General features: G+C 44.8%; 4 protein-coding genes and 1 long non-coding RNA gene across 10 annotated transcripts; 2 read left to right on the top strand and 3 right to left on the bottom strand.

Annotated features, from left to right (window-relative positions):
- The first annotated feature begins 11,020 nt into the window (after nt 1-11,020).
- SLC7A10 (solute carrier family 7 member 10) lies at nt 11,021-53,131 on the top strand. Its single transcript, XM_079987963.1, has 11 exons — nt 11,021-11,279; nt 37,234-37,438; nt 41,382-41,533; nt 42,228-42,353; nt 43,363-43,516; nt 45,419-45,542; nt 45,672-45,775; nt 46,856-46,952; nt 48,697-48,846; nt 50,835-51,012; nt 52,785-53,131. The coding sequence occupies exons 1-11, from the start codon at nt 11,036-11,038 to the stop codon at nt 52,901-52,903; spliced, it is 1,653 nt and encodes a 550-aa protein (XP_079844089.1). The 5' UTR covers nt 11,021-11,035; the 3' UTR covers nt 52,904-53,131.
- A 5,405-nt stretch (nt 53,132-58,536) lies between these two features.
- On the bottom strand, nt 58,537-76,020 carry LRP3 (LDL receptor related protein 3). Of its 3 annotated transcripts, none has more exons than XM_079987958.1 (7): nt 75,615-76,020; nt 70,082-70,129; nt 68,075-68,213; nt 66,034-66,242; nt 62,466-63,552; nt 61,370-61,502; nt 58,537-59,698 (listed from the first exon to the last, which is right to left on the bottom strand). In XM_079987958.1, exons 1-7 carry the CDS (start codon nt 75,697-75,699, stop codon nt 58,880-58,882), a joined length of 2,520 nt encoding a protein of 839 aa, XP_079844084.1. In that variant the 5' UTR covers nt 75,700-76,020; the 3' UTR covers nt 58,537-58,879. The 3 variants fall into 3 exon arrangements, with proteins under 3 accessions (XP_079844084.1, XP_079844083.1, XP_079844085.1); XM_079987957.1 differs by lacking the exon at nt 75,615-76,020 and adding an exon at nt 75,376-75,541; XM_079987959.1 differs by lacking the exons at nt 66,034-66,242; nt 70,082-70,129; nt 75,615-76,020 and having other exon boundaries at nt 68,075-68,214.
- Nucleotides 76,021-88,681: 12,661 nt separating this feature from the next.
- WDR88 (WD repeat domain 88) lies at nt 88,682-105,202 on the bottom strand. 2 transcript variants are annotated; one of them, XM_079987964.1, is made up of 11 exons: nt 105,045-105,202; nt 103,818-103,928; nt 102,993-103,081; nt 98,495-98,558; nt 96,890-97,028; nt 95,049-95,178; nt 94,075-94,259; nt 93,245-93,327; nt 90,827-90,895; nt 90,336-90,428; nt 88,682-89,032 (listed from the first exon to the last, which is right to left on the bottom strand). In XM_079987964.1, the coding sequence occupies exons 1-11, from the start codon at nt 105,138-105,140 to the stop codon at nt 88,886-88,888; spliced, it is 1,206 nt and encodes a 401-aa protein (XP_079844090.1). In that variant the 5' UTR covers nt 105,141-105,202; the 3' UTR covers nt 88,682-88,885. The 2 variants fall into 2 exon arrangements, with proteins under 2 accessions (XP_079844090.1, XP_079844091.1); XM_079987965.1 differs by lacking the exon at nt 105,045-105,202 and adding an exon at nt 104,903-105,007.
- Nucleotides 104,765-109,635, top strand: LOC307222582. The gene is made up of 3 exons (XR_013841804.1): nt 104,765-104,973; nt 107,087-107,197; nt 108,922-109,635. It is a non-coding gene; the product is annotated as an uncharacterized lncRNA (long non-coding RNA).
- On the bottom strand, nt 108,498-124,761 carry GPATCH1 (G-patch domain containing 1). Of its 3 annotated transcripts, none has more exons than XM_079987954.1 (20): nt 124,610-124,761; nt 122,826-122,960; nt 121,602-121,687; nt 121,133-121,293; nt 120,791-120,888; nt 120,357-120,412; nt 119,583-119,819; nt 117,578-117,725; nt 117,346-117,425; nt 115,976-116,180; nt 115,072-115,362; nt 114,361-114,539; nt 114,002-114,129; nt 113,579-113,715; nt 113,127-113,296; nt 112,241-112,454; nt 111,409-111,519; nt 110,498-110,652; nt 109,681-109,838; nt 108,498-108,819 (listed from the first exon to the last, which is right to left on the bottom strand). In XM_079987954.1, exons 1-20 carry the CDS (start codon nt 124,701-124,703, stop codon nt 108,789-108,791), a joined length of 2,874 nt encoding a protein of 957 aa, XP_079844080.1. In that variant the 5' UTR covers nt 124,704-124,761; the 3' UTR covers nt 108,498-108,788. The 3 variants fall into 3 exon arrangements, with proteins under 3 accessions (XP_079844080.1, XP_079844081.1, XP_079844082.1); XM_079987955.1 differs by having other exon boundaries at nt 110,498-110,622; nt 111,409-111,515; nt 112,231-112,454; nt 124,610-124,760; XM_079987956.1 differs by having other exon boundaries at nt 110,498-110,622; nt 124,610-124,758.
- Nucleotides 124,762-125,908: the final 1,147 nt, after the last annotated feature.

Raw genomic sequence — 125,908 nt, 5'->3', positions numbered from 1 at the left:
CCAGACAGTCAGGGTAGAGACAATACTGAGCTAGATAGATGGATGGATTGACTTAGCATAAAACATCTCCCTGTGTTCCTGAGTAAGGACACATTCCAGCCAGGCAAAAACTCCCAAGGAAGGTGTGAAGTTGAGATGGTGAGGGGTGGGGCCAGGGGAGTGTCCCAAGGGCCAGACAGAAAAGCATCGAGGGCCACATTTGATCCTTGGTCGTTAGGTTCCTTGCTTTAGTGGTGCAAGATATATTCCAAATTAAATTGCAAACAACCACAACAATATTGTTTGAGAGTAACTTGTTATGAAAATAAGTTCCTTCTACCATGGGAGAGGTGATCTGAGGCTAGCTTTGCTAGATCCGTTTCCAGATGACCATAATAATTAATTGTTTAAGGACCTACTGATCTTTTTCATGTCTGCCGCTAGATAAATAACAACACAGTATTGGAAAACAGCTTCTAACTGAACGCCACAGGGACCTGGTGGGAGAGGCTATGGAATGCAGCCCTTAAAGAGAAATTAATTAAGCATCTCAGAGCACTTGGGAACTAAAAAAATGATTTTGAAACTGTATGGCCCATGTTTATTCAGAACACCAGAAAGGACAATGTGGCCTTCTCACCACCAGCTACCCCCAGCTCACTCTGGGACAACCTGTTAAGACAGAGACTTAACCAATGTAATAAACTCTAACTCTAAACTATTTACAAACTTGCTTCATGTTTGACTGCAGTATTTACATTGTATGTCCATGGAATGTTTCTTGCAGGGAGCGTTATATGGGGATTGTTAATTTTGTGTATTTTCAGAAACTGAAAAATAAAGTTAATAAGTTTTAAAAAGTTATGTGTTATCTGAAAGGCTGGCAGGTGGAGGATCCCCCGAGTTCAATTTAAATAATGAATTTTTTTTTAAAAAAAAGAGTGTTAGATTTTGCATCTGACACTTCACTGGTTCTACCACGAGGTGTCACTATGATGCCATGTATTAATTCTGCTGAGCTGCCTCTATAGCAGCAGGGCTATAAAAGGAATTCTCAGGCTTGTTTTTCCCCCTTCTGGAAGCAAGTGGGACTGAGCACCTTGCTAAATGGACTGTGTTCCAGGGAGCTGGGAAACCACAGCCAGGCCTCCCAATAGCTCTGACATGTGACTCTTAATCTCAAGAGTTGTGGGTTCAAACCCCATGTTGGGTGAGTGATTCCTGCATTGAAGGGGTTTGGACTAGATGAATCTCATGGTTTCTTCCAATTCTACATTTCTATGTCTCTATGAATACAGCTGCTGTGAGGTGGGTCGTGCTGAGATCTGCTGAGCAAACCCTGAGCATCTTGATTACATAGTCCCACCTTCATCCTAATGGACCAGCCTCCAATAGGGAGGGGAACCTACTGGAAACAGTGTCTTTCCTGTGCTGGCACCCAGATTATGGAGCACCCTTCCCAGGTGGTTGCAGACCATACAAGGTTCCCTCTGGCTTTGCACTGATGCTTTCAAGCTCTGCAAATTAATGATGTTCTTACCACTGCTTTTATTTTCACAAGTCACGTGGATTTATGCTTTATGAATCAGGTGACCAGAAATAAATTTACCAAAAATGAGGTTAGTGTTGCCAACTGGCCATGAGATAATAACAAAAGCCGCTTTACTCCTCCCTGGTCATTCTGCTGCCACACCCAGCTAAACTGTAATTTGACTTTGTGTGTTCATGACTTAGAGGACACACCCTACTCTTCTGATTGTAAATTGTCTTAATTACATTGCATTTGTGTATGGTTTATCACCACCAGCCCAGGGACCTTATTTATTTATTTGTTACATTCACATCCTGCCCTGCCTCTCAAAGGAGCAGCAAACAACAAGCAATGAAACAATAAAAAGCACTTTTAAAACTACCCCCCCATACAGGTGGGAAAGAGACTTCTTGGAAAAGGAAGGACTTGATTGGTGCCAAAAAGAGAACAGAGACGGCACCTGTATAATATTCAAGTTTATAAAGGCTGTTAAGTTGTGGGTGAACATATCAGACGACACAGCAATTCTTCAAACAGCTCTTGTTTATTCACAGGCCAGAACAGAACTGAAGGGTTCAGTCAGCCTGCTTATATAGAGCTCCAGCGCAACGCAACAGTAACCACTTTCTGTAACTATCCAATCACTGCACGTCACTTTCAATTCCTTATTTGCATATGTGGACCTGAGTGAAAACTATCTACAATATCCCCCTGCTGGCCCAGGGCGAGAACTTCAGTACATAACAAATGCCATCTCCAACTCCTTGAAAGATTCCATCAACAGTGTCTCCGAAAAATTTTACACATCACTTGGGAAGACAGGCAAACTAATGCCAGTGTACTGGAAGAAGCAAAGATCACCAGTGTTGAAGCAATTATTTTTCAACATCAACTTTGTTGGACTGGTCATGTTGTGCGGATGCCTGATTGTCGTCTTCCAAAGCGACTACTCTATTCCAAACTTAAAAATGGAAAGCATAATGCTGGTGGTCAGCAAAAGAGGTTTAAAGACTGTCTCAAGGCAAATCTAAAAAAATGTAGTATAAACAAACACCGACAGCTGCAAAACACTAGCCTGCAAGCGCTCCAATTGGAGAACAGTCTCTTCCAGCTCAAACTCAGGACGAAAGGGAGAAACACACTAAGAGGAAAATACGCTTGGCAAACCCTCACCGTGATCAACTCCCACCCAGAAATCTATGTCCCCACTGTGGAAGAATGTGTGGATCCAGAATTGGCTTCCACAGTCACTGTTAAGACCGTGTTCATGGAAGACAATCTTACTCTGCTACGAGTGATCTCCAAAGAAGAAGATTCAAGTAGAAAACATTCCAGAGGGCAAAGGTCTCACAACACTAAAAGCCCAATACCTGCACTGTGTAGAAGGAACCTCCCGATGAGAGGTGCCCGCAGGAGGCCCTCATCTGTGGAGTGTGGTATATAACTGGATGTATAACAGGTGAGGCGATATTTCAGGTTCCCCAGCCCCAAGCTGTATAGGGCTGTATGCACTAAAACCAGCACCTTAAACTTAGCCTGGTAGCTAACTGGCAGCCAGTGTCAATTATACTGAAGGGCAGTTAAGAAATCCAAACAATTATAATAATTCCCCTGGGGAAATGGCAAGCTGTGAAACAGGACTGGGGATCTCCCAGTCCTCAGATGTTGCTGGACTACAAATCCCATCAGCACCCTGAGCATTGGGTGCACTGGCTGAGTCTGATGGGAGTTGGAGTCCAAGAACTTCTGGAAGGCAACACAGAAGCCCAGGTTGGGCAGTTCATACATGGCACAGCAGCAAAGCAAACTGCCGAGGCGAAAATCATCCACTAGCCAGGGTCCCCTCTAGGAGCCACAGGTCCACACAGTCATGCAGCAGAGTTGCGGTTTGTCCGAGTGGGATGGGGGAACCAGGCTAGGATGCGTCATGTGGCTTGTGCCCCGCTACCCTGACCTTGGCGGTTTCCAGAGATCTTTTGGTTTGAAGCGAGATTCGCCAGCAGGCCTTCTTCAGATTTATGGGCTGTATGTTACGTTATCCTTCACCTTTGTTTGAAAACAAACAGCAACACAGAAACATGAGAAAACAAGATGTAGAAGAAGGCTGCAAAGGAGGAGGGTGGGGAAAAACAAGGGATTAAGAATGTGTTTGTCTTGTGTAACAGTCTGAGTAGAGAATCACAGAACTGTAGGGCTGGAAGGGATTCTCAAGGGTCATCAAGTCCCACCCATTGCAATATTATTATTATTATTATTATTATTATTATTATTATTATTATTATTATTCTGCCTATACCCACAGGTGGAGGAGACTCTTGAGAGTCCCATGGACTGCAAGAAGATCAAACCTATCCACTCTGAAGGAAATCAGCTCTGAATGCCCACTGGGAGGACAGATCCTGAAGCTGAGGCTCCAATACTTTGGCCACCTCATGAGAAGAGAAGACTCCCTGGAAAAGACCCTGATGTTGGGAAAGATTGAGAGCACAAGAAGGGGACGACAGAGGACGAGATGGTTGGACAGTGTTCTCGAAGCTACCAGCATGAGTTTGACCAAACTGCGGGAGGTAGTGGAAGACAGGAGTGCCTGGCGTGCTCTAGTCTATGGGGTCATGAAGAGTCAGACACGACTAAACGACTAAACGACAACAAAATACCCGCAGGTCTCAGAATGATTTGCAACATAAAATCACCACAGCTAAATGTAGGAATAGGAGAAGAGCTTCAGATCAGGGGTGCAGAAGGGGGTCAGGAAAGGCTGAAGCCATTGGCTATATTTAGAAGACACATTTATTATTCTTATGTGTCATCCCAATCTCTAAGCAGCGAGAGACTCCTGCACTTACCCAGCATTCGCCTTCCTTGGAATGAGGGGCAGTGGAGACTGATGTCTTAAGGCTATTTGGTTTTATTTACACACATATATATGACCTGATGGATGGGCTCACAGTACAAGCTGATCTTGCTTCCCCCATTAGAGTTCCAGGGGGTCCCCAAAGCTGTAGCACTGGATTCAGCCCAGAGAGCAAATTCAGGCTCTCTGTCTCCTTCCAGCTCCCAGCCCAGACTCAGCCTCGACTAGCCCTGGCATGCAGAGGCTCAATCTAGGAATGGGAGAGAAACTGCCCTGGCATCTGAGGGAGCTGCTGCCAGTCTGTGTAGGTAGTACTGACGTGGCCTGGATTGGAACAAAGGCAGCTTCCTGCAACCCAGCAGAGTCCTTCCGATGTCCTTAGTCACAAACAACAAGGGGACTTGACTTAATAATTAAACAAGCAGGCCCCAAAAAGGCTGTTTATGTACATATATGCATTTCTGTACATTTCAATGCGTGAAAGAAAGCTAGGCTCAAAAGAGCAACCACCAGCAGCCTTTTTGGGAAAGGAGCCCCTGGGCCAACCCCCTGCCCCCACCATTCTGCTCAGTTGCCATGGGGCTGTCCCCTCTCAGCAAAGAACTCTGGCTTTTTTGCTTACTAACATTTCGTCATTCAAGGGGAACACAGGCTGCCTGGACTTGGCTGCCCAGAGGAAGTCGTTGCTCTGGAGAGCTGACTTTGGAGAGCAGCTGCTCTCTCTGTCTCTCTCTCTCTCTGCCTTCTGAATGCTGGCCTTTCCCCCTCCTTCTTCTTTTTTTTAAAATAAAATTATTTGAAATATTAACTGAGCATGTGGCCTTGCTAAAGGCAGGATGGAAGGCTGTTCAGCCCAATCCAAGCAGGCACCAAGCCCTAGAATCATAGAACTGTTGAGCTGGAAGGGACCCCAAGGGTCATCTAGTCCAGGCCCATGCAATGCAGGAATCACAACTAAAGCATCCATGGCAGATGCTTATAACCCTCCAAGGAAGGTGTGTCCATCACCTTCCGAGTGAGCTCGTTCCACCGTCAAACAGCTCTCACCATCAGAAAGTTAGTCAGAGTCTTATTTCTTACAACTTGAATCCCTTTGTTAAGATACAGTTGTACATTTATCCACTCCATGTTTACAGTATCTCCAGGCTTTGTTTTGCACCTGGCACCTTAGTATCTTTGTTGCTTGAATGGTTACAAGCCTATCTCTATTCTAGTTATTATTCTAGTAAATTTGGTTTTATACTTATAAGCCAGTTTGTGGTGGTGTTGTTTTGTTGCATTATTATTACTGTCACCACATTTGATACTTTGTGTATATACTTCCTACATTATTTAAACCACACTTGGCCCAGGGCGCTAATCAAACAGAGAACTGTTCTCTAAACTTGCCTGCCCTGATGCTGTGATGTTGAATTTCGGAACTCCTTCCACACCTGCACTCTCTGCATGTAGATGTCGAATCAAAATGCTTCCTTTTTTCCCCCTGGGAATTCAGTAGTATTTAAGTGTCTGACGCTTAAATGGTTTGGATGGCTTTAAAAGAGGATTTGATCAATTCACAAAGTGGTGACTATGCTCTGCCTCCAGAGACAACACTGCTTCTGATGGAAACCACAGGAAGGAGAGAGGGTTCTTGTGCTTGAGTCCTGCTTGCTGGTTTCTCTTAGTCATCTAGTTGGCCACTGTGAGAACAGGATGCTGGAGTAGATGCGCCATTGGCCTGATCCAGAGGCTCTTCTTATTTAAGTTTGCTGCCTTTGGGATGATGTGCAGCTTAGAGAGTGGTTGGGGCAGTGTGCTGTGAGGGGTGCAGGCATGTTAAGGGTGCCCAGTATCTGAGTATGGCTTGCTATTATGATGATGATGATGATGATGATGATGATGATGATTATTTCTATCCAGCCCATCTGGTCCTGCAAGAAAAGATTCCTGTTCTACCATCCACCAGGATGCTCCATTCAGCTGTCCTGTTCTTCTACCACAAACACAAACACACACACACACACACACACACACACACCTGTCATGGACCAATCAGCCAGGATTATGTGGCCCCAGAGCATTCTCAGCCCTTATTGGTGGAAAGCATTGCTAAAGATAAAATAATCAAGCATACAGAAGAATAAGCCCTGCTGAAACAGAGTCAGCATGGCTTCTGCAAAGGAAAGCCCTGCTTCACCTAACTATTAGAATTATTGAAGAGTGTCAACAAGCATATAGATAGAGATGATTCTACTGACATGTGTCCTTGAAGTTTTGAAACTTTTTGACAAAGTACCTCACCAAAGACTCCTGAGTAAGCTTCACAGTCAAGGAATGAGAGAAGAGGTCCTCTTGTGGATCAGGAATTGGTTAAGTGGCAGGAAGCAAAGGTTAGGAATAAACGGACAGTTCTCTGAATGGAGAGAAGTAGAAAGCAGAGTTGCCAAAGAATCCAGAAGGCTCTTCTTACATTCTTAAAGGTTTTTGAAGGGTTTTTTTTTTGAGATTTATTTATTTTTTTTGTACTTCTGCAAACTTGCTAATATCTCCCACTTGGTTTTACCGCCTGAGCCATCACATGCAGACCTGCCCATGAAAAGTAGAGGGGAAAGTGGTGTTCTGCAATGAGATGTTGCTATTGCAAATGTTTCTGTTTGGAGGGGGGTACCATTCAGACACCCAAGCAATACCATCATCTAGTTTTGAATCCCCCTGAAGTCTTTTTCCAAGGTACTCAAGACAAATTACAATCACACTCTCAGTACTTAATCTCAGTAAAAAAATAAAGATAAAACAATTTTTTAAATAACCCAATAATCTAAAACAGATTAAAAGAAAACACAAATCCAGTCAGCAACAGCATCAGCAATTAAATCCTAAACTATTTCTCAACTGTGGAAAAGCCAGCCAAAATAAATTAAACCTCCTCTTTAACACGACCCTGTTGCTAGTCCACATGAAAGCTTGTTTCGGGTTGCCTACCAACATTGCTTAGTAATCAAGCTAAACCCCTTAAGAGCTTATTTTTCTACAAATAATAGAGGAATTTACTGCTGGCAGAGATGGGAGGGGGGGGGCAGGGGCAGGGTGCTTATTCAGGAAAGCAGCAGGCTAGGAGGGGAGGCTGACATTTCTCCCTTTCCTCTTGGCAAGAAGGTGGCAGCAGATACATTTATTTACTTTTTAATCATTTCTTATACACCCTCCATTTAAAGCAAGCTGCTTCTCTCAAGGAATCCCGAGAACTGTAGTTCACCCCTCATAGCACCTTTAACCAACTACAATTCCCAGGGTTCTTTTTTGGAGATGCTTCAAATGTAGGGGGCCTACTCAGCCAGAATTGGCTGTGGGGACAATATTTTTTCCCTCCACAAAGCCCTTCTCCCCATTGACAATCCTGACAAGACCATGTGCCAGCCCCCTGACCTTTCCCTTTCCCTTTCCCTTTCCCTTTCCCTTTCCCTTTCCCTTTCTCCTCCTCCTCCTCCTCCTCCCTGGGGCTCCCTGTTCAGCTGCCTTTTGAAGCTCCCCCATTCCAGCTGGGAGGCAAGGGGTGGGCGGTTGCAATGGGGCAAGGAGGGGTGGGAGGGGTGGGGAGGGAAATAAATTGGAAACAGTTTACAATCTTGCCTATCAAAACTGAATTTAGCAAAGCCAGAAACTAACCAAAAAAAGCGGTCTGCCCCATTCCAAGCCGCCTTTCCCCTTCACTGGGCCCTCTTTTTTGGAAGGCTTCCCTCAATGCCCACCCTCTGATTTGTTTCCTGAAAACTCCCGTGTGAACTCCCGTGTGGAGAAAGCTGCCATCTGCGCGTGCGCAAGGGACACATCTCAAGCGGACACACCTCCGCAAAGGGCCGGCGCCCGGCGGATTTCAAGTTGGAGGGGAGCTGGTTGGAGGGGAAGCGCGTCAGACGGGGGGAATTTCTCAAGCGGCCACTGGATCTGCATGGGTCGGGACTAACCTCGCGGGCACTCGGCTTCAAGCACCGGCAGCAGGCCGACATAGCTGTCAACGTTTCTCCCTTTTTAAGGGAAATTCCCTTTAAAAAAGTTGACAGCTATGCAGGTGGAGGAAGCGGCCGGGTGTCCACAGCCCAAGCAAGGCAGCTCCATTGCACCCAGTGGGCCTCGCCTCCTGGGATGGGGCTGTGATTTTCACCCGTAGCAGAAGAATGCGCTCATCCCCCAGGATGTTAGAGCTAAAGGTTGCCCGGAGAAATTTGCTCTTTTGTGACAAAAGTCCCTTACAGCTAAGGTGAGAGGGTGAGAGAGAGAGAGAGAGAGAGAGTCAGTCAATCTCAGGACACCTTAAAATACTAACAAACGTGTCATGGTAGAAGTTTCTCAATCAATCAATCAATCAATCAATCACTCAACCAATTAAGATCCAACGACCAGTATTCAAAAAAGAAACTTTGCCCAGATATATTTTGGCCCCTGCTGAAAGCATTCGTGTTCAGACATGCCTCCCCAGACGCTTAGAAAGTACCGTAGATGTGAATTTCAACCTGTTTTAGCATTTTAACTTTTTGTAATGTTTTAAACTATTGTTGTAAATCTTTATTTGATTTCATTGTTTATTCCTTTTGCAAACCGTTTTTGAAGGGTTTATACACTCGAGCAGCGTATAAATTTTATGAAATAAAATTTCATAAAATTCATAAGTATCAAATAACACCAAACGAAACAAAACAGAGAGACCCGTAACAATAAAATGATTCGCGACAGTCTCCTGCTGCAGAACTCCAGGCACAGACAGGAAAATGACAAGGATGCTGAGATTCGTCCCTGGAAGCAGCACAATGTTTAGCTCCCCACCCCATCAAAAAAAGAGAGAGGGAGGGAGGAGAACAGCATCAAATTGTCCCCGTGATCGTCCAGGTAAATTTTTGCTAACAGGGTTCAAGAAAAAACTTGGGTATGGAGCAATGCAGAAGAACGTGAGTTATCGAGTCAACCTCTCCTGATTCACAGGGACATTTTTAAACCCCCCCCCCCGAACTGCAGACGCCCCCCAAGAAAAGGCTCTGCGAGGTTTGGGGGCAGGTGCAGTGGAAGATCTAGGGCTGACGCGCTCTGCAAGTGAGCCGGTTATCTGAGGTTAAGGCCGCATCAGGACCGCGTCCAGCGTCTGCATTGCAAAGGTTGCTCGGCCAAGTCCCGTCCCGTCGGGACAAGGAGAACAGTATCTGAAGAAGTGTGCATGCACACGAAAGATCATACCAATAACAAACTTAGTTGGTCTCTAAGATGCTACTGGAAGGAATTTTTTTATTTTGTGTAGAATAAAAGAATGGTAGAGTTGGAAGGGACCTTGAGAATCATAAAGGTTCAGGGGGGTTTGAAGCAAGCGACAAAAGCATGTACCCTTTTTTTGGTACCACGCGAGAAGACGCGTGCGTGGGTTTTCCTGGGGGATTTGTCTCTCTAATGAAACAAAATCTCATTTTCCGACAGCTCCCAAGATCAGCTTTTGAGGGTTTTTATTTTGTTCCTCTAGGAGTGCGTGCGTGCGAGAGAGATTTGATCAATATGATTCATTTCCATGCCGCTTTCCTCCAAAGGAATCCCAATGCGGCTTACAAACGAGAACAGAAACATTAGAACATAATAGAACATCACAAATACACCAGGGATCCTATAGAATTGTTATTATTATTAATTTATTTGTACCCCACCAGTCTGAATGGATTGCCACAGTCATCAGCCAAACAACTGCAATCTATAAAGCACTGTTAACAAAGCAACAACTGAAAAAAATAAGCCAAACATCCCGTTTAAAGCAATAGTGCATATGATTATATGTTTAACCAATCAACGCAGCATTTATAATATATGCAACAATATTAACAAAATAGCAACCGAAAGATAAATTGTCAAGTTCCTACACCGTTCTCCCGACTCATAATCTTCCACTCGATTTAGCTCATTAAAATCTACATGCCCCTAATGCCCGTGGAAGCAACTCCCTTCTGGAGGTTCCTGGGGCTGCAGGTGGAGCAGCAAAGGAGAAAGCAAGCACACCCCCATGGCAAACAGAGTCCCTCCCCCCCCCAGCCACACATAGAAAGTGACCCCCGCCAAGGGAAAAGCCCAACGGGCACGAGTCCAGTCCAACTTCCTACAGCCCAAGGCCAGCAGGACCAATGGTTGGAGCTGAGGGGAGCCAGAGTCCAGCAGCGCCAGGCGGGGCTTCCCTGGGCGCTTCCCTAGGAGCCCTTTGCCTGGCTGATCCCGGGCTGGCGAGGGATGCCGAGGCCGGTGGAGGGAGGGGATTCAAGCGGAGCCGAGCGCCCCCCGCCCCACCTCCTTCGCCTGCCCCTGCTGCTCGTACAGCCCCCCCCCCCAAAAAGCGTCTCTGCACCCAGACGCGCCTGCATGGTCCGCGTGTGCGTGTGAATGTGTCTACACGCGTCTATCCTTTTCTCTCTCTTTCTCACTGGACGCGCAGACTTGGAAATCGGAGGGGGTGGGTGGGTTACAAACAACACGACCTCCCCCGCCCCCCGCCATCCCCGGGCCGAGCCACCTCGGGCGCCCCGGGCTCCTCTCCTCGCACGACGCATGCGCCTCCCTCCCTCCCTCCCTCCCTCCCGCTCCCCGTTGCCCCCTCCCCCGCAGCTGGGCGGCAGAGCAGAGCGGAGGGCTCCGGCGGCGGCGGCGGCGGCGGCGGGGGAGGCGAGGCGATGGCCGGGGAGAACCAGCAGCGGAGCCTCCGCAAGAGCATCGCGGCGCAGCAGCAGCAGCCGGCCCCTCCCGCCCGGCAGGAGCAGCCGCAGCCCCCCGGGAAGACCCCCCAGCAGGGCGGCGGCGGAGGGAGCGGCAGCCGGGCGGAGGGCGCCGCCCCCCCGAGCAGCCCCGCCGGCGCCGCCGAGAAGGTCGCGCTCAAGAAGGAGATCGGGCTGGTCAGCGCCTGTGCCATCATCATAGGTCAGAGTTGGGGTGGGGGGAGAGAGAGGGAGGGAAGGAGGGAGGGAGGGGGTCGCCTCCCGGGGAAGGGGGCGTCGGGCAGAAACTCCGAGGAAAGTCTGTGCGGGAGGGACGGGGGCTCCTCGAGACTCTGCCCCCCCCCACCTTGAGATCTATCTTGGCTCAAAAAGTCGGGGTTTGGCTGGGGGGGGGGGGAGTCGGAGGATCGCGCCCTGCAAAGCAGGGATCGGGTGCTCTCCTGCCCTTGGCTTTCTCGTGCGTTGTGGGGTGGGAATGGGGACCGGATCCGAGCTTCCTGGAGTAACGTCGGTGGCAGTGCCACGCTTCCGCAGATCCCGGGCACCTGTTTCGCGGCAAACGCCGGTGGCACCTGTAGCCTACCAGGTTGTTGGTGGGCATGTGTGAATCGTCGCTTTGCCGTCCATATGGATTGTGGTTTTTGTCCGGCTTGCCTTCCCAAAAGCTCGGGGGGGATCCTCGTTGCTGTTTCTCTGCCGCCCCCCCCCCTGCTGTCCTCACAACAGCCCTTTCTGGATGGTTTGAAAGGGAGGGAGAAGACTTCAGGCTGAGTTTGGAAGAGTGAGCTTCCTTGTGATTTGAACCCATGTCTCCTTGGCTTTAGTAAGTCTGACACTCTAACTACTATGCCACACTGCCTCTTTGGAGATCCGGTTTTGAAAGTGTCCAAGTGACAAAGTGCATTGTCCTGTGCACTTTTATCACCTGTGAGCAAGTGTGCCCTACTAATGTGCATTACTGGTCCACCTGCATTAAGAAGAAATCCCCCATCCCATCCCAAAAGCAAACGCCACATTCAGTATATATCGCCCTCCCCCCCCCAAGCCCAGGACCACAGCAGGGAAGAAAAGGGTTAAATCCTCCTTCTATGTATGCCCTGATCCTATTAATTACCACACACCTCCAGCTATTTGCTTTTTTAAATATAAAAATAATCCTGAATTTTTGCATTTTCTTTAACCTGTGGTTTGGTCCTGAGGGATGCTGGCCGTTGTGGGAACTTTGGTGTCCCAGAGGAAGGAAAATCCAACTGCTTTTGTTGAGATGCCTCCCTCTACCGCATCCAAAAGATAGGACAGGACTTCAAGAAATACACCAGGATCCCAGACTGGGGTCTCTTCTAATATATGCATCAAAACAGATTTAAAAACAAAACACCACAGCTTATAATTTTAAATCAATTCAAATCTCACAATTTTAATATAATTCAATACTACTGGAGAAGTGGGTGGGGGTGCTAACTTGGATAAAATAGGGGGGGCAGGTAAGTGTCCGAATGACCTGCCCCACATAATTGATCACAAGATGCAGCACACACAAACCCCATTTGAATGACAATGCCTATCAACTTTGGGGGACCCCTGGCCCCCTCAAATATTATATTGTGAGAAGCAGAAGGGACCTCGTCTCCTAGGAGCTGGCTCCTTTGCAAGTGGGGGCTTTTGAGGAATGGGATGAGGAAGAGAGAGGTCCACCCCCCCTTTCCTCCCTGGCCCCCCTCAATTCTTCATCCCCTAGGTGCTGGGATCCAAGAGAGACCCAGTCCAAAGGGCTCTGGGGACACCACGCCAGGCTCTCTGGTGAGTCTTCAGGTCCAAAGCCAAACATCAGACATCGGAAGCAGCTTTGTCTCGAGTCAGATTCCAGTACAGATTTCCCCCCCTCATGAATATTATTTTTATTTTAACAAAGTAATAATAATAAAAAATAAAAATGTGCCCCCCCACCCCCGAGACCGTTCCATTGCAACTATCTAGCCTCCCAAAATTTCAACACCTCTTGCCAGGCCTCCCCAAACTCGGCCCTCCAGATGTTTTGGGACTACAACTCCCATCATCCCTAGCTACCAGGACCAGTGGTCAGGGATGATGGGAATTGTAGTCCCAAAACATCTGGAGGGCCGAGTTTGGGGATGCCTGCCTCTTGCGATGGTTTGACCCCCTTCTGTTTTAACAAGATTCCAGCACAGTATTGTCCACTCTGACTGGCAGTGACTTTCCGGGGTCTCAGTCATGGGCTTTTCTCTTTCCCATCACTGGCCAGGGACCTTCTTCCTGCTGAGCAAAGGATAAAAGGGTCTGGAAACCAAGCCTTATGAGGGACAGTTGAAGATGTGGGATAGATTTAGCCTGGAAAAGAAGAGGCAGAGAGGTTGGCATGATAGCTGTCTTCAAATATCCAAAGGGCTGTCATATGGAAGATGCAGCAAGCTTGTTCTCTGCTGCTCCAGAGGGTAGGACCATGAATGGATTCAAATGATGAGAAAGGAGATTGCAACAAAACCTTAAGGAGAACTTTCTGATAGTAAAAGCTGTTTAACAGTGGAACGGACTCCTTCGTTGGAGGTTTTTGAATAGAGTTCTGGTGGCCATCAGTCAGGGATGCATGTTGTGATTCCTGAATTTCAGACCATTGGACTAGATGATCCTCAGGGTCCCTTCCATCTCTACCGTGCTATGATTCCATAATTCAACCATTGAGCTTGGTTCTTCCCACCTGTGGCCAAAGACTGGACGGGGATCAGTCTGCATGGGTTTGTTTTCAACCCAGGAGCAGCTGCATCCAAGATGAAACTGGTCCATTATGGGTTTGGGCCCAGAGAGTGGAGAAGGGAGCAAGCCCCCCCACCCTCTGATCCCAAACTCCTTGCAATGGCCTCCTTGCAATGGCCTCCCGAACTTGCAACAAGGACAGTGTGGTTTAATGGAGAAGAGACCCATGCTCAGAGCCCTGCTAAGCCACAAAGCTCACTGGGTGACATTGAGGGCCAGTCACTCTCTCTCATCCCAAGCTGCCTCAAAGGGCTCTTTCGGAGGAAGGGGGGGGGATAGGAAGCTGCCTTACACTGAGTCAAGACCGTTGGTCCATCTAGTGCAGTACTGTCTACACTGGCTGGCAGCAGCTCTTCGGAGTTTTGGGCAAAGAGTCTCTCCCAGGCGTCCCTGGATATATGCCCCAACCATATAGACTTGCATGCAGGACCATTGCTCTGGCTCCAGCACACTCCCACCGCTGCTGCATGAAGCTGAAGGCCCATGGGTGCTAGCCACAATCCATAGACAATCTGTAATTTCTTAAGGAATACTCCTGATGGATTTGTTTCCCCTCAAACCAGCTTCTGTCCAATTTGAAAACACACACTGTGATTAAGCTGAGGTGTGCACAGTTTGGACAGTTGTTGAGCATGTGCGGATGATGGCTTCCTTGAATAGGAGTTTGAGGGGGTTGTTGCAGGCATGGGGAAAGGAGTCAGGTAATGTGCATCGAAGGAAGATTCTCTGGTGCGCAAAGGAGACTTGAAGTGCAGGGCAGGGGGAGGGAAAAGGACTTTGCTGTGTTTTAAGCTGCCAGGGTCGGTATAGCTTAACTGCTGGTTTGGAAAGGAATTTGCAAAGTGATTGGTGATACTAGATTAAGGTGGGCCTACCGTTCCTGCCGTCAGAGCCTAAGGCGAGGGGGGGGGGAGTAGAATTTAAACCAAACGTGTCCTCTAAAAGTTCAGGAGACCAAAGGAGTCTTTGCTGTGTGCTGGAAGCCTATCAGTGCTGTGGCCCCTTGTGCCTCCAAGGCAAGGGAGCTGCACAACTGGGGTGCTGCCACTGAAAAGGCCCTGCTCCAGAGTATATGGAAATTTTATGCAAGTTGGCCCGTTTTGCTCTCTGTTGTGGCAATACCTTCCCGCTCTTTGAGGATGCATAAGTTCTGTGGGTGTGTTCTGAATTGAACCCTCATAGGGCTTGTGTCGGCAGCAAAAGCTCTGTTTTCTGATACATCGAAAGCAGACATTGCATGGTTTGTGGGGAAACTCATGTTTTCTGCAGACCATAGTTTTTCCGGATCATATGTGGCACGGTATGTTTCACCACACACTGGGAAGGAAAGATGTCAGAGAGTGTAAGGGAGAGTTGTGTAAACTCAATGTTCATTCACATGCCACAAAACATCTGGAGTAAGCTGGTGTCTCCCTCTGTGCTGTGAGAAGTTCCAGTGTCTCATTTCTCAGATTATCCACTGGTGATGATATACCATACGCTTAAAAGCAGAAGAGACCCAGGAATAGTCCAGACCTTGGTCATTTGGGAACCCTACCTGTAACATGCAGACCCAGGAGAGTGTGGTCTGGGTCATGTGATTGCTTCACATGAGTTGACAACTGAATTGTCCACTGTTGTGGACTGCATAGGCTGAGCTGTGGCTGGATGTGGTTCAGGGTATGCTGAGTCTCCAAGTCTTTAGTATATCCTCTCATCCTTAAAACGTCCTTTTTCTTAAAACGTCCTTTTTTGCTCCCATTAGGACCAAAAGCTTTTAAGCAGCAGCTTAGGGAAAGCAGGGCTTCTGCATCATCCGAGGGAGGGAAATTAACAACAGGACTGTGGCCTATCAGGAATAGTAATCATCACCATCACTGCCATCTCTTTGAGTGACAGGAGCTTCCCAGGGTTTCTAGCAGAGGTAGGGATGGGGCAGAGATTTTGATTCAGTTTGCTTTGAACAGCATATCTAGGAAACCCACATGAGAACCAAAACACAGTCAGGCTGTGAAAATAAATTAGAAAGATGCAGTCTTAAGAGGGGGTGTTGCTTTCAAAAATGGGTACATCAGTCAAAACTGCAGACCAGAATGTGTCTGTGCTGAGAAGTTTGAACTGAAATGCAGGGGGAGAGTCTTTCCTATCTCTTGCTACCTGACACCACCACCACCCCCTTTAAGGGCAGGGGAGGAGGTAATGGCAGAAGCCAGGGATTGAACCCGGGACTTTTCACTGATGAAGTATGTGCCCCACCAAGGAGCTAGTGCTGCTGCCTTGAAAGACACCCTCGCGAAAACCTTCCTGACTAGCAGCTCACCTCTGAGGTCCCAAAATGAGCCACACAGAAAGGAAAAGAACAAGGAGCTCTAATTAAGAGTTTCCTGGCAAGGGGAAAGGGGGAAAACAAACCAACATACATCACCATTTTCCTAATTGAGTCCCCGGAGGACACAGAAAACCATTTTTCTTGTCCATCCATGTGCCTTCCTGCCACAGCTGATCTTCGTCCAACATCAAAGACCCTCATCCTGGGTACAAAACCAAGGGGAGGGAGGGCGAAAGGAGTAGCCACCAACATATTCAGGGGAAGAATGAAGTGGTTTCTGGTGGCGAGGAACAGGTTGACCTGCCCATGTCACTTTCCTCTTCCTCTTTGTGGGACACAATGGCATTCAGTCCTGGGAATATTAATTATGACCCCCTTTTTTGTTGTTCATACAAACTATAGTTAACACCGCTGTGTCAGGGTATGGAGATATTTTGCATGGGGGAAACCGAGGGCAACCCAAGGTGATGTGTGGAGATGTGTGTGATATTAGTATTATGATTAATAAAGATGGCTGCCTGCCACGGATGCTTTTGTTTTTCATTCCTGGATTGCGGCGGGTTGGACTAGATGACCCTCGGGGTCCCTTCCAACACTACAATGCTTTGATTTGAATAACAATATTATTATCAGGCATGTCAGAAAAGAGGGAGGGCAATCCGATGAACCCTGCTTCCTGGCTTACTATTTAATGGAGGCAACTGAAGGAATAAATAAGAGCACAATTTGTTACCTTTCTGTCGCAGGGAAGCCAGGCATCTTTTCTGACAGAGGTGTTTTTCTTGAGAGCTCGACAGAGCATAGTGGTTACAAGCGTAAGCTGTGTAGCCCAGCAAGGCTCTGAGCTAAATTGTGCCTCAAATATGGACTTAGGAGGTGACTCAGTGCATGCCAGAATCTCTCAGTTTCACCTCCCTCTCCAGAAACACAGCAAAATGGGAATACAGTAATAATACTGACATACCCACCCCTTCATTTTAAGACTGTTTCCTATTTTTTTCAAAAAAGGGAACCAATGAGATATGGATTTTTGCATTTTTAAAAAAGTTTGTTCATAAAAGAAAACATCGACAACAAACAGTGTAACGATCTAGATGACTTTCAAGAGCATTTTTGTAGGATAGCTTACAGCTGTGTGAACTTGCCATCACTTGTGCAATGCAGTGAAAATCTAGCTCAGATCGACTCGGTTCATATATCACACTAAACCATAGTTTGCTCTAACCGTAGTTTAGAACCCAAGCAAGCCATGACTTGAGGTTCCAAACATACATGGTTGAGAGTTTCTTGTCTCCTTTGATTCCCCATCCGCTCAGCAATTTCGTTCCTCTGACACAGGCAAGCCTCTCGGAGGGGAAACAACCACCATAATTTTGGTTTGCCAACTTGCACATCTAATGAAGCTGAGTGTTGGGGAGATTCGGTTGCTGGAAATCATAGGAGGGGAGAGGCCTCTTGTGCTCGAATCTTGCTTGCTGGTTTCCCACTGCGAGAACAGGATGCTGGCCATGAGCACAACCCAGTGGGCTCTTCTTCTGTTTTTATGACATTAAGCTAAACCATCATTATCACAAACCATGGTTTAAAGACACACACACTTCCGCCAAGCCTTGTTAGTGAGCTGGTCTGCTGGCACACCACAATTTGCCTGTACGCGACAGAGCATGAGTTCTTTTCGCTTTTTCAGTGGATGTTCATAGGGATTGTGAGAGCAGTCCCTACTTCCAACCATGCATGAGCCAAACCCTGTGGTATGTACATGGAGCTCTCTCCAAGTGATTGGCTTCCCCCGCTTTTCAGAATTCTTTGTCGTACAGGCCCCTGCGATCCTCTCCCCCCTGCTCTGTACGGATCGGGTTCCACTTTGCAATTTTATTGATGGCTGGGGCTGATGGGAGTTGTAGTCCAAAACATCTGGACAGCACTAGATTGGCAAAGGCAGCCATAGCTTGCTTTTCCCTGCTTTTGATTCCATACTTGATTCCATATTCAAAGTTGTTTTGCTTTGTGTACAGCAACCTCTTAACATGTCTTCCACATCCAACATCCATGACTTCTAATGGAGACGAAGCTGTTTTGAAGTCCCTTTTCTTGTGTGGTGAAGCGTCTCTATATTTTTCTTTCTTGGGGGTAGAGCATGAAACGTAGGAAGATGCCTTACACCAAATCAGACCATTGGTCCATCTAGCTGTATTGTTTTTAACACTCAATTGGGAGCCGCCCAGAGTGGCTGGGGAAACTCAGCCAGATGGGTGGGGTATAAATTATTATTATTATTATTATTATTATTATTATTATTATTACACTGACTGGCAGCAATGGCTCTCCAGGGTCTCAGCAGGGAACTGTCTCCCAGCCCCGCCTGGTGATACTGCTATTGGGAATTGAATTTAGGTGAATAGCAGGTGCTCTGTCACTGAGTTACAGCCATTCCAACAAACGTCCATAGCCATGTTTGTGTGTTGTGCTTAAATAGTACAAGAATATTAAACACGTGATGAAAAGATTACAGTACGTCCTAATGTTTTGTCTATAGAATCCAATAATGAAAATACGCATCAATATTGAATGGACAACTAATCAATGAGCTGACCTTTTCACTGGTCAGTTCTGACCTTTTATATGTGAGGCCTTCGGGATAACTTGGTTGCTTTGCATTCTGCTCATTTATTACTTTTATTTATTCATTGCATATACAGTGGTACCTCAGGTTAAGTACTTAATTCGTTCCAGAGGTCCGTACTTAACCTGAAACTGTTCTTAACCTGAAGCACCACTTTAGCTTATGGGGCCTCCCGCTGTCGCTGTGCCACTGGAGCACGATTTCTGTTCTTATCCTGAAGCAAAGTTCTTAACCTGAAGCACTATTTCTGGGTTAGCGGAGTCTGTAACCTGAAGCGTATGTAACCCGAGGTACCACTGTATGCACCACATTTTCCCCCAAGGAATGTATGGTTATCCCCTTCCTCCTTTAATCCCCAAAACAACCCCGCGAGTTAGATTAGTCTTGTAAATTATTCATAGCGTGATAGCTCTGAGAAACTGGAAAGAAATTTGCTGCTCTTGTTGAGAGGATAAGACCACAATTTATTTATTTATTTACATGCCATTACTTTTACTTAATAATTGCTTTTATAATCCACCAAGTTGCTCAAAGTGGCCCCTCTCCATAGTACATGCCAGTAACCCTGTGCAGTAGGTTAGGCTGAGAAAGAATGACTAGCCAAAGGGCACCTGTGGGGAGATTTGAACCCTAGTCTTCACCTGGTCCTTGCCCAATGCTCTAACCACTATACTGCATTGCCTTTCAAGTTCAAACACCAGTTTGATCCCTGCAACTCCTTTTCAAGTTGGGGCTGGGCAGAAAACACAAATACAACCTAGCGTGCTCCCTGCCTCAAGCACTGAGACATCAGGCTCAAAGTCAGTATACACGTTCAGGACCACGTTCTGTGCTTCAATCTCACTTGCCCATTTTCAGGGATTCAGGAAAGGAGTAAGAGGCAACACAGGGCAATATTCTCCTTTATAGATGCTGAAATGAAAGGGAGTGCATACACTTGGGGCCCCGTTCTAACGCTGAATGCAAATGCGGTGTGGTGGTTAGAGTGTTGAACCCAGGAGACCAGGGTTCAAATCTCTCCACAGTTGTGAAGACCTTGGTGTGACCTCAGGGGCCAGTCACTGCCTCTCAGCCTAACCTAACCTACCTGGCAGGGTTATTGTGGAGATTAAATGAGGAGGAGGACAATATACGCCATCATGAACACCTTGGAGGAAATGGAAGGATTTAAATGCAACAGATAAATAAATAAATTGCCATAGAGGTTAGGAAAGATGGGGAAATATAATATATTTGCTGCAGCCTAGTTTTAACACAGGTGGACATGAGTCTGAGGCTCATGTCCACCTGCCTGCCTCCTCCCCTTATCCAAACAGGCAAACTATGGTTTGCACTTGCCTGTCTTGCAACCATGGTTTGTTGTTACGTCTGAATGCAGCCGGTGTGGCCTTTGCCTTGAAGACTAACAAATTAGCATGAAAAGGACCAGTTTGATACTCACACCCCTCTGGTCCTAGTTTGTGGTCCTAGTTTAAAGGCATGCAGCAGCCTTAGCAAACCATTTTTTGCTGTGCTTGGATGCTAACTGCGAATGTTTCTCATTCCAACCTCTTACATGTGATGCAAGGGAGAAGCAATGAAGGGAGGGAACGGCAAATCTGAAAGAGTCATAGAATCATAGAACTGTAGAGTTGGAAGGGACCCCGAGGGTCATCTAGTCCAACCCCCCGCAAAGCAGGAATCCTGCCCACAGCTGTTCCTGAGTGGGACATGACCTCTATGCAAAGTTGCCCATGCATGGTTTGCTATTATATCTGAAGGTCGCTTCAATCTCCTTGCATGTATGTACATGCGCGCCAGATATAAGATGTAAACAACAAAACAAGTCAAGCAGACAAAAACTGGTGCAAAGGCTGCTTTGCTTGTGCTAGGAAATTAAGAGGTGAAGGCTAGCCCTTTAGATCACGATTTTATGTTACAAATGTTCACAATTTCTAAACCTTGAGATTTTGGACCAGACTTTCCTGGGTGCAATGTGCAATCTGAGCTGCTAAACTGTTGTTACCCATCATGGCTGCCCTTGCAAGTGTCTCTTTCTGGCCTCCTCTCCTCTGGAATACAAATTGTCACCACGTAGATACTGCAACATCCATGGGTGTTTTTAGGAATTGAGGGCTTATCGGTTCCATGTACTTGGTTACAATATAATAGTTGTACATTGTTTGCTCCTGCAAATTTCCCAGGGTGAAATCCATATACGCCAGAAGTTCAAGACAAGGCCAGATTATTGCATAAGGCTCACTGCTGGCTGAGGAAGGAGGCAGGGCTGTGTGTTTCCTGGGAGCACAGAAAACTTGTTGAATGCGGTTTTAGCTGCAGAATTGCATTTCTTAAAAACTCCAGGTTTCCCTTGAAGCAGTGCGGAAGCCCTCACTGGCTGTATTCACAGGTAACAGGAAGCCAGACTTTCCGGCAAATTGTGATTTCTTGTAAAGAAGCAGCAAGCTAGCCCCTGCTGCCAGATGGCGCCTGCTTTGCTCTTCCTTTGGCGCGAGTGGGATAAACCAACCATTGTGCCTTGGCTCCCCATTGAATCAAACCCAGGGACTGTGGTTTGTTTCTTCCTCACAGGCCACAATCGCTGGCCAACCTTGAGTAAAGGTTTGTTGCCAGCTGACGGAATGTGGCTTGCAAGGGAGCAACAAACTATGATCCCTGGTTTCGACATAGTAGGATGTTCCTCCTCACTCTTAACCTGGCAAAGCAGGGCACTTATACCAAGTGTCCTGGGTGGAAATCAATCCAGCAAATGTGGCTGTTGTTTCTGAACATTTGCAAACGATGCATTCCAGAGTGCGTTTCTTTCCTATTTGCATTGTGTTTCCTTTATAATAAGAGGCATGGGGTAGACACATTTAATGATGATGCAGCTAACATATATGTAATAAATTGCGTCAGTTACGTAATTTTGCCACAGCAGACAGTGAGTAACACATTTTTTTGTGTGGAAGGCAAACTGTGTCAGAATGGAAGCAGTGCTGCCTGCAGTGAATAGGCAGTGAGGTAGAAAACGCCTTCTCCTTTCCTTCATCTGGAGGTATCACAACTGGAGGTGTCTTGTAATATTTGATTTACCGATATACTAGCAAGGCAGAGCACTCCAGAAACTAATCTCCCTGCAGCAAGCAACAAAACCAATGACCCTGAACAGGATTCTAAGGAAGCAACTGGGCATTTGTGGATCTCCTTTCCATCTAAACTCAGAGCTCAAATCTTCCAGCTCTCTGACTCAATTTTGGACCTCACACCAAACCTTGATTAAGGAAGGTTTAGCTGTGCTTTAGTGTGCAGTCTTCATTGACAAGTAACAGTTTGCTTTGGCCATGAAACCAGAATTGAAAACCATTGCGTGAAGAAGGTTTAGACCTTGTGGTTTGCGCTAGCCACTTGTCGGCATGATGCTTAAATTGACAAACCACAGTTACAACCATTTCTCTGCACCTGAAGATGGGAATGCCGGACAGATGAAAACTGAAAGCAGACAAGGGGCTCTAAACCATGGTTTGCCTCCGTTTGGAAACTCAAGCCATTGTTTGGGTTCTAAACTGTGGCTAGTACAAACCATTGTTTGATATGATGTCTGAAATGTGCCACTGAACGGCATGAAAAATTAGGGTGGAAACACACATAAATTATACAGGATTCAGCTTTCCTTCTTGCAGAATCCTTGTTATGATGCTCATGCGAATTCAGGAAACGAGAGTAGGAAGTATGAAGCTTCTTAATGAATGCTGTGATTTCATTGCATGAAATGTATTTGGATCAGAACAGGTAGCTGCCAAATTTAAAAGAGTGGGCATGATCAAGATAAAGTTAAGAACTCCTGGTTTATTTCATTTCTATCCTGCCTTTTCTTTAGAGAACTTGAGGAGGTACATACAGCGTTTTTGAGACAAGTCTGCTATCCAGGCATAGCCAGGCTCATACTGGCTGAGCTTGGCTGTCTCATGCTTTCAGTGGACAGACTCTGGGATCACCTCCATTATCTTTTGGGCCTCATTCATTTCAATGGGGGATGAAACCTTTGCTTAAAGCTTTTCCACAGACATCAATGGGAGTTACAAGTGCTTTGCTTTGGCTGGATCATGCCCAGCAAATTTAAAAAGGAGAATGAACCTGTGAGATGCCACTAGTTTCAATATGCTTTCTATAATTAAATATGTGCATTCACAGTTGGGGCAGCTTTGCCAAGAGCCCGCAAGTTCCAAGAGGTTTCAGCGCTGCGCTTTGCTGCGAAAGGAACTCGCTACCTTAGCAACACATTAATATTGCAAAGAAAAATACTGCAAAAGGTTCAAAAATGCAGGGAACCCTGTGGGGAGAGATCAGCTTTGCTGTTGAGTCTGCACAGTTATTAGCCTGAAAGGTTTCTTCCTTACTCTTACATAAAAGCCGCCACCATGTTTTGGAACAGGACTGCATACCCTCCAATATCTCTCCAATGAAAATAGGGACACCCTATTCCATGGGTAGGCAAACTAAGGCCCGGGGGTCAGATCTGGCCCAGTCGCCTTCTAAATCTGGCCCACGGACAGTCCAGGAATCAGCGTGTTTTTACGTGAGTAGAATGTGTCCTTTTACAGTGGTACCTCGGGTTAAGTACTTAATTCATTCTGGAGGTCCGTTCTTAACCTGAAACTGTTCTTAACCTGAAGCACCACTTTAGCTAACAGGGCCTCCTGCTGCTGCCGCGCCACTGAAGCACAATTTCTGTGCTCGTCCTGAAGCAAAGTTCTTAACCTGAAGCACTATTTCTGGGTTAGTGGAGTCTGTAACCTGAAGCGTATGTAACCTGAAGCATATGTAACCCAAGGTACCACTGTATTTAAAATGTATCTCTGGGTTATTTGTGTGGCATAGGAATTCGTTCACCACCACCCCCAATATGGTCCATCCCCCCACAAAGTCTGAGGGACAGTGGACCGGCCCCCTGCTGAGAAAGTTTGCTGACTCCTGTGGCCTATTTCATAATACTAATACTTATAATAAATAATTTTATTATTTTTACCCGACCCATCTGAATGGGTTGCCAACCTATATAAAAACATTAAACATTTAAAAAACTTCCCTATACATGACTGCTTTCAGATGTCTTCTAAAGGCTGTAGTGTATAGTTACCTATCTCCTTGGCTTGGGGGGGGGGCGGGCATATAACTCCATACCCTCCAACATTTCTCTGATGAAAATAGGGACATTCTAAGGCAAAGAGGGACATTCTGGGATCAAATCAGAAACCAGGACGACTTTTGTAAATCTGGGACTGTCCGTGGAAAATAGGGACAATTGGGGGTTGTATCATGATAGACATCTTTTTGTACACAGCTTTGACCAATGTATACCTTTTTGCAAGCAATTTCCTCTACTACAATACACCATAATGAGTTTAAACATTCATCAGGCAAAGAAAGAACCTTTTGCAGTGCTGAGTGAGTGGCTAAGAATGTAGGAACAACAATAAGAAGAGCCCACTGGTCAATCAGATCAATGGCCCATCTAGTCCAGCATCCTGTTCTCACAGTGGCCCAACCAGATGCCTCTTCTGGGAAGACAGCAAGCAGGATTCTAGCACAAAAGCCCTCTCTTCTTCTGGGGTTTCCAGCAACGGGTATACAGAAGCATTTCTGCCGCCTTCTGTGAACCATTGTGGCTAGTAGCCATCAATAAACCTCTTGGATGTGATGGTTGGCCTGAGAGTCGGGGTGAAGAGGGCTGCCCCTCATTTCATTTGTGAAGTCTTCGGGGTCAGCTCCAGCTTTCGGAGGGCCTTTGGGCAAGTCATTCTCCCTCAGTGAGTCAGGGGACTCTTCTTGGCAGACACCTGACACCAGATCTGGAGGGGGGGGCCTCTGCTGGTATTGTTTGTTTGTTTGTTTGAGCCCAGATTCCTTCTCCCGCTGCGCAGATTTGCTTTTGCCGATTGAGCTCCCTTGCATAACACTCCAGAGTGTGGTGAGGAGATTCCACCTCCATCTGGCTGTGCGAGGCTTCGATTTCACCTAATGAAATGCAAGCCGCATCACCTCACACTGGCAAGACAGAAGGAGCAGGATGTCAGGAAGGGAAGAAAGGCAGAGGACTGGGAGGAAGTTTTGTCTGAAGGGAGGAAAAAATCAGAACAGACAAGCATGGAACGGAACACTGAATAGGATGTCCAGCTGCCAAAGACAGCCATAGTTCCTGGGCCTTGTTGAAATAAATGGGTACAACAAGGTCAGGCAGAAGGTAAATTATGCTCTGCTAGGAGACCACCTAGTGCAATAGTTCTCAAACTTTGGGGGGGGGGCTGTCCTCCCCGTTCCATAAACTCCCTGGGCCACCTACCTCATATTTAAAAAAAAGCATTCTTCACAAGAATGGTTTGCATGACCCAATAAGGAACATAAAGACACAATTAATTCAAAACAATAACGAATAATTGCACATTTGTTCCAAATCCATTTAAAACTCTTTAGTTTGAGTAATTCAACGAAACTGAGGAACTTGATCCAGCAATACCAGCTTTTTGAAGTCTGATGATGATTTGCCACTCGGCTGCTCCCTGTGCCCCCAGGGGGTGGTGCCACTGATTTTGGGAGCCAGTGACCTAGTGCTTGCTGGGATTCTTGCAAGGAATTCTGGGACTCGCCTCGCTCAGGAAGGTGCATCTTCCCTTTGTAAGCAAAGCGCAGACCACAGGTCACTTAAGGCAGGGGAGTTGTGCATCTTTTCACTGCTAAGAGATCCTCTGCTTGGCAAGCAGATCTAGTGGGTGCCTTTTCCGTACCACTGCTAAATTCTCTGCCACCTCATTTTCCTTCTCACAAGGGGCTCCTTCTTCATCTCTCCTCAGTTCCAATACAGTGGTACCTCGGGTTAAGTACTTAATTTGTTCCGGAGGTCCATTCTTAACCTGAAACTGTTCTTAACCTGAAGCACCACTTTAGCTAATGGGGCCTCCTGCTGCTGCTGTGCCACCAGAGCATGATTTCTGTTCTCATCCTGAAGCAAAGTTCTGAACCCGAGGTACTATTTCTGGGTTAGTGGAGTCTGTAACCTGAAGCGTATGTAACCTGAAGCGTATGTAACCTGAGGTACCACTGTACAGGCATTAGCTCTGAAAGAATGTTGACTCTTCTCCCCATTATAGGAGGGATTTGCTGATCTAGAGGTTCTGAACACAGGGGGCTTTTACTTTGATTGCTTTCCCCTCCTCTTCCAGGCTTGTCAAACTTCTTTTCTTTTCCTCATCTCTTGTAATTTCTTTAAAGCAAACTTCTAACTCCTCCTGCAATTGCCAGTTTCTTTAATCCTTCCTTTTACTTGCATTTCCTCCCAGAACAGCTTCCCTGTTTTAGCGCGTTCCTTTCTATTCTCCTTTCACCATTTTAAAAAAGATTAACCTTCTGCCTCTTTCTAACGTTGCACTGCAGTTCACCTGGCCCCCTCACCTTGGAGAAAGAGGTCCTCGCTCCCTGACTCTCAGCTTCCTTCCCTCAGCACTCACGGCATTGGTCCAACCCAAAGGCAGTCAAGGGCTAGGTAGGTTGTGGCACTGAGGCTCATTGTAATGTGGTCTGTGGGCCCCTGTGCTCTCCAGCAGCCCCCACCTGAAAGATACTGACCCTGGAGTAGTTTTGTTCCTCTATCAGGGCCGTCTTAAGCATATCTGGAGCTGTGGTGCTAAGATCCCTTCGGCACCCCCCCCCCCCGGTTTCCCAGAGTTGTCAACCTTTTATTAAGGGGGGGGGACCCCAAAGTTGTTGACCTTACACATTGTCTCTAACAAGCCCTGGCTTAGAGCAAATGAGAATAAAATGAAAAGGCAGAAGAAAATCCAATGAAGTCCTCAATTCCAAAGCAAGACTCATTCAACACTCAGCAGTTCTTCTAATTCATCCTCATGATTCAAATCACCACATATCAAAAACTTAAAGCAATCACCAGTTTGTTGTTCTTTAAATAAATTAATAAAGACACAGACAATGAAGTTCCTGGCCAATTTGTGTTTTCAGTACAAAGCTGACGTTTTCAAATATTGTGGGGGGTGGGGTGGGTGTAAAGCAGTGACATCCTGAACCCAAAAAGGACCCACAAAGGCTGCAGCCCTAACTGCACTTACCTGAGAGTAAGCCCTGCTGAATCTAATAGGACCTTACTTCTGAGAAGACAGTAGGACTGCAGCAAGAAACACAGCTGGGAATTAGGGCTTTCTCTTTTAAGTCTCAACCAGAGGAAAATGTAATATTGGAGATTAGGGAGAAAGGAATATGAATAGATTGGGGGGAGGGGGCTGATGAGAGACCAAAAACCACAGGTAGCAAGACAAGGCACACTTTCTGGGGAGAGAGGACAGCAGAGGGACCATAGTTGGGTGGTGCGTGTGTGTTTTTCAGAAAAACGTGGAATTGGAAGGGACCTGCGGGTCATCTAGCCCAACCCCCTGTAATGCTTTTTAGCTTGCATTGATCTCAAAAATCTTCAGTGCCTTTTTTTTTTAGTTGGATAGGCAATTAACAGGCTTGCTTGGTTTGGTTTGCCTTTGTCCTAGTTTTTAGCATGTGCTTAGTACCGTAGTTTCAGGCTGTGAGCTGCCCTGATATCTATGGGTGGAGGGCAGTACTACTACTACTACTACTAGTAGTAATAATAATAATAATAATAATAATGGTGATGATATTTTTCGTAGGGCTTGGAGTGAGTGGCTGATGGCCAGCTGGCAGGCGCCGGGAAAGGGGAGGCCGATGGCAAAGCCACACAGTTCCCCCCGCTCGCTGGGGCGCCCCTGAGAGGCCAGTGCCCTGGTGCAACGAACCACTAAGCCCTATGGAAAAGACGCCTCTGTCCTCTATATCTGGGGTTCCAGGTTCTTCAGTTCCAATACATTTCATTATAATCCTCAGCAGGGGCAACAAGTTGATCAGCCTGATCCATGAGGTGACGCCTTGTAGGATTGCGGAGGTGGGGGAGGGGAATACGTGGATTTCTCATACCCCCTTTCCAAGCTTTTGTTTTCAGAAAACTTCTACATAAAAATCACATCAGCAAAATCATTAAAGGCTCAGTTGTAGGTGTGTGTGTGTGTGTGTGTGTGTGTGTGTGTGTGTTTTAATAAAGAAAGTGCATTTCTGCCCTGCAGCCAAATAACTTCTTTACAACTCAGTGGCAGTTTAAATAATAACGTTTTTGTATTAAAAATAAATAAATCTTAAAACCAATTTTTAAAAATCTTTAAAGTTTGGTCATAACATAATGCGATTAGAAATTCCTACCCCAGTAAAATCCAGGAGGAATGCTGGAATTATAGCTCAAGCAAAAAAATAAAACAGAAAAAAACCACAAGCAAAAAAAACACCCTCTCTTTTCCCATGTTTTGCTCCTGCAAAGAACTTGTGTGAGGAACGTAAGAGTTGGAGTCAGAGAGAATCTGCTCCACTGTTTTGACCCAGTAAAACTATGTTCTGTTCTGCTGGACTTCCCATCCTACAGGCCAATTCCAGTCCTGGTGGGCTCCCCACTGCATCAGTGCTCCCCCCTCAGCTGTGGGATTACATAATATGCCACCATTTAACACTTTCCACCATGCCCCTCAGCACCCCAAACTTTGGAAGACAGGAGATAGGAAGATGCCTTATACTGAGTCAGACTCTGGGTCTATCTAGATTAGTATTGTGTGCTCTGACTGGCAGCAGCCCCCGCCCTGCCCCCTGGGTTTCAGGCAGGGTGTCTCTCCCAGGTCTAGCTGGACATGCTGCTGGGGATCGAACCTTTTGCATGCAAAGCATATGCTCCATCCACATTGACCCTGAAAAGACCGAATTCTCCTGTTTGGATTTCAGGGTGGCTTCTCCATTTGCTCATCGCCAGTCCTTGTTGCCGCCAAGAGGACATGGCATGTTACGTAAGGCACAGGGAATTATCCCTTCTCAATTAGACCCCTGGGCGCTGAACCGGGGCCTGCTTAGTTCAATGCTCGGTAGCAAAGCAAAGACGGGCTTATGTAAAGTTTGTTTTGTTTCGGCCACTCAGCCCTCAGAGTAAACCTGGGTGCCCTCATCAAATTTAATGAGCCTGGGGTTGAACTATGGGCACAATCCATCCCCAGCCCAAGGCTGCGGTCCTGGGCACACCGAAGCCAGTGGGATATCGTGCCCAACAAAGCAGGCCTCAGCCTCAGCTGAAGGAGGCCTCCTCTCTTGGAAGAGTGGCATGGTTCAAGGTTGGTTTCTGGAGGCTGGTGAGAGACCCTTGAAATTGTCCCTCAACAAATTTGGACCACAGACTGAGCAGGCTCCCAGCTCGCCCTGGTCGCCATCCTCCCCCATTTACAGTGAAATGTATTGTATTTCTGTTTAAATTAGAGCAATTACTTCTCCATTTACATCTATGCATGCAAATTAGACTAGATGCGTCCTCTTTCGTCCTCTAGTTTCTAATGGCTACCCTTTGCTTTCCCATAAGGCATTGCCAGAAAAAGGACATCCATTCGAAACTAGAGGACTGACCCTTTCTTCGCTTGCAGCAGAGTTGGGTGCCTGTTTCCGTTACTGCCATTGTTTCAAAATGATCCCAACCTTAAGAGTAAAGCATACCCTCCAACATTTCTCCGATGAAAATAGGGACGTCCCATTCCATAAATGATACTTTTACTGTTTATACCCCACACGTCTGACTGGGCTGCCCCAGTCTCTCTGGGCAGCTTCCAACATATATAAAAACGTAAGAAAACATTAAACATTTTTTTTTTAAAAAAAACTTCCCTATACAGGATTGCCTTCAGATGGCTTGGTGGTTCGGATAACTCCATACCATACCCTCCAACATTTCTCCAATGAAAATAGGGATGTCCTAAGGAGAAGCGGGACATTCTGGAATCAAATCAGAAATCAGGACGGCTTCTCTAAATCAGGGATGTCTCTGGAAAATAGAGACACTGGAGGGTTTGGTAAAGCTGGTTCGTATTAACTCGACACCCATCATACAGGCCATTCTTGTCTACTATGAAATATCGCTGTATATTTATGCCTTGCAACTTAGGTGTGTGGCTCCCATGTAGCTGGCAGGCTCTGTTTCATTTCCGTTTGTTCACTGCCACCTCTTAGCACGTGGCCCATATATATATGGGAACTGCACACCATCAAACCCTATCCCAAAATAATGCTGACTTTTGCATGCAGTTGCATCTGTATCCAGTTCTGGGAAACGGAAGGAACAATGAGATTGGCCTGTGAAATAGTTCAAGGGAGACGGGCAGGAAGTTGCCACCTGGAGAGTGGACTGAGCAGGCACTGACGCAGGGCCCCCAGGCCACAGTCTCCTCCAGCCCCCCATGACAAAACAGAAGGTGTTCCTTTTTTAAAAAAAAAAAATGGTGGTAATTTGCATCTATACCTATAAAACAGAGTGCGCAAATTTTATGGTGATGCGATTTCTCTTTTGGCCCTGTTAAAGTGGCCACCCTTGTGGAATGCTGTTCCAGGTGAGATATGTCAAGTCTTGATACTTTGACATGCTTGGTTAAAATGCAGCTGTTCAAAAGGAGGTTATTATCCGAGCATTTTTCTCTTTCTTGTGTTACGTTAATGCTGCTCTCATTAGATCTTCAGGTATCACTGCTCTTTCTATTTGCTAGGGTTCTTGGCTGAATGTGTTAATGCTGTTCAACTGTGTGTGTGTGTGAGAGAGAGAGAGAGAGAGAGAGAGAGAAAGAGAGAGAGAGAGAGAGAGAGAGAGAGAGTTGATGTATAAAACTGGTGTGCGTGTGACATGATAGCTCAGTTGCTAAAGCATGGCACTCTTAATCTCAGGTTTGTGGGTTCAAGCCCTACGTTGGGCAAAAGAGTCGGTTGGACTAGATGACCCTTGTGATCCTTCCAACTCTATGGACTCGGCTACATTAGTAAAAAAACAATGATTTGAATGCGCTATAAACATGCAACACCAGATGGCACCAGAGAGCAGGAACTTTTTACATGCGTTTTTCTGTAGGGTTTTTTTTTTATTTTGTTATAACGATCTAATTTCTGACTTATTTATAATGTTCCTCCCACCCCCTGTGTATAGATCCGCCTTATGATTCTACATTTTATTATTGTAAAGCCACCTTGAATTCATTTTGAGAAAAGCCCAGGGGCGGGAACCCTGTGGCCCTCCCACTACCTGCTAGGACTGGTGAGAGTTGTAGCCCAGCAATATGTGGGGTGGGCATTGATTTCCCATCCCTGATCAGAGTTTCTTCAAACATAAACAGACGAAGTGACATTCATTTTCTCTGCACACTTGATTCAGACATGCACATTCTTGTGCGCATGACTTGGCCAGAGAAGTACAACTGAGAAATTCGGAGATGTGCAGATTTGAAAGGATGGAGGTTGCGTTTCAGTCCATGGATTGTTTCGGAAAGCATGGGCTATGTAGTTTCTCCTTGAAATGCGAAATGCGTCAAATTTCTTTCCCATCTCAGGATGCTTTGGGAAGTACAAGAAGACATTAGTGTGCCCCCCCCCCCGCAAGCTCACACTACAATCCCCACCCAGAAGTGGCAGCTCTTCACATGTCAGGAGCTGTAGTCTGAAGCATCCTGAGGGCACCGGTTTGGGAAGGTGGCCACAATAAAGACATTGCCTTTAAGATGTTGCAGGATCCCGAGGGTGCTTCCAGACAGGATTAATGTTGTACATGGGGGTTGTTCAGATATTGCAAATGGGTCATTGGGAACAGGTTTTTATTTATTTATCTATCTGATTTCCCCTGGAAAGCGTAAATCTGGATTAAATGGGGGAGGGGGGATACAGACTGGCATTTTTATGCCAACGATGTCATTTGGAAAGTGCAATAAAGCTAAAATAACACTGCAGGCATGCCTGCCTGGATCACATTTGGATGCTTTTTTTGAAGGAAGATATGGGTTAACATCATGTTTAAGCCTCTGAAGGTTGATTACGGTAGATAGTTGCAGTTTTTATGTAATTGTTCCTGTTTTCTAATATACAACAAGCAATAACAACGGTAAAGAGAAAAGATCAAAGCAAGAAATGAAAAAGAAGGTTACGAGGAGAGAGTGGTCCTATTTGAAAAATAGCATTATAATCCTTCATAAGCACATTATCCAAGAGCGTTTTTCCACAGGAGTCCAGGAGAAGAGGGCAGCTGCCAATCACGTTCCCTTACTTTAACCTAGATCAGAGAGTTGGCTAAAGTGCTTTAAAAGCACCCAACATGATGGACGCCACTCCTGGCTAGGGAGATTTTAATTCTCCTTCGTATTGCATGTTGTGCGTTTTGAGGGAAGCTGCAGTTGTTCACTGAGTCGCGAGAGTGAAATGGCACTTCTATCCCGCTGGAAACTATAGATTCTCTTTTTTTCCCCCAGCATAAGAGCACGCCCCGAAACACACTGCGTGTGTCATAGATTAACGGTGCCACCAAGGCTAAATGGGTGTACTTGCGTGACTAGGAATTCTGGAGCGGATCACCTCAGTTCTCCTCCACTTTGGCAGGGCTACAGGGCTCGTGTTTTCACATGAATGAACGGCTCTTGAACGATTTGTGGCTGAATTTCTCAAAGTTGTTAGGAACAAAAAGGCTTTTCTTTAGCATCGAGGGTACACAGCTACTGGGTTTGCCTATTTCTTCACCCGCCCGCCCCCCCAGCCTGGCGCACCGAGGAGAACATGGTTGCCGCATTTTAAGACACTGGGAAGTTCATTCATTTATCACATCCTGTTATTAAGATCAACCCTCTCTAATACCTCTTTCAGTGAGTGGGCAAATGAAGATGAAGGCTCAGTTCAGACATCATGGCAAACCACAGTTTACACTAACCACGGTTCAGACTCCAAACCATGGTTTGAGTTTTACAGGCATACAGGAAATACTACAGTTTAGAGCAGCTTTGGTTTGCTCTCTGCTCAGGACTGCTGTTGGCAGAGCAATGGCGGTAACTGTGTTGCTCCTCCTGTATTGTCTGGGGGCGTCAGCCTGAGATTGGTGGGCGGTTGTAGTGTTGCCAAGGTTGCTGACGGCATGTTTGCAGTGTTTCGTTTTGTGTGTGTGTGTGTGTGTTGCTTTAGTTCATTTTTGCCGCATTTCCCCATCCTATCGTGGCCTGCAAATGGGTTAAGTGTAGCAGCTCTTTGGATGGTCTAACAACTGCATCTGCAGGCCTCTCCATCCATCTTCCCCTTGGGACTCTCATAAGAACGTAATAATAGAATGCTGGATCAGGCCAATGGCCCATCTAGTCCAGCATCCTACCCTCACAGTGGCCCATGCCTGTGGGAAACCAGCAAGGTTGTGAGCCCTGTGGTTTCCAGCAGCTGATGTTCAGAAGCTTGCTGCCTCCAGCTATGGAGGAAGAGCATAGCCGTCATGGCTAGTAGCCATCGATAGCCCTCTCCCCCATGGATTTGTCTAATGCTTTTCTAAAGCCATCTAACTTGGTGACCATCACTGCCTCCATAGTTTAACTATGCACTCTTCTTCTGTGACAGTTTTGAGGAACCTCTTGCCCTCCCACCTGATGCCATTCATATGGGTGTGGGTTAGGGTAAGATGTTGTCTGAGCTGAAAGCAGGGGCACAGAGCCCTGAGCAAGCTCTGCCAGCATTGATTATTGTCGAGTCTCGTGGAGCGCCATGCATAGGGGTGATGGTCAGGCAACAGCTGGATCTTGGGAAAGGGGGCTCCACAAAGCACCAACCATCAGCTAATGCATCAGCTAATGGCATTTTAGTGTTCCCCCTCCCGGTTCACTTTCATTCATATGATTTCACTCACATCAACAAGAGCGGGGAAAGTGAAAAGCTCTCCCGCAGACATTCTCTTAGATGGCAGAGAATTCCCTTGCCTTGAGAAATTTTCCAGCGTGAAAAACAAAAAAAGGAAAAAAGCTTGGCTAGTGAATTCCCAACGTTCCTCTTCAAAGATTCCTGTGTAAGCCCAGGGGGCTGGTTTTCATTCTAGGGCCAGCAGATGGAGACGAAGCCTCATACATCTGCTCATTTCGGGCTTGGGATTTCTGCCCCTCCCCATCCTTGCTTCTGTTTATAACCTAAGTTAGGGATCAGCAGCTAGCTGTCTTGAGCCAAACCTGGCCCCTTGGGCGATTCTGTTTGGTACCCTGTTCTTAGCCCAGAAGTGAAAGCAGGATATGGAGGGGATTTCAGCTGTGGGGTTGACCCCCACCACGGCACCTAAGGAGCACTGTGGCCGAGGCCGACACCAAACGCTGACCTGGGTTGAAGATTCTGTTGCCACTTCTGAGATCCTCCCAGTAGGTGCTCCCAGACTACACAACTGCCATGAATGTTACATGGGATGTGGGTGCCCCATATCCATATATTATGGTCCACATGGTGGATTCCCCCCCCCCATACACACACAAATGTGGAAGTAAACAAGGAATCCTAAGAAAGTTACTGTACATGAATTGGGTGAAACATTTGTTGCTTATGGCCAAAGGCCAAAAATATCTCTCAAAACTAGATGCCTCCATCAATCTCTATAAGTGGTTTTGGGGTACTCTGGTGCAAAAACGGAACTGATATATCTCAACAGATCAGACATTCACACATGCCAATATTGAAAATACTATGTATATCAATCATCATAAATAGAAGGTAGAATCAGTTAAAACAACAAACAAAAATAAAACAAAACAAAAGGAAGCAATAAAACCCAAGCAATAAAATAAATGATTAAAGTCATCATCACAATGACAATTTATAGCGCTCTCTCTCTGGGAGATTTCTTCAGAAAGAAAGACCATGTAAGTCACCACAAAAGCAAAGATCTGACAGAAGATGACACACCCTTTCTACAGTATCTTTTGCATGCATTCCCAATAAAACAGGATTGCGAAATTTAAGAAGGGTGTGTCTGTGTTCAGTTGACTCGCCAAGTGGTCGAAAGCAGCTCACATTGATTGTTTCAGTCCCATCAAGTCAGCAGAAACAGTATTCCTGGCCTGCTTTTCAATAATGTGGCAGAAAGGGTTACTGAAGTAACGGGTACAGGCAACAAAGCGTCTTGCGACATCTTAAATACGAACAACTGGGTGGCTGTGTGGGCTTCTGAGTAGAACAAGGCTCCTTGACACTTTGCTGCAACAGGAGAGCGGCACAGCTGCTGACCTGGAAGTTGAGGAAACGTAAACTAAACACCCTGACCTGTGAAAATTACCCTGTTGGTGGCACTGTTAGGTCCTGCCTGGTTGGCACAGGGCCACGGCAACGTTTCCTCAGTGGCTGTTTCCTTCTGTGAGAGGTGCATCTCACCCCCTTCATTCTTAACACACACAAGGAATTTTTAAACCTTCCCAGTCACCCAGACAATGGATGACTGAAAGATACTGTTCCTGGCAACTTCAAAATTCTTTGCTGCCAGGGCATTGTACTCTTCCTTTGACGTTTTTAGATGTTCGTAACTGTTTTTAGTGTGTTTTAATGGCATTGTTTTATTACGCTGTTGTTGCCACCCTGGGCTCCTGTGCAACACAAAATCTTATGTATTTATTTAGCTGTGATTCCTGCACTGGACTAGATGACTCTTTGGGTCCTTTCCAACTCTACAATTTTATTTATTCATTTAGAAATGCTGTGTATCTCTGTGTTGTGGGTGGGTGTGCACATACACGTACGTGCTTGATTCTAGCACAGTTGCATTTTGCTCCAAGCCGCGGTTTGGGTCTGGGGAATCTACTTGCTCCCTCTGAGAGTCTCCTTACGTAACCCACCGCTCTTGAAAGGCAGTCCCTGACCCTGCTGCCCTCCCCTCACTGCGCAGGATCCAACCTATTAGCATAGCTGTCCTGGTTCCAGGTTTCCTCAGCCTAGTTTAGCATTCCGCCCAGGTTGACTGTCTTCCTTTGGAGAAGGTTCTTCTGAATATTAATTAGACTTTCCCCGTCCGGATTAAAACCTTCGCCAGAAAAGCCATTTGGCTGCGAGATTAAAGTTCTTCCACCTCTTCCTAACACCTCCTTTCTTTGTCATTCTGAGAAAGTTCTCCTCTTTCATTGACTGTCTTACTCACAGCAGTCATGAAAACAATTTCTTAAATCCCGTGCCTTTTACTGAGTGCCTGAGCGCCAAGCAAATGATCCTGGAATCTTCCTTGAAAAGCATCCAATAGTTGTTTCAATAGCTATTGTCTGCTTAGGGCTTTCCTTTAAGGCAGATTTTGGTGTCAGTCCAGCTTAGGGAGTGGCGAATTATAGGGCTGGGTCCTATTCTGACTGGAGCTGATGGGTGTCAGAGTCCGAAGCACTAGGAGGATACCAGAGTGGGATGGGCCGTAGCTCAGCAGTACAGCAGATGCTTTGCAGGCAGATGTTCCCCAGGTTCAGTCGTCAGCATATCTAGGTAAAGCTGTCTGAAAACCTAGAGAATGGCTGCCAGTCACTGTTGACAAGTCTAGCTATTGCTAGACTCTCATCTGCACCAGACAGCATGGGCAAAGGTCAGTCACCCTTACATGTGCTGTTCATGAGACAGAAACAGCGGCAAGCTTTCATCATCATCATCATCATCATCATCATCATCATCATCAAATGCTGCCTAAAGACTTATCTATTTAAACTGGTCGCCACATCGTTCTGCTTTATTATTTATTGTTTTATTGATGGCTTTTACTGAGGCATCTCTTTGCATTCGGAATTTTTAAATGTGGTATGTACATTATTCTTTTTCAACATTACCTTACTGTGGGGTTGTTGTTGTTGTTTTGTAAACTGCTTAGGGATTTTGAACATTAAGCAGCATATAAATATGATTGATGGTGACGATGGTGACAATGCTGAGCTAGATGGACCCAAATGGCAAGGGTGGTCCATCCATAGCTGTCAACTTTTCCCTTTTTTAAAGAAAAATCCTCTTATTCTGAATAGGATTCCTCATAAGAAAAGGGAAAAATTGACAGCTATGTGTCCATGCTGTTTTGCTGAAATGGGAAGGTGCAGCCCTGCACGAACACCAGATATTCACACATACCCTTCCCTATTGCCTCTGCCAAAGCCTTGCTTATTGGGGTCACGGCTTCTGTATTTTGGAAAGATCTCACGAGAGCTCTGTGGGATCTTGTGCTATCCCTGCAAGATCTCGTGGGACTCTTGCGATATTTCATGAGGCTCTCGCAAGATCTCATACCAGAACCCAAAGGCCGCCTCAGCCGCTTCTCCTTGCTCATCCGGCAATGGGGTGTCTGTGTCTGCGGAGATGCCCATTGGATTCTGCCACCTGAGGCACCTGCTTCAGCCTGTCTCATGGATGGTCTGGCCATGCTAAATGGTCTGAATGGATAGAAGGCAGCTTCCTATGGCTTTGGTGTAGCTGAAGAAAAATACGTCTGCCAAGTACTATCCAAATTCTCCTCTTCAAGTTATTGCTATTGTTGTTATTGAGCATACTTGAGTAGCGAGATGAGAAGATATGCCTATATATTAATTCATCTTCTCCTACGCCTTCTGCTCCTCCCAGGTAACATTATCGGCTCCGGCATCTTCATTTCCCCCAAAGGAGTCCTGGAGCACACGGGGTCCGTGGGGCTCGCCCTTATCATCTGGGTGCTCGGCGGGGGGATCGCAGCCCTCGGGTCGCTGTGTTACGCCGAGTTAGGAGTCACCATCCCAAAGTCTGGAGGGGATTATTCCTACGTCTCTGAGATTTTCGGTGAATTAGCTGGGTAAGTGGCGCTTTAGCAGTGGCACATGCTCCTCGCTCCCCTGAGCAATCGACTGTGGTGGGTCCAGCACTTTGGAAGAGACAGCGCTGAGGATGCCTAGGGAGCTGGCAATATTTTGCTAAAAAGGGGGCAAGGAAGCTAGAGCCAGTGGGTCAGTCTTGGCCCACCAGGTGCTCTATTTCCCCCCAAACAATGCCCACCTGTCAATCAACTGAAAGATGCCGGGGATCAAACCCAAGGTGAGTGGGCGGTGCCGAGACGCACTCCTGAGCGCGTGCAGAGTGCGTTCCTCCTCCATGTCCAGAGGCAGCCGCAGGACCAGCTTGCAGGGTGTTTATATTTTTCAAAATATAGTCCATGCCCCCACCCAAGGTCTGAGGGACAGTGGACCGGCCCCCTGATGGAAAAGTTTGTTGACCCCTGGCTTATATCAAATAAGGCAATATTCAAAAATCCATTAGAAAATCTTGGTACACAATAAAACCGACTCTCAAAATATCAGCAAACAATAATGAAACAGAAATTCGCTCTCAGCAATTACGATAAATCTAGTGAACTGTAATCAATAAAAATAACAGCAAGTAGCAATATATAAAATAACTACCTGTAAAATATCAAATTGAGCAAAAAGTCTCTTAACTTATAAAATAATGTTGACCAAAAACAATTATTATTATTATTGAATTCCTTTGCCATGCAAAGCATCATTGCTTTCCCACTGAGTTCTGGATTTGAACCCAGGACTTCCTGGCTTCTAACCCCCACACTGTGCTGCACCAGCTTCCCTGAGGCTGCACAATTTCCCTTGTTGCCATGGAGGCCTGAGCAGCCATTCCTGGCACAATCCTCTTCCAAACACCCTATTTCATGTTCGGAGGCAAGCATCCTTACTTTGATTGGTGTTTGAATGAAGTGGCTAGGGAGTTTCTTGTTACAGCCTGAACTGCTGATGCAATGTTGCTGAGGGGAGGGGAGCACCTGCATAAAGACAGATTACCTCCCCCCACCCCCCCACCCCGGCAATATCTCCTCTGGCCAAGAGCAGGTGCAATCCTAATTGCATAGGATACCAGGAGGCAGGCTGCATTTTGCAAAGCCTGTAAATCATGCTGTGAAGATTTTGTAAGGACAAAGGCAACCAGAAGAAAGCCGGCAACTCTTAATCATTTTCAGGGCCATTCGCCTCCCAGGAATTGATATTTATTTCATCTGAGAAAGTGCCAAAACGACGAGTCATACATGGAGATATAAAAAGCGGCAAAGCTCTCCGTGTTGTTTCCTAAAAGTTTAGGCTGACAAAGGCTTCAGCTCCACCCTCAGGCCAGCAATAACTCAACAGGGAGATCGTGTTAACCTTGCCCTGTCTCCACAAGGCTGTTTTTATTGAGGCTAAAAAGGGACAGTAGTTTTTGAGAGAGCTGGACCTGACATCACTTGCCCTTGGGATGAGCACAGAGTTGTGAAGGACTGGGGGAAGACTGGGAAAACTGTGTTGGGCCAGGGAACACATCTGGGTTTTTTCCACCCAGTTTTGCTGGGACGGGGGTTGCTATTTTTTCCGGGGGCGGGGCGGGAATGGAAAAATTGGGGTGGAAAACAGATTTTGTGGTAGTTACCGTATTTTTTGCTCTATAAGACTCACTTTTTCCCTCCTAAAAAGTAAGGGGAAATGTGTATGTGTCTTATGGAGCGAATGCAGGCTGCGCAGCTATCCCAGAAGCCAGAACAGCAAGAGGGATCACTGCTTTCGCTGCGCAGCGATCCCTCTTGTTGTTCTGGCTTCTGAGATTCAGAATTTTTTTTTTCTTGTTTCCCTCCTCCAAAAACTAGGTGTGTCTTATGGTCTGGTGCGTCTTATAGAGCAAAAAATACGGGTAATTCCATAAAGGAAATACACGTTTCTCTTTCATGCTTTTCCAGTTGTACAGATTTATTTATTGATTGATTGTTATAATTTGTACCTCACCTTTCCTCCAAGGAACTCGAGGACATAGTTCTCCCCCTCCTTGTAGCAAAAACGTTAATACAAAAACTAAAAGGTGGTCACTTTTCCAGAACCCTTTCCATTTAAACATTTCCTGGCCGATAAAAATGACTTTTAGAATCTTGTTCTGACCAGAAGTTAATTAACCTGCACATTTAATAGCTGTTTTATGAAACCACCCAGCTCCAATAATGACTCTCAGATTCCTGCCTAATCTTATTTTTATTTATTTTATTTTTTTATTTCTAAAAATGAAGGGGAAAGGAAGATTAGTAGGGGTTGCATCATAAGCAGATTTGGCTCGGGGAGGAGCCAGTTCCCCCCTTTCTTTCTTTAAATCCTTCAGTAATACTAAAACTTGAAATATATATATATATAAAAAAATATCCAGTAGTACCTTAGAGACCAACTAGGTTTGTTCTTGGTATAAGCTTTCGTGGTATCTGAAGAAGTGTGCATGCACACAAAAGCTTATACCAAGAACAAACTTAGTTGGTCTCTAAGGTGCTACTGGACAATTTTTTTATATATTTCGACTGCGTCAGACCAACACGGCTACCACCTGAAACTAACACTTGAAGGAGGCCTTCCATGATTATTGGCTTGCAATTGCTGCCACTTAGAAAAGATGAGTCTAATTTTCTGACTGGAGTCAGAAAATCTGGGACTTGTAGTCAGGGGTGGCTCCAGACATTTCGGCACCTGAGGTAAAATGCCTCCTGCTGTCCCTACAATGCGGTTGTGGGGGGGGGGCATGAGGCTCTGCAAAGGCTTCCCTTAAGGCAGGGGTGTCCAAACTTTTTTTTAAAGAGAACCAGGTTTGGTGAAGTGAACATGGGGGCCAACCAAAGTTGTTGGGGAGCTTCAGAAAGCACTTCTCCTTAAGATAAAGCAACTCATTGAGGGCATGGGGAGGTGTTCCTCAGAGCTTTGCTGCTGGTCCCTCTCTGCCCTTGGGGAGCTTGACGCAAACCTGGGTGGAGGAATGCTGTGCAGTTTTGCTGCCCTCTCCCCCAATTTTCTGATTGTGATTGTTGTTATGAGAATCGGAGGGCCCCTTATCCAGGATGCTTCCAGACTCTCAAAATTTTGTGGGAGGGATTTGAATGCATGTCAGAACTTTCCGTTTGTGAGATTAAAGTGGATTAAGGCACTCTGTTGCTGTTCCATAACAAATTTACTTTTAAAAACAACAGCAACAGACTTTGGTAGCTTGCAATATGATGGGGAAATGCATGGGAAGTGTGAGATGAATGAACATCTGGCAAGGGAGACGTTTAAAGGTCAAGAAAATGCAGGTGGAGGCAGGTAACTACCCCATAAACGTGTCATGTAACTACCCCATAAACGCTGCAGAGCAAATGTGCAGTAAAGACCGCTATCAATCTGACCTCCACATAGGGGTGGGGGAGAAAATCAATTTGATTTGTAATTTAATGAGAAAGCACTTGTTTTGGACCAGATTCTTCTTGAGCCAGACCATGAACTGAAAGGCAGCTCCCCTTAAAATTTGCACTTCCCTGAATGTTGCGGCACAGTTCTCCTGCCCAGCAAAGCACACATGTATTGGGGGGGGGGGATGTGCATGGGAATGCATTGATTCATACCCAATGCTTTATATTAGGGAAATTTGTTTCTAAAATGGCATGTATGTGGCAAAACTGCACTCGAAAATGTGTTTACTAGGAGAAATTTACACTAAAAGGCTTGTAAATTTTTGAAAAAAGAAACTGAATCAGCAAACTGATGTGGAAATGTGGAGGAGTGAATTTAAGTCTGCAAAAATGAGAACTGGAGAGGAACTCCAGGTGATAGCTGCATCATTTCTGACCTCCAGGGAAGCTGCTGCAAGCCAGCCAGGATGACCCGATCTGGAGGAGCTGGTAGCCCAACGTGGCTCTTTGCGCTGTCTCATTTAACTAGAGATTCTCCTTTTCTTTCCTTTTCTCTTGGCTTCAGGTTTCTTCTCCTATGGAGCGCAGTCCTCATCATGTACCCCACCAGCCTGGCTGTGATCGCCCTGACTTTTTCAAACTATGTCCTCCAGCCAGTGTTTCCCAACTGTATCCCTCCCTATAATGCCTCCAGAGTCCTTTCCATGGTGTGTTTATGTGAGTATTTATCAGCAACCTTTTCCTTGGGCTTCCAGCGACATTTGCCGAAAGGGCCACTCTCCAGCAGAGACACACTCAACCAAGAAAGGGCTGGTGCCGTTTTAGTTTTATTGGTGTTTAATTACTTTTCAATGATTAACATAAAAAAAAAACATTTTTAGCATTTTTCTATTCCATCTGTGCTTTTGTATTTTGATCTGTAAGCCACCTTGAGTCCCAGGTGGGATGATGATGATGATGATGATGATGATGATGATGATGATAATAATAGGAGTGAGAGGGGTACATAAACACAATACTCATTCAATGAAGCCCAGGCTGCCTTTTGGATCCTCAGTTTCATCCTCTGGTTTTCCCAACCCTTCTCTCTCTTAAAAACAAACAAATAAAATGGAGTTCAGTGCTACAGTGAAACCTTGGTTGCTGAACGCTTCGGAAGCCGAACAATTCGGAACCCGAATGCCAACAACCCGGAAGTGAATGCTTCCGTTTTTGAACAATTTTCAGAAGCCGAACAGTCTTCCAGAACGGATTATGTTTGAAAACCGAGGTTCCACTGTATAGCCCATTTTAGATGTCTAGGCGTTTTCTGTCTTCTTTCAAAAATAAGAAGCTCAAATAAAAGGGTTTGATCTTTGACGCACGTGGCACAAACCTCTCTCTGGACGGAATTGTGTTTCCTGCTCTCCAGCACTCTTGACGTGGGTGAATGGCTCCAGCGTCCGATGGGCCACTCGCATCCAGGATATCTTCACTGCAGGGAAACTCCTCGCCTTGGGCCTGATCATCGTTGTGGGCTTCATACAGATCTTCAAAGGTATTTAATGCAGGAACCCTGAATGCCAGGATGACATTGTGAGAATGTCATCAAGCGGAATCAAGCCCTTCTTAGCAAACGGAGCCCACTCACTCTGACGGGGCAGAGGGTTGTTGTAGTTGCCCCTGTTTCACTTTTTCCAGAATGGCAAACTCAAAGCAACCTGCAAAAACCAATACATTAAAAACAGGTGTAAAAGGAACCTAAAATGCATCAATTATATCTATATCTATATCTATATCTATATCTATATCTATATCTATATCTATATCTATATCTATATCTATATCTATATCTATATCTATATCTTGCCTGGCACCTGAAAAGAGATAAGGTTGGCGCCTGGCCTGCCTCCCTGGACAAAGTGTTCCGTAAATGGGGAGCCACCACAGAGAAGGCCCTTTCTCATGTTGCCACCCCCCACACCTCCCTCAGAGGAGGCCCATGGAAAAGGAATTCAGATGATGAGCACAGGGTTCAACTTGTTATTGTCCCCCTGCTTGGAACTGTACCAGAGAAGTAAACTGGTGTCCCATCCACACCCCTTCTCCAGGTAGCCCTGAGGAGCAGGTTTTTTTGAGAGGGATTCAGTCCTCAGACTGAGACCCACAATGCTGCTCCCTCTGCCTAATGGTAGGGTTAGGGAAGCCTGGACAACTAAACTTTTTTTTATAAATATGTTGTGCAGCTATACTGCAAGATTGTCCTTCCCTGTTTCTTTGAGCAGATTTTCTGGCTTTCTTTACTGGCATGCAGAAATTAAGAATGCAAAGTGTTTCCAGCCTGTGCAGTAGCTCATTGGAGTGAGGGGAGGCTGACTAAGCAAGGGAGCAACCTTGTCTTTTCATCTCAGACAGCAAAGAAGCTGAGACTGGCCCTGTCCAGAGGAGGCCTCTGCTTCTCCCTGGGACATGTCCCCCTGCTCTTCTAACATATTGACTGCATGAGGGGGTGGCTGGGCGCTGAGATGCATGTCTGAATTAACTTTTGCATTACGCTCTGCTTGTAGGAAACTACGAAGAACTCTTGCCAAGCAATGCCTTCAATTTCTGGATGACTCCTTCGGTGGGGCATTTGGCGCTAGCCTTCCTTCAGGGCTCCTTTGCATTCAGTGGGTGGAACTTCCTAAATTATGTGACGGAGGAATTAGTTGATCCTCGCAGGCAAGTATTTCGCTTCCCGTCTAACCTGGGGTTAGGAGGAAAACCATCCACGGTGTCTCCTAGCACCTGCCTTTCTGCACATGTCTGAAAAGAGAGAGAGAGAGAAAGAGACCTACTGAAATTAATGAGCATGGCTAACTTAGGTCTTTTAATATCAGTGGGTCTACTCTGGGTCCTTTTCATAGGCACCTCTAGGAATATTAGCAACTGCCTTACACTGAGTCAGTCTGTTGCTCCATCTAGCTCAGTGTTGTCTTTACTGACTGGCAGCAAAGACTGTCCGGGGTTTCAGGCAGGGGTCTCTCCTAGCCCCCCCTGAACAGATGCCATTGGGGATGGAACCCGGGATATTCTGCATGCAAAGCGAATGCTCTGCCACTGAGCTAAAGCCCTTCTGCTAACTCTGCAAGAGCCAGTGTGGTGTAGTGGTTAAGAGCGGTAGTTTCGTAATCTGGTGAACCGGGTTCGCGTCTCCGCTCCTCCACATGCAGCTGCTGGGTGACCTTGGGCCAGTCACACTTCTTTGAAGTCTCTCAGCCCCACTCACCTCACAGAGTGTTTGTTGTAGGGAAGGAAGGGAAAGGAGAATGTGAGCCGCTTTGAGACTCCTTAAAGGGAGTGAAAGGCCGGATATCAAATCCAAACTCCTCCTCTTCTTCTTTTGAAATCCTGCAGAAGCCACACAACTTGGTGATACTGCAAACTTGACCCCAGCGGCCCTCCCCCAGGGCTCTGGGGTGTATCCTCCCCTGGGAGTGTTCATGGCTTCCTTTGGTGTCAGCTGGCATCCCTGCATGAGAATATTTTCTGTTCCCATCTTTTGCATTGATGTACCATTTGCATGTTTATAATATCCGTGCGCCCTGCTTTTTGGTTGTGCTGCGTTTTTTGCGGCGCCATTTCTTCCCCTCCCCTCTCTTTTTTAAAGCCATGGCTTGCCTGTTAGTAGCAAAAGCCCCAGGCTCAGTTTCATAGCAGCGCTAGAATGAGATTCCGAGCGAAGCCATAAAGAATGAATGAGGCTGTGGGCACACTAGCCTGTCTGCAGCACAAAAATGTAGTTCTTCTAAATCTGGAACACTTTGTGCTGCTTTCAGTTCCAGATTCCAGATCCTTCCAGCCATAAGGGTGGGCATGGCTGCTTGACACACATTTGCAAAACGAACCCCTTGACTAGGTTACCCAACACCCTTTGCTTCTCCAGGCGAGTAAAGGCAGAAGTGGGGATTGCAAACTTGGTATATTTCCACCCACAACATTATTAGGAAGGTGTAGATAGGCACAAACACACACACACACCCCACACATTGCCAGGACTGCCTGCATCTGTTTCCATATGAAAACACTGCAGGTAATGCAGAATGAATCTGCAGTGAGCTTTTGTTTTTGGAACAAAACACTGTTTATCAGTGAGCACTTTCCATGGCGCCAAAAATACACAATCGATCTAGATCCTGTGCGGACTATGTAGAGGGGGAAACCGCCAAGTACTCAGACCCCACCGATGGTAGAATAAAACACCATGTGTACTAAGCCTTGATCCACTCGCAGAATCCCAAAATTGTACAGTTGGAAGGGTCCTGTTGAGATCCTCTAGTCCAGCCCTCTGCAAGGCAGGAACCACAGCTCAAATAATCCCCAACAGATGGCCTCTACACCCAGCCTCTGCATGAAAAACTCCAGTAACAGAGAAACTCCACCACCTTCTGAGGGAGTCCATTCCACGGTTGAACAGCTCTCACCATCAGAAAGTTCTTTCCTACAGGTTTTAGGTTAGATTTTGCCCTGCTGACCTCATCCCGCTGTCTGTGCTGAAAGAGATCCAGTGCGGATCTGCGCTCTCCGCATTATGTGTGCCTGTTAATGCTTTTTGTTGCCCCCTCCTCCTTTCTCGAATGCCAGGAATCTACCTCGTGCCATCTTCATCTCCATCCCATTGGTGACCTTTGTCTACACCTTCACCAATATTGCCTACTTCACTGCCATGTCACCCCAAGAGCTCTTGTCTTCCAACGCTGTGGCGGTAGTAAGTAAAAGCGCCCCTGGACCTTTCCTTTCCTTCCCCACCCCTTTTTTTCCTTTTTTTAATTACGATTATTCCTGCTCTGTGCCGTGTGGTATTATGTTTCAGTTTCTCTGCCTTTTGTTGCTTTAGACATTTGGTGAAAAGTTACTGGGCTATTTTTCGTGGGTTATGCCCGTCTCTGTGGCTCTGTCTACATTTGGAGGAATAAACGGATACCTTTTTACCTCATCAAGGTTAGACGAAGTACGATTTTGTTTCTTTTTCCGGAATGGGTGAGGGGAAACCTTTTGCTTTCTTGGCTAGCTCTGAGTCTTTGTTGTGGGTCACTTTTGACAGATTTATTCACTTATCTTATTTGTGTCCTGCCCTTCCTCCATATCACTCGTGGTGGTGTATATGGGGTTAAGTCTGTGAGGTAAAAATTAGGTGTAGAATTTGCAGTTTGCTCTAAACCACTCCATTATGTTAAGAAACAAAAAAACCGACAGGAACATAAGAACACAGAAAGCTGCCTTATGCCAAGGCCCAATCTGCACCACACGTTGAAAGCAGGGTCTGGCCACTTTCAACAGACATGGCTCCTGCCATAGAATCCCAGGAAGTGTTGTTTGTTGTGGGTGCTGAGTTGTTAGGACCCCAACCCCCATTTCCCTCAGGGAATTACAGTTCTCAAGAGTGCCCTGGGAAGAGGGATTGATGGTTAAATCATCCTGGGAACTAGCTCATGTAACACTGCCCTGACACAGTATTGTGAAACCTCCTGCAAAAACTGCTCAGGATGAATCCTCAATGAACGGCCAACATGGTCTCACCTCCCCACAAACTTTGTGCAAGGAAATCAGGATCAATGGCCAATAAATAGGTCATCTGGGTGTGCTGCATGTTTACATGCAAATCCCCCAAATGCATCAACAGGTGGAACATTGATTGACTGATTGATTGATTGACTGATTGAAGTTATATACCATCCTATATCAGCAGGTCTCAGGGCGGTTTATATTTCCTGTTTTCTTACCGTCTTTTTCTCTACTTACTACGATAAACAGAAGTTAGTTCCTTTGAGGTCAGTTTGGCAGCCTTAAGTAGCTGCTTCTTCTTCTTCTTCTTCTTCTTCTTCTTCTTCTTCTTCTTCTTCTTCTTCTTCTTCTTCTTCTTCTTCTTCTTCTTCTTCTTCTTATTCCCCTTGTTGAGCCATCTCTGTTTGATTTCAAATCTTTCAGTAGCCAGAAGAAAATGAAGAACATAAGCTGCTCTCTCCATGATGCAGTTGATGATCTCCTGATCCCACTAACCAGTTTTACTTTTCCTTCTAGACTGTGTTTCTCCGGAGCCCGAGAAGGACATTTGCCCAGCTTGTTGGCCATGATCCACGTCCAACACTGCACCCCGATCCCAGCCCTTCTTGTCTGTGTGGGTATTTCTCCTTTACATACAACTCTGTGCCCAAATAGGTTTCTCAGGGGTTTACAAGCATAAAATGACAAGATGCTTCATTATTCCCCCGATACCAGCTTTTGTGGCTTACAGATTCCTCTGAGAGCATCCCAGTGATAAGCATGGGGGGAAGAGTGCATGTTAAGAGGTATGTGTGTCTGTTTCATAGCAAACCTCTTAAGAAGGGTTCAGGAACCTCTGGCTGAGGGCTGAATGCAGCCCTCCAGGCCAAGACCTTGCCCAGCGCTGTCTCTCCCCTGGTCACACATCTCTCCCCTGGTCACACATCTTGCCTTGCTTACATGCTTTTAGCCGGTGGGAAGTCACCCTTGGCAGCAGTCATGCCTCTTGCTTGCCTGAAAGGAGGATGGGGAGCTGCCTCCCTTTGACCCCTGCCTGCCTGTTCCCCTTCTTGCAATCACATAACATGAGTCTTCTGGATCAGACTGATGGCCCGCCTAGTCCTGCAACTTCTCCTCACAGTGTCCAAACAGTCGCCTGTGGGAAACCAGCAAGCAGGGTCCAAGAGGACTCTCTTCCACCCAACTAGGTGTAGCGGTTAAGAGCGGTGGACTCGTCATCTGGTGAACCGGGTTCGTTTCCCTGCTCCTCCACATGCAGCTGCTGGGTGACCTTGGGCCAGTCACACTTCTTTGAAGTCTCTCAGCCCCACTCACCTCACAGAGTGTTTGTTGTGGGGGAGGAAGGGAAAGGAGAATGTTAGCTGCTTTGAGACTCCTTAAAGGGAGTGAAAGGTGGGATATCTAGATTCTATTATTCCTGGTAAAGACCCCTTGAATCCCTCCTAAAAGAATAAAGACGATCAGGCAGAGCACAGTGCAATCCCTGAAGGCAGGCTTTAGGCTTAAAGTTACAAACGTTTACAAATAGGCTTACCCCATATGGGAGTTGACCTAGTGACTGCAGACTAGCAGTCCAGGAAGTTTGCAGGACAAAAAGGGAAGCAGAAGAGAGAAAGGTGGCAGTGTGACTTGGCCTTTTACCAGGTCTGGAAAGGTCACGCCCACCTACTAGTCACATGCAAGGAAGGATACTACAGGCCAGGAGGAACAGGAAGTTTTGACTGGCTGGACCAAACATTCCCTTGCATGTCCATTCTAGCAAAGCAAGGAATGTTGTACTTGAACTGCTCCCAGTGGATTACATCCCACAATAGGAAGTTGCGTTAAACCAAGCCAGACCCTGTTGAGGTTTAAAGTTTTATGTATGTGCAGCTCTCCAGGTCGGACAACATAACATAGCAGAAAAATCCCAGCACAAAAAACTTAATAAAAGCAATAAATAAATAATAAATAAATAATACTCCTTAGAATCATTATTCTTTATTGAATTTATATCCCATCCGCCCCTGAGGCCTTCACTTAGTGCCAAAAAGAAAGCTTGTCGAACTTCCGAGAGAATTGCTGAGTGCACATTTAAAGCACATTCCCCATCCTCCCAAATTCCTGGGAGCCATAGTTTGTTAAGAGTGCTGGGAATAATAGCTTGAGCCAACCACAATACCCAAGATTCCTGGGGCTGCGCACTTTTCAGGCATGCTTTTAATACACAGTGTGTACACAACATAGAAGAGCCTCAGGGCTGATGCAAAAAGTATGCCCTGTCCAGGGAGTCGCAATAAATAAAACATAGAAATGAGAAGGTTTCCTTGCTTTTCTTCCAGTAATGTTTCCATTTCCATTTCTTCTTCTCTCCCCAGTGTCTGGCCACAGTGGTCATCATGCTTGTTGGGGACACCTACACATTGATCAATTATGTGTCCTTTATCAACTACCTCTGCTACGGAGTGACAATAATCGGTTTGATTGTGCTGCGCTGGAAGAAGCCCAAAATCTTCAGACCCATCAAGGTGAAAAATATTGGGGCTCTCCGAATGCACCCTCTCTTGATTCTTTAGGGGTTTGGTAGGCTTGCGGATGATGCTCACTTCCCACGATGCACCTGAAGAAGGGGTGAAAGGGGAGGCTTTCCTTGCAGTCCTGTCAGCAGCCACAACCACGCAAAACGGTCCTCTCATCTGCCACCAGCCCAGGGGGTGATCTCCAGACTGTCACTGCTTTGGAGGGATGGGCTCAAACAAAGACAGGAAGTTTTGGTGTCCTGCATCACAGCGGCTCAAAGTTTGGTCCATGATGACAAGTGGGGCAACCTCAGCCTTGCTTCTTCCAAGCCCACCTGCCGTTCCAGAGGTGGCATTACTGCCTGCCACTTTCCTCCTCCTCCTCCTAGTTTTCTCCTTCTCCCAGGAGGAGGAGAAAACTAGGTTTGGGCCACTCCCCTTCCCTCTGCCCCACTACAAGTGGCACCAGCTACCACTGGTTAAGGGGTCCTGCCACCCTAGAGCAGAAAATCCATTTTAAAAAACAAACAAACCATACTGTTTGCAGCCAGGAAAGTGATGGATAAACACCCTGGGAAGATTGGGCTGCATGAATGATTGACAGGGAGGCATACAAATAACCCACAGGCAGCCCAGGCTGAATGTGCACCATCCTATATCTGCCCCACAAACAAATGAGAACAGATGCCCAAGAAAGGTCAGACACAGTTTGACCTCCGCGTAAGCTTTGTGCCAGCAGATCTGGGTGGTTGATTAGGAAACAGGTTGACCAGAGAGGCCCTTCCTTCACCAGAGGGAGAATTGGGTAGGAGAAGGGGGTTGTGCTCTGCCGCTGCAGCTTCCACCTTCTTCCGGATTCCTCCAAATACTGGCACAGCAAAGGCAAGAATGGGGACGAGGGGAGGGTACCATGATGATGAGGGGCACCTCCTGTGAGAATGGTAGGAGTATCCCATGAGCTGTAGTAGCTTTTGTGACAGTGGGAGATTGCACCAATTCGTGTAGGTGTGTTGGTCGATTCCTGTAAAGGACACACTTTCAGTTTTTGCAGTCTGGCACAAAACCAGTTTTGCAGGTTTCTCCAATTTTGCATTCTGGGAAAAGGAGAATCTGCACCCCATTCAGTTCACCTTTTATTGTGTTAAGTCACAACAAAGAAACTCAGTCTCATCACGGCAAACTAGCAGGGTGGCAACACACAGGTGTGTATTTCTGGAAAATGGTTGGGTAGTTCCCAGGGTTCTCTTGAGTTAAATTGTGAATATGTATTGTGTATTTAACATATTTTTTACCCATCCTTTCATTTTTATAACTCCGAAGGTGGCCCTCAGTCCAAGCTTGAAAGCAACCCACTATCAAAATCCTTAAATACTTTACTAAAAGCAGCAAACAAGACAACAGATTTATTAGATTTTTAATGAAAGAACAGGAATGACTGAGTTTCATGTCTGAGAGAAGATTTGAAACTGGGCCTCCTCAATCAGTTAATAACTATTATTACTGATTACAAACATTCTTATTAGATATTACCTATTATTAGTATTACCTATTGAAGTTGTTTTAAATTATTTTTTATATTTGTGTTTAAATTGTTGTAACCTACCCTGGGACCCTAGTGTGAAAGGTGGGTGAAAAATTGTAATAAAATTGTTCTCCAACAGTAATAATACATTTAAATCCCAGTTTTCCTCAAATGAGCTCAAGACAGCCTAAAGGTCCTCCTTGCCGTCTCCATTTTCTCCTCATAACTATCATGGGTGATCTAGTTTGGTGGTGAGGCAGTGGTCTAGTTTGGCCCATGGCCCAAGGTCACCCCAGTAAGATTCATAGCCAAGTGGGAGATTTGACCCCAGCACTCCACAACTTAGCCCAACACTCTAACCGCTACACCACACTGCCTCTCAATCTATCATCACACCTTTGGTGCATACAGGGCAAAGGGAATCGGGAGGAAATGCCAGGCTTCTGTACACTTGCCATCTTTTTTCCCCTCTCAGGTTAATCTCCTGGTTCCAATCACTTACCTGACATTTTGGGCCTTTCTCTTGATCTTCAGTTTATATTCTGAGCCAGTAGTCTGTGGAGTTGGACTGATTATCATACTAACTGGAGTGCCAGTGTTTTTTATTGGAGTATACTGGAAAAACAAACCAAAGTGTGTAAATAGGATAACAGGTAAGCGGGGAACCTGTGGGAGGGTGCCTCTACGAGGAGTAAAAACTGCGGTCACCATAGAAACGGGATAAAGGACGTTGGTTATGTACAGAGAAAATGTCACCGGGTTCAGGGTAGTCACAGATTTCAACAGCCTATTTCCGAATGTGTGCAGTGAGGGCAGAGAGATTTGAATTTGGGGCCTTCCAAAGCCCATCATTCTGTGGTCACAAGGGCCAACTCGAGGTCTGTTCTTGAAGTGGGCAACATTCAGTTTTTCTGCCCCATCTCGCATCTTGTTGTGGGTGGTGGGGAGGCAGGAAGGGTCGTGGCTCAATGGCAGAGCAGAGCAGGGCTCCGGGTTTAATCCCCAATGACAGCATCTTTGGGTAAGGCTGAGAACAGGCGCCTATCTGAAACCCTGGAGAGCCACTGCTGCCAGTCCGTGTAGACAGTTCTGAGCTAGATGGATCAAGGGTGTGACACCAGGTAGCTTCTTCTGTTCTTCCTCTGACTGGCCAGCTACTCTCCAGGGAGTTTGGGAACAAGATCTCTCACCTCACCTGCTACATGATCTTCCTAACTCAGGGATGAATGGGCACCTGTGGGCCTCTGAATGTCGTGGCGCCCATAATCTCTTGATTACTGACCGTACTGAATGGGACTTTTTAGTTTAGAGCAAAGGCGAGTAAGAGGCAGCACAATAGGAAGTTATAAATGTTATGTGTGGAGTGGAGAAAGTGGCAAGAAAAAAGTTTTCCTCCCTCTCTCTCATAACACTCGAACTTGTGGACACATCCAAGGAAGCTGAAAAGCTGGAAGATTCAGGGCAGATAAAAGAAAGGACTTCCTTACATAGGTAAAGGTAAAGGGACCCCTGACCATTAGGTTCAGTCGTGACCGACTCTGGGGTTGCGGCGCTCATCTCGCTTTATTGGCCGCCGTACAGCTTCCAGGTCATGTGGCCAGCATGACTGAGCCGCCCCTGGCGAACCAGAGCAGCGCACGGAAACGCCGTTTACCTTCCTGCTGGAGCGGTACCTATTTATCTACTTGCACTTTGTGCTTTCAAACTGCTAGGTTGGCAGGAGCAGGGACCAAGCAACGAGAGCTCACCCCGTCGCAGGGATTCGAACTGCCGACCTTCTGATCGGCAAGTCCTAGGCTCTGTGGTTAACCCACAGCACCACCTCCGTCCCCTTCCTTACATAGCACAGTGGTAAACTGTGGAACTCACTGCCACAGGAGGCAGCAACGGCCACCTACATGGATGGCTTTAAAAGATTAGACAAATTCATGGAGAGAACTATCGATGGCTACTAGCCACAATGGCTGTGCTCTGCCTCCGCAGTTGGAGTCAGGGATGCTTCTGAATACCTGTTGCTGGAAACCACAGGAGTGGGGAGGGTTCTTGTGCTGGAATCCTGCTTGCTAGTATTTGGCAGGGGTGTGTGTGTGTCTCAGTTAATTCCATTGTACACAGGTTGTACATTGACAATAAAGATATTATTATTAGCTGCCCGCAGGCATGTGGTTGGCCACTTCTGAGAACAGGATGTTGGACTAGATGGGCCATTGGCTTAATCCAGGAAGGCTCTGCTATGGACTGTTGGGAGTTGGATTCCCAGGACATTCCAAGGCTCCCCACCCCTGCTTTTAAGTGGAGATGCCAGTGGCCATTAAACTTTCTGCAGGAAAAGTGGGACCTCTGTGACTGAGCTAGATTGAGCCACTGACTGGTGGATGTTCTGTCTACAATTAAACTGACTGCTTGATGACTTCCTCTTTTCCAGAGTCCTTGACGCACTGGGGCCAGAAGGTGTGTTTTGTAGTCTACCCACAAGGGGGTTCTATTGAAGAGGATGATCTACCTTTCACTCACTCACCCCTCCAGGAAGAGAAAAGACCTTGAAGAAATAACGATATATTTTACACACAAGAAGTAGATTTTTGTTGTTTTTGTTTACATGATGATTTTTTTTTTGAAAAAAGAAAAATCTTGAATTTTTTTTTTTTAGAAATCCAATAGTAAAATGTATAAAATGAGATACACCTTTTCAGCAGCTATAGTGGACCGTTAATAGCACTTAGCTCTTTTTCCTAAAAAGAAAAAAGAAGGAAAAAAAGAGTAAAAAATAAAATAAAATAAAATGAGCTGGCTTGTTTCTTCCTAGTGATGTATTTCTGTCAAGTGATATATTTACATTCAGGCCCGATATGTAAAATTCTGACTGTCGTTGCTTATTCCGGTAGTTCTAAAGAACTTCTGTAAAGTTTCGCCATGAGGAAATAACAAATTTAAGGAAGTGATGTGAATTAGTGCAAATTGTTGAAAACAGCTTTGACTGACAATGCAGAACTGCATGATGACAGCTGCTTTCTGCAATAGTCCCTGGGCGTCTCAGTGCTTGCCTCTATCAATTTCTCTTTATTTATGGACAAGGGAATGTCTTGTACACACAAACCCTGCCCCCATTGACTTGAAGCCCTTCCTTCCACAAAAGAAGGTTCATCCAGAGCATTGGGTTATTTCCATTAACTTATGAGTCCCACCCTAAAACCTATATCCTCCCTTAACATATGCAGATTGAGGGTTTGTTGAAAAGACCACCCATCATCACTTGATTCAATAATGAAGGACCAGAGGGTGAATGAGAGAGCAGGGACCCCAGAAAAGTATTCCCAGAAAAGTATTTGCCTTGGAAGCAGAACATGTTTCACTTCCTGTTGAGTGTGTTCCATTTGTAAATTGAGTCCTCCACTGCTATGGCAAAGCACGCGATGGTTTAAGAATGCTTTGGTTTAAGAAAGGACTGGTGGAACGGGTTAAGTTCGTAAACCAAGGTACCACTGTATTCTTAAAGATCCTCAAGTTTCATTTTTGAAAGAGCAAATCTTTAGGTTTCAACATAAACAAAGCTTTTATATTGTATTTTCATTAAGTTGACCTCATTAGAAGCCAAGGAAAGTGGGTCCTCAGAGGGGAGGGCTTCAGGCCCAAAGGAAGCACCTGCAACTTTGCATCATTTATGGGTCAGAAAAACCCACTTGCCATCTCTCATTGATTGGGCTAGGTAAGATTTTATATACCCCACCACTGTAGATTACACAGAGACCTGACTACGTCTTTAGATGTTGCTGTGTCAATAGCTCCAAGCTTACTTCTGTCAGCTGCACAACCCCTAGCACACAGAGATACAACCGTCCCTCCTACCACCAAGCCATTGCTTACTCCTGGGTGAAGGAGCACAGAGGGAAAGATGGGGAAATAACACAATCCCAAAGCAGGCAAAGTCATCCTATTCTTGGATTGACCTCAGCAGAACTGACCCGCCAGATGGAAAAGGATGGCCCTGGGTACCAAAGGGAGGTGCTGGACTGACAGTCCTGAGGCTGAAAATTTTAACAGATGCTGCCTAGGGAGGGGGAGAAAATCCAATCAAGTCTTCTTGATCAGGAGGGAAATTACTTCACAGCCACAGCAAAGACCACCCACGCTTTGCGTGGCTTGTCACTTCCACGTCTCAGGACTGGCTTGCTCATGCCTATTTGCTAATTAAAAAGAAAAACGCCACTAAAAATGCCTGTGAAAATATCTGCATCGAGTGTGTTTTGGATAAACATGTTAGCACTAGACATGTTCTTCTGCCGTTTATTAAATGACAGGCAGCAAACAACTAGGCAATCTTTGCCGATTTGTGATATTGTGAACCAACTGCTATGCTGTCAGTGCTGTATTTTAAGCAGCAAGTCCTCTTTGTTGCTGCACAGCGTAGAGAGCGGCTTGTGTTTATCACAAATGTGTGCAACATTGACGACAGTGATAAAGCACTTGCCATCTGTTGATGGCTTTTGGAAACTCGTCCTCTGGAGGTTGCAGAGTCTCCCTCTCCAGCCCTGAATGCGCAACTCGCCTAATCTGTTTTAGTAGCAAAAGGCTGTCCTTGCAGCAATTCTACCTACTCTGACCAGAATAGACAGGCCTGCATATCAGCACAGATATAGAAAATCAAACGCAGAATGTGACATTAGCCGCAGAATTCTGCACTTTCTAAGAATCTCAGAGCTTTCATTTAAAATCAGCAGCAACACTGACTCTAAATTTCTAGCCCTTATGTTTGAAGATACATTTGAAAATGTGGGGACAACACCTAATTAAATATCAGGATCCAGAGTACTTTTTGGATAAGATATATAGTGGTCAAAGGATAGGGCTTCAGCCTCCTGCTCTACTTCATTACTAGAAGAATCAAAGTACAGATTCAGGATAAAATACACCAAGCAAGAGGAAACATGCAAAGCTGATCGCTTTCCCTGACTCACACAAATCACGTCTCCTCCTCCCCTTTGAAGCACAAATCATGCCCGGACAGCACAATTCTGACTCAGCTTTTGCACAAGCTTTATTACAGGAATTGGCCTTGTTCAAAAAAAAATTTCCCCAAAATATCTTTTGGAAAAGCTCCGAGAAATCTTCTCGGTGATATTAACTTTAAATAAACGAATAATGCATGCTAGTTCTGCCAAGAGATGCTACCACTTGCAAGATTTTGAATTCAGAACTTTCCAGATAAACTAAACAAGTGGGACCCTCCACAAAATGTTGCATTTCATCCTCACCTCCCAACAGAAACATTCCTATTCAGGCTTCCAGCCAGCTATGCTTTCTCCAGGACACTTCATTCCACCACCCACTCCCAGTTTCCTTGTCTGCTTTTTGAACTGACTAGGACTATGGAGCGTGCACAGTTCTCACTGGGAATTTTTTTAAGGGGAGTCCCCTAAGGTGGTTGCGTTTTTTAAAAAAGAAAATATATTTCTACCTCTGCAATCCTCGAAGGTCCTCCAACCAAGCTGACACGTCCTTCTTGTTTGCCAGGGGCCATGGTTTGGCATTCAGCTCCTGCATTCACTAGTAAGAGGAAGGGATGGTTCAAGTATCATTGACGGGTCTTGTGCAACCCATCTCACAAAGGAAAGACAATGTTAGGTTAATTTAATTACTTTTTGCTTTGACAGAAAGATAGTTGAAACATTTTAATTTCCTTGGTAAAGGGTGACAGATGACATCTCTAAAGTTCACAATAAAAAAAGCATTTTGCTGATGCAGCACGCTCTGATTTATACCATCCCCGCTTAAGGCACACAACCACTTGGGTCCAGCCAAAACCAAGAAATTTAAATTCGACTTTAAGGGGGTTAAAGAAATAGAGAGTATTGCTAGGCACCCTGAACCACTCTGTATACCTGATTGTATTATCACTGCTCCTCACTGCCCTTAACTTCAAAAACAACTGAAAAGGTATTTTTAAGTGACAGAATGCCAGAGAAACATTTGGTTACGTTGTTAAAAAGCAATCAGCACTCTGAGAAATGGCTACTAATGGCTATGCTGGCTGCATACCAGTGCCCAGCAAGTGCGCTCAGGTCCCATCGATTACCATGGAACTGCAACACATACAACAGCGCAGAGACTGCAGCCACACAAAAATAAAGCAGTCTATGGGAAAACGAAAAAGGGAATTTCAAGGACAAGCGACTGAAGTATTCTTGGAGACAGTTCAGGGGTTGCCTGAGGGGGCTGGAATCATGTCCTCCCAGCCAATGGTGGGACCTCATGCGACTCCAAGCAGCAAGCGCATGGGTGGTCCAACTTCCCCCACGCCACTGCTGAAGAGGGTCTGTGCACATTTACAAAAAGACCAGAAGTGTCCTCTGTCAACTTACTGCCAGTGACATGACTTGGGGAACCATGACTGGTTTAAACTCACTAGGTTCCCAAAGTATAACGTACCACATGATGTTCAGAAAAAATGTTGATTTTTTTTCTCTTTTGTTTGTTAAGTCGTCTTTTAAAAACTCAATTCTAGTTGCAGAGAACAAAGCGGAATCAAGATGTGGTTTCAGATCCAGGTTTGCTCGCTAAGGAGGGTTTGGCAAGCTACTGTTCCTTGAGCTCAGAAGTAGCATTGAGCCATGCAGCTTGTTTTTGATATCACACGTGGATGCTCCTTTAGTGCATGGAAGAGGGAGCGTGAACAAGCCCAAGGCTCCTTTATACGGCAAGAAACCAGGACTTCTCATTATGCCTGAACCTCCATGAGCTTTCACTATTTATGTTCTCACCAGTATCTGAGGAACTGACCAGTTCTCTGGAACTTCCTTTGAAAACCATGGAAAATCTGCTTGCTCAGTATAATTCTCAGGGCAGTATGTGAATTTAATAAATAGATAAATAAATAATAGTAATAATAAAGCAGGGATATGGACCCTGTGACCCTCCAGATGTTTGTTGCTGGCCTCCAACTCCCTTCAGCCTCAGTCAGCATGCCCAGTGATGGGAAATGTATAACCCCTGAGGTCCACAGGTCACCCAGTTCTGGTAAAAAGCACCTCCCAATTCACAGTTCTATGCACTTAGCGCTCTGCTAACATTGGAAACTCAGGATGGGAGTGGGTAAAAGGGGTTCACAAACCTACAATAAACAACAGCTCAACAAATACCCTTGTAAAATTGATCCAACTTAATCCAACATAAAACTCCTACTGAAGTCAGCCTTTGCTACAATCCCGCTATAATCAAAACTTGGCTGCTTTGTTGTTACAGTGGCACAGCAACCGGAAAATGCAATTATTTTCTGTGAATGAAGGATATGGAACCTTTGGCTGCCACTGGCATTTCTCCATCGCTATGGGCACCGTGACGAAGAGAGCAAGCAAATGAGTGGATGTAGCTTTTTTGTTCTTGTTTCAAAAGGGGGTGGGGAGGTACGAAAAGAAAGGAATGTGATGCTCCCTGCCTTTGGTTTCCTGTTAAACGATTTACCCCGAGGCTCTGTAAATATAGCTTTAATTTAGACAAATATTCTAAATCGCCAATAATTGGATCTCTCCAGTTGAGCGGTCCGTCATAATTACTTGTGCCTGGTGCCTTGCTTTGCCTGCTGGATGAATCCCCTCCAGCATATGAATGAGAAGCTATAAGCTGACTTTTATCTCGGAAAGCAGAGAGGAAAGCGCCTTTCACAAACAGAAGGAACAAGCGGATTTAGGAAGCGTCAAATTGCAAAGGCAGATCTGCTGGGGCGGGTGTTGTGTGTTCACCCACCCACAGATCAAGGTCAGCTGGGGAAAACTGTAGCCAGGGGGGTCCCTATGGTAGGCAGATGCAGAGCTGCATATTTTCTTCTTCTCAGAGACACAGCGGCTTTCCAGAGTTACACCTGTGTGTCTGTGCAGAAACCCCCCTGGGTCAGTTTCTCCCTGGTAACCACACACAGATTGTGAAGCGAGGGCACCAGGGAGGCCTCCCAGCATATGTCATTATAAGCAGTGGAAGAAGCACAGCTGATACAGGCAGATGAATTTAACAGTTCCTTTCTCTAACCTGCCGGCACAGAACTTTCCCCCACCTGCCTTTCCCGTACCAGGAACATATTGCACCTGCCAGGTGTTTTGTGCATCTGACGATGGCTACAAAACACTTATGCCACACACACACACACACACACACACACACACACACACAAATGGAGGTGCCAAAACTGACAACTGGTATATTTTAATGACTGTAGCCTGCTAGTCAGAAATCTGTATGCAGATACCAAAGGAGATGGCAAGACAGTCCAAACTGCAAGCCCTTTCGGAAGAATATCTGTGTCTTGTATGTATAACACGTTATACAAGAAAATGCTTTTTTTTGTTTGTTTTGTTTTTAAAGAAGAAAAGTATGATCGTGTGAACAAACTCTCATCAGCTCCTGATACCACATTTGTCCTACTGAACCTTGCTGGAGATGTGCTGCAACAGAAGTGGTGATGTTGGTGGCGGGTGGCGAGCACCACAATTTAATGAATGGTGTCTTCTGAAAGAGCCCAGCAAAATCCGATTAGCAGACCAGTAAAGACTCGTCGTCGCTGGGGGTGACTTCTGAGAGAGGGGGAGAGGATTCGAGGATTGGCACTTCCATGGAATGGCAACAAGCTGGGCGAATGCCCAAAGGCTCTTCGCGATATGACTGGGGGCAACAACAGTGTCGGCCGTCCCCCTGAAGAGGGACATTCACGGGGCTGTCAGAGTATATCGACTCCCACTTTTTGAAGGGGAGCCGGCATGGCTCTTCGCTCAGCAAATTATTCCTGCTGGAGCTTCTGCACTCGGCAACAGTCCTGCTAGACGCCAAACCCCCACCCTGGTGCGTTTCTGCCACCCTCTCCAACAAAGGGTCTCTGAACGTTTTCCCTGAATCAGCCTTGTTGGTCTGTCTGATCTCACCGCTGGGAGGGTCTTCAGTACCCGAAGGCTTGTCGTGTCCGTCCTCTGGCTCTGAGAGAGCTGCTGTGCAAATGTTTGACAGAACGTCTGAGGGGGGCGATTCTGCAGCTTCTGTCTCTGAAGGCAAATGGCTGTTTTCAGATTCCAGGAGTCCCCGGTTTGGGCTGCAGCTCCCCGTTTCAACATTAGTTCCCTCGGGAGAAGCTGGGGGGCTCTGGGGGGCCGCGCCATCTGTGCGATTGATGATTCCATCCCCTAGCACTGTCTGGGAAGTGTGGGTGGGGTTCAGCAGCGGGATCTGAGCTCTCACCCGCGGCCGGTGGAAGAATCTGTTCCACAACCTGCCCAAGCGCCGGCGGGATGAGCTCCTCCTGGACGAATGGCGACGCATCTGCCTCCTCATGGCCGTTCGGATGTTCTGCAGGACGGAGGCCTATGAAGACAAATAGAGTGGGTTCTTTTTTTGCCTTCCTAGCTTTCATTCAAAGATAGTACACTAACATCCTCGCCAGTGTCAGAAGCCATCCTCAGAAAGGAAGCCAGAGGAACCTCTCAGCCCACGACACAGTAACCTCTCCCCAATCTCTTCTTTCCACTTGAACCTCCTGACCTCACAAATGCAGGGGATTATCGGGATTATCCAGCGCCAATGGTCACCTCTGTTTCAGCCTCCAGCAGTGCAAGAGGCTGATGCATGAAAAGCCCCCAAAAAGCCCAAACCAGAAACATAAAGCAGATCTCCCTGCTTGTGTAACTAAATACAGAGCTTCGGCCATAATAGGATCACGCTGTAGAGGCTGGATGCATTTGCCAGGGCTGGGGGAACCGCAAATACAAAACAAAATCCAATCACTGCCGGGGGGGGGGGGTGGAGGACTTGTGCATACAAGTATCCCCATGATTTTCTAGGTGAAAAGTGGCGAAAATGTCATAGCAAAAAGTGAATTTATTTTCTCTTTCCTCGCAAGGTTCTGGCAAATAAACACCAAATCTCTTTATTTTCAAAGCTCACCTTTGCCAAATCCATCTCACAAAGATAAACGTTTGGGTTTAGCAATACTACAGTACTTTAGGGTGGGGGTACCTGTGGCCCTGTTGAGTTCCAGCTCCCAACAGTCTCAGCCAGCATGCCTAATAGTCAGGGGTGGCAGGAGCTGCAGTCTCAAACAACATCTGGAGGGCCACAGATGTTCCCCATCCCTGCAGTACTTTAATGCATTAAAACTTTATTGACGTGTAATCAAACATTAAGGGCCAGGCTGCATGTTGCTTTAAAACACATCATTTGGCCTTGCACAGATCTCTTCCTCACTATAAACAACAGCCACTGGGTATCGTATAAAGATCAGGCCTGTGAGATGTGGGGGGGGGGCGCAATCATTCCCTTCTCTCAATTAAAATACCTGTCTGCAAAATACAGAATTAGTTGGCTGGCTGATGGTGGATTATTGCCTGGGTGTGTCATTTTGTAATCATGATGTCAACAATTTATTCAAATAACCAACAGGCACCTCAGTCATTCAGGTTCTCAATGTTGTGAGCAAGCTGCAGTTCTAATTGTGTTTTGATCGGACATGTCAGAGAAATGTCATCCAAAATAAAGCATCTGAAGAGCATTGAGAGGAACAGAATGAATCTCAATGCATTTAGACATGGGGGGAGTGTCATATTCATCCCTACTTTTCATATAAAAATGTTTGCAAAACATAATACAGTGGAACCTCGGTTTTAGAACATAATCCATTCCGGAAGACTGTTTGGCTTCCAAAATGTTCGAAAACAGAGGATCAATGGGCAGTCGGCAAAATCAATTGAAAAAAATGGAAAAACACACAGCGGAACTGGTTCGACTTCCGAGGCGCATTCAGAAACGGAAGCAATTACTTCTGGGTTTTTGGCATTCGGGTTCTGAATCAGTCGGCTTACGAGATGCCCAAAAACTGATGTTCTACTGTACTTTCCCTCAACAAATACAAAACTTTGTTTCTGTTGTGCGGAGCTCACTCTGAAGGAGTACCACAGAACGTGGAGTCTGTAACCTGAAGTGTATGTAACCTGAAGCGTATGTAACCCGAGGTACCACTGTATAGACAGAGTCATTTACTTGTGATGCGTTGTAAACAGGGAAGTCTTCCACGGGTGGGATCAGGCCCTGTGCGATCAGTTGCCCATAGGAAGGGGGAGCTTCACGCCTCACAAACTCTGCCTCAAGACGGGTCATCTGGGTTTCAAATGCCCTGGAATCGGGATGGGGAGGGAGGGAGAGAAGAGAAGAGAAAAGCTGGCTGGATTAGAATAGACTAGGTGGGCATCTTTTCTGAGACTGTCATGGCCCAAAGTAGAAGTGACAAAGGCTACCACCCACTCATGACTAAGGCTGCAACCGGAGGCTTTCTTGGCCTATGGACATGCGGTGCACTACCGCCATCAAACTGGAGCACCCACTGGGGCATCTGCACGGCTCCAACCTAGCCACCATCCCTTCTTGTCCCCTCCAGGTAAGCAGCATTAATGCCAATGCCAGGATGGCTCCCCAGTCCTGCACCGCCATACTACCAGTTTGACAGTATGAGACTTCTTGTGCTGTGCATGAAACATATCAGGGCTGGGTTCCGAAGCAATGTTCCTGGGCATAATCAACAAGCTCAAGCACTCTCTCTCTGCCTCTTGGCCGGCTGGCTGCAGAGAAGACCTCCCACCTGGTTTGCAATGTCCAAACTTGGAAACTGTGGTTTCAGGATACCCTGTGCCTCAAATCCAAAAGTCAGAGGGTCCTGTGGGTGCTCCCAATCTACCGCCAGGCATGAGAGAGGAATGGGGAGAGAGCTCAAGCTTCAGCATGGCTCATTCCTGTACCAGGAAACCCTATTTTCCCGTGAGGTCTGAAGAGGGGGAGGGACTGCTGCTCAGCGGGGAAGCACAGGTACTGGAAGCAAAAGGCCTTAGGCTTAATTCATAGTACCTGCAAGCAGGGTGATGCAACTCTCCTGTCTGAAACTCTGGGGAGCTGTTGCAGTTAATGTAAACAATAGTATTATGTTAGGGTCTTAACAGTCATACCACACGACCCCTTGTAAATTTACTTTCCAAGATTCAACTAGGTGTCTATGTTATCCTGCCCAGAAAGGAAATGAAAAGCCCTCCTAACAAAATGGGTTGAGGGGGGGAGGGAGGAAGGAAGCAAAGCTGATCTTTTTCACCTGTATTCCCTGGTCCTCAAGGAGTAGAGCTTGAAGGCGCAGCCCAAGGCGATCACCAGCAGCAGCCCGCAGACCAGGCTCCCAATGAGAGCTGCCGTGATGACCTTCCTGGGCACGATCACCAGGCAGTTGTGTTCATCGCTCCCATCCTGGCAATCCTCCTGCCCATCGCAGCGCCACGTCTCGAAGATGCACAGGTTGGTGCCACAGTGGAAGTTGCCCGGCTGGCATGTGAAGCAGTTCTTCTCGTCTGAGCCATCTGGGCAGTTCTTCTGGTTGTTGCAGCGGTCGAGCAGCGAGTAGCACAGCCCACTGTTCCCCTCGCACGGGTACTCATTCTTCTGGCAGGCTGGGCAGCTCTCCTCGTCCTTGCCGTTGGGGCAGTGCCACCAGCCGTCACAGCGCTGCCTGTCGGTGTAGCACCCCTCATCGTTGCCGCACGGGTGCTCCCAAGGGAGGCAGTAGCCCTTCACCTGGTAGGTGGCGTTGAACCCGTGCCCGGTGCTCTTGGACCAGGCATGGTATGATATGGTCAGCTGCCCCTTAGAGGACTCCAGGCTCACCGAGTGCCTGTTGTTGCGATAGGAAAGGGTCTGCATGAGCTTGTCACCTCTCTCCTCTAGCCCATCGTACACCTTCACGTAGTCATTGTAGCCGAGCTGCAGGTCAAGCTGCAGGAGAACGTGGCGGTTGTCCTGGGTGTCCACATGCCACGTGCAGAGGAGGTCCGCCTGGCTGTGGTCCGAGCGGAAGAAGTCGGGAGAGGCAAAAGACCCGTAAAAGTTCCCCAGCCTTTTGCCACATGAAAGGTCGGGGCAGTTCTCTTCGTCGGAACCATCGCTGCATTCTTTAACTGTATTGCATTTCAGCTCGTTGAACAAGCACTTGGTGGAATGGGCTACGCTGCACTGGAAGGTTCCTGAAGGGCAGATGCTGGACTGGGGCTCGGTTGGAGGAACAGTGCAATTTTTCTCGTCTGAGTTATCGCCACACTCATCCATGGAATTGCATTTCCAAGTGCCGGGAATGCATTTGCCATTCAGACAGCGGAATTCATCAGACTGGCAATTAGCCTGGCCCATTTTCCCTGTAAAGTGAGAGACAAGTGTTAGGAAACTTCTCCGGGCACTTCCGGCTCCACGCTGTGCCTGAAACATGAATCCAGCATGGAGGACAATCAAGATTTGGAAGCAGCAGCTCTTGAGGACTCTGAAATATTATTATGCCAACACAAGTATAAATCTCTCTTGCCAAGGACGAACTTCCCCACCAGCTGCACACAATCTCTCCCCCACAACTTACCTGGGTTTTCAGTAGCTCCACTGCAATGGCATGACTTCAGAAGGAGGAGATGCCCTTTCCAAAGGGATGGAAGGGGATTCCCTCTCCCTGTTTTTCCTCTCCATAGCAGTTTCATTGTCATGGAATGTCATCTGCCTGCCTGCCTGTGCACCTGCCTTTGTGTGGATTTGTGTACATGCACATGCGCACACCTGTGACTGGCAGTCTGTTGGCCACCTTGGCCACACCTACCTCTATCCCGATTCTGAAAAAAAAACTAACTACCACTAGCTATGATTTCCACCATCATTGGGGGGGGGGAGCAGCTGTAGTATGGAGGGAAGATTATTTCTTACCGACCTTTCTGCCCCAACCAGAAAGCCCCCAAATACCTGGGATTGGGGTGCTGTGAAAAGTTTTCAAGTAGGCTCCCCGTCCCAGTTAAGGTTCAAAGACAAAAGCCTGAGAGAACAGAAGACTATAGGCAAACAAAAAGGGGTAGCCTAGATGGGCAAAGCAGGTCAGGGAGAAGCTAAAGCTGTTTTACAAAGGCAAGAAGGGAGAGAGAGGAGGCCCTTTTTTCTTACAGGTGCAATGTGGAAGGAGGACAAATGACTCTCAAATTAGGGGAGCAAAAAAGAGCTGGGATTCGAAAGAAAAGATCTCAGATTTAAAGTGCCAGGAGTTCTAACTTCCCCTTGTAAAGGCAGAACTAGATCACTCTCTTTTTTTTTTTTAAATGATATTTATTAAGATTTTCCATAAAATCTTTTTCCCAATAACATCTTTTCAGGACTTCCCCTCCCCTCCCCCTCCTGTATTCCAATTCTTACAAATAAACAAAAAAGAATTTCAACAAGTTCTTATCCCAAATTTAAACTTATTATCATTGACTCAATTTTAAAAATATTTTCCCGTCCCCTAAAATCGACCTGTTCCCTTCCGCGAGTTCCCCCCTTTAATATGCAATACAGATTACAATAGAAGAAAAATAAAAAAATAATTTTACACCCTTTGGATTCCAAATTTCCCTCCCCCCTTTCCCGGTTGCGTTCCCAATAGAACTAGATCACTCTCTCTCCTTTCTTCTCTCCAATAAAGAGTGTGTATGAAGGGGGGAAAGAGTCTCTTGCCAAAAGCATGGCTGTTTCTGTAAAGAGACTCAGAGAAGTGCTTCTGAGTGCTGTGCAATTAAGGCAAATGAGAATCCTTCTTACAACTACAGGCTCTGGCTCATTTGCCACAGGGTATCTGTAGAGGGAGAATTTCTGAGGCTTCAGCTGCTTTCAAGAGCTCCCTTCCAGCATACAAATGCTAGAAGCCCAGAGCGATTGCTCCTAGCACTGGAAATCACAAGAGCCTTGTTGCCACTTAGGACAAGTCCCCCACGGAATGCCAAGAGAACATATCACGTCAGGGTTATTTTCAACAGGAGAGGCAGTTATGTGGAAGAGGGAGGAGGATCTGCAAAGCTTTTTTGGGTGGGGTGCCTTGTGCAGTGTAATCTTATTTCCCCCTCTTTTTGCTGTTGCAGAAAAATGGCTGGTGCCCCCATTGAGCCCTGCCCCTTTTGCTTCCTTGCCTGTACACACACTTTTCTTCCAGGTGGGGCTCTCCCTCCTGGTACTGGAGACAGCTGGTTGAAAAGCACAGAGAGCGAAAAAAACTCAGGCAGGGGGAGGACTCAGCCTCTGCCACTCGCAAGACTGGTTCTTTAAAATCACACTTGTACCTAAGTCTGTCACCAAGTCTGTCACCATTAGAAGCAGAGTGGGGGTTGTTTTATTTATTTGATCCCTATTTTGTGGTGAAATCAAAGCAGCGTACAATGGAAATATAAACTCCCAAGAAAATCAAAAACAAAAGAAAGAATAAAACAAACAGCAGTAAAGCTGCATCATGAAGCAGAATAATAAAAAAACACGTCAACAGGAGCATGTCCCAGGCTCAGCTGGAAAATGCCAGCTGGAATAAAACAAGCTCAAGAGCCAGTGCAAAAGCAGACAACCCTATTGGGTTCTGCCATCGTTCAGGCACCACCACGGAAAAGGCCCTCCTCCTGCCTACATCCAGAGCCAGTGTGGTACAGCGGAAAGTGTGTGAGGACTTGGGATACAAAGACCTGGGTTCAAGTCCTGACTTAGCTATAAATAGGTGGCATTTGGCCACACTTCAGTCTCAGTCTAACAGAGGATAAATAGTGATAAACCTCAGATAGAAATGTTGAAAATAAGATAAATGCAAAGCAATAATCAACATAGCCATTCAAACTAGAGAGAACTTTTACCTCGGATATACGAAAGGCGAAATCCCTGAGCCTGCCCTGAACTTGATGGATCAGAGTGGAAAAATATCCAGACGTGATCCCTGGCAGAGATGAAAGGAGGTGGGATGAAGGATCCACATGCTTTGTATTCTTCTCCCTTGGCAGGAGGACCGATCATCAGCCAGTCTGTTGAACACTTGGGAGAGTCCTCCAAATCAAAGTTCTTAAAACTGACAAGAGGAGGAAAATGGGAGAAGGGAGCACAGATGAAGGGAGACTGACTTATTTTTAGAGGAATGAAGGGAGACCACCATTTTAGAGGAATGCACTAAAGAAATGAAAGAGGGGAACATTCAAAAAATTACTGATTTCACTAAAACGTTCAATGAAGGTGTTACTTCAGAATGTCTTTGAAGGCAGGCTTTGAGACAGCATCTCATGAAAAGGAACAGCGAAAGTCAACATGACACTTTGCTGAGGGGGTCACCTCTGCCAGGTTGGAACACCAACTCTCCTCCTCCTAGTGGTGCAGCAATAAAACTGCTAGCACATTTACAAAAGTTGCCTTTAGGATGCAGGCCAGTCAATTAAAATGGCTCCCATCAATTAATCAACTAAAACTGTTCTTGATTAATCAGTCAATAACATCTTGATTAAAGCTTCCAGCGCTAAATCAAGCATTTGGAAATCAGCAAATGCTGGAAATCTAATTTGCCTCCCCTGCTAGCAAATACATTGGAAGTCCAGCGCAAATAATTATGGCTGCCAACAGCAAAGCAACCATAGCATCCAATTAAAACAAGAGAAGCCACGATTGTTTGTGACTTTCTCTAAATAAGGGCAGGCTGTGAACACAGCTGAAGCCTTAATTGGCTCATTAAAAACATTCTGCCCAACTCCTTAGAACAAGGAGGTGGGAAGTTAGAAAGCCTCGGTTGTATTTCCTCCTTAGTTGCTGGCATGATGCATTACCCAATGCCAGGCACAACAGAGCTGAACTGCAAGGCTTGGTGCATTTGTCCCTCTCCTGAAGGCCATAGGAACAGGTATCAAATGCAGGTCAGGCAATGTCTTTGCCTGCTAAAGACGGGCTAGGGCACAATTCATCAGGAAGTTCTGTCTGAAGGCTCTGATGGAATGAATAAGTTGGGCACATGGCACGATGCATTAGTATATAAAGCCCTCAACAACTTGGGGCCAGTTTACCTAAAAGACAAACTTACCCCACATGCCCACTCAACCACTTTGATCAGCGGAATTGGCACTACTACAGTTGCCGCATAATACTAGTTCCACATTTGTAAGAACTCAATCCTAGTGTGAACTTAGATCTTTAATGTGGAACTCCCTGCCTATTAATATCAAGCAGGAGGCTTCACTGGACTCTTTTCGGCCACTGCTAAAAACATCTCTGTTTAGGCAAGCCTACCCAGATTTTTTAGAAAGTTGTGAATTTAAACCTTAGATTTTAACTTTTGGTAGTTTTAAACTATTCTCTGGAGCACAAGCCTAAGCAGTGTGTATGGAGATCCTGGGCTGCCAAGATGACAATACACACCCTCCCTATACTTTTCTCAGTTTTATCTTTTTGTAACGCGCTTTGAGGTGTGTTTTCTTTACAGTTAAGAGGTGCACAAATGTTGTGAAAGAAGTTTGCGGCAGGGTGGAAAACCCATAGCTCAATGGAGGAGGACAATCTGTGCCTGCAGGCAGTCCCAGGTTCAATCCTGGCCACTCCAGCTAAGAGTCAGGTAGCAGGTTACATGGAAGAAGGCTGACAACTCTGGGAAGATGGACATGAGCATCAGAAGAGCTCTGTAGCTGGATCAGGACACAGGACGCAGTCTAGCATCCTGTTCCCACAGTGGCCAGCCAGATGCCCCAATGGGAAGAAGCCCATAAGCCGGAACTGAGCACAAGAACACTTCCTTACCTTTTTCACCACCACGGACAACGTAAAGAATAAAGTTCCTTTGGACCAAGCTTATGTTGGGCAACTGGTCTGGATCTGAGAATTTATTTCAGCAAAGGAAGACAATTAAAACATTTTCACTAGTAGTACCTAATAGTTATCACATCTCCTCGATCACCTTGAATGTACCAGCTGCAGTTGGTGGCCGGAGGATAGTGGAGTGGCCAGGAATGGCTGTAGATGACCCCACGCCGCTCAGTATGCTGTTCCAGTTTTCCACTGCAAGCTGCTGTCAAAAGCCACAATGAAATGTTAAATGTTAAACACATGTTTTTTGCCACAACAGCTTTCCCTGGTCTCTAAAAGTTATTGTCATAGATATTTCCATTACCCTTTCCTGCTCCTTCTGCTTTGTTAAACTATCTGGTCTTCTGGCTTAAATTCAGTTCAACGGGCATCTCCTGGGAGAACATCAATAGCCCTAAATGAGCCTGGCAAAAGGGATTTGATAAGGAATGCTGAACAGATCTGCCCAAAAGGAAAAAGGGAACAAACCAACCAACAACCACAGGAAATCCATGCCCAAAGCCAAGTAAATAATACATCATTTTGAAGACCTATTGTCCTGAAAATGCTTGGTTTTCCTCCTCTCACAAACAGGCACTTTCTTTTAAACTTCACAATTTCTATAAGTAGGTTTGAAAAGTGTTCTCAGAGAAAGCAAGGCTTGTGGATTGTTGCTTTTTGGATTTCAAGTATCTTTACAAAGAGAGTACGCTAAGTGGGGTTTTTGCTTTGAGCACACAGCTGCCGTTGCACGTTCCCACGATAATGGATCACAAGTTGCAGGAGCTGACAGGACCAAATGCAAATCCCTTGCTGCGGAGGGCTGAACCCCACCAGGAGCTCAACAAATCTCTAATTTTTGCTGCCTGCTTGGGGTTGCAAAACTTCAAAGTGAAAAGGGGTTGTCAAACAGCCATCACGCCGTGGCGCTTGGTTAGTGAGAACCAGCCTTCTTGCTGGGTGGATCTCAAGTTGTACTGAACTGTGCTATAGAATTTATAAAGTGAAGTTGTAGTCCATTCTTCAGTTAAAACTTACTAGCATGCTTTACATACAGCACAAACCCATTCATCTCTACACAGAAGTAGGCCTCAATTAGTTAAAGGGGTTTTACTGCCAGATAAGTTTGCAGAGCAGGAGTGAAGAAGAGGATCCATCCCATGGGCTCCCTTGCCCTTGGTTGGCCATTTCAATAGATGGGCAGGGCCGTCCATGTGAGAGCCACATCTTCACCTGTGTGGAGCAGTATGGGGGAAATGGCCTCATGGGACAAATTAGGATCCATGCTGGTCCTGCTTAGGCCTATGGGCCTGAGATCATCCACCACTGGTATAAAGGACTGCAGCCACAACTGCTGCTGCTGCTGCTGCTGCTTTCAACAGAACATAATCTCCAAAAAATAAAACAAGTCCTGCTGTACTAGAGAATTTGTCCATTCTGGAAGCTCATTTTTTATTGCCCTCCCATCCGCCCTTTCTAATTGCAGCAAATACATCTCCCCCACCATCTTATCCTCATAATAAACCTGTTATGAAATACATGAGGCTGAGAAAGAATGAATGGCGCAAGGCAAGGGGAGATTTGAAGCTGGGACGGTCCTGGTCCAGTGCTGCCTAATCACTACAGGTGTCTCTCCAATGCTGCCATATTTTTTTCCTACTCTCACATCCCCTCTTTCCTGCTCCTGCTAATACTCAAGCCAATAAATGCACAGAGTAAAGTGAGAGTGTTCATTTATCTACAATGAAAATAAGGTTTTGGGATAGTCTGGGCAACATTTACTGCATATAAATTGGTCCAGAATGACAGTAATTAATTTAGATGAATTTCTCTCCTTTACAGTGGCATAGAAACCAACATGATAAATGTGCCATTCACAATCTGGATTTGCTGCGTGAATTTTTTTGCTGCGTGGGAAAATCTGGACTAGTCTTTCAGCCTAAAGTATCTCTATAGTATCAGGGAGCATTTACATTGTTTTAAAATTATTCTTAAAAGACACCTTTTTCTCAAAATGATTCTTTACAGGAAGTGTTTTCTATCAGTAGGAAAATGAAGCTCAAATGCTAATAGAAAACAGAGGTATCTTACCTAATGAAGTGACAGCACTTTCAATTTTCCCAGACAAGAAGAGGTTGACTGTTTTCAAAACAGAAAAAAATATATTTTTTTAATTTGTTACAGATTACAGTGGAGGCAGTAAGTAATTAACAAAATTATAAATGGAAAAACACATTCAGAGAAGGTATGTTCTTCCAACAAGCACCAGGGTTAGCTTATAGCTCAGTCAGAGTCTTCATTTTCTTCACGATGCCTTGTGTGTATAATATTTAAGGTATGAGAGAACCTAATTGTTTTCTTTTTCTTTTATAGAACAGGAAAAATGGCACAGAAGCTGCTGCTGCTGCTGTTGTTATAAAATTAAATTTGTATACTGTTCTATACCCGCAGGTCTCAGGGCGGCTCACAGGATAAAATTGCAATATAAAAGCACAAAATATATAATCAAAATCAAAACCAAATAACCTCGCCCCCAGCTGCAATCCTAAGCACATATAGTAGGCAGCAAGCATCACTGGGCACAGTCAGATTTTCTTCTGAGCAAAAATACCTAAGATCATGCTGTGGATGTTTATAACATCTAGGGGATCAGCTGAACACGGGGAAAGTGTCACAGCTCAAGTGCTATGAGGCATGGGCTGGGTCATTTCTGCAGCAAACACACACAAGTAAGTAGCCATCTGGGGCACTGTTCTCTCAGCTGAACCCTCCACCTGTAATAGTGAGATACTAGTACTGATCTACTTTATAGAGCTATTGGAAAGTTCACTGGTATCACGTATGTGGAGTGCTCTGAACACTGAAAAAGAAAGTGTCACATAAATGCTGAGCGTTAGTGGTGAATATGAGCTATACCCAATGCTGGCCGTACTCAGAGTAGACCAACTGAAATGAACATAGGTCCATCAATATCAATGGGTCTACTTTCAGTAAAAATCATTCAGATACAACACCATCAATGCATTCTTTCTAGTCTCGGACCGAAGCAGCTGAAGTTAGAATGTCTTGTTCAACCCAAGAAAGACAACATCATCTGTGGTAGACAGCAGATCAGTATTACAGGAAGAGTTTGATGCTACTCATAGGCCATACAGCTACTCTCTGCCCTTGCACCTCCATCCAAAAGTTTCACATTTTGCAGGAACAGCCACAATTTATATCCACAACAGACTGACTGTAGACATCACATTGATGCAAATAACTGGGCTGTGGATTATCACTGAGGTATCGTTTTTTCTTCTTGTTACAAAATGTTCTGCTATCCCGGCCGCTGACCACTAGGGCAATGCAAGGACAGTAAATGTGGTTGGTGCTTTTTAAAATGATTGCTCCGTAGTATCAACAGTTGGGTTTTACAAGGGGGCATGGAGAGACAAGAAGGGACCCTGACAAATATCCTGTCCCATCTAACAAAAGAAATGGAGGCAGGGAGGGACTGAAGTTGTAGAATTGCCTGGAGACCAGGCAGAAAAGCAGATGAAGATGAAGGCAGCTTCACTTTACTGCTCCCTGCATCTTTATGAACAACCACCAGAATATTATTTTACTACACATTTAATGCAAGGGGTTAGCCTGAATAATTATTCCACTAGTTTCACAGCTTATGCTGATTTCTGGGGTCAATAAACCTCCGGGCCAGGAGGCCACTCCATGTGAGAGACCCACCTCATTCTTAGATACTGCTGTCTAATTAGATCTGCCATTCTTGCTCGGGCCTTCTCTTCTCCTGACACCTGGTTCATGGTGATTGATCATGTTTTGAAAGCAAGTCTTGCTTAGATTGAACAAACTATGATTAGAACGAACCAGGAAAGAGAAGCTACACATGAGAGGAGGAGGAAGAATGGAGACTTTGATGCCTGAACTGAGCAGGCTGACTTAATTTCAAATTTCCAATGGGAGGGAGGACGGGTGGGGGGGAGGATAACAGAAGTAGAACAGCACTCTGTGTTTCATGTAATAAAAATAAATCACAACTAAAACTCTAGGCAGAGCCCTTTTCAAAGGTGAGGTAGGGAAGAATAAAGACTAATCCCTAGAAGGAGGGAGTTCCACGACTGTGGAGCCTGCCACAGCAATTACTCTATCGCCCATCAACTTAAAAACATGTTAGTGGGATTCCCAGCTTGTGGGTGGACAGCCACCTGAACAGTCTTAAGGAGAAGGCCGCCCCCACTTCAAGATAGTTATGCCTATGTTGTTGGATTTTGGTTAGCAGACAGATGTCTCAGAAATCTCAATTTCTACTTTGAATAAAGGAAGTCAGCTTGCCAAGGACAGCAGTTATGAAGAAATATACAGAGGGGCCTCTTCCGTTTACGAAAACAGCTGTAATAGTGGAAATTCTTGATCTAATACCATGGAACAGGCAGGGTGTTTCACATCCTTTATTCCAAGGACTGACAGACCAGAGAATACTGTACATGCCCTTCGTTTTCAAAAAAGGAAATCCACATTATGGAACTCCACACACTAGTTAGTTCTGCCTTACACTTCTAAAGCTGTGAGCTGCATTATTCAAGGCAGCTTATAGCAATCAAACATCACAACACCAAAATAGAACAATCTCAGACAAAACATAACAGAGGATGGCATAGCAAGCAAAACAGTGTCTTCAGGAAAAAAACCAAAACAAAACATGATTTGCCTGGCAAGGCAAAAAGCTTGCCAGAATATTTTTTTTAAAAAAAGTATTTACCAGCTGGTAGAAGACAATGGGGGGGCCCAAGCACCTGAGTTCCATGGAGCAAGATGCTCATTATTGGTGCAGCCCCCAAGAAGGCCCCATCTCTTGTCTCAACAAACTACACTTTCATCATAGGTGAGACACAAAGAAAAACCTCTCTCCACTTGATCATAATGAATGGGCAGGCTGGCACAGGAGGTAGTGGTCCCTCAGGTACCCTGGGTCCAAGCCATTTAGGTCTTCACCTTCAAGTGTCATCACCAAGATGCTGAATTGTGCCTGGAAACAAACTGAAGACTAAAACACAACTGGTGTAATATGGTCCCACTGACTGACCCCTTTGCTGAGCATTCTGGACAACCTGATGTTTCCAAATACACTTCAAATGTTGCTCTATGTAGAGCACAAATAATCCAATCTAGATATGACTAAGGTGTGTGCTACTCTGGCCAGGTCTCACGTTGCAATAGTCAGGATTTTCAGTCTTCTGCTTATGCTAGTGCTTCCCTCTAGCAAACCATGTCAGTCAGCAGGCTGATTGCATATCCCAGGCATCAGGCTCCTTTCAAAAGGCTTTTTAAATTCAGCCCATCTTCTTTCAGGTATCAGCTCTTTGTTAACTTTTCTAGCTCTTCTACCTCACCCCAAATCTCAGCACTGCTGGGGGGGGGAAGGTGGTATTTAGTCCTCTTTTACCAAAAGAAAAGCAGGAGGCATAAAATGATTAGGTGAGTCTAATTACCCAGGAGTAAGATTTATCAATTTATTTCTTCCTATTGCTTCTTTATCTTGGAGGAATAAGAGGATGAAATAAGAGTTGGGAACTTGCTACTTGAATGCCTTTGCTTAAAGACAAGGGGGTCGTGCAAAACTGGTATCAGAGGCTGCTCATACACTCTTTCTGCATTTAGCGAGTTAAAACCTGCTGCGAAAGTGAAAAGGGAAAGATTGCTGTAGACAGGAAGGAAAACGAGAGGCTGAACACAGGGAAAGCAGCAACAAATCAAATTTTTCATCCTGACAATACTGAACAACTATGATCTGGATGAGAATGCTCACTGGCTAAATGCCACCTATTCCATCTTGCATGGATGAGGAGCTCCTTGCCAAATGCAGGGACCAGCATAAGGATGCATCCATACCAAATCTGGTCAAATGTTCAGAGCCGTGTCGAAGCAATAATATCTGTCAACACAGTGGCTTCTCGTAAAGAACAGCAGAGAAAATATGCTCTGTACAGAAACTCTGCATGTGGCAAGCTGTGCCCATTAAGAGTCACAGTTCAAATGTACAGCACTGCAGAGTTCAGACACATTCAAGAGCCCAGGGGCACAAGAAGAGCAGGGTTTGTACAGTTTCTCATAAGCATGGGAGCCAGAAATCTTATTTTTAGGTTCTTGCATCTACCACCAAATTTTGTTTGTGAAAAATGGCATGACTTTCTGTCAAGCAGATTGTTCAATTTCCTTGCCCCCCTCCCCAGTGAAAAAAAAATCACATTCTAAACCACAGTTGATGTGTCTAATTAAAAGTAAGTCTCATTGAGTTCAAAGGGGCTAACTCCCAGTTACCGGGCATAAGACTGCAGCTACATTATAGTTGCATTATGCCTTCTGATGCCTTTATAAAGAACTCCCTCCTGTAAACTAGTAAACCATTTCTATCCTGAAATCATTTCCCATAAATATGAAAAACAAGTATTGCTCCTATGTGTCATTAGTCTGTGCAAATGATCTTGGTGTTTATGCAAAAAAAACGCTCACAACCATAGCAGGAATCTTCCTCTCCTCTCCTCCCACCCTCTCAACACAGGGGTGGAATCCATTAACATGTTAACAGCAACAAATCAAAGAAGGCTGTCAGAACAAACTGCACTAACTTGTTTGTAAAATGGAAGTGAGCCACCAACACCACTCCGGGCTTGCCTTTCTGACTACTGTACAGGCTAGCAACTTTGCAAAAAAACCGAAAAGAAAAAAGAAAACCTTGCTGCCTCTAGCTACAGCGACAAAGACAGGGAAAATGATCCTCAAGAACCACTGGGTCCAACCAATTTATGTCCTTAATGCAACCACAGGCCACGGTTCTACCGAGCATTTCCATGCAGAGCATAACCTGAGTGCAGGGAGAGAAAAAGTGCACTCCCATGAGCAAACAGAGCTGATGTCACTTCATTCTGCAGTGCCCTCGCATGAAGGAAAACTCCCAAGTCGGGGCTGGGGCCCTACATGCCAGTATGTGTGTGTCCCGGCTGGGCATACGTATATACTTTCGAGCAAGTTGGATCAAACGGCCTGCACCCCAACACATGTGCTGCCAGGTGTGTAAGAGAGCAGCTTCGCGGTCAGTTCTTGCCTGCGGATCGCCCTCTCTTACAGAGCCTCTCCCGCTGCCACCAGCGGGCATCCTTGTGGGGAGGGGGGGGGTGCACCGTGCATCGGATGCACAGGCCACAACTCGGCACCTGGCTTTGCCTGCAGAAGGCCCCCCGGTTCAGTCCCCGCCGGCAGCACCTCCAGGGACGGGGGGCTGGTAGGAATGGCCTTTTGCTGCTGCTGCAGCCCGTCGGTGCAGGAGACAGGGAGCTAGATGGGTGAGGGAAATCAGCCAGAGGTAGGGTGGGCTGGGGGTCTCCCACCTGCTTGCTCCAGGTGGCGACGGGCCAGGAGGATGCTCCGCTCTCTCCGGCCACACCAGCGGAGGAGCATCTCCGCCGGGCCTCTGGCGCCCTGGTCCCTCACCTGGCCGCCCCTCAGCAGAAACAGAGCCAACGGCACCTTCTCCCGCATCCCACCTGGAGCCACAATAACAGCAGCAGCGACGGCGCTTCCTTTCCTCCCCGCCGTAACGGCTCCGTCCCGCCCGGCCCGGACTCACCCAGGCAAAGGGCAGCCAGCGGCCCCAGCGCGCCGGGCGCCCGGAGCTCCACGGACGACGAGGAGGAGGAGGGCGCCGCGTCCATGGCGGCGGGTCTCTTCGCCCGGGGAGGTGCGCTGAGCCCCCGGCCGCCGCCGCCGCTTCGCCCCCTCACAGCGCCGCCGCCGCCGCCGAGCTCGGGGAGGAGGATGAGGCGGCGTTTGCCCCGAGCGACGGCGGCGGAAGCGGCGGGGGCTGCGAGGGAGCATCCCGCCGTCGCCTCTCCATGACCTCCTCGCTTGGGCAGCGCGTCCCGCGGCGGCTGCGAGGAAGCGGGCAGGAGGAGGAGGAGAGGACGCCGCCGCCGTTTCCGAGGCCCAGCCCCGCGTGACGCGCCGACTCTGAGGGGCAGGCGGAGGGCAGGGCCGCCCTGGGCGGGAAGGAAGGGGGAGCGCAGCGGAGCGCCAGGCCTGGCAGGGCCGCCTCCTCCTCCTCCGCCGCCGCCGCCTTCTTCCCCCAGCAACCGCCGCCTGTGAGGGGAAGGGCCGGGAGGGATGAAGACCCCCAGCGCTTGCTCTTGTTTTAAATTCGGGGCTCACTCGAGGGCTTGCGGGGTCATGTTTTTAGTATTAAAAAGAGAGAGAGAGAAGTTGCCTCTGAGCATGGACAACGTCCAGCCTCGCTTCGTGAGGGTCACATCCAGTCCTCCTCGTTGCATTGCTTTGGGAAAGGGGCTCCCTGACTGACCCCCATGTGGCAAGAAAAGTGAATTCTTTGGGCTCCTCGCATCCCTAATATAACTTGGCTTCGTTTTTAATACTGTGACGTCATTACTTCAAAGTACGGGTTGTGGTGCGTTTCTCTTTTTTTTAATAGCTCAATAAATCACTCCACTGAAATCTACCCATTTCCTACTCTAACCAGCCAAATCTCTATAAAGATTTTATAGCCCCATGATGGTAAACATGTAGCTGATTGGGTTTTTGAACAGTCGTTTTAAATTATGATCCATAGCAGCGGGGAAAGCTACAAATTCGCAGTAAAAGATAGGTTATTTAGCTTTAGTTTCCCCTTTCTGCTTTCAAAAACAATATTTTCTTTAAGAGAAATTGTTCACCGTGCACTGAAGCTCACTTAAAAACACCACTGAAGTATTGTGATCGTTCGTATATTGATTTTAGCTGGATCAATTCATGCTGCTGAATTATGTATGAGGCAAAAACATTTATGACCTGATAATTTCTCACACTGTCGTCTGTTGTGGTTCATGTGAGGTCGGCTGCCAAGAACGTAAGAACATTAAGGTTGCCTGGCTGGAACAAACCAAGATCTCTCTGATCCAGCATCCCATTTCCAAATAACCAGAGAGGCACCTCTGGAGATGAAGATGATGCCCTTCTCTTGGCTCTTTGCCATGGCTTGTGGCGCTGCTAAGACTTGGGACTTAAGATAGTGGAGAGAGCATAAAATAATGCAAGAGCCCTGTTGGATCAGGCCAAAAGGGGCACATCAAGTCCAGCATCCTGTTCTCACAGTAACGGTCCAGATACCCAAAAGGGGAACCCGCAAGCAGGACCTGAGTTCAATAGCAGCAACTCTCCTTACCTGTGATTCCCAGCAACTGTCATTCAGAAGCATTTACTGCCAATGCCTCCACAATAGAGGCAGAATGCAGCCAATGTGGCTAGTAGCCATTGATAGCCTTAACCTCCATGACTTTGGTGACCATCACTACATCTTGTGGGAGAGAAATCCACAATTTAGCTAGGAGCTGTCCTGAAACTTCCAACATTCATTGTCTGGCCCTCAGTTCCTATATTATGAGAGAGGAAGGAAAGCTTCTCTCTGTCCACATTCTTTGCACCTTGCATAATTTTATATACTTCTGTCATATACCCTATTATTCTCCTTTTCTCTAAACTAAAAAGCCCCAAATGTGAGAACTATTCTCCTTAGTAGGCAAGTTGCAGCTAATCCTTAATAATTTGGGATGCCCTTTTCCAGCTCTGCAGTATTAGCTGGGAACAACTGGAATGTGTAGGGCAGGCATGTCCAAAGTCTGCTTTGGGGGCCAATCCAGCCCGCTAGTCGGTTTAAAAACCCCCAACTTCAATCATAAAAAAGAGTTAACAACTTTGGTTGGCCCTCATGGCCCTTCACTTCATCAAATCTGGCCCTCTTTGAAAGAAGTTTGGACACCACTGGTGTAGGGAAAGACTGGTGCACATTGAAAGTGCATTTTACTCCCCTTTGCTCTGGGAACGAACTCTTGCTTCTGTGCACTAAGCCATTGTTTTGTCTCAGTGCTGTGTGTAAATTAGGCCACTGTAGAATAATTACATTTTTCAAGGCTCACTTTAAACAAATGAAACATTACCCATTTTGGCTTTTAAATCAGTAGAGGACAGGCTGTTGCAAAGTAAACACAAATACAGCACCCAGGCATAAATTGTGAAAACGACTTCAACGACATGTAAAACTGAAGTTTCGCAAAATGATTCTTTGGTAGGAGAGCAGATTTTGCAACAAGCATGTCCTTCTTTTGAGCTAGGAAATGCTGGAGGCTATGGACTTGTTTTTATATGCCAAACCCATTGTATACCAATGATTCCTGAGATGCAGACTTAGTAATTATCCATCAAGAAGAGAAATTGTGTCAAAGTTTGCAGAAGTCCTAAGACTGTGATTGCACTTAAAAAAAAACAACCCTCATAAATCCCAGGGAAATGAATTCAATAAAAGGTGTAAACTAGGATTAACGAAAAAGAAATATAGTGGAATTTGAAGGGGAGGATCTAATGACACTGTGGAGTCAGACAAGCAATATGTGCCTGCGCATGATAAGGATCAGCCTTAAATTACTGCTGTAATCCCTAATTCCTTTTGCCTCAGTACCGTTCTATTTCGCTTTCTTTTACTGCATGTGTTGCAGAAATTGTGCTCATGAGGGTTTGCACATAAATTATAAAAAAAAACTGGCAACAAAAATATGAGAACACATTTTGAGCAATGCTTTCAAGAAGTCTAACATTCCCACCAGCAATGAGAAAAGTATTCTGCGTACTTTCTGACTTGGCTTTATGTTTTTAACATACAGTGGAATAATATGAATTGTGGAGCTATGAGTGCCTCCCTTATGTGACCCCCTGTCTTTAATGCTCACATTCCATATCCTGTTTTCCAGTAGAATTGAAGCTGCTTTGGGGAGAAATGCATCAAATACAGTATTTGATAAGAAACTATGGGATCTATGTGAATTGTGGCTAACACTGTAACACTAACACTTCAAAAACTAGTGAATATGGAGTTAGTGGTTATGTGAACATACCCTTAGGAGGAAGTATCAGACAAGCAGGTGGGGGGCTGGCTGAGGGCAGCCTGAAGTTGGTGGGGCAGTGCCCCATCTACCTTATTGGGCCAGCTGGCCCTCATTGAGGGTTTATACAAAGAGAGGATGGGGTGATTATTCTAGTGGTGACTGGTCTGCTGGTGGTTTTCCACTTCCCATGATAAGACTCTGAAAGCTGTAGGTTGCTCTGCCACCCACTAGCCCAGAAATTCACAGCAGTAGTACCTTAAAGTTGGAGCCTCCTTGGGTGATGCTTTCCTTACATGCAGAGTGGATGCTTACAGCAGGCTCCCTGACAAATTGTGAATATATGATAATGAGCTGTTAGTAACAGCATCTTGTTCCTGCACTATGAACAACTGCGGTGGGTTCCTTTGCATACAACAGCTACACCACCACCATCAATTGTGAAATAAATCAGGGTTAAATGTTGCCATTAACGACTTCATTTCTCTCTAATGCTTTAATTATCCGTGCATGGTACAAGTGACAGGAAGAACATTGTGGTAATTCACACTTAGCAGTTTCAACAAGGGTGGCTTGTTTTGAGTAAAAGTAAAGAAACAAACAATGGATGGTAGGTTGGTAAATAGCATGTCAGTGATTCAGTGCTACCACTAATGTTTGGGCCAAAGGTCTCTTATTCTGTGTTTTGTCCTAAAGAATTGGTCTTCAGAAGATAATGTCACGTGTGCTTTTTATTTGAAAGCGCAGGAGTTTAGCCAAAGTCCCCACAACAGGCAACAGTGCCTCTGAATTGACACTTGATCTTGCACTTAGCGGTTTATCATTCCAACCCATCCAGACTGCAAGAGGCAACTCCTAAATCTGCAAGACTGTTCCTTCTCATGAACTATTCTGGTTATTCCACTGCAGGGTTTATTTTATACAAGGGCTCATTGGCCTTTGTTTTCAGTGCTTTTAAGGTTTGACTCTGGAAGATATTAAGTAAAAATAAGTGAAAGCCCTCTTGAGCTGGTACAGAGGGCATTGTACAGAGGGTTGTATCCAAAGCTATTCATACTCATGGTAAATCCACTTGAATTAATGGACATGACAAACACAAGTCCATTAATTTCAGTGGGGCTAATCTGAGCATAATTTAGCTGCATACAATGCAGAGTCTCCATAGAGCAGGAATCAAGGAGACGAGCTACTCGATCAGATGGTGTTGTTTCTAGACAGGCTAGTGGAGACTGAGCCCCACAATCCCTTTCGCTAGAAATTAAGCAACGTCCCACCACCTAGCCAAGCATTTTATATTGTGGCAGGCCTGCTTTATATTAGCAATTACTTTAGAGCAATTGCTTAGAAAAAAAATCATTTCTCCCTTGAAAGGTTTCAGTAGCCTTCGCTAATTGTTACCAAGGCAGCACAAATCAATCTTGTTAAACTCCTTGTATAAAGTGCATATTGTTAAGATTATCAATATATATTTGCAGGCCCGTTTAGATTTCCCAGCTCCCCAAGATCACAGTTGGATAACCATGATGGGCTGCATATACACCATACATTTAAAGCACATGCCCATCAAAAAAAGAATCCGGGAACAATAGTTTACCCACTCACAGAGCTACAATTTCCCTCCCCCTTAACAAACTACAATTCTAATGATTCTTTTCTGGGGGTAGGGAGTGAAATGTGCTTTGAATGTATGTTGTGTACACAACCATCTTTTACTGCAGAGCATGTTGAGTTACTTGACATCTCAAACCTAAAAATTTACTTGGAAGAAAGAGAAGAACTACACATTACTGGTGGCTGCTGCCCAAGGCCTTGAAATAATAAAACAAATACCTCCAAAGCTACAATAAAGCATCAGAAGACAGAGTCCAGTAAAAATCAACCAATCAATCTAAAATTCAGAACAGATATAATGTTGCGAGATTGGACAGGAAAGCATTAATTCAGACAGAAGTACTTTAAGCCCACCATCTACATGCATTTAACATGTGCGCATAGCAAAAAAATTTTAAAAAGAAAAAGAGGTGGGGTTCTGGGAAAAATGATGTTGGCAGTCCCACCTGTCATTGAACCCAATGGGTTTTGGCTATAAGTGATTTTTTGCTTGAGACACATGCAGACTTATTGTATTCCCTCAATGGTTGCAGGAATGACTTGCTCATCATGGCAAGACAGCTTGAGCATATAACACCAATCCTGGCCTGACTGCTCTGGCTGCCAATTAGTTTAAGGGCCCAATTCAAAGTGTTGGTTTTGACCTATACAGCCTTTAACGGCTCAAGACCGCAATATGTCAAGGACCACCTCTTCCCATATGAACCATTATCGGAGTGGTTTAACCATTGACTCCTAATTTTCCAGGGAAATGTAATTATGTGAAGGAAGGGGGGGGGGGATCTTCTGACAACTCTCAGCACCCTTAACAAACTACGTACAATTTGCAGGATCCTTTGGAGGAAGCCATGACTGTTTAAAGTGGGATAATACTGCTTTAAATGTATAGTGCAGATGGGGCCTTAATAAGCTCATTTTAAGGTATATAAATCTTGCCCTCACATCCACTCCTTGCCCTTCAGCTCCCTGAGGAGTTCCCCAAGTGCTGCTTTCACTTCCAACCAAACAACGCAACAGCTGGAACAATAATACACAAGCATCTCCCCACTTCCCTGTCATTCCTTATTCCGACAACTGATTTATATTGTGGCTTTTATTATTACCCTGATTCAAAAGTCGTAACATGACAGTATTAAGTGATTCTGATCTACTTTAAGAGGCTGCATTTATTGTTTTCTATGCCTGCTTCCAAGCCTTTTAATAGTTAATAGAATACAGACTGTAATTTATTTTATTGCAAATCTCTCCCCACCCACCTGCAAGCCATATAAAATCTAGCCATTGCTTGTTCTGGGGGTGGGGGTGAGAGAGAGAAGGGAAATACAGGAAAAATAACATGAAGCGATCCCAGTTGTGGTCCATTGAATGTACAGTAATCAGATGAAAGCGTCATTCCACAATGTTCCATGTGATGCTAGTGATGGAAGCCATGCTTAATAGCTTGTACTATTCAATAAAAGGACGCCATGTTTCATAAAAGTTGCTGTTTTTCTTTCCAGTCTTGTTATAAGGCCATTAATTTGTCCATAAGGATGGAGTTCCATACCTGTGACAGCCAAGCTTCTAAGAGATTTACATCCAGCTCTGATTTCTGTTGCCGCTTTCGTTTGTGACTCCTTTACCGAAAGCATTCCCTCCTTGGCAGCCCTGTCCTTTTCAGGAAAAGTACTTGGTGATGCTGCTCTTTGTTTCCAGGGGTACCCTTCCACAGTGTTGCTTGTCTTTTGGTCATTGACATCTTTCTGGGAAGTGACTTTGTTCCTCCTGCCTGTTTTAATTTTATGTGACGTACCTGTACACCATCTGACTTCAGCAAAGTCCCTGAATTGCACAGTATTTCCTTCTGCCAAACCAACCCTCTGAGAAGACGGATTGTCCTCATGTTTTTACCTCTCCTTCCCCATCGCTTTGTTCTTTATACACGTTCCCAACCAATTGATCTTTGGCATCTTAACAAAGAAAACTAAAGTCCATTTTGAAAATGCTTGCAAAGCCATTTTAAATATGCCCAAAACGGAGAACATACTCCAGAAGTGGAGTATTGCTCCTGTGAGGCTGCTCTGTAGGCAGGAAAAGTGCCAAAATATTCCAGGAATATTGAAGTCCCACAGGCTAAATTTCTGCTTCAAGTATCTACAGCAGGCTTCCTCAACCTCAGCCCTCCAGAAGTTTTGAGACTACAATTCCCATCATCCCTGACCGTTGGTCCTGCTAGCTAGGAATCATGGGAGTTGTAGGCCAAAAACATCTGGAAGGCTGAGGTTGAGGAAGCCTGATCTACACTATTTTTCACAAGGCCCTTGTGGACTTTTCCAGTGCAAGCCACCCAAGTTGTTGTTGTTGTTGTTGTTGCTGCTGCTGCTGCTAGCATTTACATTCCACCTTTCACCACACAGTCCTGGGGTGGGATTACATATCCTTAGGGTTCATCCACCCACAAAGGCCTGTGGGAACAAGTACATTTAGACATGCCATTGAGATGTGTTCATTGATGAGGTTAGACACATCTAGGAGGGGAGGGTATTCCACAATCTGGAGGTCACTATAGAGGAGGCCCTATCGCACCCCCACCCCCACTCCCACCCCATGAACTTCACATGACAGTGGAATTTCCAGCAGCCCACCACAACCTTGCAGGACTCAACACCTATACTATCCTCTATGGGAGGAGATCCTCCTTCTGAGACTTGGCGCTTGGTTCATATGGTACAGTAAGCCTGCAACTTAGCATGTGTTATGTTCCGGGGATCACACATAAAGCCAAAACCAATATAGTCATTGGGTTGGATGGCAGGTGGGATTGCCAAAGTCGTTTCCCCTATAAGCCTGCCCCCTTTCCACCCTTATTTGTTTGTTTGTTTGTTTGTTTGCCACACATGTAAAGCTGAATGTGCACAAGTTAAAGGCATGTATGTAAGTTGTGGGCTTAGTGTAATCACAGTAACCCAGACAACATTTTTACCAGTGGTTGTCTTAGCATCTAAGAAATCATTTACAGTTGTACCTTGGTTCTTGAACAGAATGTGTTCCGGGAGTCTGTTCAAAAACCAAGGCACAGTTTCCAATTGGCTGCAGGAGCATCCTGCAGCTAATCGGAGGCTGTGGAAGTCACACCAGATGTTCAGCTTCCAAAAATTATTCAAAAACCGGAACACTCACTTCTGGGTTTCGATCATTCGGGAGTTAATTTGTTCAGGAGCCAAGGTGTTTGAGATCCAAGGTACGACTGTACTCACTTAAAGCTGCAGTCCTAACCACAGTTGCCTGGAATGATCCCCAATGAATTCAGGACTCACTGAATAGACATAATCAAGACGCTGTTGTAAGGCTGCAATATTGCCCTTGAGTTATGCTGGTTGGACCAGGGTAAGATTGTTATTAAACCACCAACCACAGGGCAACCCCAAGCATGGGCACAGCCAAGGGGGGGCAGGGAGGGGCAGCTTCCCGCCATCAATAAAATTAAATAAAAATACATAGCAAACTGAGGTTCTGTCCCCCCTAACAAAAGGCCTGGCTACGCCCATGACCCTAAGTAATGATAGTACAGGGGAGGTAGGACAGTGTTATGGCAAAATAAGGTCCAGTCAGTGCAAGTACCCATCTTTGGCATAATGAGGTGGAAATGGGCAGCTCTGGAGGCTCTGAATGGGAGGATGGGGGAAGAGGCCAGGATAAAGTCTGGAAACCTCACTAAGGGACAAACCTCCACCATCACTGAGATTTGCTTGTGAAAGTCCCAGTGACACTTTCTGACCACTGTCCAAAGTGAATTTCACTGAGTCTGATGGGAATTCCTTCCTAGTGAGGGTGTTTAGGATTGTAGCGTAAACTGGATCGACCCTTTGGGTTGGATTAATCGACTTGATAAAGCATTTCCTGGCACATATTGATGCATGCCCCTCTGCGAGTTTTCGCCTGTATTGATGACGGCAAGGAAATAAGCAGGGACAGCAGTGGTTCCGGATTAATCTGGACAACTACACAAACACATGACTATAAATAGATGAATGAATGAATGTAGAATAATGTGACAAACACTCTTCCCTTTGAAGTCTGCATGGTCGGAATAAGCAGGATTCTGAGAAACATACCATACCTTGTCAAGTTTCTCTGTGTGTGTCTGTCTTCAGAATAATGCGTCACCACTGGGCATCTGCTGAGCATCCTTTTCAACATGTTAACAAGGAAGGAAGCATGAAAGAATAGGAAACATTAAAGAATAAAGAGGGTCATCCATGAGAGCTGGAGGGTGCTTTCCCCTATGCCTGGCATAGTTAAAAAGTGGCCCTGTTTAAAGGAAGGAGAAACACACACACGAGAGAGAGAGAGAGAGAGAGAGAGAGAAATCGGCAGTTCAAGTCTAAAAGGTGCAGACAACAAACACACTTCCGTGTAAAAAAATAATAATTAAAACGTATTTTCTGCAAGATGTCAAACTACTGCCACACGTAAGATTATCTCTCTCTCTTGTTATGATAACCCATTTTTGCAAAAAAGGTGTACATTTACTCGTGACCGTAATCGCAAAGGGCTCGGCTGTGGGTTCGCCTCCCCCCGCCCCCTCGTGCGCGCGTGGATCCGCGATGGGGCTGCCGCCGGGGGGGTGGGGCATGGGGGCTGCTCTTAAGGGCGCCTAGGAAGGACATCGGGCATCCTGCAAAGCGGGCGCCTGGCCACGAGCCCCTTGCAAAGAGGCGCGCAGCAGCAAAACCTTTAAGCAGCACCTGGGGCGAAGGAGGCGGGGGATCCGAGCGCGCCTCTCTCGCTCTTTCTCCAGCCGAGCAGGGCGGGTGGGCATAAAAATAAGGCCGCCTCCTGCAGGCGCAGGCAAAACAGAGGCGACTCCTCTGCAGGCACCGCTGGGATTCGAACCCAGGATCTCCTGTTTACTAGACAGGCGCTTTAACCAACTAAGCCACGGCGCCGGCCGGTAGGGTGAGCAGCGGAGCAGCCTTCATGTACCTCCGGGAGGGAGCAGGAAGGAGGAGGAGGAGGAGGAGGAGGAAGCGGCCTGCGGGAGATGCCGCCGCGGCTGGATCCGCACGTGGACGGAAGGCGTTCTTCTGCATTCCCACCCACCGCACTTCCTAAGGATCAGGGACCGGCATCGGGATTTATGTATTGGGGCGGGGCGGGGTGTTGAGGGCTTGTAGGGCTTGTCCTTCAGCTCAGCTTTGGCTGAGAGAAGCGCTTTGCAAAGATGCGCAGAGGGAGAGCCCCTTGCAAAAATGCAATTTCCCAGGGAGTGGGACCCGCTGAACTCCAGCGGAGCTTACTCTGAGTAGACGTGGGTAGGCTTCAATAGGACCCTCCAGCGGCATCGCACTTCTCCGAGGGTCGATTCTGCTAGAATCAGCGGAGCCAACTTGAAAAACAATATTTTTTTGGGGGGGGGGCAGGCAATTCCCGCCCCACACAATCGATCGCATAATGCAGCACACACACCATATTTGGAGATGCCCACTAACTTTTTTGGGGGGCCCTCAAATATTTTATTGGGGGGGAAGCCCCTCGGCCCCTGGGAGTTGGCTCCTATGGCTAGAATAGATCACAGCATTGTAGAGTAGGGTCATCCAGTCTAACCCTCTGCAAAAGTGGCTTGTGCTCTACCGACTGAGGTGTGTGCAGAAAACTTGCAGGGGATCAAACTTGGCTGGGAGGGCGGGGAGGGGAAGCTCAAGGCCCCCTCCCTTAACACCCCCCCCCAAAAAAACAGCCTTGCACAGACTAAGGAGGCCATCACAACAAGGAAAGGCCACAGGGAGAGGGTTGTCTCTGGAAGGACTGGGGGCCTCAACACCCCATGGGCCTGTGCTTCTGAGCAGAAATGGTGGGTTGTAGTCAGGGTTTGCCAGAGACATTTTGGCACTTGAAGCAAACCCCAAAGTGGCGACCCCTCCCCTTCTCCACCATTGAAGGAGTAAGTGGCGATCTACATAAAATCAAAACGTTGGAAGGGGTCCCAAGAGTCATCTAGTCCAGCCCCCTGCAATGCTGGAATCTCAACTATGGCAGATGGCCGTCCAACCTCGGCTTAAAAACCTCTAAGGAAGGAGTGTCCAACACCTCCCAAGGGAATCTGTTCCACTGTCAAACAACTCTTCCTAATGTTTTAGTTGGAATCTCTCTTCTTGTAACTTGAATCCATTGTTTCCGGTCCTACCCTCCAGAACAGGAGAAAACAAGCTTGCTCCATCTTCGATGTGACAGCCTTTAAGTTATGTGAAAAGGGCTCTCAGATCTCCTGTTGGTCTCCAGGCCAAACACACCCAATTCCCTCAGGAACAAAAAGGGAATAAAAGTCTACGTTGGGATCTGCTGCCAGTGCCACTGCGGATCCTGACGCCTGAGGCAGTCACTTCACCTTGCCTCATGGCCCTGATTGTAGCAGCATCTATCAGTGGTTCTCAAACTTTTTTGGGCCATCAGAGTTCCATAAACTCATCTCCAGTGCTCCCTACCCTTTCCTACAAAAAGCATTATTCAGAATAGCGGTTTGTTCCCATGTTCCTTAAAACTGGCAGTCTACATTTATACACATACGTGTATCTACATTTGCAAATGCAACCAAATATGAACACACTTCAAAGATTCAAAACGTAGAAGTAGCCATCTTGGTCCATAAGAAAAATCCCAAAACCTGTATCGGGGCAATGCTTTTATTGGGCCAACCAAAATGTCAGAAAATTGTGGTCACACTTTCAAGTCCTCCAGAACTCTTCAGTTCCAAGGAACTGATTATTCAGTGTGGCAGCAACTAGTCTCTGGAGCTTCCTGCCTATTGATATTAACAGGCACCTTTGCTGTATTATTTCTGGCACCTGCTAAAGGCTTTTTGTTTAGGTAAATCTTCCAGAAATAGTTTTAAGATGTACTTTTATGCATTTTGATAAATTTCAGGTTAACTTGCTTTTAATGTTTGATTTTATCAATATTTTGATACGGAAGGGGGGGCATGTCTTCTTCACCTTCTTTGCTATAATATATCCATTTATTTCCAATTGTCAATGTCAAAAGGGACTAAAATCTATAAAATTCATAGAAACTCAACGTGCCAATTTGCTCAATTTCTCTAGGACTCCATGACACCTCCCCTGTCCTCCATAATCCCTCAAGCAAGGTGTCAAGACCCTAATCCTGTCAAATCACTCTGCCAAGCCTTTCCTCCAGGCAAAGCCAGTACATGGACCATTGTCTTCTCATCAACAGTACTCAGGATGTGCTTATCTGCGATATCTCCAGCTCTGCATATTCCCCCCTCCCTCCTCCATATGTTAATCATGTGTAACCCAACCTCTTCTTAATGTATTCATGATGTAATCTGTGTAACCCAACCTCTTCTTAATGTATTCATGATGTAATTGGGATGTATTTTGCACTGTATTCTGGGACATGGAGGGAAGTTTCAAAAGTTCATGTTACTCCTTTCTCGCTGTTCAATCTCGCCTTGAACCTGTTGCGCAATAAACTTGGATCTTCTGCAGCTTGCTCCTGTCTCCGGCTGAGCTCATTTTCCTCCGCAGGGACCCGCGGACTTAGTCCGACGAGCTGGGTGGCAGAGCAGCCTCGCACCCAGATTTTACCGTAACAATTTTTAATGAACATTTCATATTCTATGTAAACTGCTTAGAGGTTATGTATGATTAAACAGCATATAAATCCTGTTAAATAAAATAATAAACAATATTAAATCAGGCTAAAAGATAACCTAAGGTGGAGGGGAGGAAAAAACTTGGTTGATGTTGAAATTCATGGGATCTGCAACTGGTGAAAATCTCAAAGACTGAATGTGGGAGGCATTCAAATGACACTCTGCTAAATGATAGAAATCAAACCTAACAGAGCTCCTAACAGAGCTTCCCTTGAATGTCAGCAACCTTCTCACACTTTCCTTTTCGAGGCTTTGATCAGATTGAAGCTTCATGGCTTGCACACTATTTTGTGACATTTTGATTGCCCTAATAAAGGTATTGCTCTAGTGTGGATTTCAGAATTTTAAAGACCGCAAGTTTCACCTCTCAGCTGGACTCGTGTTGCTTAATGGCGCCCATGTTGTTTAATTGCTCCGCACTAGATTGAGATTCATACGACTTTCATTTCGCATCACTGGGTCACTTTTTCAATTACATTTAAGAGAGGGCCACAGTGGAACTAGAAGTTGTGTAAATCCACTTGGCAGTACTTATTTTTTTATTTTACGCTTGTCAACCCGTAGGACATAGTGGATCCTTCAAATGACTCTATTCCATAGGAATTTCAGTATGTAATTAAAGACTAAAAAAACAGTTCCGAGTTCTGTATATGCAGGCAAATAACTTTTATCGCTTTAAAAATTTCCAGCAATGGCCTGTTGCTGATTCCTTTAAAAATCAGGAGGCAATGGAGGCAATGGAGGGGGATCTGGCAGAACACTTTCTTTGTAACTTGCCAGCCGACAGAAAACACAATTGATTTCTACTTTGTCTTCATCATTGTGGAAGAGCAGGAAAGACTTCTTACATTCTTCACACTAGATTTTTTTATATAGAAAAAAATAACATATAAGTGGTTCAGACAAGAGGAATTTCCATTCTAAAAACAAACTGACATGCAGACCCATTTTTGCAAATGCTAATGAATGCTTAGCAGAAATCACTCTATAAGAGACATTCAGCACGTGCTCCTAATTTTTTAGTAGCATTTTACTAGGTGACAGACCATATTGGGTTCAATTAAGTCCCATCAAAATGAGCGGGGCAAGATAAAAATGACTTAATTTCTTGGTTGCAGTGCAGTGCAATCCTGTATGCGTTCAGTCAGAAGCAAGCCCCATTGTGTTTAATGCTGCTTACTTCCAGGAAAGAACAGGATTGTAGCCTTACAACTCAATCCTTACCATGTGTGCTCAGAAGTAAGTTAAGACTGCAATTCCATCTGGAATCAATACATTGTTTCGGCAACCGTATTGCATCCTGCATTTGAGATGCACTGCAGTCAGTCTGTGCAGGGATGACGATGTACCCAGACACATACATATGCAAGCTTGCCTACCTTCCCCCCAAATATTTTTTTGCTGCCATAGGAATGCCATGCTGGTAGCTCTTGTTCCTGTAGGGAAAGGATGTGGGGAAAGCACCAGCTGGCTGCTGGGAGTTATAGTCCAAAAGATCTGGAAGCAGGGAAGGCTGCTATGCACTATGGGATATGCAGCTTCCTGCTATTCAGATGTTCTCATTTACAGTGGTGTCTCGCAAGACGAAAAGAATCCGTTCCGCGATTCTCTTCGTCTAGCGGTTTTTTCGTCTTGCGAAGCAAGCCCATTGACAGCTTAGCGGCTTAGTGCTATTAGCAGCTTAGCGGCTTTTAGCGGCTTATCAGCCTAGCGGATAAGCGGCTTAGCGGCTTAGAAAAAGGGGGGGAGGGGAAAAAAGTCGGAAAAACTCGCAAGACATTTCGTCTTGCGAAGCAAGCCCATAGGGAAATTCGTTTTGCAAAGCGCCTCCAAAACAGAAAACCCTTTCGTCTAGCGGGCTTTTCGTCTTGCGAGGCATTCGTCTTGCGGGGCACCACTGTATTATGGTTTCCAATATTCAAGTGTGACATTCAAAACCAGTTCCAGATTTCATCCCTGACTTAAATGATGCTCTGCCCTTCAACATTCTTTGATCCAAAGGCTGTGAAATGCACCTGTGGCTCGCAGAATGGACTTTAGAGCACATAGGATTCTGAGGTTAGGGTTTGCTAAAAGGAAAAGGAGGCAGCATATGGACATACAAATAGAGGGAAACATTCTTGTAGGGTAGTTACATCTAGGAGAGGAATAATAGACTGACCTTTGCTAACTTGGAGCCTCTTGTTCTAATGGCCTGGACCACCACAGGGACTTCATGGGCATCTGCAACGTCCCAAACTCTCAAAGTACAGTCCTGAAACAATGGAAGGATTTCTATCAATTTACAGCAGGGATGGGTAACCATTTTCAGGCCAAGGGCCACACCTTTGCATGTCATTGTGGGTGTGACTGAAATGCAAAAGTGGTCGTGGCCAATTTTAAAATATTTAAAATGGAGGGGATCGAGGTGTGGGTGGGTGTACAGTTACACATATTTCTTGGCACCACAGACTCATAGCAGGAGGTTCGTGAGAATGGTCTTCAAGGTTTTCTCTTTTTTTAGGACAAATTTGTCAGGGTTTTGAGGGGCCCACAAAAAACCTTATGGGATTGAAGTATCACAATGAGGTATCTACGGAAGCAGTCGCGAGTGGGAGGAAGGCAGCCACTGAACTATGTTTCCAATTATTTAACTAAGGTTACAGATGATACCTTTGAGGCAGATACAAGCCACTTCTTGTTGCTACTCAAGGCAATGTCTGTCACCCAACCTGCATGACCCTGCAAAGAAACAGTTTTCCGATTACACAAAAATGGGATTTTGTTCACCCTTAAGACATTTGTAGAGAGCCAAGTCCTGCTGAACTAAGTGCAACATGCCTCTGAGTAAGCATGCTTATGGTTGCACTATTAGTTTCATTGTTATTTTATTTCAATACTACTGAAGGCCTTTTTCTGTTGTGAACGTCACAGATGAAAACTGCTTAGAGGTGCATTATAAAATGTATTCTACATTCAAGATATTTGGGGTGTGAGTCTTTTGTGACTCTCTGGGGGGGGGAACCCCATCTGTTTCTGGCATAATCTAATCAATACTTTGTATTTTTTCTTAAGCGCTTACATACAATTTTAATATATTATTTTAAATATAATATCTTCCACAGAACTTCATAGTGAATAGTTTTAATTACTGTTATGGAAGAACTACGGTTCTGTTTCCCTTTTCCAGCCGATGCATTTGTCATTCTGTCCGTTATGAGAAGGGGAGCAACCCTACAGGAAAGGGGCCTCCTGCCAGGGTGGAAGTTCTGTTCTGATGCACACAAACATTGCCACCATTCCCTCCCATGGCACCGACGGGTGTCTGTGTTCAGCCCTGCACATTTGTTTTGTTTCTATATTGGCCAGAAAGCGAAGCTTCCACTCCCATGTGGTGCTGAGAAACATTGACAGGAAAGGGAAGGGAGAAGGTGGAGGCTGCCTTTTTAAAAAAGAAAAAATATGGGACTGTCCCACTGCCTAGGAAGCTTTGAAGTGGGGAGTAAAGCAACTGGAGATGCTTTGCCTGTGAGTTTTAGTGTGTCTGTGTGAGAGAGAGAGAGAGACCTGTGTTACATTTTGTTTCCTGTGTGGGATTTGTGTATTTCATATGTGCGTGCTTTCAGGGAGGGGAGGGGAGTTCTTTGAGCACCATCACTTTTCCTTCCACGAAGTTGAATTGCCTTCTGGAGGCAAATACGTTTTGGCACTTGGGGCTCAGACCCAACCTCTGCCTTGCAACTCAGTTCCCTGGGCAAGTTATTTGCCTTTTGTGGCTAGCCAGGCTGCAGGGCAGCCATTTCTATTGTGGTGGTGCCCTGCCTCTGGGCCGGTCCAAGACATTTGGGCACCTGAGGCCAATCGCAAACTGGCACTCCTCCCTCCCCCGCCACCAGGGAAGAAGCGAGGAATGAAGATCTACACCAGGAACAAGGAAGGAGTGAATATCAACATCAAGCACAGGGGGAAGTGTCAAAGCATCTTTACCCAAGGGTTGAAGTCAGAATCAAAGGGGCATCACAGGGGATCTACTGTCCTTGCGGATCTGGCAACCCAAGGCAGTTGCCTCACTTTGCCTCATGGGTGAGCCAGCCCTGCTCTGTCTGCAAGAGTTTATCAAATTTTGAACTGTGCCCACAGCCCCAAAAGAGGCTGGGGACCTTTAACCAACCTCAATCATTATTGAATATACAGGCCTCACAATATTATGGTTACTTACAAGTGAAAAGTTAAAGCTATGGTTTTCCCAGTAGTGATGTATGGAAGTGAGAGCTGGACCATAAAGAAGGCTGATCGCCGAAGAATTGATGTTTCTGAATTATAGTGCTGGGGGAGACTCTTGAGAGTCCCATGGACTGCAAGAAGATCAAACCTCTCCATTCTTAAGGAAATCAGCCCTGAGTGCTCACTGGAAGGACAGATCGTGAAGCTGAGGCTCCAATACTTTGGCCACCTAATGAAAAGAGAAGACTCCCAGGAAAAGACCCTGATGTTGGGAAAGATGGAGGGCACAAGGAGAAGGGGACGACAGAGGACGAGATGGTTGGCTAGTGTTCTCGAAGCTACAAACATGAGTTTGACCAAACTGTGGGAGGCAGTGGAAGAAACAAGTGCCTGGCATGCTCTGGTCCATGGGGTCACGAAGAGTCGGACACGACTAAACAACAACACAAGTGAAAATATTGGGTGTACAATTGCTGTTCAAAAAACTGTGATGCTTGATCATGAACCACCCTAGGAATTATGGTTTAGTTTCCTAGCAACCACAACTTCATACCAAAGGTGGGAATGTGCAGAATATGGTTTCTGAATTGCACTATCAGGAGATATGTCGGCACTGCCCAATGGATCAGCTATAAAAGCAGAGAAATTGACAGTGCTTTAAACATTGTTACTGGATATCAAACATGACATGAAGAGATGGAGAAAAAAAGAAACATCAATTTAATTATTCTTATAGAAAGAGCATTTTCAAAAAAAATTATCTTTCATTTAGGAACTGATCTTGCATAGTCAGTTGGAGTTTCACAGCTAACTTCTACAGAAGCAAAATTAAGTCCTCCTTTGCCCAGGCAAATGCTTACACAGTACCTTTAAACATAGCTTTTTATATGCCTCTCGTGAGTCCCAGATAACGATTGTTTTGTCATAACCTCCAGACACCACTAGCGATGCTGGAATATAAAATTATGTCAGGTGACTGCCTTGTGCTTTGTTATTAAATAAACTAAGATTCATTCATGCAGGAAAAAGTGAATGAATATTTGACTTTTAATACAACTGAAACACTGCATTAAGAATACTAAGCTAGATCTTTCTATATAATAAAAATGTAAAAATGTCATCACGCAGCTCCCATTGGGAGATTTCTAGGCCACATCACAGGCCTGGATTTGCAGGAAGCCATGGTAGGGGAGGGGAGCAAAAGTGAAGGTGTGTTGCAAAACAACTGTGGTAATGGCATGAGAGCGAGAAGGGGGAAAGTGGTGGTTTAAAACAATGGCAAACGTTTGAGTAAAGTGAGGATGGAAGCATACTGATAGGGGGAAAGTGGCTATTTTAAACAGTGGCAGAGGTTTGAATAGAACAAGCAGGGGCTGACACAGCATCACAGAGCTTGACATTTTATTTCTCTGCTCAGACATGTTCACCTAACAATAGATCTTAATGAGCTTATCAATTAAGGAGTGTTCTAGAAGGCTGACTGAACAACAATCTACCGTAAGTCATCAAGTTCAGTCTACCTCAATTAAACGAGCAACCTTTTAATCAAAACGGAAAATCATTTCATTCTGAAAGTTGAGAACTTAATTAGTGGTTTGAGCATGACCCCTGTGACTCATCTGAAATAAACACACTTTTCTTTCACATTTATACATTTGCGTAGAAGGTGCCATTATACGACATTTCACATTACTCACCATCCTTACTAATATCACAGCAGCCAACTATTCCTATGTGGCCCTGATCCAAAATAATGGGTCCATGAGAACGGAACTCCCCTGTCCTGATATCCCATAACTTTACAACTTCATCCCAACCTGCTGTGCACAAATAATGGCCATCCAAGGAGAAACGGCAATCTGCAATTGCATTGGTGTGTGCCCTGAAAAAGATGTGCAGATCACTGCAGCAGGATACCATCAAATTTACAGTGTTGACTCTTCTGTAGGGCACACTATTTGACCTCAGCCCTGGTACTGCAGAAAAAAACCAGTTACTGGTCAGTTGCTGCTCTTTCTGGCTATCCTCATAACTGCAAATGCTTTTTGTCCCAGGCACACAATGCCCTCCAAAGGGTAGCTTTGGAGAATCACCTGTGAAGTGCAAGTAAAGTAACACTAGTCTGGACATGGTAGATAAGAAGAAAAGATGAGTTGGGGCCAAGGATTTTCTGAGTGCAAACAGACATACTTTTAAAAATGGACTCCTGTTTCCTTTCTTTCTCAGAAAAACGGTTTGGCTTAAAAAGAAAAAGAAAAAGTGCTATGAAATTAATGAAATAAACACTCTTTCATTAAAGGACCATTTTGTTAATATTTTTTTTAAATTATATCTGGAAAAGCATTAAAAAACGGATAGTGTGGCTATACCGAGCTGTGGTAGGTTCAGCTGCCTGATACGTCACTGCCAAAATCAAAATAGTACTGCCCGAAAAGCACATAAAAATATTTTGAAAAGCTGAACTCTCAGCACTCACAAGTGGGAAAACACAGGAGGGTGACTATTATGTGGATGGGCCTCCCATAAAATGAGTGTGAAAAGTAGATTCCAAAATTAACATCTAGTTTAGTGCAAGAGGCCACATTACCCATTTAACTGCTACAGATTTTACACTAATAGGAAGCAGACTTCACGAGAACCACATCAGTAGCTGCTTCACTGTCTCTTTTACCGCTCAATTGTGACTGTGGTAGACTGTGCTATAATATCCCAGAATTTTAAAGACATGTCAGATGACACCGTAGCTATTCGTTGGTTCTGAGGATCAAAACGACATCTTCTCACTGTGCTTCTGTGATACTCTGAAAGAAAGAAACACTCCAAGAAACAGGCTGCAAGCACTTTGGACAAGGTTAGAGCTACCAGCTACTCTGATGGTTACTCGCATCTGAGTTTCAGCTTATTGTCATGGTTTTTTTTTTTTAATGTACGTCTCTATAGTTCCAAAACACAGCAGGAACTGAAACACTTGCACACACAATAACTAAGCATCTAAGTATGGGACAAAATGTCAGTTTAATAATGCTGAAGTAGTGACAGTAATACTGTCTTATTATTTTTTTGGAGTCAGTTTACCCACCCGCCCACCACTTGATTCCCAATTTATTCAACTTTTAGCAATTTAACACATCAAAAACTAGCCTTAGAATTCACTCTGTTAATTCAATTGGCTCAATTTTGTGCCATAGGAATGTGTCCTCAGGAGATATATGTGGTGTGTGGTGGGTCAGTCTGGATGATACCCATTGGTCCCTTCCAAACCTGTGATCCTGTGCGAGGTTAGAATCTACAAGAGGAAACCTGGTAAACTGGTCGGACTAGTTCCTTTGTTAAGGTCATGGCCTTAAGTACTGCTATTTACATGTCTGAAGAGGTTGCCATAGAGACAAATGGACAGGCCGTTTCCCAACTCACCTGGCTTGATGTCATCCTAGGATGGGGAACAATAGGCTAAGGGGGGTGGGGGGCTGTGCATGTGTGAATTTTGGCAGACACTGGAAGCTGGAGACTGCAGAGACATGTTTTGCTCTGTGCTGGACTCAAAAACTGTGACTTGAGGCTTCCCTAGAACATTAAGATCTGTTGGGGTGTTCATGCTGTGAGCCTCTCCATCCTATGCTTAGATCAGGGGTAGGCAACCTAAGGCTCGGGGGCCGGATGCGGCCCAATCACCTTCTCAATCCAACCCACAGACGGTTCGGGAAACAGCGTGTTTTTACATGAGTAGAATGTGTCCTTTTATTTAAAATGCACCTCTGGGTTATTTGTGGGGCCTGCCTGGTATTTTTACATGAGTAGAATGTGTGCTTTTATTTAAAATGCATCTCTGGGTTATATGTGGGGCATAGGAATTCATTCATTCCCCACCCCCACCCAAAAAATATATAGTCCGGCCCACCACATGGTCTGAGGGACAGTGGACCAGCCCATGGCTAAAAAAGGTTGCTGACCCCTGGCTTTGATCATATATGTTTCAATAAAACCATATATTCAAAAGATACCGCAGTATATCCACTGGCTGTCATTCAAAGGATACCAGACCCCTAGGTAAGCACAGACACCTATGGAGTATCTTGCTACTCAGAGATTGGGGTGCGTGCAACAATGTATACACACACACAATTTCACTGGGTACTTGGCAAATAATGCTTGCCATTTATAGCCATATGTGTATTAGCTGTCATGATAGGCCACATATATAGGGTCACTGAAGCTTTCAGCTGTGCTGTGTGCTGTATTGTGCTCTACAACAAAGCAACAGAGCAGAACTAAAATATTTAACAATGTATTAAACAGTATGTACAAAGACATGCTCCTTCTAGGGTGATATGTAAGAAATCCATATATACTCTAGATTCAGGTAAACATGTATCAATATGCAAACGGGCAGGGGCACAGCCAAACAGAATCGTATCCTGTACACGTCCCACTGAAAAGAGAGGCATGTGTACGTCTGGGAGTCATTCAACAGGTATAAAGAAAAGGATCGTGACCAAGTTTTAAAAATGTTACCTCTGACATATGCCACCTTTTTCGCATCTTCTACACCACAAATGAATAAAGCATTTTCCAAATCTGAACTGGAGGCGACGTATTTGCCATCGTGAGAAATATGGCATGAAGTCACAAGGCCATCCTGCTCTAGAGTCCACTGGAGAAGAGAAGAGAAGCCCTTGAGGTTATGCTTTTAGGGTTAACGATCAGCCAAGGACCAAACTTATACGCACATGAGCCCAGATGCAGCTCAAGTTACTTGTGACTGAGACCAAGGCGACACTCCCACCATGTACCTGGCAGCTGCAGAGGGCAGACTGGATCACGCTCACGGGTTTTAAAAAAAAGAATATTTAACTCACTTCTAAGCATTTATACAAGATGTGACCGGAAAGTTTGGTGAACGGTCACAGAAAACGGACAGCGAAAAATACTCAAACATACAACCAGCATCGGAAACCCACAAAATGCTCAAAATTGTGTACAGAGATGAAGCTGTAACCTGAAAGACAGTGTATGAGTGGTTTAAGCGTTTCCACGAAGGTCGGCAAACCATCAAAGATGTCCAAACTGCTGTGACAAGGGAACTGAAAGCAGTATGAAAAGAGGACTTCTCCAGAAGTTTCCAACAGTTCTACAAACCTTGTCAACGCTGCATTGTATCAGAGGGGGCCTACTTTGAAGCCCTGTAAGGTGTGTATGTTTGAATATTTCTCGCTGTCTGCTTTCTGTGACCATTCACCGAACTTTCCGGTCACACCTTGTATTTATGCCTCAGAACATTCTGAGCTAAGGCTATGGTTCACGCCCGCCCCAGTCCTGTTTAGTAGGAACAGTAAGTAAGTACTGAAAGCTTAATCCTGGTGAGAGCCAGAATCCTGGTCAGAGACAGAAATCATATATGAATACATGAAATGCAGCACACGTTTATCTTTTGCTATAAATTTTTTATTGTTTTTGTTTTTTAATCACATGATCAAAATCTGTACCAATTGAATTAGACCATTAGGGTGGAACCAAACATTACACACAAATGAATTTAACCCATTCTTATGGAAGGCCCTCCACATGAACACTTGCTTGACACCCATTCAGATATGTCATGCTGGTTGGTGCCAAAGACCGTTCTGTTTTCCCAGGACTTTCACTCTAAGGTGTTCTGTCACTGGCTGCTGTTTTCACGCAGTTTCTGACTGTATGCTTAATTTTTAAAATTATATTTCTGATTTTTGTTAGCTTATCCTTGGAATCCGTTTGAAGCCCAGGCAAAAATCCCCACAGAAAAATCAACGTTTGTTCGAGAAAAGTCGTTTTGGGAGGAGTTGATTTGCAGCAGACAAGTGCTAAGATAACTGTATTATTGTTATTTATTAAATTTATATACCAACCTTTATCTGAAGATCACAGGCCGGTTGACAACATAAAAACACAAAATGCATAACATAATAGTAATAAAAAAACTATAACCCCACTACCACCAATTTTCACTGCAAGAAGCTTCACCAAACTATTCCCCCATTGCAAATGACTGCATGTGTTTGCAAGGATAAACATTTGAGTAAAAGGGAAGTTTAGTTTCTAGTGATTAAATAGGGAGTTTTTAATTAAAAAATCAATACATACAAGCACTTTCCCTGTTTCCGTATCCCAGGCCCTTAGACTTTTATCATATGATGCTGTTATCAACCTAAAACAATAAACACATTTACATGTTGAAAGACAGCAAAAATGTTTGATTCATGCTAATTATTATTATTATTATTATTATTATTATTATTATTATTAAGATAGCAATAACAAATAGCTTATGAATGTGCTTTATGCTCCGCTCCCATATTCTGGAAAGATTCATCCTCCATCATATATAGTATTTAGTGCTTCTGCTTGTTCCCTGCTTCAAAAGCATGAGTTGGAATGGTTTTCTGCTTAACCTGGGATTTCTAGGCGTGGGTCCAAGCGGTTTCCCCCTTGCCCAGCTCCTTTCGCAGGGAAAACCTGCTCTTTAGTGCAAAATAGGAGCAAATGTCAATCTGGAGAAAACCCAAATTGTGTTTGCTCCGATTGACTGCTAAAGAGCTGTTTTTCCTGTGGGAAAGTAGCAGGAAAGGAGGAAGCATGGATAAGCCCTCAGTATAAGAGAAATGACACTATAGATATGTCTTCAAATACTACAGCTCCATTTTGTTCATTAGAGTTACACTCAAACTGGAAACTGGGATGTTCCACATTTGCAAATCAACTGGTGCTCTCTCTCTCTTTTATGTGATGTGCTTATGGAGGAAGCAGAAAACCCTGGGAAGAAGGAAAATACAAACCGCTCACTCGGCTCATAAGATATTTAAGCGGGGGGGGGGGAATCATATGACTTAGTTGTGGCCACTGGGTAGGATGGAATTGTTTCTCAAAATCCTTGTGCCAGCCCACTTTTAAAGTGGCAACAAAAATGTCTGCCCCTATAGCAATTAAGGAGCACAGCCAGGAGTAATGTAACTTAGGGGGAATCCTATGTTCTCTGGGGCCTTGTTCCTTCCCCCTGTGTAACATTATGCAGAAGCGGCATACATTAAATCTCTCCCACTGCAGTTAATGGACAGCCTCAGACAACCACTTTTCTCAGTCCCACAGCATCAGGAGCCCAACTAATTCTGCAAGCCTCCACAGTCCATCACCGCATGGTTGCAAGGTGCCTCTGGAGAAATTGTACCTTGTGTATTAAGGCCTGCTGAATGGAGCCACATCACTTTCAGAGTCATAGACTCCCATAAGTCACAAGTCTGTGCTGTTCCACTGGCCCACGCCTCCAAGTTAGTTCTGTTTGGCTGTGCCCCTAGGCGCTATGCACAGTGCTAAGAGAGCAGGAAGGCTGGGATCCTGGGAGGCTGATCAAGCTAGTCCGCCTTCTGCAGTGCCTATGTGGTGGTGCAGTTGCTGTCTGGAGCAGTCCTGCTGTGCCCTCACCTAAAATAACTGCTGGTAGAGCAATCTAGCAGGTAAACTTTGCGTTGTGGGCATCGCTTTTATAACCTCCTGAACTGAAACTCAAATCCAACCTCGGTGCTCTTTCACACTAATCCTCCCGGAAGCTTCTGGTGCTGCTCTGTATGAGTTTACTCTATTACAGTGGTACCTTGGTTCTCAAACTTAATCCGTTCCAGGAGTCTGTTCCAAAACCAAAGCGTTCCAAAACCAAGGCACGCTTTCCCGTAGAAAGTAATGCAAAACAAATTAATCCATTCCAGACTTTTAAAAACCCCTAAAACAGCAGTTTAACATGGATTTTACTATCTAACGATACCATTGATCCATAAAATGAAAGCAATAATCAATGTACTGTACTATAAAATAAATAAGACAGTATTGTATATGATAAAAATGAAAATTTAATTTTTCTTCTTCTCTGCAAACAATGATACTCATTGTTTGGATGGGGGGCTTTTATCCATTTCTGCAATCAATCAATCAGTAGCTGAACTGGGTTCCACACAGTCACAAAAACAGATTAACAGAAAAAGCCTCAAAAACAAAAAATAAATAGCAAAAACAAAAGCACCAAACTTAATCCATTCCAGAAGTCCATTTGACTTCTGAAACGTCTGGAAACCAAGGCACAGCTTCTGATTGGTGCAAAGGCCCCAGAAACAATAGCCGACAGCTGCAATGGATGTTCAGCTTCCGAAAAACGTTCAAAAACTGGAACACTTATTTCCGGGTTTTTGGAGTTTGAGAACCAAAGTGTTTGAGAACCAAGGCATTTGAAAATCAAGGTACCACTGTATAGGCATTTCTGCTCTTCCTTGACCATGCAACCATCTCCTCTTGCAAAGAATATAAAATACTCTGTTCACACAGACACGCAGCAGAATGGGAGTGGTTGGCATGGTCTGATGATGAGTGTTTTGAGGAAGCATTTGGGCCACAGCAGGTCTTGAGCTTTCTCCTAGGTAGACCTTGCACTTCCCATGTTTGTTTCCCACCTATTGTGCTCTGAAGCTGGCTGGGAGTTGTGACTGGAACAGTCCTCCTTTCTTCCCTGTTGGCCTGCTTGGCAAAAGGCTAGCTGCTGCAGACGGCTTGTGTTTGCGCTGCCAGACAATTTGTACCCATGTCAGACAGCCTTGGAGTCTGTGGCAGCTGCCCTGCTTCCAACTGCAACATGGCGGAGAAGCAACTGCGTCTCGTGCTGGTTGCCTGGTTTTCCGTGCATAGACTAGGCAGGAAAACATTCAAGCTTCATCACATCCTGCCTTATATCACGGGGTCATTCAGCTGTCGCCCCCGCATGGCTAATATAGGGTTGCTGTTGGGAAACGGGCCAGAATTGCCAGAGATGCAGTCTCTGCACTGTTGATGTTGTTGCTATTATGGCTTTTGTTCCTATGGCGACTGTTGAAATGTTGCCTCTGCTGCTGATGGCTGTGCACAGAATCCCAACGATGGAGTGATGGATGCCTGATGTACTGAGACCACAGGATTGAGCTGTCATTGGACTCAATTTAGAATTTGCGTACTATTCTGAATATGAGGTTTTCTGGGGCTAGCTTTCCTGTGCATTTTCCGGCAGCTGATGTTGCTTGGTAACTGCTCTGTCATTGACACAGCAGTAAAAAAAAAGCACTAATGTCCATTATACAACAAAGATATTCAATTATATTTATTCCAAGGTGGATAAGTATCTATATTTGTCTCCCACGGTTTATTTTTCAGCACCCTCCATTAGACCAAAATAACAATTTTTCTTGACTAACCCCAGAACGTAAGCACTGTTATCCTAATGGCCTTTCAGTATTTTGACAACTAATGCAGTGGTCTGGTCTGTGCATCCTTTTAAACCATAAGAGACATTTTGCTCTGGTGTAAGACGAATGAGCAGTGAGCTGGTTCATGTAGCTTAAAAGTCCCAGCTACTCCTGGCCACACAATGCTATGAGAAAAAAATGCAAAGTCTTGACTTGATGTGTCATCTGAACTCAGGCTCAGCTTGTGAGTTATTTTTTCTTTGATGAGCAGTAGCCCAGGTCTGTTCTTGGCTTAGCACTCATGGGTTGTTGGGGAAAACAAGCAGCCCAGGTTCAGATGACAGGACAATGCGAAGTTCATGATTTATTTCAGCACAGTCAGGAGCAAAGGAGGAGCAAAGCAGGGATTTTTGAGCATGCTGGCGTGAAATTGCAGTTAAACATTAGGTATGGTTTAACGTGGCATGAAGATGATTTTGTTATCATGCTTGTTTGCTTTCCTCTTATCTATAACCAGTTTGGATAGCTAATGTCTCTTCTAAATTAATTAGCCATAATGCGAAAGCATTGATTTAATTGAATATATTGTACTGATTTGCATCGCTGTTGTCTTTTAATGAATAGAGTTAAAAAAACAAAACAGTGGTTTATAGAAACTCTTCATGCTTCTTAGCTGGCTCTCCACTCAGTTCTGACAACAGCTGCACTGATGTCTTAAATTCAGCAATGTGGCAAATAAATGTGGGAGCAAAAGGAGGATTAGCTTATCTCCGTCCCTTGAAGATGGCTCTGCAAAACTGTAAATCTTCACACAGAATTTTCTTCTCATATCAGCTGCACTCACTGAATGCATCTGATCTCTGCAAGTGGCATGATGATGGTGTCTGGTGAGACCCCAGCCACTCCACCATCTTCCATTTGTCCCAATATGAACTCATGGAGTAGCCTTGCAGATATATGCTCCTCTCTTGGCTCCTCCACATTGCAGCAGCCAGACTCAGTGGCAATACTCTCTCCCAAGGAATAATTGTTACATCTCTTGCAGCAAATACAACAGTTTTGTGGCACCTTAAAGACTGGCATCTATAATATGGCATAAGCTTTTGCGGACTTCATTACATGTGGTACTAATACTATATCAACACTGAGTTAAAATCTAATTAATCTATTTACTTTTTTTCAATAAAAAAGATTCAAGTATTTTATAAGATATATATAACAACACAGTCGTGGTAATAATTTTTCCTACTGGCTTTCTAAGGCAGGACTGCATTGACCGTTCTGTTTTGTCATCATTCTTTTCCCTGTTCCTATAAACCCACTTGCTGAATATAATTAGTTCTGTGGCTTACTAATTAATATATAAAATGCAACAGTGTTATCACCTTTTATTATCAGGACTCAGGCAGCATTCAGAAATGGGCCCAGTGTGCTCACCTTCAAAGGTCTGAATACAGACAGCACCGGCAACATCCTTCAAGAAATAAAGATAAACTTGGTTATTCAGTAGTGTGCTCAGACTGAAAAAGACAATGAAGGCTAATTCGTAGCACATATTTTTTCACTTAATTATTCTAAATAGTTCTGCTTATAAGCTGCCCGCAGAACTTGCATCCGATAAATCAATTACCTCTGTTTACCTGATGAAGCCACATGATACACTGGCTGCATGATACATTTATCTCTTCAAAAAGGACTATTTTGGGCTATTTGAAGGCAAATGCAACCACACAGGGCATAAATTGTATTCTTATTCTCTGCCCAGTGTCTCAGGTTCAGAGGTACCCACAATGCAAAAGTGGATGTTTTTCCCACATTTCCCTTTATATTATTTATAGCTTCTAACCTTTCTACTCTTTTTTTAAACATAATATATACCGAACCATCACCACACCCTACAAAAATGAGCTCTGTAGGCCAAGTGTTCATTGTGCAAGTGGTGGGAAAGTTACCACTTTAATTTGGCAAATAAAATTGTGTCAAATACTTTACAGTTCAATCCTATATATGTCATTTCAGAAATAAATTCCACTGAGTATAATGGGACTTACTCCAAGCTGAGTGTGCAAAGGAGTGCGACCTTAGAGTGTATGTTTGGTACTTTCAACAATGATTCACTTAACCTTTGTGCTAATATGATAAACTACGGTTTAGACTTCAGAGCAATATGATCAATTAGATTTCTTGCTTCAGGTCTGTAACAAGCTTACCCAGAGTTTCACTGTGCTGTCATAAGAGCTTGAAAGAACTTTTGTTTCATCAAAACAGAAATGACAGGAGGTCACAGCTGCTGAATGTCCTTTTAAAATTTTAAAATGAATCTGTGAAAGAACAGAGTATCTCATGTTATCTTCTGTCAATGTTTTTTTGTAGATACACCAGTCAAGAACAGGGCTGTACAAAGTGTAATTAGAAATACCTTCTGTTCTGTCAGTTTCTCTCTTGCACGTCCACTGAAGCCAATTTACATGAATCCTGAGCAAATGGCTCACTGGAGTCTATTTTAAATCTCTCCACATGTGAATTGGTTCCTGGTGGCTGCTGATGGTTGTGTGAAGTGGCTGCCACTGGATTCCTAACAACATTTTTATCTGGGTCTGAAGAAAGGTGCTACATGACATCCCTGATACTTTATCTTAACCAGAACTGCAATCCTAATCTCATTTCCCAGGGAGTAAACCCTACTGAATGCAATAGGTCTTACTCCTGAGCAGACATGGTTAGAATTGCACTGAGTGACTTTTAAGAGATTTCCTTATCAGGTGACTACCAACATTTCTTAGATGAAAATAGGGATGTCTCATTCCATAACGATAATTTTACTATTTATACTGCCACACATCTTACGGGGCTGCCCCAGCTTCCAACATATATAAAAACATAATTAAACATTAAAAAATCCCTTCTCTATACAGGATTGCCTTCAGATGGCAGGGGGGGTTCAGATAACGCCATGCCCTCCAACATTTCTCCAATGAAAATAGGGGCGTCTTATGGAAAAGCAGGACATTCTGGGATCAAATCAGAAACCAGGACCGTTTCTCTAAATCAGGGATGTCCCTGGAAAATAGGGACACCTGGAGGGTCCGCTGTCCTACTCAGAATTAGATCTATGGGCGTAGCCAGGATTGGGGGGGGGGGGAGGCCTTTTGTTGGGAGTGCAAAACCTCAGTTTGCTATGTATTTTTATTGATTGCTGCCCCTCCCTGCCTACGCTCATGATTAGATCCATTGAAATTAATCAGCAGGACTAATTTAAGAGGGGTCTACCCTTACAACAGGACTAATACCATACCACCCAATGATGCACCGCTTCTTGCAGGAACGAGAAGTCGATGTTAATCAAAGAAATAAATCCATAGGCAGGTAACTTGCGCCGCCCCATTATCACGCGGTCCTTACAACTCGCCCCACCCGCTTCGCCTCCGCCACCCCACCTTGGCCAACTTCTCATGGTCCCCCTCCCAGGCCTGCGGCGAGCGGGTCTCGGTGGCCAGGGGGTCGTCCGGGCAGACCATCGGCGGAGGCGCCATCTCCAAGGGCGGGAACCCTCCCCTCCCTTCCCCGACGGCGGAGGCAGCTACTCCGGGGGTCGCTTTCCGCCTCCCAAACGCTTAGCAACCGGCCTGGCTCGCGGCTTCTCCCGCCAGCCCTTTCCTCCTCTCCGCCACCGGGGAAAGAGCCGCCTTCCCCCCGTGCCTCCCCTCTAGGCCTGAGGCGAAGCCGTACGCCCGGATTCCGAGATCACAGAGCGCTTCTCGGCTTCCTTCCCGGGAAAAGGCTCGGCGCCGCTTATGGGAGCAGAGTTTGCACCTCTGGAAACAAATCGGGAATTTGTACTCTGCACAAGCCCGGGGGCACTCTCCTTGATGCCTCCGAGCGCGAGTTCTTTTAAAATAATAATAATCATAATCTAATTAAAAAAACACACAAGTATTTTGAGTAAAGTACAACGCACGTGCGTACACACACATATCAAAATCAAGAACATTTTCTGGGAAGGCTAGAAGGAAAAGGCTATAAGGTGACAGACAACAACACACCAACCCCCAAACAAAGTGTTTGCCGCTCAGCAGTGGATATTTGCAACGCAATCTTAGGCATTTCTATTCCTGCTGAGTTCAGTGGCGCTGACTTGGAGGTAGGTGGATCATGGGACAGCTGAAGTTAATAGCCCAGTAGCTTATTTGCACTTAAGTTTGATACTGTACACAAAACACAACAAAAAAGAAACTAGATTTTATGGCCCAGAGCAGGGAGTTGAGGGTTTGCTTTGGGTCACACAACTAATCACATAATCACACCCAGCCATGGGTGTAGCTGCCCCCCCCCCCATCAATAAAAATACATAGCATACTGAGGTACTGTCCCTCCCCTCCCAGATCCTGGCTATGCCCAGCAGTCTCCTCTGTAAACTAAGTCTTGAATCACATCTAAGCCTACACCTCTCTCTTTTTAAATGCTAGTGTTTTTATTTAGATCTCATTGATGTACAGGCATGCATTTTTGTATAAACGTTTTTTAAATTTAATTTTGATATATATAAAAGGAGGGAAAGAACAGAAAAAGTCCACGTCGATAATGTAGGTATAATAACAAAACCCAACAGTAAGGAAAACAGATCACATCATGCTGATCATTGTAATTTAACAAGGGATCAAATCAGGAGTTCCGTATCTCAAGAGAGTTTGCTGGCTGTTGCAAGTAATGTTTGCCAAAGTATGTTACAAAATCTCAGCAAATAGTGGGAAAGGCGTCAGGTTTAGCAAGATCCCACAGTGCTTGAAGATGGAACGTAAGCTTTTCAGAAAGAGCCATGTTCCACACTTTTTGTGCTACACAAGGATGTCCATGTTTTGTAAAGTTTTCAATTTTTCCACAATGGTCAACTCAGGCAGCTACCAATAAAGAAAAGCAAAATATATTGGAAACAGAACATCTTGGTTATTTCCTTTGAAGATGGAGAGAAGAGCCAGTTGCAGTCTCATCTAAATTGCTCCTATTATTGCAGTCCTAGGTCTTGAGGCATTTCAACCATCACTTTATTTATTTCATGAAATTTATACACTGCTTGAATGCAATAAAATAAAATAAAATAAAAAATTAAAGGAGTTTACAAAAAAAGATAAAACAATAAAATTATTATAAAGTGAAAATAAGTACCACATTCAGGGGCCACATTAGACAAAAGACAAGAAATTTGAACTGGGGCTCTGTCTCACTTATGCCAAAGTTTTAACACTGTTTGCCTAATATGGACTGAAATAGATTTCAATGGTTTTTTTCCATCCATATTTTATCCTACTGTCTTACCTTCCCATTGATTTTTGTACAGCTAAAACCCTTTATTTCCATGAACTAGGCCCTTTCCAAACCCCATATTTAAGATGATAGCCTCCCAATCTTGCTAGAGGTCTAGTGTGTGGATCTGACCACAGATGGTCTATCTGATATACTTGTATCTATATCCTGCGTCCAGGTCACCAAAGTCCAGATGAAGCTGCTCCTGGGTGACAGGAACATCATACCGGAAAAAGTTACACATTCTGATATAGCCTTGTTTCCCATTTTGAGAGGACCCTACGATAAGGTAGGATCCAAAACAGGAGTAAGAGACTGCAATGTGGTCAGTGGTGAGTAGACTGGAGAAATAAGAACTGTGACATATTCTCCATACTGGAAATGTACTCATACTAAAAGGGTTTTTAAAACAACAAACCACACAACCATATTAATATTTTGAATGGTAGTATCCACAAGAGCCCCAGGTCTAGCACATTTTTCCTCTTAAGGCTGTCCGATGCTTGTTTTGTCATCAATCTAGGGGATATTTGGCAAACCTGGAATGCCCCATAGTACAGAGCAATATTGTAGGGACAGGCATTTGTCAAGGTCTTGTGCTGAAGGAAAAGTATTGGACTCGATGCAATTCAGTGCCATATAACAGAAAACACTTTTCTGGATGTGTGGGGTAAATGTTGTGTGGGGCTCATACATTGGAAGCTCAACTTTCTCCCTCCGCTCTCTAATGTGCTGTAGTGGTTAGAGTACAAAACTTTCCCATCCTTCCATAAAACCCCTCTAAATCCCATAGAATTTCTATTACAGTACAAAAGCAACTATCAATATGCACGACTTATGGTACATCTGACACTTGAATGCAGGTAATTCCATTTCTCCCCTCCCACACTGAGGATACGTTCTGCAGCTATTGAGCATGCTCAGTCCTCTTTGGGCCATCCTCTCCCCCCCTCCCACTTTTAGTGGTTTCCTCCTCCTCCAGGTTTTCTGTACCTCCGCAAATCTTGGGGATCTCTTGAGTCTACTGATACTTTTCTCCTGTACATGAGCGATGGCACCCACACAACCTAAGCATCAGAAAAACGGAAATAAGGATAACTAGTGGAGCATTTCTTCTGCAAATGTGGGTTGCTGGATTATGTAGCAAGCTCCAGTCCTCAAAGAAATGTTTCCTGGGAAAGATGGGCTAGCACAAAAAATCAAATTCACCTTTGCCTGCTCTCTCCTGCTTCCAACCAACTGCACTTGTCTCTTAACTGCAAACAATTTTTTCAGCCTTTTAAACCATTGTGCCTGCAGGGGGTTAGGATGCATAAGCAAGCATGAAAAGCCTGAACAAGACAAAAAAGCCCTGGTCTAAAGAAAGCTAGTCACAAGCCCCATTGTCATGAGTTTTTATTTAGAGTGGGCCCCCAAAATAGTAATTTTTAAAGGAAAGACTGATTTTCCCCATAATAATAACAGAACACTGCTATACTACTTCAGTGGTCAAAGATTTCAAAAAAGGCAGCTGTTGGTGAATATTACTGCTTCACAATATTCTCATATTTATACTTCAGGCTTGAAAAATGATTGTAAGACATTAGGCATAAGATCAGTAAATTTACTTTATTAAAATTTATTCATGCTCATCCTCTTTAAAATGCATAATTTTCATGATTCCTTTTCATATTACAATAAAGTTGAACAAACTTCTCTAACATAAACCACATTTCCTTTTATTTTTAACTCTGAAATCATAAATTCAACTTGTATGTTTTTATGCTATCAAAGCCAACATAAATACAGTATTTACAGAACATTCAAATATGCTTTGCACTGTTGATCTGCCATCATAGAGGAGATCCATTTTGAGACCAAAAGATGTTTAAAAATCCAAACTATCGCTTCACAAGTGGAAGATGTTTCAGCCTAGAAGAAAGCAAATGGGAAGGACTGAATAAGTAAATAATGGAAATAAACATCTAGAATTGAACCATTATAATCCATTTTTATATCAGCTACTAACATTAGATAATCCAAACAGAGTCTTCAAGATTTGACCAGCAATCCAAAGAAGTCCAGGTATATTCTGAACTAAACAATGAACAACACATCTGCTACTGTTCCCCAATATAAACAAATCTCCCCACCCCAATAAATAAATTTGACAAAAAGTCACCACTTAAACTAGCTGTTCTCTGAAAGCATGAATCCCTTATTGTGGTCCAGTATTAGTGAATGAGGTAAGCAAAGAGATGCACAGACTGAAAAATGAGTCAGACATCTGATCCAGGGAGATTTTCCTTATAATAGGGCAAACACTGTAACTGCCAATAAAACCTCTGAATGATGGAAGGAGACAACTGTGGTATTGATTTTTCCAGACCTGATAAAGGTTTATCTTAATCACACACATTCCATTTTTGTTGAATGTGAAATGGAACAAGATCAGAGCTATTGGGAAATTAAATTTAGACAAGCAGACTTTCAATTTCGTATCTAATTTTTGTAGTGATCTGTGGAAGAAAATGGGCAAATATATCTTCCAGAAAAAATAAACATGTTTTAACTGAACTATGCCCCAGTGATTACAATGAAATTAGATGTAGAATGCTAGAATTCCTGGGACTAAGACCTATGGAACTTGGTGGGAATTGCTCCTGAGTAGACATGCCTAAACATGCTGTAAACTTTGTTGAACAACTCGGGAAGCAAACAGAAACTACTTGTTTATTTCTTATACTCACTTTATACTCCCCCACTGGAAAACCAGCCCCTTCATCTCTTTACCTTCTGAGAAGTTCCTGTGGTGGGATTTCTGTGGTCTCTTCCTCACTGTTGCTGCTATCAGCTGTGTCCGAGCCACTGTTTCTCTCCGAGTCACTGTTTTTCTCCGATTTCTTATTCTTGTGTTTGCCCTTGTGCCTGCTTTTCTTGTGTTTCTTTTTCTGCAAAACAAGTTCCAGGACTGATATGATGCACCTTACAAAGAGAAATTCAAAACTCAAAAAAATGAACTTTTTATAGTATGAGCATGTATGAGATGACACAATGGCTATTCCAAGATAAAAGCTGGAAGAAGCTCAATAAGGTTAGCTTGATGACGTTTGTCAGAAAATGAGCCCTATCAACTTCAGTGGGTTTTACTCTTAAGAAGGTGTTAGCCAAAATGTAGCAGAAGAGTCCCCCTCACTCTGAAGTTACTAATAAATAACTACATTTAACACCCTCAGTTATTCCAAGCCTCCAGTCCTTATGGTATTTACCCAATGAAGGCATGTCAACACCAAGCACAGAATTTACATAGGGCCAGAAATTCATGTTTGTAGAGGATCTGACATGTGCAGAATTCAACAACCTTAAGCGCTATTTCTATCATCTGCACACCACAAGCTGTTCAGACTAGATCCACACAGGGAAGGTTTATGCATAAAAGCTGAAGCCCCAACAATGAAACATTTGCAGGAGGAGGAAGAGGGACTGACCAGTGTAATTCTGTTCAGTGGAAAGAGCTGCACAGCATTTCCATAGGACAATTATTATACTGTATGCATTTTCTATGGTTTTGCATAAATTCTACACCCAAAAAGTCAAATTGAAAAATCACCTTCTCCTTTTTGTGTTTGTGCTCTTTCTTGGTCTTGTGTTTTTCTCTGCTCTTTTTAGGTTTTGCTTTCTTAGCGGCTTCCGGAGAACTTGTAAGCTGGATTTCTTCATGCTTCAAAGGAGTGTCTAAAATCAAATCACATACAGAGGAAGTGCCTGATCAAGAAACATCAAAAATACTCAAGGAATGTCAATGTTTAGTTTTTGAAGTCCTTTTAAAGAACTTTACATCCTACTAAAGCTTTTATATCTTCATACAAACTACAGGCTTAGTTTAAAAAGTTCTGTCTCCTTCCAAGTCTACTGATTCTGGAATCTGTACAGGGCCTCAGCAGGATTCAAATTTTCCTTGCTCAGGAGTCTGTGGTTCAATGATAGTATTTTCAATCAACTTTCAAATATTTCGCAAAAATGACAGAAACAAAGTTTGTTACATTCTTAAAAGTAAACAGACATTTTCTAGTGAGAAAAATACTTGTGAGGTAAGAAAATTCCTAGGCAAAAAAGGCCCTATTTAATATCATAACCCGCCCCCCCGAAAAGGGATCTCTCCCCCACTCCCAACTATGCTACAGGGAGATCCAGGTGCACTTAAATAATAAAGGATCTTAAATGTGTTTCGTTCACAGGATACTGCATGCTCTCACAATGGAAGAAGTTGAACAGGGAGGGAAATCCCTTAATACTGTGATGACATTTCGTGACTCTACCAAAAAATCCTTTTGGTAGGCATGATGTTAATACAAGCTCAAAGTTGCCTACACAACTAGTTTGCCTTCACATTTAACTCCATAAAGAAAGTCCTCAATATTCTTGTATGCAAACTTTAAAACTATACTTAGACAAACTACATAACTGCAATTCATATAACGTGTTCTGCAGAATTCACACGTTATGCTGAAATGTATTTACCAGAAGCAGCAGCTGGTGGCAATCTTGGTCCAAATTCCTCTCCTGGATCAACTATGTCCATTGGGGGTGGAGTTAAGGTAACGGATAGCTTGGGTGTGAATACTTCACTTTCTTTAATTGGAAAAGCACAATTTAAAAAAAAGATGAAGAGGCGCTTTGATAATAATGTCTCAAGTATAATACCACAACAAGAATCACCATGCTGAGCCAAACATATAGCCCTTAATTTGTTGGTCCATTCAGAATCCCATCTCTGACAATGATAAGGTAAAAAAGGTTCTTATAATACATTTCTATGAGCTTGTGCCACCTCAGAGCCTTTTCTCTTAGTTAAAGGGACCTTAAGGGTTTCTGTCAACAATTAATGTACTGTTGGTCCAGTAAACTTTATCCTATCTCCACTTCTACTTACAGGGTATATCAGAAAGTGTCAGGATTTCACCAAGGTCTCAAGACCACACAAGAGTTCTTCAGACACTTTGGGCTGATTCAAACATAATATGCAACACAAAACCATCCCTGTGTGTCCCTCTTCTCGCGCTCCATCAGTTGCTTCCTTTTTTGCAGAAGCCAAAACTTGCTAGGATGTGACAGCAAACTACAGCCTGAACTTGCCCTCCAAATCAGTATGATACAATTAAGTTCAAACCATGGTTTTCAATCCTGGTTACGAAGGAAAGCACAACCCCCATATGGACATAGTGGCAAACTACAGTTTGCATCAAACTGGAACTACCTGAAGCACTATGTATTAGAAAAGGGAGTACAAGGCTCACTACCATAGCACCAAAGCACAGTTTGATGCTGTCCTGGACTAGCCACTGATTTTTACCTTGTTCATGAAGTGAAGGCGCACTTGGCACATCACAAGGCTTCAGGCTTTCAGAATCTGGTTCTGTCATTGGTGTTGTTTGCTCTTCTCCGTCGCTCTCTTCTTCAGATGATTTTTCATCTGAGGAGCTGGCAAAGATGGCCTTAAATAAATCCATTGATGGCCTGCTTTCTTCTTCTGTTTCTTCATTCTGACCAGTACTTTCACTTAGTGTCTGCACAAGAGAACCAAAAGGAAAGAGGTTTACTTAACATATTTTGCTTTAAATGTCCCATTATGAATGTGAGTAGCAAACACAGGTTTCCTAAAGATCAACAGACTACAGAGCCATGACCACAACATTTCAGACACTGCTCTGCTCTGCTCCACACAATGTTAATCTGGCTAAAATGGCAGAAATAAAATGCTTATTGTAAGATTTATGTTAGATACTCATGAGAAGTGCTTAAGCCCCTGGTCTTCCAGATGATTTGCTCATCTGGAGATACAGTTCAATGTCTTGTTTACAGCAGATTTCTTCCTCTGAGAAGGGGCCACCAATTCATCAATTCATTCAAATTCCAGCTATAGCTCTCTTAACTGCTTGGCCTTTGGATGAGGGTGGCTGTTGCTTGCTCTTGCGGAGTTTGTGCTTCCTTCAGTCTCATGCTCTTGACCTTTCATTTTAAAGAAGAATCCACTCCTGTATTACAACGGTCTACAACTAGTTGTAGCACATTTCTGCCTATACTGGGCACCGGGACAAAGGGAAAATCAGTGACAAGGAAGTACCCTAAATGCTGTGTGTACAATCACTTGACCACTTGGCTGCATCTCCACTTCTTCACAAGGAAGATCCATGTGAAGAACATACAATGAAAGCATCAAAACTCTGGTACTACTGTACCTTGTTAGAAACAGCTCCAGTACTTCTGTTTTTGTCCTTTGCTTCAACCAGTGCTGGTGACTGTGCCTCCTGTACAACCTTTGATCTAGCCACGCTAATGAACTCACTAATGGCATCATTTTTCTTCTTCTCTTTGTCAGATACATCCCATCTAGATGGTTTCTTTGGCTCTTAAAAGATACAAACAAAATTCCCGGCTTTCTTTAGTTTTCTAGTTATATTGATTTTGTCATTACTACTTATATTTTAAAGCATATTTGATATTTAAATAGCAGTTGGAGGTTATTGTTTTTCTTTTGCTATTCATGCACCAGGTGCTTGGCATTCTGCATCTGTCCTGTTTGATTCCCCTCTGTTGTTCCTTAAAAGATAGCTTACTATTTTGAAATGCCTCAAGTATTTTAGTGGCCTGAATCTTTTACTCCCAAGTGATAACAAAATGGACCACTTACTGTTTGAAGCATTATTTTCTTGCATTCCTGCTTTTGTGGGTTGGCTCAACATGCTTGATGTCGCATCTGATACAGTCAAGAAGTTGAACACAGAATACTTGTCACGTTTCACTTTGGGCAGTCCAACAATGCATGACCTGATGAAAAATTTAAAAATGGGGTTTTCACATCATTTCTTTTACATAGAAATAAGATCACACAAAACTAGAAACAAGCAAGCCGTTTACAAGTGAAGCATAATTTTAGACATTTGTGGAAAATAACTTATTGACAATAATCAAGACTAAAATTAACAATGTGACTAAGAAGGCCTAAAGAAGAAGGTTTTCATACGGAACCTACATTTTCTAAAATTAGCTTTTTTCATATCTAATCATCTGTTCTTCAGCTATTCAATGCTATTTAGAAACTCAAGCAACTTACTCTGAATAGGGATCAGGAACATTAAACCTTTTGCACAATAATTTGTCCGGGTGCCACTCAAACGCCTCTCTTGTCAGCTTGCCAAACATCTTCATCTTTGCAGCAGCCTCTTTGTCACTGACAGCTGTCTAAAATAATCACAAAGGGATTAGTATCTAGAGTGCTGGAGGGGAAATAATGTACTAGCTACAGTAAATGTACACTGACTCGGAACTTAGTCGCTTCCAAACACAATTTTTTTAAAATTGAAATTTATGAAAAATAAAACTTTGGGAATGATCTTAAACAGAGGAGCTTTGTGGAGGTGAATACAGGTCATCACAATTCACTGGTTACTGAAGGACTGAAGCAGAACAGACCTCTTCATCACGAGGAACTTCGACTTTTTCTGTGTCATCTTCATGCTTTGCAGTGGTAAACCTTGAGGCCAAAACAGAGCTGGAGGGCTTGTAGAGCAGGGCAGCACGAGAAAACTCATCTTGCTCTCTTCCACGCTCCCACTCGGTCATACTGTGATCTAAGCAGCTTTCTAGCACATCTATAGGAAGATAGGAGTGAACAGGAGCCCATAAAACTAAACTAAAAACACAAAAACAAATGAACCTTGTAAAACACATATACAAAGGGGAGTGCATTTCTTATCTCAATCAAGTTGTTCACACCAATAAATGGTACACAAAAAAAGCATAAACAAAAAGGAAAACTACAAGACAACAGCCTCAAAAGAAGCACTACTAAAAAGCCATGAACAGCCAAAGTGTCACTCTGGTTCTAGGAAACAGAAAATTGTATGGTTGCATTAAAATACAAATTCTAAGTGAACCACTATCATACAACTGTGCGGTGACATCACATAAGATTTCCTTGCACCTGAAGATGGTGTCAAAATGTATTAGACATACCAATAGTCAACATCATAGTAAATTTCTGTATATTAGTACCAGTTTGACACCCTGCCCCTTCTTTGCATTTTGTTACCCATCCGCTTATCACAAGCACAACGTTTGGATCCAGATGTAAAACCTATTTCATGACAGGGAAGAAGAGCTGCATGTGATTTTTCCAATTACCTTTCTTTCCATCTTTAAGACCTTCTATGTAATTTTCGTATCTCTTTTGTTTCTCTGGATTTTTTGCAAATGGTTTGAAATCACTAGATCCAGTGGTGGCCAACTGGGTTCCTAGCACCAATTGCCACCTCTGTGGAGTAACAGGTAACACAGGCACCTGGGATTTGTCAGGCAAGGGCCCCTGAGGCTGGAGCGCTGGAGCTTTCACTTGCTGCTCTGCTGCCTGTTTCACTTCTCGGATTCTTTCTTTGTCTTTCTCTGACAAATATTCCAAAACGGAAGTCGCTGGACCTAAGAAAGAAACATTATGGTGTAAAAACAGGACAACAAGGAAAACTTTTGTTTTAAGAATCTAAACAGTACAGTGCTTTAAGTATATTTGCCAATACTTTGAATTGTCCTTGGAAAGGAAGTGGCTAAAATAGCATCCTAACTTGACAAGCAAGATGGCCTTCAAATTTAGCCTATGGTCAAGAAAAAACAAACAAGTGGGTGCACTGACTTTCTCAATGAGCCTCCAACACTGAAGAGCATGTGAACCTACTGAGTAAAAATGTATGCGAAGTCTGAAAAGATGAAGCACACACACACACACACACACACACACACACAGAGAGAGAGAGAGAGAGAGAGAGAGAGAGAGAGAGAGAGACCAGAGTAAATACAGCCCAGAATATCTGTGCTTGTTATGTATGATTACAAGGGGGATGCCCATTAACCCATTAGGTTAATCAATGTTCAGTAAGGAGGGGTCTGATCAATAAGGGGGGGACTGCTGTAAACTTCAGAAATGAATGCCTTTAATACAAATTTGCCAATAAATCCCCCCTCAAAATGGTCAAAGCAACAGGAACCTACAATAGAAACATGTGAAATGCAAGGAAATATACAGCATCCTGGGTACCTTCCAGACTCTTCTCGCCTAGCAACTCCCTCCGCTGAGCAGCAGTCTTCTGGTGTCTGCTTTGCAGCACTGCATCACTCTCAAGTTTCCCAATGGATTCTGCTAATGTCTGCACTAAATGAGAGTTTTCACTGCTAACTTTTAGCACAGGTCGAAAGTAATGGACTGGTCTGTAATCCCTTGGCAGGTCAGGAGGAGGATAAATCTTGTAAAGGAAAAGCAACAGAGAACATTGAATATTTTGTAGATGTGGTCTCATTTTGATTACTTAAGCTTTAAATATATACAATGTCTCTATCAGTCACAGGACACTGTCCAAGTTTAAGACTGAAATCAGGTGTACAAACCAGTACACAGAATTAGGTCCTGCTCATTCTGCAATATTTCAACTGTAAACAAAATCCCTGATAGCTACAGACCATCAAACACCATCACATGGCACCAAGTTGCCCTAATTCATCCACAGCTTCTCTTGTTTTCATAATCTTGTCAACCTCTGCAAAAACGCCACCTTCCATTACAGTGGTACCTCTGGTTATGAACTTAATTCGTTCCAGAGATCCATTCTTAACCTGAAACTGTTCTGAACCTGAGATACCACTTTAGCTAATGGGGCCTCCCGCTGCCGCCATCGTGCGATTTCTGTTCCAATCCTGAGGTAAAGTTCTTAACCCGAGGTACTACTTCCGGTTAGCAGAGTCTGTAACCCGAAGTGTTTGTAACCAGAGGTGTTTATAACCCGAGGTACTACTGTATATGGCAAGTTAAATTGCGTCTAGAACTATGCTACTTAATCACTGGAAGAATAAACCTTCTGTGTCATTCCCCCCGGCTATACATTCTCAGTTGCCATGATCAAATCAGGGCAGTGGAGTTCCAAACAATTACACCTTCCCTGCCTTATTTTTAGGGTAGAGAAAGAATAAAGAAGTATTGAGTCTCTACAGAGAGTTTGTGAAAACCTGATAAGCTGCATTGGAGAGATCCTCCTAACTTTTAAACAGAATTAGTAAGATGCCTGTTTGGGTTAAGCAAGCAAGAATGAATTGATCCTGTTAAATTGTTTGACAAAAATGTTTTTTTGGGGTTTTTTGTGCTGTGGATTTTGAAAATGAAAAATAATTAATCTTGTTGGCAATTTAACAGATAAATTAATTGATACCACCAGAAGCACTTCTGTTTATACAGCTAAGCCATCACCAGCATAAATAGGGAGGTAGTTGGCAGTTGAGTTTCCTACCATGAACCATTAACATATCTTCTGATCTCCTCCCCCATACCAATTTGAGCAAAAATCTGCAGGTATGTAGGGAAAGGGAGCTATCTTATGAAATGTCTTGTTCAGGGGAAAAATAAATTCGTTTACGTACCTTTTGAGAAGTTACAGACTTAGATGCTGGTGAGAACCCATCCAAAATTTTCCCAATGTACTTATGTTCTCTCTCTGTTCCTATGAACAAAATTAGATTCCATAAGTGGTTTCAAGCAAAAACAAATGGGAGCAGAGCTGGGCAATATATGGCAACCTCCTCTACAAGACCCTCCCTCTAGGAAGTTTCAGATGAACAGGATTTTGGGGCTCCAGAAATTCCAGATTCATACCCTGCTTGCTTCTATACTGCTTAGGTGCTGTCCATCCATACAACCCATCTCCGGGTTCCTCATCTTTTAGAACAGTATCATATTTAGAAAGTGATTCAGTAGCATAAATGTCGTCGTCTTCATCTTCTAAAGCTCCTACACCAAAAGCCTAAGGAAAACAATATAACATAGAATGGTTACAACTGAATATTTCAACAGCCCACTAAGTGTTTGTCTTAAAAAAAATGCACACAGGGATCTACAGTTAATTTGAGGGTGCTGAACTTATAACTGTGTCAGGGCCCCTATTGCCACCCTGACACCAACATGGGCACAAGGTCATATACACAGAATTCACAAGGAAGTCAATGCACTCCCTTGTTTGGTTTTACCAGGCCGCAGGCTATCTTGCTTGTCAAGTTAAGATGCTATTTAGCCAATTCCTTTCCAAGGACAATTCAAAGTGTTGTAAAATATATTCAAAGCACTATACTGTTTTAATCTAGGGAATCTAAAAGGTTCACATTCTCTCATATGAACCACTCTAGTTATTGAGGTAACCAACAGAGGCCTGGCTCCATGCTCCACCACATGTGGAATCAAAACTGGCAATGGTTCAGGACAGGGCCTTTTCAATGACAAGCTGCAAAAGCTAGTGATCTTTATGGATTAAGCAGGGCTCCTAAAAGAATTTATTACACACATTACTTCTTTATCTTCCTAGCACATGTCATTACCTGCAAAAACTCTACCTAACACGAATGCAACTATGGATAAGCCTGCCTGAAGGATGTACCAAGGTGCTATTTATTTCCTGATATTTTTACATGAACCATGTACCTTTTATACCAGTCATGTGTCTTGTTTTTGAGAAACCACTTAAGAACTCACAGAAATGCAAATAAAGATGTGGACGAGCTTCCATGTAGCACACAGGCATTTACTAGAATTCTGCAAACAGCAAAACTTCTGTTCTGCTTTAAATGTACTTTGAGCTTTTTCATCAACAAGCATGACTGGCTCCAGGTTTTTGGGGAGAAGGGGCCTGGCAGTGTGCCAGTGAGCAAGTACCCAAATCCCGCTCCATGTAGGTGCAACAAACATCAAAGAAGGGATCTTCCTTGCTCAGGACAGAGGGCAGACAGTGATGGCTGCTGCTAGCAACAACCATCAGTTTCAAGCAGGAGAAGACAGGCAAGCGAGTGATGATACCTTTTGCTCCTAGGTGCCATTGCGGCTCACTCAGGTGGGTGGGTGGGGCAACCACCGTCACTGTTAGGAGGGATTCGGTGGGGGCGATGAGCAAGTGGCGCAAGCTTCTGCTCCTCCCACCCATTGCCGCTCAATTGTTCACCTAGCAAATGAGTGGCAGCTGCCGGTTCTATCCTCTCCCTTCACAGCAGCTGCTACTGCCTTCCACAGCTCTTGGCTCACATACTAGCAGGTCAATGGCAGCTTCCCTCAACTTCTCAGGCAGGGGAGGGTAGATGAGGGGTTGTTTCCAAGGGCAGCAGGCAGGCAGAAGGGGGTGGAGGAAGAGATGCCGGACCTAGTGCCACTGTTGCTGCCATCCAGGCCCAGATGCAAGTGGGGGCGGCTACTAGTGCAGCTGAGTGAGCATACTTTATGTATAGCAGTGTGTCAACACACAAACTTGGCAGCTGCCCAGTGATGACCCACAACACTGGCCCTGCAAATTAATTGCACAAGACAAGTGGTGAGATTGATATCATGACACACAAGGCTGGGTACACTGTATACATGTGCAAACCCACATACCATCTACCCAGAATTTAACTCAAATTCTGCAGCAAGATAAGCTGAACTGGGTAAGCAATGGAAGCTGACTCCCTTGCCCCCTTCTCCTAATCAGTGGTGAATAGTAAGTTACACTGGGCACTGAAACCACCCATAGAAATCCTCTTTTAGCTTCAAACATTTTAAAAGGCATCATCCATTCACTTACAAGCCCATCTATCTTAATAGCCACAAGGGTGAAAAAAACTTTTAACCAGCCGCGTTTTACCTGGCCTGAAATGCCAAGCTTCCGCCCTTTACTGTGGTGCAGATCTCCAAGATTTGAGTTTTCAGCACTGGGGTTGAAAAGGTCGATGTGTTCTTCTGAAGAGCCAAATAAGGCTTTGGTGGGATCCAAGCCTTTGTACCCAAGTCCATGGACATTATCTTTAGGAGTCAGGTCTACAGGCACTACATCTTTGGGTGCAAACGTCACGTTTTCTGGGCGATATTCATCCTCTTCTTCCTTTAGGAAATTAACACACATTTGTAACAAAGCATTGGTACTGAGGTCAGCAAAAAGACCTTGCTTGCATTCATCCCAAGAATCCTTCCTCTGCTGCAGGGGACAACAGTTTTGTGTCCGGAAGCTACAGGCTGACTGCAGAGCTGAATCCAGTGGAGGGACAGGCCAGAACAAAGGTGAGCCTCTGCTCTCTCCCTAACCCCATTTCTCTTCATCCAGAAGGCTGCAGGGACTGATAACTCTCATCTAAACTGACCACTTGTAAAAGGCTTTTGAAATTAGGCCAATGGACTCATGTGGCTCTGCCCCATTGTGAGTTATTACATTTGCAAGCTTTTGGGAGCTGAGACTTCTTTTTGGTTAGCTATGCTATCTAGTAAAAGTCTACATACAGTAATAGTGATCTAGAAAACTGGAGTAACTGTTTAAGAAGAATGTTAATGTCATCGGAAATGATCCTTTGTGTGCTTTGCACAACTGCAGATGAAACAAAAAACAGTGGCCCCCACCCAAAGTAAAGTGTTGCACAAGCAATACCTCTGACTCCTCAGATCCAGGGGGCAAAGAACAGCCATATATTTTCACTTCAGGCTCTGCAACCAAGTATGAAGACACAAGGTTAAATTTCTATCATTCTTCATTATCATGACTATGCAAAGGGCAACGTGCCCAGAATCTACATTGCTGTGGCTCCACTGAAGTGGGTCACAATAAGGTTGACATAGAATGGAATGTAAGAGTCATTTTGGTGTAAATGGTTAGAGTGTTGCACCAGGGTTTGAATTCTCACTATCCATGAGGATTCATGCCAAGGTCACTGGGTGTCCCTGGGCCAGTCACAATTCCTCAGTCTAATCTAACTCACTGGGGAGGGAAAAACTACCTTGAGCTCCTTGGAGCAAAGGTGGCATGTAAATGTAATAAATAAATGGGGATTATACAAACAATACAAAACATTTCATGGAATATACCAGGCTTCTGCTTCCGTGGTTTCCTCTTTACTCTAGGCCCAACTCCTTGTCCTTCTTTCCAGCCCATTTTTCGCAACAAGTCAATACCAATGGTTATTCTGAAAAGCAAATTTATTAATAGTTTTTGTAACCACATATACTAAAAACTTTGTGCAAACAATACTGCAAACATCAAGCAAAACACAGGCCAAGTTTTCAGAGCTCTAGATTTCGCATCAGTGAAGTCTGAGGAGGAAAAGCTGACGTTGCCGAGTCTATGTCCCCTTCCCCAATTTTAACCCATTATCAGTTGTATTGCCTTTTATTCATTAACACAAATAATTTTCCATAATAGGTACTTACTTTGCAGGTGCTATAAATTCATCCAACACAGTGGCTCCAGGGATCGGGCCAACAACTCCTGCAAGTTGTTTGGCCTTCTCTTTTATTTTATCTTTGCTTTTGGAAGCAAATTCATTTGTAATTGAAATTTCCTTTGGTGCTATCCCATGTTCACCAAGATCCTTTGGAGCAAGGGGAGAAAGTAAGAAGAAACAGATCATATTAGAAAGGATTCCTCCTCATCCACATATTAAAACAATTATCTTGAAATGAAAACAAAGAGCAGCTTCATTGTAACATAAAATGTATTGGTTCTTGGCAAAACATACTTCATATTTATTGTGCATTGCAGAAATAGCACTACATACATATATACTTAAGACTAATGAATAACCAGAACACAGACACACACATCCCATTTATGTGGAACTTCAAAAGATTATGACAGTGTTTTATTTATTTATTTAAAATGCATTATTTGCAAATTTACCTCTTCATCCATAAAATCTTCTGGCCCCAGAACTGTTTTTTCTGCTCTGTTTTGACGTGATGATACAAAGGTCGACGGTGCCCATCCTTTAAAGACAATAACAATTCATTCTTATAAGGCATGAGTAATTAAAACACTAACATAATGTTTCATAGTGGAAATGGAAAGTTACATTTAAAATTACACAACATTACCTTGTCTGTAATCCTGTCCACATTCACAGGTGAGTAAGTGCCAGTGAAATCAGTGGTGTTAACCTCTGAGTAAACATGCATAGTATTGCACTGTAATTATCCAATGCTAATAAGCTAGCATTTACAAGGGGCCCCTAAGGCATTTGGACCTAATTCAAGATGCTAGTTTTACTCTATGAGAGCCCAAATGACTTGGGTCCTTCATACTGTTGCAATTACCACCCTCACTTTGTTCCATAGTGATCTCTACAGTGAACAGAGCAGCTTTCTGGCTGTGCCAAAGCATGGGCTGAAAGTGGGTCGTGTGGGGGCCTTGCTGAAGCCAAGCAGTTCAGGTCACTGCTTGGATAAGGGACTGTCTGGAACCCCATACAGACTTCCTTGAGTTCATGATGGAACAATATAGATGTCTTTTAAATGAAGCAAGCCTGAACCACAAGAGGATTTGAGAGGTACTCCAAATGTCTATAAGAACCAAATTAAGTGTTGGTTTTTTTAAAAAAGGAAATAAATGCCAAAAAACTGGAGCCATGATAAAAAGATTAGGATAAAAGCTAGTCACAAAATATTTTTATATATCATATGTATTTACATTAATGTAATGGCATCTAATAGCAACTAGAAACAAACAATATATATCTATTTATATCCAAAGCTAAAGAATATCAACAGTGTATAATGAAAAAATATTAGCAAAAAACTGAACAAATGTAGGTTATATTTTAACTGTCACTGGCTTTAACTGGATAGTGCTTTATCATATTCATGTATTTTGTTCTAAAATCTTTTTGGAAGTCACATTGCAAGGACAATGTGCCACAAAAGTCAGGGTGAAAATATTCAAATAAATTTATAAATATTTTAAATATCCCATTCTTCCTTCAAAGAGCCCAGGGTAGCATAGGTGGTTCTTCTTCCCACCATTTTATCCTCAAAATAACCCTGTGAAGTAAGCTCGCCTAAAAGGTAGCCCAAGGAGTTGTGTGTAAGACAGATAGAAAAGAACTTTTAGACATTAGTAATTACCCACCTTCTTTTGAGCCCACTGTGTTAAAGTAGCCAGCAGAGAAACCACCACTAAATGCTCCATGGAAACGTTTGTACCGTCCCTTCTCATCTTTGACAGTCTGTTCTTGGAGAGGAACTGGTTTCTTAATCCGCTCACCTGTAATTATTGTTTTAAGAAGCATAAATTAATCAGAACAGTAAATGAAAGGTGTAAAGAGGAGGGATATGGGTTTGCTATTCCACTATGAAAATTAGTTCGCACCCTGCCCAGCAATGCCAATTTATCAAGGCAGACTCAGGGGAGAAAGGGCCTAGAAGCCATTCCTCTCCTGGTTTATGCACGGAGGACAGCTCCTTTATATGTTAGCTCTCTTCCCAAATTCACAAAAACAAGATGAGACAAGGGGGGGAAAGTCAACCGAATGCTATGCTAGAGCAGCAACAAACAGGCTCACTAACCAATATGATCAAAAGGTAGAAAATACAGTGATTTTCATTTACTTTTCCATTCCAACTACACCCTACCTCTAACATGCACTTCTAGCTACATATGGCACCAGTGAGGAGCCACTGGAATATGTACTGTTTCAGTTTAGGAGTACTGAGCTACACAGAGTATCACAAGTATTAGGCTGGTTTCGTATGATCAATTTCTTCAGTTCAGCCACTTGCTTAACAGTCTTATGGTGCAAGATTATGGATATCTACTGAGAAGCAAGTACCATCAAGTTCAATGAGACTTATTCCCAAGTAGAACTGCAGTCCTAATTCCTACCCCATTTTAAGCAAGAATACCTGAACCAATGTGAGAGGCGATCTGCACATTAACTGTGGGAACATGCAAGGAGACTAAACATTAGGAAGAACTTTCAGAAGGTGTGGACCCTCCTTTGGAGGCTTTTAAGCAGACGCTGGATGGCCACCTGTCAGGGGGTTCTTGAGCTGCGGTTCCTGCGTTGCAGGGGGTTGGACCAGATGACCCTTGGGATCCCTTCCAACTCTACAATTGTACAATCCTACGAATAACAACAGCAGCTCTCTTTCATTAGAGATTTTAAAGTGGAGGTTGGGAGGCCATTTGTCAGGGGTTCTTGAGCTGCACTTGCAGAGGGTTGGATAAGCTGGCCCTTGGGGATCCCTTCCAGCCCTACCATTCCATGTGTCCATCACCCTTCAGCCCCAGCAGCCATCACAGGCAAAAGACATGGGCGTTTTTCTTAGGGTGTGTGTGTTAAAAAGTGTTTGAGCTTTCTTTGTGAGATCGCCCCAAAAATGGCTGAGGTTTTTTTTTGGGGGGGGGGGTCACAAACATTTCCTTTAAAATGTAAAAATACCACCAAAAAGAGGATACTACGGGGGGAGGCTTCTGTTTTTTTGGGGGAAAGTTTCTTAGGTATTTTTTAATGCTTTTAAATACTTCGTAAGAATTTCAGGCCTGCCCCCCACAGCCCAACCAGTTGGCTACCCCCAGGATCAAAAAGATCGGGTGCGATGGAGTCTGGAGCCCAGCAGCATCTGGAGGTGTGTACCCCACCTCCCCACCCCCGAAATAAAAGGGCTGGCACATCCTTCTAGGCAGGGTGAGGGTCCGCCCCCCCCCATAGCCAATAAGCACCACCCTCCAGCCTGTCTGATCCCCTTTCCCTGGGACCCTTCCCCCAAACAAGAGGAACCCATCAGCCTCCCCGCCCCCCTCTCGCCAGTGGGACGCGGGGTCCCCAGCACAGGCGGTGCTCTCCCCTCAGCGAGGCCCCGAGAAGAAGTGGGGGGAGGTGGGCCTGGCGGCCACCGCCGCCGCCAACTCACCCTCCTCCAGGGGCTCCAACGGCGTGCCGAAGCTCACCAGCTCTGCCTCCTCGTCGTCGTCGCCGCCGCTGCCGCTGCTCTCGCCCGCCGCCATCTTGCCGGGCCTCTAAAGGGGCGGAGGAGCCCCGGTGCCGCCTCTTCCTCGGCCTCCCTCAGCGGGGCGGCGCCTTCGAGCTCAGAGCCGCGGCCTGACACGCCTGCGGGCGGAGGAACCGTCGGGGCGGCTCTTCTGCTGCTGCTGCTGAGGTGAAAGGCAAAACCCCACACCGACCGTCGGCTCATCGGCGACGGTTGCACAGAAAACGCCATAGCGACTACACAACCACCACAACGCCAGTCAGCAGGCCATTTAATAGACTCTTTTATAACGACGGACAATAGCGTGGATTTTTTCTTTCTTTCCTTGTTTTATTTTACCCGCCCCCTCACCCTAAGGTAGGTCGTGGAAAATAAACACCTCGGGTCTCAAAAAAGTCCGAGGGAAACAGCGCTTACAGCGCCTTTCGGGAGCGCCCTCTGTTAAAACACGTCGATATAACGGGAAGAACCAATTGTAATGCTAAAATTACAATGGTAAAACTGTAGCCTTTTCAGGCCTTGCTTTTATTATTAGCAATATACTCTTTCAAGTCCAATACAGTGAAATGTGTTGCAAAACCACGTCGATATAACGGGAAAAAATGAATTATAGTGCTAAAAACAGGTCGATACCAGTCTATCCTCAGCTATTGTTATTGTTACTATTAGTAGTTGTTGTTGCGTTTTTATCTCACTTTTTCTCCAAGGAGCTCAAGGAAATTCTCCCTCTCATTTCATCCTTGCAACAACCCTGTGAGGTAGATTAGTCTGAGAAGCCATGACTGGCCCAACTACACCTAGTGAGCTTCATGGCTGAGTAGGAATTTGAACCCTGGTCTTCCAGGTCTTAGACCAGGGGTCTGCAACCTTTAAGACAAAAAGAGCCACTTGGACCCGTTTCCGAAGGGAAAAAAACTGGGAGCCGCAAAACTCGTCAGTATAAAAATAACTTTTTTGTCACTTTTTTATTATTTCTTTGTTTGACCCCTCAGAATTACTCCTCCTCATAGAAATAAACGTTAAATTAACAAGTTACCTTTTTTTGTGTGTGTGTTCTTCACTCCCCTGCAAAACAGTGACCAGTGTACATGCCCCTTACAATATAGCGGGTGGGTGGGCGGGAAGGTGATGTCGGGACGGTGCGTGACTAACGCATGCACCGCCCCCATGCGACGGCACAGCCAGTACAACACCCTGCACAGTGGGGAGTGTCGGGGCGCA

This window comes from Podarcis cretensis (genome assembly GCF_951804945.1).
Source record: "Podarcis cretensis genome assembly, chromosome: 8".
Lineage (NCBI taxonomy): Eukaryota > Metazoa > Chordata > Lepidosauria > Squamata > Lacertidae > Podarcis > Podarcis cretensis.
Note: the sequence above shows the minus strand (reverse complement) of the source record. Positions and strands in the feature narration are given on the sequence as shown.

Coding starts and splice junctions, on each gene's coding strand:
- SLC7A10 (XM_079987963.1), top strand. CDS start 11,036: ATGGCCGGGGAGAACCAGCAGCGGAGCCTCCGCAAGAGCATCGCGGCG. Junction 41,534..42,227: donor CCTTTCCATGGTGTGTTTAT/GTGAGTATTTAT, acceptor CCTGCTCTCCAG/CACTCTTGACGTGGGTGAAT. Junction 48,847..50,834: donor AAATCTTCAGACCCATCAAG/GTGAAAAATATT, acceptor TTCCCCTCTCAG/GTTAATCTCCTGGTTCCAAT.
- LRP3 (XM_079987957.1), bottom strand. CDS start 75,526: ATGCGGGAGAAGGTGCCGTTGGCTCTGTTTCTGCTGAGGGGCGGCCAG. Junction 61,503..62,465: donor TTGAGGACCAGGGAATACAG/GTGAAAAAGATC, acceptor TCCCGATTCCAG/GGCATTTGAAACCCAGATGA. Junction 59,699..61,369: donor CTGTTTACAACGCATCACAA/GTAAATGACTCT, acceptor TTGTCTTCATAG/GCCTCCGTCCTGCAGAACAT.
- WDR88 (XM_079987964.1), bottom strand. CDS start 105,140: ATGGCGCCTCCGCCGATGGTCTGCCCGGACGACCCCCTGGCCACCGAG. Junction 103,929..105,044: donor ACCATGAGAAGTTGGCCAAG/GTGGGGTGGCGG, acceptor GTTCTTTCACAG/ATTCATTTTAAAATTTTAAA. Junction 103,082..103,817: donor ACAGCACAGTGAAACTCTGG/GTAAGCTTGTTA, acceptor TATTTCTTGAAG/GATGTTGCCGGTGCTGTCTG.
- GPATCH1 (XM_079987954.1), bottom strand. CDS start 124,703: ATGGCGGCGGGCGAGAGCAGCGGCAGCGGCGGCGACGACGACGAGGAG. Junction 120,889..121,132: donor GAATTTATAGCACCTGCAAA/GTAAGTACCTAT, acceptor TTTGCTTTTCAG/AATAACCATTGGTATTGACT. Junction 114,130..114,360: donor AAGTTCCTCGTGATGAAGAG/GTCTGTTCTGCT, acceptor TGATTATTTTAG/ACAGCTGTCAGTGACAAAGA.